The 144,179-nt window shown below is 43.1% G+C and overlaps 4 protein-coding genes and 1 long non-coding RNA gene across 5 annotated transcripts in view; all 5 read right to left on the bottom strand.

Moving 5' to 3' along the window:
* The window catches only part of LOC144272810 (ferritin heavy chain A-like), a 17,878-nt gene extending 1,914 nt beyond the window's left edge, over positions 1 to 15,964 (bottom strand). The window contains exons 1-3 of the mRNA XM_077831129.1: positions 15,863 to 15,964; positions 11,552 to 11,698; positions 10,781 to 10,906 (exon numbers count right to left, since the gene is read on the bottom strand). Of these exons, the coding sequence (XP_077687255.1) occupies positions 10,781 to 10,906; positions 11,552 to 11,698; positions 15,863 to 15,964 (375 nt within the window). The remainder of the gene's footprint in view (positions 1 to 10,780; positions 10,907 to 11,551; positions 11,699 to 15,862) is intronic.
* A 4,604-nt stretch (positions 15,965 to 20,568) lies between these two features.
* Positions 20,569 to 23,691, bottom strand: LOC144272827 (ferritin heavy chain A-like). Its single transcript, XM_077831157.1, has 4 exons — positions 23,590 to 23,691; positions 22,706 to 22,852; positions 22,059 to 22,184; positions 20,569 to 20,724 (listed from the first exon to the last, which is right to left on the bottom strand). Exons 1-4 carry the CDS (start codon positions 23,689 to 23,691, stop codon positions 20,569 to 20,571), a joined length of 531 nt encoding a protein of 176 aa, XP_077687283.1.
* A 4,890-nt stretch (positions 23,692 to 28,581) lies between these two features.
* On the bottom strand, positions 28,582 to 30,876 carry LOC144272820 (ferritin heavy chain A). Its single transcript, XM_077831149.1, has 4 exons — positions 30,775 to 30,876; positions 30,260 to 30,406; positions 29,665 to 29,790; positions 28,582 to 28,737 (listed from the first exon to the last, which is right to left on the bottom strand). Exons 1-4 carry the CDS (start codon positions 30,874 to 30,876, stop codon positions 28,582 to 28,584), a joined length of 531 nt encoding a protein of 176 aa, XP_077687275.1.
* Positions 30,877 to 42,313: 11,437 nt separating this feature from the next.
* On the bottom strand, positions 42,314 to 119,811 carry SLC12A4 (solute carrier family 12 member 4). The gene is made up of 24 exons (XM_077831069.1): positions 119,609 to 119,811; positions 90,872 to 90,966; positions 88,118 to 88,249; positions 79,711 to 79,857; positions 76,269 to 76,323; positions 73,454 to 73,584; positions 72,644 to 72,885; positions 69,825 to 70,039; positions 68,512 to 68,676; positions 68,313 to 68,411; positions 66,756 to 66,813; positions 61,293 to 61,467; positions 60,266 to 60,384; positions 59,682 to 59,780; positions 58,951 to 59,070; positions 57,306 to 57,410; positions 55,632 to 55,800; positions 54,643 to 54,838; positions 54,065 to 54,234; positions 50,855 to 50,986; positions 50,660 to 50,767; positions 49,662 to 49,846; positions 45,774 to 45,907; positions 42,314 to 43,936 (listed from the first exon to the last, which is right to left on the bottom strand). The coding sequence occupies exons 1-24, from the start codon at positions 119,748 to 119,750 to the stop codon at positions 43,845 to 43,847; spliced, it is 3,285 nt and encodes a 1,094-aa protein (XP_077687195.1). The 5' UTR covers positions 119,751 to 119,811; the 3' UTR covers positions 42,314 to 43,844.
* A 7,546-nt stretch (positions 119,812 to 127,357) lies between these two features.
* Positions 127,358 to 138,313, bottom strand: LOC144272702 (uncharacterized). The gene is made up of 2 exons (XR_013347638.1): positions 130,273 to 138,313; positions 127,358 to 130,067 (listed from the first exon to the last, which is right to left on the bottom strand). It is a non-coding gene; the product is annotated as an uncharacterized LOC144272702 (long non-coding RNA).
* Between the last annotated feature and the right edge of the window lie 5,866 nt (positions 138,314 to 144,179).

The following is a 144,179-nucleotide window of genomic DNA, read 5'->3' as shown; positions in this document are numbered from 1 at the left end:
AAGGTCCCAAGGGAATAAAATATATGAAGGGGGGAGGGGGAAAGAAGGAATTCAGGAGAGCTGCAAGTTTCTGAAAGAAACAATATTAATGGCATAACAGTAAACTATCCCAATGTGGAGAAAAGATAGGAAGAGGCCAGTATGGCTCCATCAGCAGCTCTTTAATGACCTTTAAAAAAAAATGGAACCATGGACAAATAACTAAGGAGGAGTATATAAAAGAATATTGTACATGGATGAACAAAAATCAAAAAAGCTAAGGCAGAAAATGAATTACACCTAACAAGGGAATATAGAGACAATAAGAAGAGGTTTTAAAACGCATGGGCAGCAAGAGAAAGAAAGGAAGGTATAGGTCCTCTGCTTAGCAGGGAAGGAGAGATAACGATGACGACCGCTAGAAAGTTGAGGTGTTTAATGCCTATTTTGCTTCAGTCTTCATTGAACAGGTTAGTTGTTTTAAGCATCTGGTCACAATAGGAAAAGAACATTTTAAAGAATATTTAGATAAGTTAGATATATTCAAGTCAGCAGGGCCTAATGAAATTCATCTAGGGTACTTAAGGAACTAGCTGAATCAATCCAAACAGGTAAAGGACTTGGGGAACTGTAGATCAGTCAGCCTAACTTAGATACCTGGAAAGATATTGGAACAAGTTATTAATGAGTTTGTAAACACAGAAGATAATAGGGTAATAAGTAATAACCAACATGGATTTGTCAAGAACAAGCCATGCCAAACCAATTTAATTTCCCCTCTGACAAGGTTACTGGACATGTTATTCCTTGACTTTAGCAAAGCTTTTGATACAGTCTCCCACAGTATTCTTGCCAGCAAGTTAAAGAAGTATGGGCTGGATGAATGGACTATAAGGCAGATAGAAAGCTGGCTAGATCGTCGGGCTCAACAGATAGTGATCAATGTCTCCATGTCTTGTTGGCAGCTGGTATCAATCGGAGTGCCCCAAGGGTCAGTCTTAGGGCCGGTTTTGTTCAATATCTTCATTAATGATCTGGAGGATGACATGGATTGCATCCTCAGCAAGTTTGCAGATGACACTAAACTGGAAGGAGTGGTATATACGCGGGAGGGTAGGGATAGGATACAGAGGGACCTCCAATTTATCTAGGATTGGGCCAAAAAGAAATCTGATGAGGTTCAACAAGGACAAGAGCAGAGTCCTGCACTTAGGACGGAAGGATCCCATGCACCGCTACAGACTAGGGACCAAGTGGCTAGGCAGCAGTTCTGCAGAAGAGGACCTAGGGGTTATAGTGGACGAGAAGCTGGATATAAGTCAACAGTGTGCCATTGTCGCCAAGAAGGCTAACAGCATTTTGGGCTGTATAAGTAGGAGCATTGCCAGCAGATCGAGGGACGTGATCATTCCCCACTATTTGGCATTGGTGAGGCCCCATCTGGAGTAGTGTGTCCAGTTTTGGGCCCCACACTACAAGAAGGATGTGGAAAAAATGGGAAAGAGTCTAGCAAAGGGCAACAAAAATGAGGAGGGGCTGAGGGAACTGGGATTATTTAGTTTGCAGAAGAGAAGAATGAGAGGGGATTTGATAACAGCCTTCAACTACCTGAAAGGGGGTTCCAAAGAGGATGGATCTAGACTGTTCAATGGTAGCAGATGACAGAAAGAGGAGTAATGGTCTCAAGTTGCAGTGAGAGAGATTTAGGTTGAATATTAGGAAAAACTTTTTCACTAGGAGGGTGGTGAAGCACTGCAATGTGTTACCTACGGAGGTGGTGGAATCTCCTTCCTTTGAGGTTTTCAAGGTCAGGCTTGACAAAACCCTGGCTGGGATGATTTAGTTGGGGGATTGGTCCTGCTTTGAGCAGGGGGTTGGACTAGATGACCTCCTGAGGTCCCTTCCAACCCTGATATTCTATGATTCTACTGACCCAGAGGATGGGGGAAACAGTGTAAAATTTTAGTAAGGCTTTTGACAGTCCCACATGACATTCTCAGAAGCAAGGAAAATGTGGTCTAGATTAAAATTACTATAATATGGGTACAAAATTAGTCGAAAGAACATACTCAAGGGGTACATTTCAAAGGTTAGCCCTCAAACTGGAAAAGTTTATCTGATAGGATACCACAGGGGTCTGTCCTGATCAGGTACTAGTCAGAATTTTCATCAATGACTTGGATCATGGAATAGAGAATATCCATTTACAAATCTGTAGAGGACACCAAGCTGAGAGGGGTTTCTAACTCCTTGAAGGACAATTTTAGAATGTAAAACAACCTTGCCAAATTGGAGAATTGGTCTGAAATCAAAAAGATGAAATTCAATAGAAACCAATGAAGTACTTTGGACTTAGGAAGGGGGGAAAAATATGGCTACATTGGAGAGAGTCCAGGGGAGAGCAACAAATATGATAAGAGGTTTAGAATACCTGACCTCTGAAGCATGGTTAAAAACTGAGCATGTGTAATCTTTAGAAAAAGAGCACAAGCAAGTATCCATAACAGTCTTCAAATAGGTTAAGGGCAGTTATAAAGAGGATGGAGATCAACTGGCATTTGTGTCTACTGAAGGTAGGACAAGTAGAAACAGGCTTAATCTGCAGCAAAGGAGATTTAGGTTAGGTATTTGGAAGAGCTTTCCAAGTGTAAAGATAGTTAAGCCTGGGAAAAGGTTTCCAACGAGGCTGTGGAATCCCCACCATTAGAGGTTTTAAGAACAAAGTTGCACAAACATTTGTCAGGGATGATCTAGGTTTACTTGGTCCTGTCTCTGCAGAGAGAATTGAACTAAAGGACCTCTTGAGGTCCCTTCCAGCCCTACATTTCCATGATTCTAGCTCTGGATGGAAACCTCAAAAAATTGGAGTTTCCTAATCAGGACAAGATTCCACACCCACACCCCCAATTCAGAAACATTCAACATCACATTTTGGCTAAGTTTGACATGGAACTTTGTAGGATTCATACAAGGTTCAGGCACTCGGCAACATTCAGAGCACACCTGGAGTGTTGTGTAGGAGCTGTGCACACACAGCTCCTCTCAAGGACATGAACCTTGGAATCTTGCCCAGATGACATGAACCGTGGGAAGCCTCCCAGGACTGGGCTCAAGGCCCGAGAGCAAGGAATGCGGTAGATAGAAATTGGTAAATAAGAATGTTTAACAAAGCCACTGTATTCCTTTTATCTGTTGGAGAATGTAATGCGCGGGGGGAGAGAAAGAATAAAGGAGAGGGTGGAAAGCTGACAGGACCAGTCCATTGGCAGACCAGCCTGTTTGCTTGCTTAAAGCTCTGTGCTATCTTGTATTTGAACCGCAACAACTGGCGCCCAAACGTGGGGCCCTCAGCACTCACCTCGCCCGGCAAGGGTTTCAGACTCATCACTCATCCGCTTCGCGGATCCCGGTGAGTATTTTTCATTGTGGTAAGTATGGGAAGCTCCCTCTCTGCTTTGCAAGTGCAACACCGCAGTGAGCTACAGTATTTGCTGCGTAAGGCTCAGCATGACTGCCCCACTCGAGAACTCACTCTCCTGCTACAGGAGGTGAGTGCCCAATGCCCGTGGTACCCTGAAGCCGGAAGCCTTAAGCTAGCAGACTGGGAGCGGTTGGGCCAGACATTGCACAAAGAGCCTCGAGCGCCCGTGCAGGCTTTACACGCCTGGCACCTCTGCCGCGACGCGATACAGCGTGTCGCCTCGGACAGGCCCTCCCTCGCGGGGCCAGTGCTCTCGCCACTCCCGTCCGCTCCTGCAGTCATCCCCCCTCCTGGTGATGCGACACAGCGTGTCGCCTCGGAAAGGCCCTCTCCCGCGCCAACAGAGGGGCTGCCGATCCCGCCACCCCCGTCCGCTCCTGCAGCCATCCCTCCCCCTGCTTCGCCCCCAGTGCCTCTATTACCACCGCCTCCCTTGCCTTCCCCACCGGAGCTGGTGTGTGATTACCATCTCCCCGTGGGGCCCCATGCTCCGGGGCCCTCCGGGGGGTCATCCATGTCTGCTCAGGGGCTTTCGCTGGTGCAACAAATGGTTCACGCAGCGAAGACTCGCTCAGATATTACAGCAGAGGAGCTGGCTGATCTGGTCTCAGTCTGTCCGGTGACCTGGCAGGATGATGGCCAGGGCAACCAGGTTGCAAACTGGGTCATTTTGCCTTACTCGGTGATCAGAGAGGTAAAGAAAGCGATTTGCGAGTTCGGCCTGACTAGCACGTATGTACGTGGTCTCATTGAAGGGCTAGGTACTGGGTACACCCTGATCCCTGAAGATTAGAAGGCGCTGTTGCGCATGATGCTGACGCCCAGTCAGTATGTTATTTGGCTTAGTGAGTATCGGCAGATGACGGAACGCCAAGCCCAGGTATATAGAGAGCAAGGTATCATTTATGAGCACTTGGCAGGGGAGGGCCAGTTTGCTACCATTCAGATGCAGTCTCAACTCCCTCAGGCCGTCTTCCCCATTATTTCCACCTGCGCCCAGCACGCTTTCTGGAAGGTCCCAGATTCAGGCAAGCCTACCAAAAGCTTTGCCAGTATCTGTCAGGGTGCATCAGAGTCCTTTATGGATTTTACCAACAGATTGCAGGAGGCTATCCTCCGACAGGTGGATAACCCTGCGGCAGCTCAGGAGATCCTGTTAAAAATGACGGTTGAAAATGCGAACGAGGATTGCCGCCGTGCTCTCCAGGCGGCACAAGCCGCTGGTATTCTAGAGCTGTCAGACATGCTGCGGGCGTGCCAAAACATCGGCACACAAACACATAAAGCTGGGGTTCTGGCCACCACCCTGCGGAAAAGTGGGAAAGAGGGGAAGTGTTGTTATCGCTGTGGTAAGGAGGGTCACTTTCAGCGGGAGTGCCGCTCATCGACGGCGCCCGCCCGCCCCTCAAAGAAGTGCCCCAAGTGTCGGAAGGGCTATCACTGGGCTAATCAGTGTCGTAGCGGGTCGGGAAACCGCATGACGGGTCTCCCCGAACCCAGGGCCAAATGGGGGTGTTTCCCATTCAGACAACTGTTCCTCTGCCTTAAAATCCATAGATTCCATGAGGGCAGCGACTGCCGGAAGTGCAGGGCTTGATTTGATTATGCAGGAGGACGCTGATTTTCAGTTGCCGGGGGAGGTTTGCGCCATACCTACACAGGTGAAGGGACCTCTCCCTGCCGGATTTGTGGGTCTGGTTCTCCCTCGCTCACACGCTGGGAAACAGGGTTTTTTTGTCATCCCAGGGGTGATTGACGCCGATTACACCTGAACCTTAATAACACCGATGTGGACCCATCTTCCGCAGTCGCTCCCGCGTGGATGGTCAATTGCACAATTGATTTTAGTCCCCTATCAGGTGCCAGCCGCAGAGGATCAAGCCTGGGGCGGGAACGGCTTTGGATCAACGCTGTCTCAGTTGCCGTCTCACAACACGTCCTCTCCACTTGTTGCTCTAACAATGTCGGTCCGCCCCTCGAAACCTCAGTTAACACTTCTCTTAAATAATGTTCCTTTTACAGGGCTGGTGGACACTGGAGCTGACGTTACGGTGATTCGTGATCCGGAGTGGCCGGTCGGTTGGCCACTTCTAAAGAGTTGTGGGGGATCGGGGGTAGCAAACCCGGGCGCCAAAGTTTGTCTTGGGTCACGGTCTCTAAACCAGGAGGCCGTGCCCTTGCTACAATCCGCCCTTTTGTACTCCCTGTCCACCTCAATATTTGGGGCCGTGACTTACTTGTAAAGCTGGACACCACCCCCGATATTAATATATAATGGCCCAAAATCCTCTCTCATCCACCTTGCCATCCGCATTACCATTGGTATGGCAATCCTTAGAGCCCGTATGGATTGACCAGTGGCCCCTTCCCCTAGAAAAGCTGAAAGCGCTTCATTCACTTGTACAACAACATTTGCATGCACAGTGCTTGGAGAGCTTCACTAGTCCTTGGAACTAGCTGCTGTTATTTTGGCCTTTCAACTTTTTGCTGATTGTCTCTTTAATTTGATCGTGGACACCCATTATGTTTATCAGGTAATTGATCATTTACCCCTTGCCCTCATCACCCCTCAGGTCGATGCGGACCTTCTTCGCCTGTTTTTGTCCTTACAGTATCTCCTTACCACTCGTAATTTACCTTATTTTGTTGCTCATATTCGCAGTCATACCCCTCTGCCTGGGCTACTCACTGAAGGCAATGCGCACGCTGATCGCACGTTACGTGGTCAGGTAAATTCCCTTTTTTCTGACCCCATTGAAAGCCATTCCTTTTTTCATCAGTCTGCCTCTGTTTTGGCCCGACAGTTTTACATTCCTGCTGATCATGCATGTTCTATTGTTCGTTCCTGCCCCCACTGTGCCGCTGCTGCCCCTACCTTTTCTTATGCCGTTAACCCCAGAGATACCGCAGCGAATCAGCTGTGGCAAAGGGATGTCACTCACGTGCCACAATTCAGCCCCTATTCGTTTTTACATGTTTCCATTGATACCTATTCGGGATTCCTCTGGGCAACCCCACAGCGTGGGAAAGCCACTCCCAAAGTTATTCACCATTTGCTAGCCTGTTTTGCTGTTATGGGTCGCCTGAGCCAGATAAAAATGGATAATGCCCCAGCCTATTGCTCCACAGCCCTCTCCACCTTTTGTGCCCAATGGGACGTCCGTCTCAAACACGGGATCCCTTATAATTCCACAGGCCAAGCTATTGTTGAACGTGCAAATCGCACGCTAAAAACCTTGCTCGACAAACAATTAAAACAAGGGAAGCTGCGTCTCTGAACCTTAGGAGACATTCAGCAACAAATGCATATCCTTTTGTTTACTTTAAATAATTTAACGCTGAATGTAGATCAGCAGACCCCCACAGATTGGCATTTTCATAAGTCCGAGGTACTGGAAAGACCGCGTGTCTATTACCGTCAGCTGCCCGATCCGCAATGGCTGGGCCCAGTGCCTTTAATCACTTGGGGTCGGGGATATGCTGCTGTGTTTCTCCCTGCAGGAGCGTTGTGGGTTCCGGCCCGGTGTGTGCGACCAGCACTGAAACAGCATGGCGTGGCACCAGGGGCTATTGAACCCCATACCGGAGTTTCAGCTGACCTTGGAGGAGAACGCGGTGCCTCCCGGGTTGACAACGGCGGGACGGAAACGGAGGAGGCGTAGCGTCCCAAGCCAGCCCGTGACATGGGGAGCAGTAAAAGCATTGGTCGCCGCGGCTCAACGAAGACTGGCAGCAAACCAACAGCCAGAGACTCCTGAGACTTTGTTTGTGGCAATTCTCGCCCAAATTACTGCTAATTCTGTATTGATTGTATGCCTTTTGTGCCTGCTATTTCCTGTAGGGGTTGGCTCGGGAGCGCCAAATGACATATAACCTATGGGAAAGATTGGCTTCAATAACAAATGTTACCCACTTTTATTTATCTGATTTTGTAGCAGCTGAAGAATTGTTAGGTACGTGCCTTATTCCAGAATGTCATCACCTTGAGGAAATTGGGAATGAGATGATGCTCGCTGCTTACGCGAACCTCTCTTCCCAGTACTCTAGCATGGCTAATTGGGGCCCAGCCAATTACACTTTACCTTCTTAAGCTTATTTTTTGCTGTTGCTGTGTGCAATGTATTTCCTTTTTGTTAAGGCTTTGTCGAGACCCGCCCTGGCAGGCTCCACGATTTATGACCTTGTCTGTCTGGGAGTTAATTGGCTTGCAAAAGCAAATTGATGGCTACCATGAGATGGCCGAGTACAAATAAAAAAGAGGGGATGTAGGATTCATACAAGGTTCAGGCACTCGGCAACATTCAGGCACACCCGGAGTGTTGTGTAGGAGCTGTGCACACACAGCTCCTCTCAAGGGCATGAACCCAGATGACATGAACCGTGGGAAGCCTCCCAGGACTGGGCTCAAGGCCCGAGAGCAAGGAATGCGGTAGATAGAAATTGGTAAATAAGAATGTTAAACAAAGCCGCTGTATTCCTTTTATCTGTTGGAGAATGTAATGTGCGGGGGGAGAGAAAGAATAAAGGAGAGGGTGGAAAGCTGACAGGACCAGTCCGTTGGCAGACCAGCCTGTTTGCTTACTTAAAGCTCTGTGCTGTCTTGTATTTGAACCGCAACAGAACCTGTCTGCCTGAGCTGCTGTGGTGTCTCCCAGGAGTTGGAATTTGGGTGCCACATGCCCCCATTCTCCTCCATAAGCCTGACAACCCAACCAGACAACATTCCATGAATGATCCACCACTGTGATTCAGCCAGAGAGGAAATTGGTGTACCATGTGAGTTGTAGCATGGACAGTGCACCCAGCCAACAGAAGAGAAGGGGGACATAAGTCACCTGAAACCCCATGAAGCACCCTGGCATCTCAGGAAGATGAGAGATGGTGTTAAAATGACCCAAAAGTTAAATGGTTCAGATTTTCTCCAACAGAAATCTGAAAGGTATTGGCAGAAAGAGGTTTCTCCAATGGAAACTTTTCAGTTTTGTAGATGTAACCCTTCTCCTGTCAGAGTTGGCAGCAACAAGGGCCGAGTTCAATATCTAGGGGATCCATTCCAATAACACAATGCAAACCGGCTCGAGCCCCCACCCAGTGACCTGGGACAAATATATACCACCCGCGCTGGACGCCTCCAAGAGGCAATACTTCCCCTCTCACAAGCACATAGTCCCACAGTATTCTTGTCAGCAAGTTAAGGAAGTATGGGCTGGATGAATGCACTATAAGCTGGGTAGAAAGCTGGCTAGATTGTCAGGCTCAACAGGTAGTGATCAATGGCTCCATGTCTAGTTGGCAGCCAGTATCAAGTGGAGTGCCCCAAGGGTTGGTCCTGGGGCCGGTTTTGTTCAATATCTTCATAAATGATCTGGAGGATGGTGTGGATTGCACTCTCAGCAAATTTGCGGATGATACTAAACTGGGAGGAGTGGTAGATACGCTGGAGGGGAGGGATAGGATACAGAAGGACCTAGACAAATTGGAGGATTTGGCCAAAAGAAATCTGATGAGGTTCAATAAGGATAAGTGCAGGGTCCTGCACTTAGGATGGAAGAATCCAATGCACCGCTACAGACTAGGGACCAAATGGCTAGGCAGCAGTTCTGCGGAAAAGGACCTAGGGGTGACAGTGGACGAGAAGCTGGATATGAGTCAGCAGTGTGCCCTTGTTGCCAAGAAGGCCAATGGCATTTTGGGTTGTATAAGTAGGGGCATAGCAAGCAGATCGAGGGACGTGATCGTTCCCCTCTATTCGACATTGGTGAGGCCTCATCTGGAGTACTGTGTCCAGTTTTGGGCCCCACACTACAAGAAGGATGTGGATAAATTGGAGAGAGTCCAGCGAAGGGCAACAAAAATGATTAGGGGTCTAGAACACATGACTTATGAGGAGAGGCTGAGGGAGCTGGGATTGTTTAGCCTGCAGAAGAGAAGAATGAGGGGGGATTTGATAGCTGCTTTCAACTACCTGAAAGGGGGTTCCAAAGAGGAAGGCTCTAGACTGTTCTCAATGGTAGCAGATGACAGAACGAGGAGTAATGGTCTCAAGTTGCAGTGGGGGAGGTTTAGATTGGATATTAGGAAAAACTTTTTCACTAAGAGGGTGGTGAAACACTGGAATGCGTTACCTAGGGAGGTGGTAGAATCTCCTTCCTTAGAGGTTTTTAAGGTCAGGCTTGACAAAGCCCTGGCTGGGATGATTTAACTGGGAATTGGTCCTGCTTCGAGCAGGGGGTTGGACTAGATGACCTTCAGGGGTCCCTTCCAACCCTGATATTCTATGATTCTATGAGTATAGCAAAAAGCCTTTTAATAACAGAGAGAAACAATGTGGCATTATGTTGGGGAAACAGCACCAACAGGATTCATAACACAACCCATGAGCAAAAAACCCACCCCAAGCAAATTGGGGCATGCCCTTTCCCTTTGGTTCTTGAGTCCAGCAACCCCAAATCACCCAAAGTCCCTTAAAGTCCAATGACCCAAAAGTCTCTGTCCCTGGTCAGGGCAGCCCCAGAGTTCGAAATTTTATCTGCAGAGCTTTACCTCCCAACCTGGGTGGAGATGGCGGGGGGGGGGGGGGGGGGGGTAAGAGGCACCTTACAGGATCTGAAGCTGACTGCCCCACAGCTCCATAGGCCTTCACTCCGCTCCGCTCCACCAGCCGCCCCACGAACTGCTTCGCTCTGTCCGCTCTGCGGCCTACAAGCCCCAATAACAGAGACACTGGGGATCCCACAGCAGCCAAAGTGACTATTTGGGCAGCTATGGCCTCATTCTAGGTGGGGTGGGTGTGCCTATGCAAATGAGATCGGCCCCTGAAGTTCTTTTCCACAATTTGCCACCACCAGATGTCAGGGTGGAGCTCATCCTGACACTGCTTACATAGAAACCACATTTTCCATCAAAAATCATTGACAGAAGATTCCATTGTGGACCAGATCCTCATTTAGTAGAGGTCACTTTTGACGCCACTAGTCAAACCAGCATAGCTCCATTGAGGACTTGGGCCTGCTTCTCAGTGCAAGGTTGAGTGCCAAGCAGCATGTTCATGGCCAACTACATAGGGAGAGACATTGTGTCAATAGTATGTCACTGAGCGCTTGCAGTTAAAACTCCCTCCATTTTGTGAGATTACCATTACATGGTGAAACTGGTAAGTTAGGGAATCTCAAAAAGATAAATGTCTTCTAGTTTGAAAGACTCTAAACAGGCCAACAGCTACTGTGATCATATTAGAAATCTCCCACTCCCCACCCAGAAAAGGTATATGGGAACATACGCTACATCTCTGCTTCAGTCTCAACTCGCATACATACTCACATGAGGGTCATTCTGCTCTGTAGCCAGCTTATGCAAGTCCAGCAGGGCCTGGTTCAGAGTCTTCTCCAGCTGGAGGGCACATTGCAGAGCCTCCAGGCTGTTCCCCCACTCATCCCACTCTGGCTTCTGCACAAGCCCAAACAGAAAATTATGTGCCCTTTCACAAATGGCCTTCTAGCTTCACTTACTGAAGTCTGTGCCTTCTGTAGTATGCAATACCTCTGTTTGGCCAAGCCCCACGGCTTCACTTTCTATCACCCATGTGCTTCACTGGCACAGGGAGTTCACTCCCCTCACTGGGCTTTTGTTTAACTTGTTTTCTTAGTTATTCCTACTTAAAGATATATCCTCAATGCTGTATCAGACTGTGGTAACACCAGTTAGAGCTAAAATTTACTCAGGCTGGTGTGCTGCAAGCGTCTTGCACTGGTAGACCTGTATGACTATCAACTTGGCAGGACATTTATCTTGGTTTTCTCGTCCAAACACTTTCCTCAAAACACCGCCTCTTTACCACAAAGATTAGCGGATGCCAGCCACCCCTCTCCTCCAAGAAGAGACACGAATACATCTATTTCTGAAGCCCATACCTCTTGTCAGAAAGCTAGGCAAATGGGTCAGACAGCTCTCTAAATATTTGGCTGTTACTTTAGCTCATCAGTCACATTCAGGTAGGAGTCCATCAATTACAGCCAAAAAGTATACCTAAAACAAATATTTAGACTCCTTAGTTCCAGAGATCCTTCTCTTACATCCTGATTTGTTTCTCACCTTTATGTCCTGCAGAATAATACGTCCTCCTCGTCTGTTCTGGTATTTCAGGAACTTCTCTGCATGTTCCCTTTCCTTCTGGGACTGCTTCCTCTGGAACTGGGCCATGTGCCTCAAGGCCACGTCATCACGGTCAAAGTAACAGGACTGGGAGAGGGACAGGAAATCAGTGGAGGAAATTAGACCTAAAGGGAGAGACTATATATTCAGATCTGTCAATAGACATGGATCCAGGTGAGGCACGAGTTGTCAGTTAAATGTTCAGCTACCTATTGAACGCCATGTGTAATAAGGTGTGTACGCAATGGACATTGTCTGAACACTAGTGTAGGAACTGCCTGACTCTATAGCCCATCTAATCCAGTATCTCGTCTCTGACAGTAGCTAGCATCAGTTATTACAAAGAAAGGTCCAGGGACCCCACATTAGGCACAGGTGATGCAATCTGCCTCCCCATGGATGTCTCATCCTAAAACTAATAAGAAGAGATTTGTTTAAATGCTGAAGTATGAGGTTTTTATCCATTCCAAAACTTCTGTATTAACTGTTTCAAACTCTAGGTATTCTTGTTATCCATATAACCATCCAATCCCTCTATGAATAATAATAAATTCTTGGCCTTGACAACATCTGTGGTAATGCATCCCACAGTCTAATTACACATTCAGTGAACAAATACAGCCTTTTAAATCAGTTCTGAATTTGCTACCATTTGCTTTTGTTGAATTATGTCCCCCATCTCCATATAAGAACACTCTGAGCTGCTCATTGAGCAGATAGCTTCATCGAGTTATCCACAATGCACGCAGCCACACCATTTTAAAAGCAATTGAAACATTAAAGTGCAATAGGCACATATATTCTTAAGTGATTATACAACGGGAATTACAGTGACAGCCCCTTCCCTGCTACTGCCTCAGCCACCTCAGATTTAGAGCTCTCTTTTCCCTACTTCCTCCTTCACACTCTGGCCAACTACTTGCTTGGAAGTGCTGAATGGCCACAGTGTAACATGGGAGATGTAGTTCTCTATTTCAGACTCCCAGGGTGGACTACAACTCCCATGATGCAGATGCAGGTCATTGTCAAACCAACCTGAAACAAAACATTTTGAGTGTCCAAGCAAAATGTTACAGTGTTTCCTAATTGAGGCTTTTTGTTCTACAAAAATCTCACAGTTTCATCCTAATTCAAGACAAAAAACAAATGTTGAAATATCAGTTTCTCCTCAGAAGAATAAAATTCTCATTTTCAAAAAGGCTTGCTACCTGGTAACTGCATACTGCTACATAGTAACAATATACAGTTCAAATCTAAACTACACTTGTAACTGGATAGTATTTCCCCTCTATATATGTGTGAGCACCCCATGCCAGAAAGGGGTGCTCAGTTTTGAGCTGCATATTTTTCAGAAGTTGTAGGAAAACTAGCCTGAGTGGAGTGTAAAGCAATAAGTATATTGGGAGGACTAGATTAATTAAATTAGAAATATTAGAAGGGCTGAATATCTACAGTTTGCTTTAGAGAGGACCAAGCTAGGGCAGACAGACATAGCAAGTCTATAGATATTTGACAAGTATAGACATCAAGTACGACAAGACATTTAGGCTGGTGCCTTGGAGGATAGCTAGGAATTATGTACAGACATAGACTGAATATCACAAAAGACTTTTGATAAGATTTATTAGCCTGTGGAAACTATGATTTAGGGCTTTGAAAGCTGTACAAACTATCCACCAAATTTAGAAAGATAGAAGTATGATGAGAAACCATCCTGATTTAGCAGAGAGATCTAACAGGTCTCTCCCCCGCAGTACTTTTTAAAAATTAAAAAAAATGTAAAACAAAAAAACAGCTTCTAAATTTTGCCCCAGACAGCTGCAGTTCAGAGCATTGCTCAGGAAAAGAACTTTTAGAAGTGCTTCTGTTTTAAACCATTAAGCATACAGCCAGCACTCACCATAGAGAGAGAGATATAGCTAGCATACAGTTCCAAGTTCACATCTGACTGATGGCAGCCATGCATTCACGATGAAAGTTTTGACGCAACTGGGACTCCATTACACTACTACTCATAGCTAGATATAAATTTCCATATAAACTAACAATTTAAACACCACTGAACCCAGAGTTTGGGTTACATTCCACATCTGGCATTAATACTCTTCAGAGTAGGATGGGTGTGCTTGTCATGGGCTCTCCAACCAATTGAAATTTCACCCCTCAGCCAAAAACCAGTCAGCGTTCTGGGGATGGTTTGTAACAGCATTGCCCCAGCTGAGCGGATGATTCAGAAATACAGAGCACCTGTTGTCCTGTAACTTTAGGGGTTTACTGATACTTTCTTAGAACAGCAAAGTCACTAAAGGAAAATCTCTGGTTTTCTTGCACTGAGTCCAAAGAAAGGGAGTTAGTAATTACACCCAATTTCCCAAGGAAGAAGTGCTAGCATGGGAAGTTTGAAGAAATTATGCCTGTAATGAAATGTCTTATTGTTTCCAATACTATATTTTGAATGGTGTCAAGGTTACTTACCTACCAGAAAAGCTGTTTGATAATCTGTCTATTATATAGAAAGCTCTGAAGTCCTACTTCCCCTGAACCACTTAGTTCAGGGGTCTAGATCTGGAATTTTGGATTGACCCATTCTAGAGTAGAGCCAGCTGCAACATCCAGACCCAGATCTGAACATCCTCAGAGTTCAGGTATTTTTGGATGTGGGGTTTTGGTTCAGACCCACCTCTAGTTTCTGTAGGTTCAGATCAGCTGATGTCTGTCACAGAACACAGAGCAGTGATAGCGGGGATATCAGAGAGTAGTGATGTGAAATCTGTGATAGGGACAAAGGAAAGCAGCAAAAACAAGAGGAAGTGGCAGAAACAATCAGGAACTGTTGAAACACTAGTAAGAATCTGATGTAGCTGACAGGAGCATCTTCAGAACACAGAGGAGTAAGAACAGTCAAGACATAGAAGGACAAAGAAAAAAATCAAACTGAAGTGGGAATAAGAAGAATGTGCCATGATGTGACATGTGCTAATGCATTTGTAAATATCAGTAGTTTAAGTAAGTAGAAGTGTAGTGGCCACAATGGTTCACACACTGGGGATTGAACTGGAGAACCTCCAGAACTTAAAAATTGAGCGACTACAGTTTGAGTTTAAAAGCTAAAGCTTTCTCAGTGCGGCTGTAACAGACTTGTATCCTCTATGAAAGGGACACTGTGCAGACCTATAACACACGCTCACCTGGGGGTTACATGGCTGTGTTTGTAGTTCTTGATATTACAGATGAGTTCTTCAGAGGGTACGCTCTCTTTTTGGATTTTCTGATGGTCGCTGCAGAAACAGAAACATCCATGGCCAATTTTCTAAGAACACCAGAAAATGGAGCTAATGGATCTATTGGAGAAAACACACTCCAATATATTTTTGCAAAAAAGGCACCAACTCAAGGAACCCTCATTTCATTTATAAAAACATTTTTATTTATGTGTATTATGCATATGCTAGAGAAATTGTTCACTGGGCACATGGTACCATTGGATTCATTCTGCACTGTAATTTCCTCAGCTCCCCACTATTTGATTTCCTTTCTCAGGAAACATCCGTTCACCCAATAAGTTCAGGCCTAGTTTTCAGGAACAAACTCTACAGAACTCACTTAAACAATACAATTCAGACTTCTATTTAAATAGGTTATAGACCGTGTGAAGTAAACAGCTGGGTGGAAAAACTCAGCTGCCTACACAACCCTCATTTCTCCCCCAACTCTTACATATGCTTTGGGGTTGTATGATTACATAAACCTTGAGTATATGCCATCAGAGCCTCAGAACTTCCACATCCCTGGAGTTAATCATGGATTTCCCAGAATTCCATCATGTAAGGAATTCTCCCATATGGAGTTAATAGTACTTGTCTTTCTATTAAGAGACCTGGATGTACAAGTTACTGTAATTCTGTGTTTGTTGATGTATGACTTTGATACAAGCCATTAGCAGAGGAGTTCTTTAGTCAGTGTAGTTCTCCTCAACAGCCTAAAAGTGTCCTTAAATAGCGATTGAAAATGAGCTGAGTTTGTTTTGTATCCTGAAAGATCTAACCCAACAACCTCAATGTCCTTACTAAAGAGAGCACACCTGTATTCACTTACATGCTTACACCATTAAGAGCTACTAATCAAAGAGTACTAGCCCTCACAAAACTTGTTATCCTCAACCAAACATCTTTACAAGAATTTTCTTTTTGTCACATGCCTACAATGCATTGTACTCTCTATTTTAGAATACTAGAAGAAATAAGGCCTTACCACTGACAAGTAGATATAGCTAGCATATAGCTCTAGGTTCACTATGTGATTAACAACAGCCTCACACTCAGAGTGAAAGTTCTGACACACCTGGGAGTCCATATCTCTGTCTAAAAAAAATATAGGTATAAAATACAAACTTAGAACCTGTTCTAACACTACTGAATGAAGAACACATCCCCAGAACAAATGTAGATACCTCTACCCTAGCACAGCTGGTACTAATACCATCCCCAACAAGGTGGGAGTGTGACTGGCAGCTACTGCCACCCAATGGAAATATCCTTCTTCATCAATGCCACTCAGCATTGTGGGTGGGGCTATGACAGGATTTCCATTGAGAAAAAAGGACTCCGCTGTATATTTAGCTTGTTACAATGACACGGTTGAGGAGAGAAGGACCATATCAAACAGAATGTTCTCTGGTTTCTTGGTTCTTTTTTAATGCATTATGCAGGTAATGATTACAAGTCGCCTAATAAATGTATCTGCCCACAGTGGTCTGCAATGAGATAACTAAAATGTAGAGCATGGGAGTGTGCATGGCGTTTTTTGTGATATTTCCTAGGCATCCATACAGTTCCTCTATATGGTTGTTAGTTCTCTGAAACTTTGCTTCCCTGTTGCAGTGGAAGCTCTGGAGGGTCTTCACTGTTAATTTAGCTCTCCCTACAGTAAGGCCCCTTACACACTCATGCCCTGGGGTCATGGACGGTCCACAACCTGATGACAAAAGGGACAGTTGGCAGCTAGCATGCCAGAAAACTAGAGAAGAGATAAGTACTGGCAAGACTCCTTAAATTCTCTAGTAACTAGGATGATGGGGGAGGAGACAGTTAGCAAGTGGGTTTAATCTTACCCTACTACTTGCAGGAGAGGGACATCTGATATGGCTGTGATGTTAGATGTGACATTGGGGATGGACCATATGAGTATTTAAGGTAAGTAGGAGATGAGAGAAAGGTGTCATATTAATAGCCACAACAGAAACATTTATATATAGTTTTAATAGATACCACCCATCTGGGATAGCAGGGTTTTGCTGGTACTAGCGCCCAAAGACAGTGTGGGAGGAACGGGCCTGGTATTTCCAAATCTGAAAGTTCAGATCCCCCTAACGGAGCACAAGCAACAAGATGCATTTACTCCAGTCTGTGTCAATCACTTGAGCAAAAACCTTTTGAGAATGTTTTCCTGGTTCCATCCATTTGTCATGTGTCTTGGTTTCTGTTGGTTTACTGATTCTGTAGAGTATGAGGTTAGGCAGGCACAGGATAGTAGACTAGCCAGGAGCTAGTGGGAATTATTTACATATATTGGCTGTATTTTTTTAACCATTTCTGAAATAAGTATCTGCTTTCATGAAGCGAGTAACCTGAAGAACTAAAAAGACAGAAAGCTACAATATATAGAATTTAGCATAGCAGAGAACAGTACAGTTTGATATTAGCATATACACTAGGCAAGCTTTGGCACTCTAGCACCTTGTTCTCTGTAAGGTCCCAGAGCAGCAAACACATTGAACTTTACTAAGTGACAGTGAAAGCAATAGAAGTACTCCTGGTAGTAAAGTTAAGCACGTATGTACGTGTTTGCAGATTGGGGCCTTCATCATAACTCACTGGGGGGGAAAAAAAAATCTGTGCTTTGGAACTGAAAGTCTCCATCTTTAGTCTTAGCCCAAAAAGTGGATTTCCATTTTCATGGAGGGAAGAAGAGTGGGGAGTTCAAGGAAAATGCCCATTTCCTTTGTATTATGGGACATGGAATAAAAATTTAAAATTATACACAAAATGTTAAAAGAGACCCAACTTTCAGACTTGGGTGCCTAAATCTGTACTTTGGCCTCAATCTTGCAACAAGCTCCCCTATCTCCACACACAACCTCATGGACCTCCATGGTGTTCTACATGGGTAAAAGGATTCACCAATGCAGGAGTGGGAACTTAAATACATAAATTGCCTGATATTCCGGAGTACTGGCCATCTACAACTCTCTTTGGCATCAAGACATGAGCCATGTACAATTGAAAGTTACACCCCCATGTTTTATAGATACTCATGAACCCAAGAAGAATTTTTCACTGTGCACACACATCCTCTTGAAACAGTTTAAACAACCTTCTATCACCATAGCCAGCATTGTGCTGGCTATGGGTATACATTTGACCCAGGAAGACAACACACGCAAGTGGGATTTGATTGAAGTTCTACTTTGAAGATTTCTTTTGAAGAGACAGAATATTAACTGAACAAAGTAAATGAAACCAGAACAGCCACAAAGTGTGATCTAAAGGTTAATAGCAATAAATCATATTATCAAGAGATCAAACACTTTAAGAAATAGAAGACAGCATTCTATAAAAGTCCACAAGGGATAGGATAGAAATTCTATATATAAGTGAAGGGAGTATGAACAGCTAGTATAGTTTTACAGCCCAGTTAAGTTTATTCGTTAAATTAACCCAATCGTGATTTTAAGTGGAATGGGGACTTATGGATTAGCTTCTTCAATCCATGTCCCTTCTTCACTCCACCCTATTCGCCTTGTAAAAGGGAACTACAAAAAATGGATTCACTTCTACCACTAAGAAGTCTATTTCCACTTATTGCAATAATTGCACTACAGCACACTGAGTGGGGAAACAAAAAAGTAGTAACAATGAACCAGGTTTGAGAGAATGAAACTACAGTAGGGATACTACATGCCCACCAAAAGCACGGTCCCAAGGACAATCCATGCAGCTATTGACTTCCCCAGGGTTATACTGAGCAAGAAGGCCCTTCCTGTAGCTATACCCTGTAGAACATTCTCACTGCAAAAAAAAAAACAAAACAAAAAAAAAAAAAACCACACACACCACACTTGCTTTATTTCATGAAAGCAAATGACCCCACCCCTTAACCTACAGAAACCAGAGGAAGTTGTTCTTTCAGAAAGGCTCCTGATCTGATCCTCAGTGCACAGCAGAAGATAGGCCTCACGTGTGTTACTGTTAATTAACAAACTTATTAAAAAAAGAAAGTATGGTTCATTTAGATGAGTGGAAATAGGTCTCATCCAACCCAGGAGTGCATTTAAGGATGATGGCTTAGTGTGGAAGGAAAGTGAGGGGGTAGAGCCCAGGAGCAGGAGAGAGACAGACTGCCCCAGAGCAAGAATTGTAGTTCCTACTACCACAAGTCTATGCTGCAGTTAGATGAGAGTCTCTCCCATCTCTTGGGGAGACAGTCTCTCAGTGAAGATGAGCTCCAGCCAGTGCTGGACTTCAACAAGATAAGGCCCCATCCTGCTGTGGGTTCCAGAACAAATATCTGATGAGGCTCAGCACCTCCCTTTGCTGCTATCCCTGTCAGGTTTCCTTCTGAGGAGGTGGGGGGGGGGGTTAGAACTCCTTTGGAGGCAATGAGTCTCAGCCCACCCCTTCACTGAGTCAGATTCCAAGACTATAAAGGAACCATTGTGATCATCTACTGTGGTCTTCTGTAGAAGACAAGCCCAAGAACTTCCCCAAATTCCTGGTGCATCTCTCTTTTTCAAATCAAGACCCAATATCTTCTAGAAGTTGTCAGTGATGGAGAACCTACCACAACCCTTAAGCTGTTCAAGGATTAATTATGGTCACCATTAAAAGTGTACACCTTGTTTCCTGTTTGAATTTGTCTAGCTTCAACTTTCAGCCATTGCTGTGCCTTCTAGAGGTATTGTGCCAGCACCCACCCCTTCCTGCATTTGTCTTTTAGGGTAGGAGTGGACCTGAGTAACAGCCACAAGTGGCTTCACTCTGCAACAGGTGCCCAGGAGGTGAGGTGGTCCTACACCAGAATACACCCTTTTAATGCATAGTTAGGGCAGGGAACATAGGTTTCCACCAGCCTACCCTGGTCAGAAAACTGGAAGCTGTTGATTTGTTCCATTTAAAAATCAGAAGGGGCAGGTGTCCCTTCTTGGTATATAACCAGCTGTGCTATTCCAATGCAGCCCTGATACAAGGCCTCTCAAACACTGAGTGACCTGCCAAATTCTGGTTTTATATGGAGGACACTAGCTAAAGTGCTACAAGACTCTTCAAGGAATGTGGAATCTTCCCTCCATCATCCCCCATTTAGGTTGGGTTTTTTCCTGGTACCTTAAAGAATGTATCATAAGGGACAAACCCTGTATTTTAGGTCATTTCCTGGAATTAGTTTGCTTTGTACTAGTTCCTAGGGAAACTCTTCCTCTTCAACACTGCTCTCCCAAATGAACGTTGCCATTTGTAATCTGAGCACCATCATCCAAACCCACTTAGGAGCACTAAGTCTCCACTCCATTTTCTGCTGCCACCACTACCCATAGCCAGTCCCACTCCTGGGATTTACATTTCTATTGCTGGCTGATCCAATTAATACTACATTCACAGGGATTCCTCCTGATCTTCTGAAAGAGGAGGTACACACACTCTTGCTAAAAAGTTATCTGTGGAGGTAGACTGCATGAATAAATGCCTCACAGGGTCACGTCTGTTGCTGTATAGAATGTTAGTTGAATTTCTTGGTCCCTCATTGTTGTCACCTTATGCCCTCCCTTGCTTTGTTCCAATACAATTTAGAGCATCCTATATATGCCAGTGAATGCCATGTTACAGCCAAAACAGCTTGTATTCCTCTTTATTTTGAGCTCAGGTAATACATATTCCTTCTAAACATAAGAACCTGCACTGCATTCAGCTGCTCTCCCCCAGGGTGAGCTTGTCAAACAGGTACTCTCCCATGCCATTCTGGGGCACTCCCAGGTGCTTCAGGTTGGTGACATGGTCTCCCAGCTGCTTGATGGCCTTCACCTGCTCCTCCAGGTACTCAGACTCCAGGAAGTCACAGAGCTAGGGGAAAAAGACAAAAGTGGAGGTGGATTGTTCCAACCCTATAAAAATGGAGATAACACATTCATCTCAACAAGTCAATATTGAGACTCCATAGTCCAATGGGGCCTGGAAAGGAAGACAGCATGGAGCCCCCATTGCCAACTTCAGCTTTGAGGAAGTCACTAAAGTATGGGCAAAAGAAATCCATTCCCACCATAGTGGAGAGTGTAGAAGAATGTGAAATTAGCTTACTCAGCTGCACCTGATCTGCAATGGTCAAGCACCAAAAATGAGGGAGCCACACCAGAGTTTTAACAAGCTTTATGCTACTAAAAGTTAGCATGGAAGAGTATTGTAAGCAAGACAAGGAATAATTCCTCTGCTCTATTCTGCGCTTATTAGGCCTCAACTGGTGTATTGTGTCCAGTTCTGGCCACCACATTTCCAGAAATGTGGACAAGTTGGAGAAAGTCCAGAAGAGAGCAACAAAAATGATTAAAGGTCTAGAAAATGTGACCTCTGAGGGAAAATTAAACAAACCCAGTTTTTTCAGTCTGGAGAAGAGACCACCAAGAGGGGACAACAGCTTTATGTACTTGAAAACTGCTGTTACAAGGAGGAGGGAGAAGAATTGTTCTTCTTAACCTCTGAAGATAGGACAAGAAGCAATGGGCTTAAATTGCAGTAAAGGAGGTTTAGGATGAACATTAGGAAAAACTTCCTAATGGTCAGGGTGGTTAAGCACTGGAATAAATGGCCCTAGGGAGGTTGTGGAATCTCCATCATTGGAAATTAAGATCAGGTTGGACAAACCTGTCAAGGATGGTCTAGATACTTAGTCCTGCCTTGAGTGCATGGGACTGGACGAGATGACCTCTCAAGGTACCTTCCAGTTCTATGATTAGTAAAGAAATTCCTATCAGTACTGCAAAGTAGGAAAAATACTGTAAAGTTGTCTCATGCACATGGCATGAGACTGCACAAGCCTTTCCCACCCAAACATCAAGGTAAGAGGGAGAGAGAAGAGCTGGTAGTTCAAATCTGTCTCCTCTGAGTCATACACCTGCATTTCCTTGTGCTTTATTTCTATTGTGGCAACACTGAAGGACACCAACCAGGGAGCAGATGCCCACTGTACAAAGAGTCTGCTCTCATAGAATATCAGGGTTGGAAGGGACCTCAGGAGGTCATCTAGTCCAACCCCCTGCTCAAAAGCAGGACCCATCCCCAATTAAATCATCCCAGCCAGGGCTTTGTCAAGCCTGACCTTAAAAAACTTCTAAGGAAGGAGATTCCACCACCTCCCTAGATGCTCTGATGGTCTCTTCATTTACAGTTAACCTAGTACTCACATGGGGGTCACTCTTCTCAGTAGCCAGCTTGTGCAGGTCCAGTAGCGCCTGGTTCACAGTCTTCTCCAGCTGCAGGGCACATTGCAGGGCCTCCAGGCTGTTTCCCCACTCATCCCGCTCTGGTTTCTGTCAAAGCAACCAGCCATAGAAGACAAGACATCCCACTGGTCTCATTTCTGACTCACAGATAGCAGGCTCCTTTTACAATACACTGCACCATTTCTGAAGAAGAAACTCAAGCTATGTTGAGCTTTTTATTTCTATGAGTTACTCCATTACTTAGCAGGTCATGTAGGGGGAAGGTAAGCCAAACTCAGGGCCAGTTAAGCCTACTGTAGGATGCTCTGCCAGAGCTGCTTACTCCTGATCCACCACCTCCCCAACTGTACTACTTACGACATTCCCTACCTCTACCTTCATCACCAGAGTGTGCACTGCAGGAGAGTGGGAGCCTCAAGAGGCCTTAGAATGCAGCTCCACTCAGATGTTTTTAAAGAAACATGATTGCACAAATAAAGGTTAGTCATCTTGTAGAGGAGCAAATAGACTACAAATGCATTTGCCACTAGTAACATGCAGAATAACCCCCACCTCTAGAGTTTATGTCATCAGCTGCTTTCTGGGTACTCACTGAAATATTTATTCACCTTGATATCCTGAAAGATAACTTGTCCCCCTCGCTTGTTCTGGTAGGTCAGGAACTTCTCTGCATGCTCCCTCTCCTCATAGGACTGCTCCTTCAGGAACTTTGCTATGTGCCTAAGGGCTACATCATCACGGTCAAAGTAGTAGGACTAGGGAGAAAATAATGCAGAGGATATTTTCCTTGCAGTATCTCAACTCCTTGTGAGTAGTTATAAAGGGGAGGAATCTTGTGTGCATCCCATATCACCACCTTCTGCCCCAGAAAGAGTTACAGGATTCCAAATCAGTCTGTAATAGCAATCAATCACCCCCACAACCTATAGAAAGAGGTTAGGCCTTTGAATTTTAACAGTTATGCTACATGAAAGATGGTGTAACACCTGCATATGATACACTTCTCATACAGCACTTCACTCTGAGTGAAAAATTCTGCAACATGCTCAGGTGACAACAAAAATGTCTGTTTGTTATTGAGATGGTTTACAGCATCAATGGAGTTGTCCCATTCCCACCTCCTCTTTCATTTTGCCACTACTTCCACCAAGGTGTCTTTACTGTTGATTTCAGCATTCTAGAGTTATCCAAAAAGGAAGTAGCTGCCCAGAATTCTAGAAGAGGGACAATTAGAGCCCTCACCACTCATGAAAGAGTAAGGTTGCTTGCAATAAGATAAATACCTTGCTATTTTTTGCTCCCTTCAGCAATCAGAAGTTAGTAACCTTAACATTTCAATTGCTATTAAGTTTGAAGGAATCACATGGGGAAATATACCCTCTTTTGAAACCACCAGCACATTAGAAACACACTTCTCCAATAAATTACAGCTACAAGATTAGAGCCCTATTCAAGACAAAATTTTATATGATTTTAAGACAAAGCTACTCACCATAGACAGGTAGACATAGCTGGCATACAGCTCCATATTCACCATGCGGTTCACAGCAGCCTCACAGTCAGCATGGAAGTTCTGACACACCTGGGACTCCATTTCCCTACCTCTAAGGTGTAAAATACCAACAGAAAGATACTCTACACAACTACTATTGAAGCAAGAGCTCAACCACACAAGGATATAAAAGTCTGTCTCAGAGCACCTGGTATTAATACTGTTCTGAGAAAGACAAAAGTATGACTGACAAGCTGCTGCCATCCAATGGGAATTTCCTTTCTCACCAAGGACCCAATCAGCATTGTGGGTGGGACTATTGCTGAATTTCTACAGGTGAAAGAGGTTATTAGCCATAAGACACACCTCAACAGTTGTTATGAAACCCTTGAAAAGCAGGGAGCAATGGATACACTCTGAGAACAGCCCAATTGACCCGTTTCTTTATTGAGAAAAATGTGGCTCACTATCACTTTTATAGGACTCAACAATGCCCATTTTGCCCTAAATGGGAAGATGGTACAGAATGGAGAATTTGAGAGACTAATACCTCCGATCCACCTAGCTTAACGTTGCGTGCAATATTTTCTTAGGTATATCAGGGCCTATACAGAAGCTCCTTGAGCTCAGGAAGTACGGGTTGCTATGGCTTGTTATATCAAGAGCTCTGGAATTCCTGCCGTGGCATCATGATCTGTCCCCATATCCCAAAGTCGTGGCATAGTAAATACTGCTGCAAGGACAGAAAAGGGGCATCTGAGCGAAAGAAAAAAAGATTTGCAGAGACCAGGGGAATACAAAAGGGAATCACAAGATACAGACACAAGAAGCATGTCCTGGAAAATGATAACATCATGAAGGCAGGATGGGACCAATATGTAGAGAGGGATGTGGTTTGGGGCATTTGGCTCATGTCAGCACATCCTGCAGGGTTCCTTACAGGTCCATGTTGGCACTAACAGTCCAAGAGCAGGACCCACTGCCCAGATGTACATCTTGAGGTTGGACTGACCTCGCTTCAAGCAATCTCATCTCCTTTTGAGTGATGTATGCATGAATGTTTTGGAAACACTCAAATGGCACAACAGAACTGGCCCTCTATTTGCTTTACAATACGGAGTTTCAAATTTCTTTACCATAACTACAGTAAAGCAACATTATAGTTAACATCCTGCAGTCCACAGTCAGCATAGTTATGTGTTTTTCTGCATAGCAACAAGGCAACTTTTTGTCCATTTATCACAAAGGCAGCACTAGGATGGCTTTACATCCTACTGCATTTGGCCTTCATGTGAAAGGCAGCACACACAGACCAACTGCTTGGAGAAAATAAGTTTATATTGTGACAAGCAGATTTAAATCTTTACCATTGTTTGGTCTGGGTTTTTTTTTATATCTATACACACACACACACACATCAATTAAGAAAACAGAGAACAAACACTTTGTATTAACCACCTGGGTTGAGGTTTTCAGTGCAGTACTGCTTACGGGGCAGCAGGCTGCATGCATATCACTATATCCGGTTTCACCATGAGGCATTTTTGAGTCTCAGCATGGTGGAAACTCTGCTTGGCTGGAAGGCAGTTCTACAGTTTGCCCAAGCTGTACAGTATTGTTAGCATCTTTTAATGGGTTGGTAATAAGGAAGTCCTCTTTTCCTGAGGGTGGATTAAACCCTCCCAGAAGTGGATAGAAATGAAAAGCTAGAAGATGTGTCTTGTCTTTAATCTGGCTTGAGAAGAAGTCTGGAACACAAGGATGGATCCCTTGTCAGATATGGGCAAGTGGACCCTAGCATGGGTGCTAAGCAGAGGGCTGTTGTCTAGCCAGCCAAGGAACAATGAGAGAAGCCTGTGTACGGCAGAGCCTGCTCACATGATATTTACACTAAAGCTTCTAATTCATGTTTTGGCCACCACCTAGAGTGAGTGCCACAAAAATGAGACAGGTTCGTGAAGCAGCGACAGCGAGATGTTGTACATTTTAAAAAGCAAGCGTTGTGTTGCGTTGCAAGAGGTAAGGAAAGATAGCTCAAAAATAGGTTTCACTCACCAATTCTAAATGTGGGCTTTTGTCATTCCCACAGCAGATGCAATTATTGTTACAGGTGAGTTGGGAGTTCCTCTAACAGCCCATGAAGGGATCTTTTTTAACAGTGATGGTAAGCAGCTCAGTGTTTCCGCTATCCAACATACTTTGATCGCTGCAAAGAAGTCTGATTTTGAGAAAGCGTGAGCACCTACCTTTTGAAAGTCAGGCCTTTTTAAGGTCTCATACTTAGCAGAAAACAGACAAATTACTCTGCCAATGTTTAGCCCTATAATCTGAGGAAATGGACATCAGTAATGTAGTGTGCTTTATTCAGCTCAATTTCACATTCATTGTCTGATTAAGCAGCTATTAGACTACTGAGAGGACCAAGTGATGAGTAAGGTTAACTGATTAAGGGCAGAGTAGAGCCTTATAATTATGTAGTCCAACATCCTGTCTGCCACTGATGAGTACTGTTTCCCAAATGCAGCCACCAGGGAATTTTTCTGCAGCCACAACAGCCCCCAGGTGGAGATGAGCATGGGCAAAGCAGCAGCCCCTCCCTGCAGCACCCAGCTGTTGCTCCTGACTGCCTTGCTGTTTGTTGGCACCTCCAGCAGGGGCCCAGCAGCCTGCATCACATTGCCTCTGGGGGGACTCGAGGCAGCACCTCTCCAGACACACAGGGCCAGCATGTGTGCTTAGTGGTTTCAGGCCATGACAGCAGGGGGTCAGGTTTAGAAAAATATTCAGAGCAGCCCCTAGTGAGGGTTATTAGCCACACTGAGGCCACCAAAAAAATAGTTCCAAGAATCCCTGCACTAGAGAACCTCACTTCATAAGGTTAACCAGAGACAGATAAATTTACTACCATCGGGTTAGTGAGAGTTTTGCATTAAGTTTGACAGATATTTCTGTGCTGTAGAAACTACTGCAGCGTATTTACCTGCTAGTTTAAAGCAGCTTTGTGGTCCTTACCCAGGGGTCTGGTTTTAGAGATTACCCATATGTCCTAAAAATAGGAAGGGCCTCATAGCTTCCCTCTCACTCTAGTACAAGATCACACACAGAGAGAAGATTTTGCAGACAAATTGCAGCAGTTGTGCCAGTGAAACTTCTTCCCCCAGCTGATTTTTTGAACCTATTTCTTCCCTTCAGCTACTCAGCTTGAGCCCCAGACAGAAGACAGCATAGCTACAGTAGAGCGAGAAAAAAAAAATACCCACACCCCCCCAGGTTTTATTCTCAGACAAAAAAAGTCAAGCAACAGATTTCAGCTCCACTATGGGTGCTAGTCTTCAGGACCAGCATGCAGCTGCTCCCGTCCAGGCTGTACTTGTCAAACCGGGACTCTCCCGTACCATTCTGGGGCACTCCCAGGTTGGTGAGGTTGTCTCCCAGCTGCTTGGTAGCCTTTACTTGCTCCTCCATTAGTGGGACTCCTAGAGTCACAGCTGCAGTAAAAGGAGAAACCCAGTCCAGCCCTTTTGCACTTCACAGTCATGATTAGACCAGGTCAATATTTTGCCACCTCGTTACTACAGAAGATAAAATGCCAAGGTTGGTTCTGCCTCAAGGTCTGGCTGCAGTAGCTAGTTTGAGGACTAATGAAAAAAGCCACTGGAAGTGATGAACAGCTGACAGCCTACTGCTCAGGCACCCTTGACCCAAGTCATGCAAAAAATGGAGACAACTGGTACAGGAGTTGCTTCGTAAGTAGGTTGCTACATCTCGAAGGGACCTGGGCTCCTAGATGGAGAGCAGAACCTGGGCCACTGCAGTGAGAGTTTTGAGAGAGAGAGAGAACAAACCACATAACAGGTGAAAACTGCAGCCCATGTATAACTGGGGCCAGAAAAAACACTGGAACTTCAGCTCTAGAAATAGAACTGTGTGGGGTGGGAGGGAAGATCAGATCCTCCACACTGCAAACCTCTATGTTAGTAGCACATTGAGAATGGACCCAGTCTCCCCAGAAACCAACATGTGTCTTCCTTTTGTTTCCCCCTCCCTTCCCAATATCAGGGTCTCTCTCACACACCCACACCCCTGCTGGGAAGTCAGAGGTTTCATCACACAACGCTAGAGGCTCACAAGACTCCCCCCTCTTTGATCCATCCCAGTGGAACTAGGAGTTCCCTTACACAGCACAGATAACAGTAGGGAACTTTAACTGCATAACCTTGCTTCTAGCTGCAAACACATCCAAGGCAGTGGTTCTCAAACTTACATTCTCCCCCCCCCCACCAGAAACCATACCTTATGGCCACCCAGCTCTGAAGGCAGTGCTGAGCCAGCCCAGGAGTAAGGGAGGCACTCTTTCACAGCAGGCTTAGCACCCTATTGCCACCCTTACTTCTGCACTGGTTCTGCCACCCCAAGTCTTGCCACCTACTGGTAAGTGATTGGGGTGGAAGAGCCATAGCCCAGGTGGCAGGGCTCTGGCTGTCCCCCTTATCCCTACTTCCCAGGCGTGTGCAGCCCCTCTGCATGAGCCCCAGCCACCCAGAGCTCTTAGAATCATTGAGCTAAGGGGAACTCATGCTGTGATTTCACACCACCATCCCAAAGTCATTTCCTGGCAGACAGTTCCCTGCACCATTGCCCCATGGAGACACTGACCCATCATAGCTCTTCTACCACCAGTTCTTTAGTCTCAAAACACAAGACACCACTACTCAGGAACATGCCTCAGTCATTTCCCCCCCCCTCACCTCACAAGAGGCCTGCTCTTCTTAGAGTCACTACACATTAGCATTCATCCACTACAGCGTGTGTGGAGAAACCAGCCTGCATCCCCACTTTGAGTAATATCACATGAGCCAGGTTACACCAGAAAGCAGAGATTTTATTCTTGGTATTTAGGTAAGACAAGGCATCTATTTTCTGATCTATATCCAGAGTAATGCAGCTATGACATCATGATCTACACTATGGGTCAGGTCCATAGTAGGGAGCTCAGCTGCTCTCCCCCAGGGTGTGCTTGTCAAACAGGTACTCTCCCATGCCATTCTGGGGTGCTCCCAGGCGCTTCAGGTTGGTGACATGGTCTCCCAGCTGCTTGATGGCCTTCACCTGCTCCTCCAGGTACTCAGACTCCAGGAAGTCACATAACTGCAAAAGGAAAGGGACTCACTCATGCTCCTATAGGCACAGCTACTTAGAAGCTACAACAGTCTTGTAGTGGTTCTCAGGCCTGCCTATACTAGTCATGTGTTTAACTCAAGACTTCACCCATTGGTTAACTGGCCCTCATTTCATAAGTTTCTATTTCACCGATTTGACTTTTGAGGATGCTCAGTGGCTCAGTCACTGAGCAAGCAGACTTCTACATCAGAAGAAAGTATTAGGGCCAGCTCTTGTAGCAGCTCCATCTCTATAAGACTCAAAAGGTGCACGCCGAGTCCAGCAGAAGGGTAAAAATATTCCCTGTGTCAGGGATGTATACCTGAAGGGTCAGAATGAGCATTTGTGCAAGTTCCTTCTTACCCACCCCTGCACACTCATCCATGGCCAGGTCTGAAGCCTCAGGGTAGGTCTCTTCCCCTCCCCGACAGCAATCTAACTAAAAGCAAAACTTTTGCAGGGGCAACTTAGCCTACTGATACACCCTGGTCAGTGGGCACACACCACATAGTTCACATGTGGGAGCAGCCTGTTCTGGTGCCAACACAGCAAGCAACACAGGGATTGCTCCCAGGGAAGAGGCAGCTAACCAGACAGCTGTAGAAGAGTTAGCTGCAAAATATTCTCATCTTTACCCTCTCCTGCCCTCCCAGGTTAGGATTTTTCAGTCTGCAATTATGGGGGAGGGATAGTTCAGTGGTTTGAGCAGAGGCCTGTGAGTTCAATCCTTGAGGGGGTTATTTAGGAATCTGGGGCAAAAATTGGGGACAGGTCCTGCTTTGAGCAGGGGGTTAGACTAGATGACCTCCTGAGACCCCTTCCAACCCTGATATTCTATGATCTATCTTCTAAAGTGCTGGTCCAGACAAACCTACTCTTCTGACACCATCAACCCACATAAAACAATTAACTCACATGGGGGTCATTCCTCTCCATAGCCAGCTTGTGCAGATCCAGTAGTGCCTGGTTCAGAGTCTTCTCCAGCTGCAGGGCGCACTGCAAGGCCTCCAGGCTGTTCCCCCACTCATCCCGCTCTGGCTTCTGTAAAGAAGGTGGCCACGGAAGAGAACCAGACATCACTCCCCTGGTTACCAAATTGTAATTTTGCATCCAAAATAGCTTTCCACCCCCACCAAAAACAGCACTATTCATCCTTGTATTTAAGGTTCTATAATTATGAACTAAAGCCATTGCTTATGAAGTGATGGAGCAGATGGCCTGGTCACAGCTAAGCAAACTTAGTCTGTGCTTTTAGCATTATCAGAGGCCCACCCATGCCTTCAGATACCCTTTACTAGAGGGTCAAAGGCTGATGTTTTTTTGAGACATGCAGCTCTAATTTACCACAGGAATAACTCCATTTGGGATAATCAGAGGTCTCCCAAGGAAGGCCCATTGCTTTCCCCTTAGAAAAAGCAAGTTCTACCTCTACCCCCACACATGGTGATTAACCTCAGTCTAGAGTCCACTCCCCCACCCTCCCAGGGAGGCACATTGATTTGTTACATACCTTGATGTCCTGTAGGACAATGCAGCCCCCTCGCTTGTTCTGGTATTTCAGGAACTTCTCTGCATGCTCCCGCTCCTCATGGGACTGCTCCTTCAGGAACTGGGCCACATGCTTCAGGGCCACATCATCACGGTCAAAGTAGTAGGACTGAGGAAGAGTCCAGGAGATCAGTGAAGGTACTACAGCCTCAAGCTGACAAAAGCATATAATCAATCCTTAAACTTAACAAGGAATGTGTCTACTCATAGGAACAAGTTTTCCCACAAAGAAGCCTCAGAAATGGCTTGTAAGAGTCAGACTCAGAGGCTTCTCCACTAACAAGTCACAAAACCACAAGTGTCAGAAATAGTCTTATCCCCTCACTGCTCTCCTGTATTGTCCACTTGTACAGGATAAGAGATACAGCTAGAGTACTTTAAAAAAAACCATATAGTAGCAGACAAGCTAGCTCTCATATGAGAGTAAACAAATGGATTTGAAAAAGCCTAACAGCACAGCTCTTGTACTACACTCACCATGGACAAGTAAACGTAGCCAGAATACAGCTCCAGGTTTACCATGCGGTTGACAGCAGCCTCACATTCAGGATGGAAGTTCTGGCGTACCTGGGACTCCATTCTTCTATCTGGAAGATTTAGCTGGAAAGGATCTCAAGAAATTTCTAGGGATACTAAACACTACCAAGAACAGAGCCCAGTAAAATACCAGAAATGTTCTTCTTCACAGATGGTATTAATGCTGTCCAGAGCAGAGAGTGGGTGTGATTAACAGCTGCTGCTGTCCAATAGAAATGTCCTTCTTCCCTACAGCACCAGTCACCTTTGAGGGCTGGATCCTAACACAGTATCCACAGGTGAGGGCATGACTCAGCAGTAGGACCACCCTTGTTGCCACATTACCCCTGGAGCAATGGGGGAGATTGACAGTTTGTTATTAGATGAAAATTAGGAGTATTCACCAAATTAATCCAGTTTCCTACAAACCCTTTGGATACAGAGAAGGTGGCAAATGGAAGGCTTTATTTCTTACCCCTTCCCAAAGTGTCCCTAGGTCAGTGTTTCTCTAACGTATTACACCTGGGGAACACTGGTCATTTTCTTCCAGTATTCAGAAGGCTCTCAGACAACCGATGAAAATGTTATTAAAGACACGGAGGCCCTGTCATCTGAAGACATATTGAAACTATTTAGTCTGGAGAAGAGATGAAAAAAAGAGGGGACCTGAGTGAGACATAAAATAAAGAAGGTATGGAGACTTTAAATTGGGTGCTCTTTCATCATTAGAAGAGAAGAATGAGATATCCAATAAAATGAAAGAGATTTAGAATGGATGAAAGGAAATGCTTCTAGGCACAGTACATATATATCCTGCGGATCTCACTGCCAGAAGATACAGGATTGAGGGCAAAAGCTTAAAAGGATTTTTATAAGATATTAAATATGTATATGACTGAGAACGTGCAGTTTCTTTAGATCAGATAAAACATGGTTAAATGGGGGAGATGGCCCTTCATGCTTTAGGGCATGTACCAGCTGCCAGCGTCAAAAGTTATAGAGTTGATTGGCTCATGCCTTTTTCTTTAAAGAAACAGAAAACTGCAGAGTTAACCCCCTTGTTCCACCCAGAACTCTGAGTAGAACCTATTTTTGGTCCAATAAAAGGCAGCAGCTTATTTCCCCCTGTTAAGTGTAATCTAAGCATTTTGTATTGCTGTACACTTCTCTCATGCTGGAAGAGAGATTGTTGGGGGTCAAATTTTACAGGCACCCATGCAACCTAACGCAGAACAGGTTTTAATTCCTGTTAGCTATGCAGTAGACCTTGGCCCTTTCAGAAGCTGTTTAGCAAATAAGGAAGAATCACCCCCTGGGTAGGGTATTAACTTGGGACCTCAAAGACCTGGGTTCAATTCCCTGCTCTCCTATAAGCATCCATAGGTAAGTCATTTAGTCTTCCTGTGCCTTCTGTAAAATGGGGATAATGTATTTTCTTGCCAGGGTAGGTGTGGGGTGTTCTGAGGATTAAAACATTGTGAAGTGCTCAGATACGACAGTAATAGAAGCCAGATGAGTGTCTTAGATGGGGGGCTGGATTATATGACTTTGGTTATTTCAGCAGTGTTCTATGGCTTCCTTTCTGTTTTCCTCACCTTGGTAACCTTGAAATATTGCAAGAGTTAGGGCAGAATGCATAGTCCATGGGAGAAGTTGAAGGCAAAGTTGAAGCTCACTTTATTTGACCTACTGGTTACAAATATATAATCTCAACTATATGGTGTCCATCATTGCATGGTTTGAAAAATCTAATACTGACGTTTCAGTGCTCATTGGACACATCACTTCATCTCTTTCTGCCTCCGCTAACACTCAGTACAATTTCTATCTTATCTCCTGGAGAGTGGAGGTTAGAGAAATAATTATTGTTTGTAAAGCACTTTGGGAGCTATAGCGAATATATGCTAGAGAAGAGCAAAGCGCTAGCTATTAATCTGTGATCATGTTTACACAGCAGTACTCAGCTTTTCTATATTCTGCTTGTGACTGAGATGTCTCAGCCATTTTGTTTCTGGATTCTTTTATCTCCGCTCCATTGTCTAGAATATAAGCAATGAACACAAAGATTAGTCAATTATTAGCTGCTGCATCACCTAAAATATGGGCTGCAAGATCCTTTGGTCTTTTTATTGCTGAAGCAGTTTTTTCCAGAGAGAAGCATTAAGGGACAGCACCTCAGATGGTGCTCAACTGAATATCACTGGCTCCTGTCTTAGATCTCTCACAGGGGCACACCATTCCTGTATCCGGAGCTGCTTCTTGTGCGACAATTTGAAGACCCATTTTTCAGAACCCTTTACTACGCTGCTTTCAGATGTAGTCTTTTCGGGACCTATTCAACGCTCCTTACTCACGTAACAGTCCCACTAAAGGCTACAGGGGCAAAACGCAGCACTGGCCTACAAGCAGGCACAATTCCCAGTGCCGTTAATGGACGTTGTGCCCATTCATACCCATGCTGAATTTGGTCCTGCAAAGTTTATCTTTATAGAGTGCTGGATGAGGCTTGTGTCTGGTTCTTCTCATTGCTGAACTCTGCCATAGAAAAGGGTTTTCTCCTTTTATTACAATGTGGTTGTGCTTTTCCCCCACCATTTTATTCATGCACTGGGGGTGACGATTGCAGCATTTATGCTGGGTTGTAAGGGAGTTGCCTTTTTTTAAGTGCCACTGATAGGAATACCAGCTTTTTACTAGGGTAGACCATGTCTATGGGGCAGAACTGGAGATGTTTTCTATCCTGTGTTTCTGCTAAAGCAGCAATAACTCAATTAAACCTGGCAGGGTCCCTCTGTCCTTTGGAGCATAATGACTATGGGAACATTAGCACAACCATGTCTGACACATTGCTACTAACTGAAACAGGAGCTGGACATTTCTATTGTCATCATGTGTTTGCTTCTCTACAGTAAACCAGGAAAATGAAGAACCAGGAATTTGTACCACTGCACTGAGGATTCAAATGTCCATGTGTAATTCTGGGAGCGGGGGGCGGGGGGTTGGACACAGCAGCTTCTTTAGCAGTAATGATGCAGGAAAGCTGCTCAAATGGATTTGTACTCCCCTTTTTTCTGGTTTCATGTCATCTCTATTTGTACTCCCTGAGTTACCTGTAGAGCTGGTCTTACACACTATAACGTGCATCCAGGTCCACATTTCAGCCATTGGGACTCCCCTCCTGCCTGTTTCCCCCCCCCCCCCAATTTGCTTAACACACAGCTCAGGTTTGCTGAAAGTGCCACCAGTCTGCAAGATCCTCGCTAAATCTCAAGGCTGTAAAGAAACTTGAAGCCATAAGCACTGCTTGAGCGGGTTTGGAATCTTATTAAAACTATTTTATTCAGGTCTCTTTGGTGGTGCCAATAAATCAGTCAACTGAATAGGCTTGTACCAGGGACTAAAGAAAGCCCAAAGGATCAGTTACAAAGTTCAAAAAACACATTTCCTTTGCCAGTTTCATCACCCTGATACTGTGACAATCTCTTTATCTTAACACATAAGGGGATTTCAAACTTATAAAAGAATATTTTAGAGGCTTCAATCTGTAAAGTGTGCAAATTTCTTGTTTTTCCTTTCCCCTCCATCTATCCATTATGTTGGCAGGACTGTCATTGCCACATGTCTTTTGTTTAGAAAACTTCCACAGGTCCCCCAGTTTGGAGACACTATTGAATTTCCCTCAAATATGAGGTCAAGCAAGATGTATTAGGCAGGATTCCATTGTGGAAACACAGTTAGTAATGAGACTAATTAGATTTTGATACTTCAGACTGGTATGGGCAGGGTCAGTCCTCTGATCTTGTTAGGTTTTAAAGGGATTATGGGAATGACACTTCACCACCACCCCTGCAGTATTTCTGCACTATAGGCCACCTCAAGCTCCTCTTTAAATACAGTGTAACTACAAACAGATGTAGCTAAAGTTTGGGTACATTATGCTGTTTTCTAAAGTACAGAATCACCAATCATTTTTAATTTTAGGGAAGTAACTGTACTGACTTGCAATATCAAAAGAGCAGCTGAGGCTGCTGGATTGTGTCTCCTCCTCCCAATACAATTAGAATAAACTCATAATTGCCCAATTCTTGGTGTTCTCAGAATTGTCCAATTAAACAAGCACTCTCAAGTCCAACTGGATTGTGTTCTCTGGCTTTAGACCTCCGCTGTAGCGGTGAGTGGGTAAAGAAATAATGAGTATTTTCAGCATAAGCTTATTTCTGAGATTTCTATGACTTTCTGCTCTTGTTTAGCCCAGAGGTAACAGGTAAAGAGCCTCTCTCTCACTATGGCAGCACTTTTGCTTCCAGCCCCATGCAAAAGCAGAGTGGTCGGGAAACAAACAAGAACGGTGCTCTGAACACGTTGTACCATGGCTCTGAGGACGTGTCATCTTTTCTGACCACATGGCACTGCCCCTCGGCCCCTTCCCAGAGCAGAGGCACTAACTCTGACTGTCCTGGCCAGATTTTGGTAGTAACGTTATCTGTCCTCTGCAGTTTGAGCAGCATAAATTGTTATGACTGCTCCTAACCCTTAAACAATTGTCCTGTGTCACCCAAGCAGATGCAGATGGATGAAGTATTCTGTGGCTATAGCTGAATCTCTGTCGTGTTACTGTTAGGGACCCTTGCAGATGAAAGATACTATGTAGAACTAAGATATTAGAAAGAGGATAAACCCACTGCCCCACAATTAACTCCCTGCAAGGCCTTCATTCCATACAATCATTGTGCCAAACCTTACAGTCTTTTTGTGATGACCCAACAACTAATGTGTGTTACATAGCAGAAGATACAGACACTGTAAATGGAGTATTCATACAGCCCCAAGGCAGTTTTCACATTTCTATTATGCCTCCTAAAGATCTATGGCCTGAGTTTCAGAGATGCTGAGCACATGTAGCTCCTATTGCCGGCAAAGGCAGCTGGAGTTTCTCAGCACGGTCTGAAAGTCAGACTTATGGTTTTACCCAGTTATGGCTGTTTTAGACCTACTTCCTTCCATGCAAATACTGACTATAGGCCTGCAGGAAGAAAACCTGGGTAAAGGGAATACTAGGCACAAGGAGAAACACACAGCCTTTAAAATCTAATATTGCATTTTAGATGGACAAAACCAGAATGGATAAGTGGCCATGTGCAACTGAGAACTCTTGAGCTGTAGCCACAGCAGTGTCCTTACAGATTGAAAGACTCGGGCCCAGGGGGAATTTAGGTTCCTAACTTCAATTAAAATCCTGTATTAATGGAAGTTAGGAGCCTGAATACCTTTGAGGACCTCAGCATAGAGAAGAACAAATGCATGGGAGTTACACAGCTAAATCTGCCTATTGTATTAATTTAGGTGGAATATATGGGCTCAGAGAGTCAAAGGTGTTAACATAAGCCAGTCACTGTCCAACATTAAATAGTTTTCAACCAGGTTCGGGTTTGGTATACAGAGACTTCAGCCTGCTTAGTACCATGGCAAATGTCTGCAAAACCTTTTACTAAAGATGCAGAAAAGAAGGAAAAACGGTTCAAGCATTTGAAATGTGAAGTATTAAATAAGTCTTTTATTTTATCAACACCCTTTATTCCCTTTCTCTCCAGCTAGTGGGTGAGGGAGTTTATAAGGCAAAATCCCTTGTTTGACAGTCTTTTAGATGGTATTTTACAACAGTTTTACAGCAATGTTGTAAAAATATACAGTTTTGGTCAGCTAAGCCAGACACAGAAGGAAAAAAAGAGAGAGATGGGAAAGAGGAGAAATAAGGGGGGAGTAGGTCTCACGTCCCAGGTGGTCCCACGAGTCAGCCAGAGCCAGTGGAGGTGGCAATATCATCTGGGTCCCTCTTTCTGGCCCAGCTAGAACAGCTCTCAGGATCCGATGACAAAGATCCAGCAGTGTTACAATGGATCCCAGCTTCTTTCACTCAGTAATTGTTGCACTCATGCTTCTCCCCCTGATTTTCAAGTACTTTGAGGACCCCCAAAGGAAGAGATGGGCAGAACAGTCCATCCTCTCATTATTTTATCCACCAATTAAGCCTAATTTCTGATACATCGATTTTGATGCATTGATTTCCAGTCCCACACTCCCTCTTGTTTACCAGGCATGACACATTCCTTGAATTACATCAGTAGGCTTTTCTATTTAGACTAATTCAGTCAGTCTCTCCTTTGCACCTTTTCCCATCAACATTTACTGTTACAGGTTATTGTGACACTTCATAAACTTTCTGAAAGTTGAGCTAACAATTAAGGTAAATATGAAGATCGAATTGCAGCAACATACCATAGGGACAAAGGAAGGGTAGAAGAAAGTGCTCATTTGATTTGTATTTTAAATATTCATTTTGGTTTGCTAGCTCAGCTGTCCACTCCTTTACGTTGGGAAATGACCTACATTAATGCAGACAAGTTGTCAAGAATGGTAATGAATGGAACAGCACCTAACACACCTTTTATGAAAGGTAGTGGTTAAGCCATTCTGGCAAGACAAGAGTTGTGCTGGTTTAAAGTCTCCAGACAATAAACAGGGCCATGCTTTACCCCTGGTACAGCTGGCCTCTGAGGAAGTACATTGTGCTTGTCCTTGAAAGAGAAAAGCAGCCTGGCCCACAAAGCATTTTATTATGGGAAATGCTTATGTGGATTCTCAGGTGAAAGCAGATGAAAGGGACCCATGGATAAATACATTCAGCCTTGAATATTGCCAGCTTATTATGAGGCAGTGTAGTTACATATTTTATTTAGCTCTTTAATGTTTCTCTGCCCTCTCCTTCCCCCCCCCTTTTTTTTTTTTTTGAGCTCTGGTAACTGCTGTTTTCCATCTGAGAACCAAATTGAGGGTTTAACTAGTAAAATATGAAACTGAAAGCAGAGCATGCATTTGTTATAAATTCAGAAAATTGTTTCAAATAAGGAGACATTTGACAGATACCCTGCGTATTCAGTTACATAAAGAGGGCTGTGTCATTTTTGCAAAGTGCTACATTTAAGTCACTTATTATTCTCATTAAGTCTTTAAATTAACATTTGTATAACTGTTTCCAGGCCCAATAGTTCTTGCGACCTAGCAGTATATTCTGATGCTGACTGTCAAACCTTCAGGGAAAAGTTGATCTGTAGCCTGCCTTAAGGCAGTCATCCAACAGCATTTTGAAGTCCTGCCAGATGATGGCCCATTTCTGTTCTAAGTCATACAAAAATAACTTATAAGTAGGCAAACCAGCTGAGAATATACACATCAAGACATCCTCACGCAAAGCTACTTTTGGGTGTTCAAACCTTTATTTATTTAAAGTTTTTCATTTCCACACTCCTGGGTGTAGTGTCTGCTGGTGGCTGACACTGAAAAGAAATACCTAAAGGTGGATACTGAGAGAGCCCATTCCTGAAGCCCAGTTGGCCCAGCTGAAAAGCAAGAAATGTTATGAGGGGGCATGGTTTTGTGAGATTTCCTGCATGAAGTCTGGATTTTTATCTAAGCCTCTAGACTCTGCAACATGAAGAAATTGATCTAAGCTCCCAGAGCATCAGTTTGCCCATCCTATTCCAATTAATCGAATCTCTACCATATAAAATGTCAGGGGCTCCCTAGCGTACTTGCTCAACATGCCCTCCTAACTATATTTAAGCCACATACTTGACCAAGTCGTTAACATGCCATCATTCCACCGGCAATGGGATGGACAGCTTGCAGCACTAATACGACTATGCAATACCATTTGTTGCAATACCGCCAGATTAATAATAACAGTGGGACCCACCCTTGGCTGCTACCCTCTGACCCATTGCTTCCAGGGTGTGCCAGACTTTGACTTCCATCTGTCCTACAAAAAAAGGGAGGCACGAAATGGATGATGTCAGAGAACAGCCTAACCCCAAAAGTAAATGGGCCAGCTCTCTTTGCACTTTGTGTTGAGCAAATGGAACACAACACCCCAGTTGTTAGAGCAGAGGTGGGCAAACTACGGCCCATGGGCCACATCCGGCCCGTGGGACTGTCCTGCCCGGCCCTTGAGCTCCTGGCCAGGAGGCTAGTCCCCGTCCCGCCCCCTCTGTCCACCCTTCCCCGCAGCCTCAGCTTGCCGCGCCGCCAGCGAGGGAGGGGGCTGCATGGTGGGGGCAGGGGAGAGCAGGGAGGGAGGCTTGCCTGCAGCCCCAGGGGAGCAGATGGGCGGTGCCGGTGGTGGGAGCACGGCAAACGCGGGCAGAGGGCTCAGGAGGAGCACTGGGCGGCCACACAACCGGCCGGAGAGAAGCGGCACTTTGAAGGGGAAACCGTCGTTTCTCTCCGGCTGCCCCTGCTCCTCCTGCGTCCTCTGCCCATGTTGCAGGGCCGCATTCCAAAAGGGGCTGGGGGGGGTGGGGGGGAATGGATAGGGGTTGGGGGCCCAGGGGGCCTGTCAGGGGGCGGGGGTGTGGATGGGGTCCGGGCAGTCAGGGAGCTGGGGTCCCAGGAGGGGGCGGTCAGGGGACAAGGAGTGGGGGGTCGGGAGTTCTGAGGGGGGGCAATCAAGGGGCAGGAAGTGTGACAGGGTGGATAGGGTTAGGGTTTGGAGCGGCACAGCCTTCCCTACCCGGCCCTCCATACAGTTTTGGAACCCTGATGTGGCCCTCAGGCCGAGAAGTTTGCCCACCCCTGTGTTAGAGGCTGGAGCCTGCGATGTGAGAGGCTATAGGGAGAGATTGTCTTCAGGCCTGTCACCTGCCATGTTGTGTTGTAACAACTGCTGTGGCCTGCCATGACCAAAACTCACTGTAGGGGGGCACCTGGTATTTGGAGTAAGGCAGCCGGCATTGTTTCCTCTAAAATTACTGAGCTTTGAATGACATCTTCTTAGCTACTTCCTAGGCCTGCTGTAAGTTTGTGCCCAGTTTTTACAAGAGGATTGTCTTGGAGATTGTTATGCCTTCAGCAAGAGCTGTGCTTGTTGAATACAGAAAACCAACCACTCCCCTGGTTTGAAAGTACAGCTCTGAATTTAACCAAGCATCTAGCTTTGGCAGTATCTTCCGATAAAACAGTGGCTAAATGATGAGGGTATAATTGCTCCAGAGTAATTTTAATCTGTCGACCTTCAGAGCACACCACAAGGCACTCCTAAACAAACAAATATTGTTAGGATGATGCATGGGGAAATGGGGAACTTGATTTATTTTTGTCTGAATGAGTGGGAGTTTTGTTTCTTTATCTAATTAATTACATGCCAGGTACGTACAGTAAATAACATGAAAAATTCAATAAGAATGGAGCCTCAGCAGTGGTTTATAAACAATCTGAAAAACTGCCTGTTTCTTCAAGTGAACAAAACTCCCAAATGACTGGCACTCTAGTTCCCTCTTGTGGATTTGAGTGTCTAAACTTCAACATGTTTTGCAGCATCTCTCCCACTATAAAAGCTAAGTTTCAATAGCAGAGTCCCACAGTGGTCTTCAAGGAAAATACTGCTCCATTGTGAGTTTCGTAAAAAATGGTGTCTACGAGTGACAGCAGAGATTCTGATGCTTGTAGTGCATTAACATCTCTGTTGTCCCAGGCAGGGGGAGGACGTGCAAATATTGGTATCTTTTCTTTCAAGTGACAGTAAAGATTGCCATTTGCAATTTAAAATGCCATCTCAGCCTATAATATTTACATTTTTGATAAACAATAGTTTGCCCAAAGAAGAAATTTCACCTGTGAACTTAGTCTTAGCCCCAGACTTATGCTAAATGTTTGTCAGCTTGTTATAAACTGGATCATTGCCAGTGTGAACAAGTTTTGTGCATCTCCCCCATTACTGATGGGCTTGTAAACATGATCTGATGTGAACCCATTACATTAAAGTTAAAACACAACACAGGGGAAACATGAATAAGTGCAAGCTTTCTGCTTGAAAGAGAAATCTGGGTAGCTTAGGAAGGGAATGGAAATACCCATTCAGTTCCTCAACAAGCAGCAGCTAAGATGATTCAACTAGATTATACCTTTTTGCTTTGAATGTTTTCCTGTTCTGCCTGTTCCACTCCATCTCTCCCACGAGTTTGCACTGGACTTCTGCCCCCCCCCCCCCTTACATCCAATAGGAGAGGCTGAGAGATTTGGGGAGGCGGGACTAAAAAAAATTAGAGTAAACACTTTGGAACCCCCTATAGTAATGGTTCTCAATTATCCATAACATTTACTAAATAGTAATGACCAGACCCAATTTTGTGTTTGCTGTCTGTATATTCCTTAGAAGTCTTTTTTTTTTCTTTTTTTTGGGGGCGGGGAGGGGAGGAACAACTCACATTGCACGCTTCCTTCATACATTCTAACTCGGCTAGCACGAGCTGTTCGAGAGCACAAGCAACAGACTTTAGCAGTTAAGGATAAAGTCCCACAGTTCACTTGAACATGCAGTAGATGGCACTAAAACCCTTTAATAAAGTGGAGGCCAAATGCCACAGGACCACGATTTTCCCTGCTGAACAAACATGGTTATCTGATTCTTCAGTGTGGTGTAGCTGGGAAAAGTTTAAATATGGTGTGCTGAGATGGGGACAAAAAAATGGTAATTCCTCAGAGCTGTTCCAATAAATTCTAAGGAATAAACCAACAAAAATAATACTCTTCTATTACAGTGCATGCAAATGAGTGATTGTGATCAGCTTAAATTTATAGAATGCTTTGCTCTTCCACAACCTCATTCATGGGAGGATTGCTTTACAAACGTTACTGTGCACTTCACATGCTCTACCTTTTCAACTTGTTCTAAAACAAAGAGTAAAAATGATTCATGCTGCCAGAGCCTGGGCTCCAGTAGAGTTAGCCGTTTAAGCAAAAAATCAGTTCTCCAGTACAGAGCAAGCCCCAGCGTCCTTAATTGTGCCAGTACTCTTCAAAACTCCATCCCACCCCAGACATATTTCACTGGGAGGGACCCGTGTCCTTTTCCTGAAAGGGAGCACTTCCTTAGACCAGGGTGTGAATTGTCTTAGTGGACATTGCTCCTTGGAGGGTTGAGAAGGGGGAGAGAACAAACATGGAAATGTGAAGAGCGGTTCAATGTAGTACCCACCCGTCAGTGACTTGACATGCTGGATTGTTTTGCCAGAGTTCTGGCATACACACACCGATTACATCCGGGATACACTGATAGAAGTGGAAAGAGCAGGAGTGCTTGCAACAGGAAGAGGAGATCAGACAACCAGAATATTTGATATAATTCCATAAGGATACCTCTGTGCCCACACTGGGTAAGACATCTCTATCCACCCCAGGTTACACAATTCTCACTGTGCTCCACACCATGGCAACCCCAATATACACAGGGATAGAGATCAGCATCTCCTAATAAAAAAAAAAAAAAATCACAGCCCCTGCCATTTCACTAAAGGATACTTTTGTACAGCATTAATTGTAACCATCCAGTAAAAACACCTTGGTGTCATTATGACCAAGTCAAAGAAATATCTGCATAATGTGAAGTGGCACATTATCTTTCTACAATAGAAGAAGAGGGGAAGGAAAGAAGTTAGAGGGTCACACATTTGGAAACTAGTAAGTGTTTAATACAATGTATCATCAGTCTGTGGAACTCACTGCTACTAGAAATCAAAACATTTATATGATTATATCAACTGCTATCCTAGACAGAATTAAAAAATGTATCAAGTGTATCAACCTTAATGCTTCAGTATATGCCAACCACTAACAGTTAAGGTGAAGAGAAAGTCCCTCCTGTTCCTCCCATAAATATGTTAGCGCACAGTTATCTATTATGGGGTATTATATACCAGGCAATGTCAGACAAGACTTTGGCTGGGGTGTCAGTTCTTATGTTCCTTTAACAGTTAGCAGTCTATACAGCTGTAGTTGAACAATCCCAATTCCATACAATACAGAGAGTGGGGTGTGCATACAGCATATAGAACTATTGCATTACAGCATATAGAACTCCACATTGTTTAATAATTAAGTGTATGCAACATTTTATTGAAAAAATATGATCCTTCTGTACAGTAAGTATAATTTAATGGGCTTGGTAAAAGACAAGCCTACAAAAAAGCAGCTCCTGCCCTTGTGCAGGTGCAATCCATCGCTGTGTGCAATGCAGCACCTCTATTTCCATGTACTGGATTCTCAGTATACTCAGAATCATACAATGATGGGCCGGAGGAATTTAAAATGGAGAAGAACTGCACAGGACTTCTCTTCAATCCGCTGATGGTTTGAAATTGATTTAAGAAACCTCTCTGTGAAACTCCTAGACTATTTGCATCTGTGTTTCCAATGTTTCTAACAAATAAATATAAAAATAAATAGGGACCTGCCTCCTCCACAGAACCATAAGTCTCAGAAGCTACACACTGTTTGTAGCAATCTACATACATAATCAACTATATCAACATAATTTATTTAAATCTATAAATGTATTAAAGTATAAATTCTTATCCAATACTCGAACTGTAGTTCTGGAAACGAACCCACAAAACTGTAGCTTTGTCAGTCAGTTCTTACAACTTCGTGTTTTGTTTAGAAAATGCATTATAGCTGAACTTCAAAAGAAACTAGCTGCTATATAATGTAGTCCTATCCCCATAAACAAATATAAAAGCTTTTAAAATCTTGTTACAGTAACTGACTTTCGAGTCCTAACTTTATACACAGTTTCTAAAAACACTGCATGTTAGCACTGTTTTCTAAAAATAGGTTTAGTGTTAAAACTACATTCACAAATGCCAGAGTATCAAAGCAGAAGCCGAATAATATTGTAGATTCATGATTCACTTGTGTTGCCAGTTGGATGGTGTAGTACTGCAATACAAAAGATATGTATGTAGCAACTGGAGTGTCACTTGACAGAAAACCAATGGAATCAGTACTAAGATCTACGGCATAGTGTAAAGGTTGGTGAGAAAAGTCTAGTAGTCATTCAGGAGACTGGCTGGATGATGGAAAGTCTGTGTTTGTTTGAGGGAAGGAGGAGAGAGAGAACCTATTTTCTTCTCCATTTACAACTGGAATGTCCTTTGTCATCAAGAAGGTAAATGTGTGATGGGGCAGAAAGCCATATTAAATCAAGAGTAAATGGTGATGACTTCACGACCACCTCCTCTAACAAGTAATACTCTCTCCAAGCCCTCTGTCAAAACTTCCAGGAATTCCATATCTGTATCAGTGAAGTCAAGGACAAAAGATATTTTATAACTTAAATGCAGACACTGAGTCACTAGTGTCCTTTTTACTGAACAGTAATACAATAGCAATAAGCCTAATATATTGAGTGCAACTAAAAATTTTGAGCAATTTCTTCAAACAATCCTCCTAGATTTCTTAAAAATAAATTTATTTGTATGTCAGCTGCAACCTTGGGAGATTGAGTTCTTCTCAATAGTATGGGCAAACTTTTTAAAGAACTAGTAGAGTTGTAGAGTTTAAGTTTCTTATATTGATATAAACCTTCCATATTCATGGCTCAATATACTTTGTAAATGTTTATGCTTTGAAACCAAATGAAAGGCCAAATTACATTTTAGCAGTAAATTAATTTATTGCAATTTGACTGAATCTGACAGATCTGCGTTGTCTTTGTGGACCAATATAGCATCAAGCACAAGATGTATGGGATGCCTCAGCCATATTTTGAGTCATGTTTCATCCACATCCTAAATGTTTTTCAAACACTGTTCCCTTCAGAGTGCAAACTGGGTCTATAACAGGGCAGGAGTGGACAGTTGTCCACCATGAGATTTTAATCTAAGCCAAACTGTAGGGGGAGCTAGGGAAAGCAGAGGGACAGCTGATTCATGGACAGTATACTACCGAGAAATTTCTACCAAGCTGCATCTATTCCTTAAGCTGTGAGCAATAGGAAGCTATTTTAGTGTCTCACAAAAACTCAACATTTCCCCTGCTTTAGCAACATACCTGAAGCCACAAAATGTCATATATTACCCAAGCCACTTCCTGGGGAGGATGTCCATACTGGCTCCTAGGAACACGCTCTCAACCTCTCTGAAAATGTGAACCTCCCTGGAAGTGCATCTTACGCCTTGAATTCACTGCCACTTTACAGCACTGCAACTTTCTCACTCAGGGTTGTGAAAAAACACCCCCTGAGCACTGCAAGTTTCAGCACTGTAAAGTGGTAGTGTAGACAGTGCACCAGTGCTGGGAGCTGCGCTCCTACGGCCGGTAGCTACTCCCCTGGTGGGGGTGGGGTTTTTATAAAGCTCTCTCCCAATGCTGGTGCCTCAACTACACAGACACGTTAAAGCAACGCTTTAACGTTGCTAGTGAAGACATATTTTTACTCACCCCTACAGATTCACAGTTGTAAATGTTAGACTGGCTAGATTTCAGTTGTTATGAAATTACAAACCTAGGGCCAAACAGATGATAGATTTGAAGTTACCATGTCAGAAGTAGATCATTTGTTAGTTTAATTATACTAAATGCCTCTTTAGAATCCATTCAGGAAGCGTTAACCCTTTTCCCCCACTCTCCTTCTTGATTTTTGTGTAAAGGAATTCATTCTTAGTAACTGTTTCAGCGTACAATAAGAAAAAGGTAGCTACTGTTCCTTGAAAGAGCAAAACATCATTTCCATGTGAAGTAATGTCAGATTGTTTAGCCTTATTCTGCAGGAGGCAAAACTCCTGCTACTGAATTTCCTTACCGTTGACAAAGCTTATGAAGGCAAGCCCATCAGAGAAAATGAAACTAATAAAGGAGTGTAGACAAGACAGGTCAGGCCCTATGACAGGTGACGTTAGCAAAGCATCCTGGGTACAAAACAGGAGAGTGGCAAGAGCAGACATGACTTTCCCTTAAAAGTATTTACTGTATCTCAACAACCATGATTTACTACTTTCATACACAAATAGAACACTAAGTTACACTTATTTCGGTTTAAATAAATATCTTTGATAGGCAAAGTATAAGAACCTGGTTAGATAGAGAGATGCATATTTTGAGTATCGCCTTGGCTTTCCTTCAAAGGATACAGTTTTCATCACCATCTACGTTCTTTGGAGGGCCAGGCATGTTGAGAAGAACAAGTCTGGCATCATGAGATCTATTTACAATTACTTCATTTAACTTCACTGCTGTGTGCATTCTTCTGACATTTGACTGGTTCCTGTTGAAGAATCACATGTTTACTATTAGAAAAAAACTGTAAAACTGAACTGGAAAAAAAATCACTAGAAAAATACCTTATAATGATCATATCTACGAAATGCTATTTAAAATGTCACTTAATCAAACATGCACATTTTTTCCAGATTTTATTTTAAAGGTACAGAGTTATTTGTACCTCTACATGTTTAGAGTTAATACTATTCCACTAGTTTTTGTGATCTGTGTTCTGAAGGCATCATTTAACTTATTTCCCATTCCACTGCTGTCCTGGGTCTCTCCTAAGCAGCTATTGCCAGATTGCATGAGATAAGAAATTCACCTTAAGATCACCAATACAAATATAAACTCTATTGCACTGAGGGCCTCATCTACTTACTCATTGATGGCAATGGTAGGAGTCTCATTGACTTCAAGGGGCTTGGGATCAGGCCCAAACTGAGTAAGACATGGGCTGGAGTGGATGGTTATTGACTATTAAAAGTGGAAAATACCACGGTCATCCACTGTGACCTCAGATTAGAGTTGAGCTGGAATTCTTGAAGTGAGTGTCACAGTCAACGACTTGTAACAACCTAAGGAGCATTCCACCAAACCAGCAGGGCTTTCAAGCAGGGCCTTATGCTCCTACAGCAAGGGATAAATCACTAGCCCTATGCATCCGCCCAAGGGGAATAAGGCACCGCCCCCTTCCTCACTTGCATGGGCCACCCATGACTTGAGTTTCAGTGCAGAAAGGAAAGCAGGCTCTACAGAGCCATTACTGCTCCCTTGCACAGATGTCTCTGCTCCTGCCAATGGGCCAATCAGCAAAGCCAGCAGCGCAGGTGTGGTACATTGTGCTGAGTGTAAGCCTGGCAGAGTTTACTTCTGGTCCTTGGGTAGCATAACTACATGCGGCCTCTTTCTCAGGGCACATTGCAAAACAATAGCCCAGGTCACGCTGACCAAAAATCCCCCACTCAACACACTAAAGTACAGAAAAAATCCTCAACTCTGAGAATTCCATGTCTCACAGATAACTCCAGAATAGGGTGACAGCAACACTAGCCCACATTTCTAAGAAGTGCACCTGTGTTTTTTGAGCTGCAAAACACTCATATCCTCACAAAAAGCGTCCAGGCTTTATTACACTGAAAATATGATCACATCAGACCAATCCATGCTGAATAAGAACTGGAGAGTCAGGGAGTCATTTTTAGGCAGAAGATGTCTCCTTCCAATACGAAATTAACTACTACTGTGGTTAATAAGGGCTAAAAAGGGAGAACAAAACAAAAGACAGACAGACAGATGCAGACCTAAAGGAAAAATCAATTATCCTGTGCAACTTGGATAATGATTTCTTTATTACTATTGATGCTTTTCAGTCAAAACCAGATATTTTAGGGAAAGGGGTTAGATAAGAACCCATTTTACATGCTACAAATTATGGTAACAGGCCTTACTGAACTCATTTCTTTTCTGGAGGCTTTTTTGTTTTTGAAGTCAGTTTAATTTTAGCTTTTGTCTTGTGATGATTGATGGGGCTGCATGTTCATTGACATTTCGTAAAGGAATAAACTTCCCAAAACATTCAGGAAGTGGCAGATACACTGAGATGACTCATTTACACCACCTTACCAAGAGACAGTGCTGCTGCACAGAACTATTTAGGGGCAAGATTTACAACAGGGTTCAACTTGCCCCGTTTGGAATACTTTCCTTGTGATGTCATGCTATGGGTGCAGGTTTTATTGAAAAAGTGAGCACAGCCTCTGCCTCTTCCATGTCAGAAACAGAAAGGTCACCGACAAGGGAGGTAGGACATCATTGTACTACAACAATGGGAGATGACGAAGGAATTGTTATTTTTGTAATCAACTTTTGGAAGAGATCCAAAGAGACAAAAATAAATTTCAAGGTTAAATTTCAACCCTTAAAACTGGCATCTATCCAGAGAGCTGAGAAAATGCCATTAATTGTGGTGTAGGCATATAAGGAATGGTTCACCCAGCCTCCAGGAGAGACGATGAACAGTGTGATTCCTCTGTTATATGAGCAGCCAATGAGAGTTTGGTCTGAGGATGTACAGCTTCTGATTGTGTTGACACCCTTCCCTCTAATTGATGTGTAGACATTTGGGCTTGGGTTGGAGCCCTAGTTCTGGGACCCTGCAAGGGTGGAGGGACCCAGAGCTTGGGCTCCAGCCCAAGCCCGAACACCTATAGAGCAATTTTTAGCCCCGCAGCCCAACCCCTGCAAGCCCAAGTCAGCTGACCCAGTCCAGTCGCAGCCATGCCGCAGGGCTTTTACTCCTGTGTTGATGTACCCTTAGGGACAACTACTCTCCCCAGCTGGGCACTAACAATCTGTGAGAGGTTGGGAGGGGAAAGGCAAGAAAGAGGAATCGCACCACTCCCACAAGTTACTGAGCCAGCCCAGAGCCTGCTGCTGCAGCCTATGACCTTCGTGTCCTCTCAGCAGTTGGGGTATAAAGGACTGGAGGATCCAATGAGCTGCAGTTCTTCCAGACCAGCACAGCCTGCTACAATCTCCATTTGTGCCCCGTTGTGCAGGAAGCCCTGGTGGACCTGATGTTCCTTTGGGGACAGGATTGGGGGCACGTGTAGACAGAACTGGACTTGAAAAGAATCTCATTTCAAGCTGCTATGCAAGCTATTGCAAACAATGGAGAGTAAAAACATTCAAACGATGGTAAAAGCACTTTGACCGTGTCTTTTGCATATCATATTTAAGCTTGTGAGAAAACTACAAAGAGCTAGAGAAGTTCAAGTCAGCACTGTCCTGAATTTCTGTCCTGTACGACAGGCTGAACTTTGGATTTCCCACCATCTGATATTGTGTCCCAACAATAACACACACCCTTTGATCACCCACACGGCAGTATGCCATTCTTGAAAACACAATTAAATGCTCAAATCTGAAGTTGTTTTTCCCTGAGTCAGTCCTGGTTAGACAGAGTAACTCTTGCAGACTTTGCTTTATGCTATTTCTAAGATACCTATCGCCTTAAGAATTAAGGACCCAATCTTGCACCCTTTAAAGACAATGGCAAGTTTCCCCTCAACTTCAAGCATGCGGGATCAGGCCCATTGTACAGCATCACATGTAGGCTAATAATGTCATTCCTTTTCATCTAGGGAGAATTCTTGATCTTCTCATTCCCATCCACAGAAAAGCATTTTTAAACAATTAGCAAAAAAACTTACAGGTTTTCCCACTCTCTGAAAGCATGAAAGGGAGGTAAGAGTACATCAGTTTAAATTTAAACACAAACACAGAATTTCTATGGCTTTTTAACAGTAAAATATACTAGAATTACCTATACCAATGAATAGGAATTTCAAACACTCAGGAATTCTCACTGAGTTACTTAGCAGTAAGTGATATGATCATCTGCCAATAAACTAGTTCTGGATGGTTCAGATACACACATATTACAGAAGGGATTACAGACAATTCTTCCGTCTTATATGAAGCCACAACTTAAGGGCCAATTCTAAAACTTTGGGGATACTTTTTAGTATTCATAGCCACATCCCACCTTTAATCTTAGGGTGACTAACTCTGCTGACTTTCCACTATTAAAGCCTCTAATGTTTAAATGCAAGAGAGACCTGAGCAGTACTAAATCATTTTTGTTTTAAAAGGAAGTCAAGTTGTTTTGTCATTAGGGATGGCATACAGTGGACAGCAGCACAACCGGACTTTAACCCAAAGTGGTCTGAGATATCGGCCCCAATGAGACTCACGGTTTAATACTGATCAGTTCTCTGAAGTTTTCCACTGCAGTGTTCCGGTTCCGTTTTTCAGAGTCACATTTCTCTTTTGTCCATGTCATCTGAATTTTATCAGGTACTGTCTCCCCCTCATCTTCTTCATCCGAGTACAGGCTTTCCAGCCGTATTATAGAGTGTCTGTCCTTTACCAGCTGGGCCTGAGAAGTGTTTAAATGGCAAGCTGAGTTCTACTTTCACAGGTTAATTTTATCTTTTCTGGATCCCTTTCACCAATTAAATAGCTCTCATTTCATTGTACTCTTCACCTGTGTTCAGGAGAGGAGCCAGAGCAGTTCACTAACACAAAGAGCAAAGAGGGTTATGGTGAATAAGAGTCAACCAAAATTTGGACCAGTTGGGGTGTCTCTATACAGAGAAAGAGAGAACTTGACATCGTAAGGTAATATGGAACCTGGCAGCCCAGACTGACCCCAAGCTGATGAAAACTGTTCTGCTCAGATGGAACAGGATGATACAAATTGAACAGCTTTGGTGGCCAAGCGAACTAGTTGCCTAGTTCTACCAGAATCCAAGACACGACATAAACCCACACTAGCAAAACAGGACGTGTCATGAAATGGGACAAACCCAGGATATCGCATGTACCGGAAACTCTTGAGACTTTCAAGAAACCTCCTGAGACTTACATTCTGAACTAACTGGACACCACATAATCATACAGGGAAATGCACAAAAGGCTTTTTACAGCTTACGTGACCGCCATGCATTCTTTCCTAGGACAAAGCATTTCTAGCATGGCTCCATGGCAAGATGTTAACCAATAGGAATAAACCTAGTTTTCAGACATAGCAACTGAAAAGGCTACACTGAATGTTCGTTTTCTTCAAGATGTGGGAGATGTCTGTATTAATTCATGGAAGTTTTACTATGCTATATGAAGGATATGAAATGGTGCTAGGAACAGCGCTTGGATTCATCCACCTTAGCTTTTTCTATAGTGAATGACATACCTCCCTTTCCCTTTCTGTTTTGGTCAGTCTCATTTGCCTCAGCATCTGAGATCTCTGCTCCATCATTAGGGTCCGCTCATAGGTATAAGCTGAAATATCACTGTTTTGCTGCAGAAATAAGAAAAATATTCTTCTTTGTAATCAAATAATTTACTAGCATTCAAACCTTAAGGAGAAATAGGATCAATCCCTTACCATTTCTACAACTTCCACCTCTGCCTCTATTCGTAGGTGATAAAGGAAAGTAGCCAGGTCCTTCTTCATCTGAATGCTGTTGTCATCCATCTGAGCTACTGTGAAAATTCTCATTTTACACTTTCTCCAGACCTATGGGGGAAAATACAAGTTCTCAAAACATGTGAACCAGCAACTTCTTTTCTACACAAAACAGAACTGTAATAAATATAGCATCCTTGTTTTTCAGCAGAGTTACTGTACTGGGCTCTGTGGATTTTTTTTTTAAACACATCCATACTATTGACTTTCCCATCAGAGCAATCAAGCATAGTTTAGGAGCACTGCTGATGCATTGTGTTGACAAACTGAGATGATTATCAAGCATGACTTTAACAAACAGGGTTAATGAGCCATTAATGCAAGGCAGGCCCTAAATTTGTATCCAGCCTCTCTTTTGGCTTAAAGATAACAAATAAAAGCCATATGAGGCCAGCCCAATGGTCCTATGAACTACAACATAAGAAAAATCCCAGTTAGGTTTCTCACTAGTGAGTCTTGACGTTTTTCACTGCTATGTTTCCCCTGACAAAACCCATGACCTGTTTTTTTGTTTGTTTTTTTGAGGGGGGAGGGGCTACCTCAATAAAACATTATTCATTCACTCTGGTCTGCTGCTGGTGAGACTGCCACAAAATCTTGAAATATTTCATTCTTCCGGGGTGTTTTATGATCTTTATATTCTTTTAAACTTTAAAAGAAACTAAACTTAACACTGATATATTATATGCCAAGGGTTGTGAGATTAATTTTTTTCTTGTATTCTTGTCACGACAAAACCAATCATAGCCATTACATTGGCTGATAAGTGTCCTGGCCACATCAAGTGACCCCACTGGCCAAAGCTGAAGTGGCTCCAGCAGGCCTAATATCTTCCCATCCAGCCTAAAGCCATAATGTAGGGGCCAGCAAGTTACCTGCAGAGGACAAACTGGGAAAAAGTCACCAATAAACCCAAGGTCAGTGTATTTTAAAATCACAACATTTTGGACACAATGCGCATAAATACTGTCTTATTTTTAAAAGATACTGTACTATTTAAAGACCTTTTCAATCTCCTTATTTTAACCGTCTCTCCTCATGACAGAGAGGTTAGTGGACTCCTTTCACTTAAGGAGACCTAGGTTCCTCCTCTTTGTCTTTAATAACCACCACACTCTGAGTGCTCAAAATTTCTCAAAATAATCAAATTTGATGAAGAAGACTATAGTTTTCATAATTTGGGGTCATTTCTCAACCAGCTGTACTACCAACACTATTGTGGTCCCTCATCTTCATGATCATATTGACTTTGTTAAATTCAGTTTAATTTCTGGTACTACACCCACTTAATACAAATGAATTCTTTCTTTGCTTAAATAAAGGAGTACTTGTGGCACCTTAGAGACTAACGAATTTATTTGAGCATGAGCTTTCGTGAGCTACAGCTCACTTCATCAGATGCATACCGTGGAAACTGCAGCAGACTCTATATATACACAGAGAATATGAAACAATACCTCCTCCCACCCCACTGTCCTGCTGGTAATAGCTTATCTAAAAGCCATTTCCAGCACAAATCCAGGTTTTCTCACCCTCCACCCCCCCACACAAATTCACTCTCCTGCTGGTGATAGCCCATCCAAAGTGACAACTCTTTACACAATGTGCATGATAATGAAGTTAGGCCATTTCCTGCACAAATCCAGGTTCTCTCACTCCCTCACCCCCCTCCAAAAACCCACCCCCATACACACACAAACTCACTCTCCTGCTGGTAATAGCTCATCCAAACTGGCCACTCTCCAAGTTTAAATCCAAGTTAAACCAGAACATCGGGGGGGGGGGGTAGGAAAAAACAAGAGGAAATAGGCTACCTTGCATAATTTGCATAATGACAGGTTTCAGAGTAACAGCCGTGTTAGTCTGTATTCGCAGAAAGAAAAGGAGTACTTGTGGCACCTTAGAGACTAACGAATTTATTTGAGCATGAGCTTTCGTGAGCTACAGCTCACTTCATCAGATGCATACCGTGGAAACTGCAGCAGACTCTATATATACACAGAGAATATGAAACAATACCTCCTCCCACCCCTGCATAATGACAGGTTTCAGAGTAACAGCCGTGTTAGTCTGTATTCGCAGAAAGAAAAGGAGTACTTGTGGCACCTTAGAGACTAACGAATTTATTTGAGCATGAGCTTTCGTGAGCTACAGCTCACTTCATCAGATGCATACCGTGGAAACTGCAGCAGACTCTATATATACACAGAGAATATGAAACAATACCTCCTCCCACCCCTGGCACCTTAGAGACTAACGAATTTATTTGAGCATGAGCTTTCGTGAGCTACAGCTCACTTCATCAGATGCATACCGTGGAAACTGCAGCAGACTCTATATATACACAGAGAATATGAAACAATACCTCCTCCCACCGGTATTGTTTCATATTCTCTGTGTATATATAGAGTCTGCTGCAGTTTCCACGGTATGCATCTGATGAAGTGAGCTGTAGCTCACGAAAGCTCATGCTCAAATAAATTCGTTAGTCTCTAAGGTGCCACAAGTACTCCTTTTCTTTCTGCGAATACAGACTAACACGGCTGTTACTCTGAAACCTGTCATTTGCTTAAATAGTACACCATCTTCCAAATTAACACTTGCTTCATAACTTGACAGTGTTCCTCTTTTGCATGCATATAATCCAATTATATTGCAATGAAATACATCTAGTGTCTAAAATTAAGACACTCGTTAGGTCCTATAGCCCTTGTGAACATGGTATCCATAAGCAGTCTGCTGAGTCCTTTATGATACACATCTTATTAAATTTACATAGCTATCAACAGAAGACTGAGCAAGTCTCAAACACAGCTCCAGGAACTCTGCCTTTTCAATGTAGTACCTTTCATTTTTTTTAAAGGTAAAGATTTGTGTGTTTGTATGACCATTCCTGCTATGATCACGTAGGAAATATACATTCTGCTAATACAAGAATGCATTGTACATGAGCAGAATGTACATGTGAGTCAAAAACCATTTTTTATAAATATATAATACAAGAAAAAACTTATTGGGAGAACAGTATGAGGATCTTCACTTATTCTTGGCTCACTGTTCCACACCATACACTGATGCATACAAAGCAGTTGGCAGACAAATTTGTTCTCTAGCTCTTTTCATCCTTACTTTATGCTGTTTCAGTAGAAAAGGAAGCAACATCAACATGCCTCCATCATGCACAATCCACCACACATCAATGTTGCCTTCGTTGTAACGCTCATGGTTGCTGGGATAGAAAGACACGTTTTTGGGCACCAACAGAGCCAGATGGGCAGCAGTTGTACAACGCACAGTGTCTGCGGGGAAGGGGAAGAAAGCAAAGAGTCACTTTTCTATGGTACTGTAAGAGAAAATGATAGTGGAAAAGGCTATTCAGTGAGCAAGTGCCACTTACCTATAAAATCGCCGCTCACATTAAATATATGTATTTACTCCTTTTGTGTAACTGTGCAACTGTAAAGGCTTTTTAATTGAAAAAATTATAGTGTTTATTAAAAACCATTTGAAATGGCCTATAGACACATATACCTGTCAATGAGTGCCATTATTTTACATTTTACTTTTTTTGTTAATATTCATGCAAATAGTGGGAAAGTGATGCTGAACTTGCAGAATAAATCTGTTCAATCAAAAGTATAGTGTGTGTAGAGTAGTACACAGAACTTGGTTCTGTGTGTCTAACCACATGACATATCACAACTAACCTATAAATGTTTTCCAGGCTCTTGCATCTTCACTTTGTCTCCAGCCATACGGCCATCCCAAAACCACAGTGTTGTGTTTCATGCCACCTAGTCCACAGGACTGTATCAAGTGGGCAATTCCTTCTCGAACCTTGGTGGCTACAACTACTTGACAAAATCCTTTCACTTTCTCAATTTCAATCATGTTCTTAATAGTCTGGAAGATAGGCAAGGGAAAAAAGTTCTCCATTAAAATGAACTCAGGTCCTCTATATCAACTGATTATACTTCTTATGCATGTTCATACTGTAATCTACATATACTCATCAGGGGCAAAAGTTTACTGCCCTATTTTGAGTAATGAAGGACAGGAGAATCATATGTAGTATAAGGCTTCATATGCTATAAGCCATTATAACAAGGCTGCAAGATATAAAGAGAACAATAATTTCATCCTTAGCAAAGATGTTATCCCAGAGATATATGAATTAGCTTTCCATTTTTAAAGTACTGTCTCCCACCTCTTCAAGAGCTGCTGGGGAGGCAGGGGTGCTGGGAATGTCACGGTATGCTGTGACTACGCAGATGTAAATGATTAAGCATTAGGAAGGGTGAAAAGGACTTTATAAGTCTTCTACCACTACATCGAATAAGCAAAATACAGCAAATGTGATGGGTTCAGAATAGCTACTGTGATGTTCAGAAAATTACAGAACACATCATCCTTTACGTGAATCAGTCAACATCATGAAACATTAGTTCTCTCAGTTTGGTGACAATGTGTCCTGTTAAATGAGTTAGAGATGTATACACATAAGATCTAGAACATAATGCAGCAGCCATGACTGCACTTAGGCATGTCTTTAAGCACTTTGGGCAACAGGCATACAGTACGCTTGTGTTTAAGAGCTTTGTTTTACTGGGGCCTGCTTTAGTTTCCACAAAATTTAATAAAAATTCACTACAATTGTGTAAAATCATTATTATATGTCAATATTTAAAGCACGCACCTGTTCAGCAGCTTGGGCCTCTCCATAACTCTCCAGGAAATTCCCTTGGATCACTGTCCCTATGATAGTCAAACCTTTGCCAGCTTTCAGCTGAGAAGCAAATGTTAACAGCCTCGGATACTTCACATGCAAATCTTCATCTAATTTCAGAAGCACCAGCAATTGAGGCCTAGAGGAAAAGAAAAAGCAGTCTGGGTTATTCTTATAAAACTTTTTAAAAAATGTTTGCCTCACTAATTATCTTAATTATGCTTTATCATTAACACTGATACCCACAACAGTGAAGTACTGTCTCTGTACCATATGCCCAGAAGTGCACTACTTGATATTTTATTTCTTTAGACAAAGCAAATTTGGAATACTGTCTGGAGAATCTTCTTCCATGTGGTTTTGAAGAAAGGATTTTACTAGTCTGAGTGGTCTGCATTAGCATTTTACTTACAGAAACTGATTTTCAAGAATCTGCCCAACACAAAATATATTGCATACTCCATTTATGCAATAACGCTACCTTCTAGGTCTATATGGATATTATGTACCAAACACGTGGGATTAAGATTACATTCCAAATAGACAAATGAATTTTACTTTCTTCTGACATGTGAGATACATGCAACTTCAGTCTGACATCATCAACATTTGCAAAAAGAAAAGGAGTACTTGTGGCACCTTAGAGACTAACCAATTTATTTGAGCATAAGCTTTCGTGAGCTACAGCTCGCTTCATCTGATGCATAAAGAAAGCTTATGCTCAAATAAATTGGTTAGTCTCTAAGGTGCTACAAGTACTCCTTTTCTTTTTGCGAATACAGACTAACACGGCTGCTACTCTGAAACCCATCAACATTTGGATTTTCTTTCCCAACATTCAGCTATGAGTAACGGAATATCATGATGTATAGGATTTTGTTTGTATTATTTAAGGTAGACTTCTACTCCTCTCAATAGCTGGAGGAGTGCTCAATATCCCTATACAGCAGTGCTAGTTAGCAACATAACAGAAGCTAGATTGAGCTATGCACTTCAGAGGTGAAAGTCATGGAACAGTACAAGCTTACCTTTCAGTTAATGAGGATTTCTCAGCCCCCTAAGCCTTACTATTTTCCAGCAGCTGCACGTAGAACTCAGCTCTCTCAGAGCAAAATGCATGTTGCCCATGTAATCTGGCTTCATGCAGCAGAAGTGCAGAGGCTAGAGGGAGAAATCCTTGGCCACTATTCCAGTTTTAAAGATGGAGCCACATCAGCAACCTCTGTGCCACTACTGCAGGATATTAGGCCACTGCATCCCTGGAATCGCACATCTTGTGTGTCATTCCCCAACTCCACTTTCTGAACTAGCTTACACTGGGCCTGAATCGAGACACCATCCACATCCCAGACAAGACAGGCTGCTGCTCTGTCTCTGCCGGGCACCCCCAGTGTAGTTAATGTAGCATGGAATATCTTACATGGGCTGCATGCATTTCACACTAAGTGTGCGGGACTTACTCACGTGCTTTGATTCCCATTAAAAGACTGAGTTCTTAAACTTCTTTTGTATTTTAAGATAGCAAAGCTCCTGTCCAGTGTCAAGCTAGATTACTTACATGTAAATTGTGGGCATTGTTTTGAACCCTGCACATGCAACCTGAAGCTCAGCAAAATCTGCATTTTGCACATCCAAAATGCCTACCTCCAGTTCTTGGTGTGGGGAGGACCTTCTTCCAGTCTTAGCAAGGCATATCTGGCAGCACTGAGTGACAGACCCCGAATACCATCGCCCCATTCCTTCTCTGCACTGCAAAGAAATCACATATTTTAGTGAATACATGATTTGAGATCTGCTGATGAAAAGCGGTATATATGAGCTAGGTAGTATTATTTCAGCAGTGTTTATCTTCCTTGCTCTTGCATGGAAGTCATAATTACTTTACAACAAATTTACGGATGTGCTTCACAACCTAATGTACTCACAGGGATGAACTGCAAGATGTATTTCAAGCAAACACATCAGGTAGAGAATCATAGAACTGGAAGGGACTTCAAGAGGTCATCTAGTCCAGTCCCCTGCACTTAAGGCAGGACTAAGTATTATCTAGACCATCCCTGATAGGTGTTTGTCCAACCTGCTCTTAAAAATCCTCAATGATGGAGATTCATTCCACAACCTCCCTAGGCAATTTATTCCAGTGGTTAACCACTCTGACAGGAAGTTTTTCCTAATGTCCAACCTAAACCGCCCTTTCTGCAATTTAAGCCTATTGCTTCTTGTCCTATCCTCAAAGGTTAAGAAGAACAATTTTTCTCCCTCCTCCTTGTAACAACTTTTTATGTACTTGAAAACTGTTATCATGTCCCCTCTCAGTCTTCTCTTCTTCAGACTAAACAAAAGCAATTTTTTCAATCTTCCCTCATAGGTCATGTTTTCTAGACCTTTAATCATTTTTGTTGCTCTTCTCTGGACTTTCTCCAATTTGTCCACATCTTTCCTGTAATGTGGCGCCCAGAACTGGACACAATACTCCAGTTGAGGCCTAATCAGCACGGAGTAGAGCGGAAGAATTACTTCTCGTGTCTTGCTTACAATACTGCTAATACATCCCAGAATGATGTTTGCTTTTTTTGCAACAGCGTTACCCTGTTGACTCATATTTAGCTTGTGATCCATTATGTCCCCCAGATCCCTTTCCACAGTACTCCTTCCTAGGCAGTCGTTTCCCATTTTGTATGTGTGAAACTGATTGCTCCTTCCTAAGTGGAGTACTTTGCAAATTATAAATCACTCCTGTCTGTGGTTGAGATTTCCTTGGAACATCATCATGCATGAACCACACCATGTGCTTCACCATCTGATTTGTGAAGATGAAGTTATGCGGCCAAACTACCAGTCTAAGAGACTGAGAATAGTAATCTAATGCATCCCAAGCAAGGCTGAGTTTGGGTGCTGGTTATCTCCCCAAGACTCTCTAAAAACCTTTACCACGTGACCAATTTATGAGCCACGTGGAATGGCTCTAGAGAGGGCTGCATTCAGGTCTCCTTGGCTAGAAGTGGTCAAAGAGGGTAAAGTGGAGCAGGGAACTAGATGCCCAAAATAGACCTCCAGTTCCCGCTATCACACAGATTTCAAGAAACATCTTGCAGATGCTTACCCAAGATGCTTACATCCTGATCTAATGAATTCTTTTTGGAATCATCACCGCAAAGCAGTTGCAAAAATACTCCCATGTAGAAAATGAATACCATAGACACAAGGCAATACCCATTCATGTGCCGAACCAACAAAGGGTAAGTAAGTCCAAGTCTCCTCTTACCCTGCTTCTTCTGAAAATACTTACCCTTGATATTCAATGTACTTGTAAATCATGCCTGCAATGAGCATAGCCACCAGAGCATAATACCAGGATGAAATGAACATCAACGCAAGACAAATACTCATGCCTAAAAATGATAAAGCCCTGGGAGGGGAAAAAATAGGTATTAGCAAGTACCTGGGGAAAAAAGAGCTAAAATCTTGAAGTATCTGCTACAAACCCACTGGTTATTTTAATTGCTTTCCCCCTTAAAGTTTTTCACCTTCTGTATCCTCTCTCCTGAAGAGATGGCAATAAAAAGCAACCAATAACTCCCATCACCACTGTTGTAATATACTGTATTGTGGGGATGATGCTATTACTACATTAATCACCACAATTCTGGTCCACACTAAACAGAGGAGTTTCTTCCTGCATCCCTGACTACTACCAGATGGATAGAAGAAATCCAGCAGCCTTAACCAAGTCCCTCCTGATAGCCCCAGGGCACTGCAGAATCTTTCCATCTTCTCAGCCACCCAAAGGTGGCCCAAGACACAATTTCAGTAACGAGGTGCCTTCAAGACTAGCTGCAAAAGCCACCTACAGAAACACTCCATGCCCGTGATCAGCAGCAGAAACACATACTAACATCCCCTCTATTAGGAAGCTCTTCACCTCATATGAAGGGTTAACAACAGTCTTCCAAATCCCTTCAGTAGACCACAGAATATGAACTAGAGTAGACCAAAGTCTACACTGAGTCATTTGCTTACCAATGATAGTATTTAAATCGGGGCCGCCAATTTGGAGTTCTTAAAAGTGTTTGTACTGCACATGCCAGATTGACAAAGAGGTAACACATCAAGAAAAACCTGTAGAGAAGGAACAATTTAGCACACGTTAGTTTTTGACACAGACTGTAAAAATGGAAAGGTCTGAATGTCACTCACATAACACCAAAACCAATATCTGTTTTGCCACAAGAGGCTATACCTCCAATTTGTTACTAAAGACAGGCCTAAACTGTTAATACAAATTAGGTGTAAAGGTTAGAGACTCTTTACGAATGAATCTAATCACATTCCTTCTGTCCAGTTGCTGAGCACCAAACATGATACGGTTTTCTAAAGGGAGGCCCAATCCAGCTTTGTCAGAAAAAATGTTCACTTATGATATATTTCAGAGGCATGACAATTGACATGTTAATTAAGATGGATGTCAGGTCATTTGTAGTCCTTAAATAAATGGAACTTCTGTTCCAGTACCTATTGTATTTATCTAAAATTGAGGTTCTAAAAGGTAATCACATTAACACAGTGACTTCTGTTAATCTTGTAACAGTGACTCTGTTCCTTACATAGAGAGAATTGGAGCCACCATGTCAAGGGAAGCTATAAGAATTCCGAGTTCAGCAATTAATGCTGTTAGCAGAAGCGCCCATGTTGGTTCACCATTTGCTTTCCCATGACCGAAAACCTAAACAAAAAAAAGAAAAGGAACATTATTTATTTGTACTATCACACTTGACTCATAGGTTAACTTGACACTGCTTACAAATATGTTCAGTAACATTCTAAAACAGAATCTATTTCCCACTTCAAAGATAGCATGCAGCGGGGGATTTTCATATCTTTCACTGAAGGACAAGGACAGGAGTCCAGCTAGCCGCTAAACCCAATCCCTACTCCATTAAGTTTGATGTCAGACTCCTTAATGATACAAAAAATACTCATCTAAATCCTCCCTTCAACGCACACCTGCCTTTTTTTTATTTTAAGCACAGACCCTCACTTTGAAAAGGGGCAGTGTGCGAAAAATCTAGTTTTAGAGTGGGGAATCCTTGTCCGATCTCCCTTTCTTCCCCTTTCTAGGAAGAACCTTCCCCTGCTTTTAACAAGATTAAGCAAGAAGCTAGTCAGAGAAGAGGCAATAGTGGTCTGCAACCAGTAGACAGCAACTAAGAAGTGAAGATATGGCTCCTGCTCCAATGCATGAAACCTGACTGAGGCCCTACTCTAGGAGCAACACTGAAGAAGGGTGAGAGATGACCACTGACTCTCAAGGTCCAAATATCTCATAGCGAGAGGGGCTAGAGGATTCTCAGCAGTCCCACTCCTCCTAGCACTAGATCAAAATGTAGGCAGGGTTAGTAGTGGGGCTGGTAGGCTTGAGAACAGGGACTGGGAACTTGAAGCTTAGTGGCCTGATTTCTGTATAACCATCCTGCAACTTGGCAATCAGGTTTCTGATATCTGCCAAATACATCTACATATTCCAATTTCCTTCTGCCAGTCTCAAGGAAAATAACCTTACCCCACTGGCTAGGTCATGGGGTTCGTGTATGCTGCATACAGCACAATGAATGTTCTTCAATATTTACAAACCCATAGGAAAGGAATAATGTTGTCCTTGGCTATAGCTTGCAGTAGCCGTGGGGCTCCAGTGAGGCTCTGTAAGCCTGCTCCGCAGGTAGAGAAGAATGAGCCTATCACAATGACCCATGGTGAGGGCCAAGAAAGTGTGCCCACCACTAAGTTCTTGTTCACCGCATCACCATACCTGTAGGATAAAGAAAGGTTAGCCAGTCCTATATTTCACTTGGACAGAGTCTGTCTTATCCAAATGTAAGCCAACAAGAAGTAGGTTAGATTTTATTTAACAAAAATTTCCAGCAACTTCTTGAACAGAAAACTGCAATATAGGAAAAAATCTGAATCAGTAGCCCAAGCGATCCCCTACAAGATAACCACTACTGGAAAGAAGTTTGCACCCATTTTCCAAGGACAACCATCTGAAAAGTCGCTTCTGTCTTTAAGTTATTGATAACACTTCTACTGCCTTGTTAACCAAGCACTCGTTTCTGTTCATCTGCTGAGAAGCCATCCTTATTACATTGAAACCGAGCTCTCCTGTTTATTTAAACAACCAGTGACACCTACGTTTTTCTGCCCTAAGTCTTTTAGCATGCAATAACCACCATTAAGTACGGACACTGGTTGTACAATCCCCAATATCAGACTCATACAAAAAGCTTCAGTGACGTTAGACCTTTCCAACCAGATCATAGCCTCATGCCAAACTTTATGAACAAGCAGTTCCCTGCTTGTCCCCTGACAGATGATCCTCGTGGGAGCTTTCAGAAATGCTGTGTGCAGATTCCAGCATTAGGATAACTATCATTACTCGATTTACAGGGTTAAGAACCTAAGGGTAAGAAACATGATCATCAAACATGGCAACATTTTCCTAATTATAAATGGCTGCTTGGATTTGACCATGTTCATGTCCCCTTTTTATTCTTAATTCACAAGCAGAATTTTGGTCACAAGCATTTAAGAGAAACAGCCGTATAAATACCCGTATGTGAGCAAGACCACATATGAGCAGACATGATCATGCACTATCTTAATGAGCAGTCATTCTGGATTAAAAAGTTTCAGCCATTCAATCAAAGCATAAAAAACATTATCCTCCAACTTGTGCCCACACTCCCCACGAGTAACAGAGAGCAAACTATTAATTTTAACAACTATCTGCTAAGATCACATTGGCCCAAGATTGTCTATACTATTAGAAAGAACAGGAGTACTTGTGGCCCCTTAGAGACTTACAAATTTATTTGAGCATAAGCTTTCGTGGGCTACAGCCCACTTCATCGGATGCATAGAATGGAACATATAATAAGTATACACATCTATATATACAGAGAACATGAAAAAGTGGAGTAAGAGGCTAATTAATTAAGATGAGCTATTATCAGCAGGAGAAAAACACTTTTGTAGTGATAATCAAGATGGCCCATTTGGACAGTTGGCAAGAAGGTGTGAGGATACTTAACGTGGGGAAATAGATTCAATATGTGTAATGACCCAGCCTCCCAACCTCTATTCAAATCCACGTTATGGATCCACGTAATGGTATCTAGTTTGTATATTAATTCAAGCTCAGCGGTTTCTCGTTGGAGTCTGTTTTTGACGCTTTTCTGTTGCAAAACTGCCACCTTTAAATCTGTTACTGAGTGGCCAGAGAGGTTGAAGTTTTCTCCTACTGGTTTTTGAATGTTATGATTCCTGATGTCAGATTTGTGTCCATTTATTCTTTTGCATAGAGACTGTCCAGTTTGGCCAATGTACATGGCAGAGGGGTATTGCTGGCACATGATGGCATATATCACATTGGTAGATGTGCAGGTGAACGAGCCCCTGATGGCGTGGCTAATGTGATTAGGTCCTATGATGGTGTCCCCTGAATAGATATGTGGACACAGTTGACAACGGGCTTTGTTGCAAGGATAGGTTCCTGGGTTAGTGTTTTTGTTGTGTGGTGTGTGGTTGCTGGAGAGTATTTGCTTCAGGTTGGGGGTCTGTCTGTAAGCAAGGACTGGTCTGTCTCCTAACATCTGTGAGAGTGAGGGATCATTTTTCAAGATAGGTTGTAGATCTTTGATGATGCGCTGGAGAGGTTTTAGTTCGGGGCTGAAGGTGACGGCTAGTGATGTTCTGTTATTTTCTTTGTTGGGCCTATCCTGTAGTAGGTGACTTCTGGGTACTCTTCTGGCTCTGTCAATCTGTTTCTTCACTTCAGCAGGTGGGTATTGTAGTTGTAAGAACGCTTGATAGAGATCTTATAGGTGTTTGTCTCTGTCTGAGGGGTTGAAGCAAATGCAGTTGTATCTTAGAGCTTGGCTGTAGACAACGAATCGTGTGGTGTGTCCTGGATGGAAGCTGGAGGCATGTAAGTAGGTATAGCGGTCAGTAGGTTTCCGGTAGAGGGTGGTGTTTATGTGACCGTTGCTTATTAGCACAGTAGTTTCCAGGAAATGGACTGCTTGTGTGGATTGGTCTAGGCTGAGGTTGATGGTGGGATGGAAATTGTTGAAATCATGGTGGAATTCTTCAAGGGCTTCTTTTCCATGGGTCCAGATGATGAAGATGTCATCAATGTAGCGCAACTAGAGTAGGGGCATTAGAGGATGAGAACTAAGGAACCGTTGTTCTAAGTCAACTATAAAAATGTTGGCATACTGTGGGGCCATGCGGGTACCCATAGCAGTGCCGCTGACTTGAAGGTATATATTGTCCCCAAATGTGAAATTGTTGTGGGTGAAGACAAAGTCACAAAGGTCAGCCACCATGTTCTCTGTATGTGTGTGTATATATATTGTCTTACTATATGTTCCATTCTATGCATCTGATGAAGTGGGCTGTAGCCCACGAAAGCTTATGCTCAAATAAATTTGTTAGTCTCTAAGGTGCCACAAGTACTCCTTTCAGAGTAACAGCCGTGTTAGTCTGTATTCGCAGAAAGAAAAGGAGTACTTGTGGCACCTTAGAGACTAACGAATTTATTTGAGCATGAGCTTTCGTGAGCTACAGCTCACTTCATCAGATGCATACCGTGGAAACTGCAGCAGACTCTATATATACACAGAGAATATGAAACAATACCTCCTCCCACCCCACTGTCCTGCTGGTAATAGCTTATCTAAAAGCCATTTCCAGCACAAATCCAGGTTTTCTCACCCTCCACCCCCCCACACAAATTCACTCTCCTGCTGGTGATAGCCCATCCAAAGTGACAACTCTTTACACAATGTGCATGATAATGAAGTTAGGCCATTTCCTGCACAAATCCAGGTTCTCTCACTCCCTCACCCCCCTCCAAAAACCCACCCCCATACACACACAAACTCACTCTCCTGCTGGTAATAGCTCATCCAAACTGGCCACTCTCCAAGTTTAAATCCAAGTTAAACCAGAACATCGGGGGGGGGGTAGGAAAAAACAAGAGGAAATAGGCTACCTTGCATAATGACTTAGCCACTCCCAGTCTCTATTTAAGCCTAAATTAATAGTATCCAATTTGCAAATGAATTCCAATTCAGCAGTTTCTCGCTGGAGTCTGGATTTGAAGTTTTTTTGTTTTAAGATAGCGACCTTCATGTCTGTGATTGCGTGACCAGAGAGATTGAAGTGTTCTCCGACTGGTTTATGAATGTTATAATTCTTGACATCTGATTTGTGTCCATTTATTCTTTTACGTAGAGACTGTCCAGTTTGACCAATGTACATGGCAGAGGGGCATTGCTGGCACATGATGGCATAAATCAAATTGGTGGATGTGCAGGTGAACGAGCCTCTGATAGTGTGGCTGATGTTATTAGGCCCTGTGATGGTGTCCCCTGAATAGATATGTGGGCACAATTGGCAACGGGCTTTGTTGCAAGGATAAGTTCCTGGGTTAGTGGTTCTGTTGTGTGGTATGTGGTTGTTGGTGAGTATTTGCTTCAGGTTGCGGGGCTGTCTGTAGGCAAGGACTGGCCTGTCTCCCAAGATTTGTGAGAGTGTTGGGTCATCCTTTAGGATAGGTTGTAGATCCTTAATAATGCGTTGGAGGGGTTTTAGTTGGGGGCTGAAGGTGACGGCTAGTGGCGTTCTGTTATTTTCTTTGTTAGGCCTGTCCTGTAGTAGGTAACTTCTGGGAACTCTTCTGGCTCTATCAATCTGTTTCTTTACTTCCGCAGGTGGGTATTGTAGTTGTAAGAAAGCTTGACAGAGATCTTGTAGGTGTTTGTCTCTGTCTGAGGGGTTGGAGCAAATGCGGTTGTATCGCAGAGCTTGGCTGCTATCTTAAAACAAAAAAACTTCAAATCCAGACTCCAGCGAGAAACTGCTGAATTGGAATTCATTTGCAAATTGGATACTATTAATTTAGGCTTAAATAGAGACTGGGAGTGGCTAAGTCATTATGCAAGGTAGCCTATTTCCTCTTGTTTTTTCCTACCCCCCCCCCGATGTTCTGGTTTAACTTGGATTTAAACTTGGAGAGTGGCCAGTTTGGATGAGCTATTACCAGCAGGAGAGTGAGTTTGTGTGTGTATGGGGGTGGGTTTTTGGAGGGGGGTGAGGGAGTGAGAGAACCTGGATTTGTGCAGGAAATGGCCTAACTTCATTATCATGCACATTGTGTAAAGAGTTGTCACTTTGGATGGGCTATCACCAGCAGGAGAGTGAATTTGTGTGGGGGGGTGGAGGGTGAGAAAACCTGGATTTGTGCTGGAAATGGCTTTTAGATAAGCTATTACCAGCAGGACAGTGGGGTGGGAGGAGGTATTGTTTCATATTCTCTGTGTATATATAGAGTCTGCTGCAGTTTCCACGGTATGCATCTGATGAAGTGAGCTGTAGCTCACGAAAGCTCATGCTCAAATAAATTCGTTAGTCTCTAAGGTGCCACAAGTACTCCTTTTCTTTCTACAAGTACTCCTGTTCTTTTCGCAGATACAGACTAACATGGCTGCTACTCTGAAACCTAACTATTAGACAAATTCTCACAAATAGTCAATACATTTGGAGGAATCAAAAATTAGTTTCTCAGGAGGAAAAAGGGCTGAATTCATCAGATAATTTATTTGCAAGGAAAAATTTCACCAGGTCTAGTAAGGAGGCAGAGAGGGAGAACAAGGGAGCAAAGATGAAGTTCAGTGTTCAGATAACATCAGTGGGTTTTTGATTTTCTAGGAAGTCAACTGTAATGGCAAGAAATTGATCTTTGAACCTAGTACCTCTTGGAACTCAAAAGGCAACACGTGATGCAAGGCAAAATGGGTAAAATGTTCTTCTGAAGACCCTACAGTGCTAGAGATTGGAGGGAGCAGTCACACAAAGCAGAGGGAAGTGCAGAACCCATTCGTCCAAAGTATTCTTTACATTTTGAATGCAGATATGCCTAAGAGGCAGCTCTAGTCAGGTGTGAAGATGAAGGCAAAGACTAAAAGATTCATTGGCCAAAGCCAGGGTACAACCTCCCCTACCATGTGATAGGTAAAATATTTTCATCTTACTTACTTATCTCTAAGAACAACACCCTCTATGCAGGCTCCAAATAGTAATACACTGCTGAAATCTTGAGTACAGAGTACATTAAGGAAGGTAATTTTATTTAGACATGATAAATCAATGCAATTATATTGAACATCCTTAAAGCTCTATGTTTGCCGCTGTGCAAATGATTATGATACAGTGGTATCCTCTATATAGTTAGATATCATGATCACTTGAGGTATGCGGGGCAGTGAGTTGTTAATATCACCCAACGTACATATGTATCTTTAATAGTTAAGAGACAAATATGATTAAATTGTTGTTCCAAAATTCAAATTTAAGAAAGACTGGATTAAAGAGACATGGTTAATGTTTTTAATAAAATTAGTTTTCCACTTCAAAACTCCCCAGTGGGAGCTGAAAGCCCTAAAGGAGACTGCTTTGAACAGGACATTAACAGACCAAGGGAAGCGTAAGCCAGCAACCATGCCCCAAACAGAAGAGCTCCAGTCTGGTAGGATGTGACCCAGCGAAAGTGTAACTTGGAGTAGATCAATTACTGATCTAGACACTTTGACAAACCCCAAGGGTCCTGGATGGGGACCAGGTGGAGTGGGCCTGGGTCTCCCTACCGTGCCTGCATGCTCCCTTGTAAAAACAGAACTAAGGAGGGATTGAGGCCTGCTGCATACAATTTGGCCGGGACGCCCTCTGAATGACTACGCCGTCAGAAACTGTAAGGCCACTGCCTGACCACTAAGCCAGCCGGTCACCAGACTGTCCCGTTACATCAACATACAAACAACAACTTCTGGAACAAAAAGGTCCACTCCGGAAGTGCCATATGGGAGCTCTCTGGAAGACAGCAGGAGTATGACATGGAGTACATTGTCCCTTTGACAATCCCCTGATCTGCAGCTTGGCAGATGTGCCAGAAGACACTTGCAAGCTACAGTTCATGTGCCATCCTGGTTCACATTTAGTTTTCAGAAGAGCTTATTAGCAGAATATCAGCAGCTAATTTTAGAGTTGTCTGGTCTACACTGATTCCTTTTATTCCAACTTTCCGTCCCCACCCCAATTCCATTTCTTATTCAACAACCTTGCTACTATATCTTGCCATCTCTGGCTACTTTGATGATCCTTATGTGCCCTTTTACACAGACATTCGCTTACAAATTATTAGACAGCACACATTGCCCTCCCTTTACTCAAAATTAAAAACCTATTTGTTTAAAAAGGTACTGTGATCTAGAATTTCCTGCATTTAAGGTTCTTCCCCATCTTACCAGCTGGCAATGGTAACGGATCTCTGCATTCTGCCAGCCCAAGATACCACTGACTGCTAGTCAGCTTTATTAAAGGAGCAAATAACAGCAGCTAGAAAGCAAAGAGATAGAAAGGGGAGGAAGTTACATGCTCTCAATTGAACCAGTGTTTATGTTCTTTCACTGACATATGACAATCATAGGAGTATTTATAATAAACTGAAAACAGTGCAATGAACCAGGAACACAAATAATAATAAAAGTTCAATTGAGTCACAATGTGCTAGAATTCCATTCTACTTTTAAAGGATACAGACGAGTGACGTGGTGACAATCGCCAGAATTGTTCCAACAGGAATAGATTTTTGTGCATCTTTGAGGTCTCCTGATCTGTTTGAACCAGCCATGATACCTAAACATAGATTTCAGTTTAAGAAAATGTTTCTGGAAACACCACAAGAGATCAAAGAAAGTTAATTAAAAATCGCACAAAACCCTTTCCCAGTATTCACCAGTCACTGAAGGGAAGAAGATGCCAACTAGTACTGTGAAGGAAGTGGCTATATCCGCAAACACATAAAGGTGAAGGTTGCTTTTCAGCCCTGGTACATCAACTGATGGATGATCAGCTTTTTCCAGTATCTCTCCCTTCTCCATATAATTGCTCCACAGATTATCTGGGGGGGCGGGAGGAGGGCAGGAAAGGGGAGTTACCACCACAAAAAGAGAGCAGTAAATACAGGTTAACCCAAACCTAACTTACTGAACTCTTAATTATCTACTCAAAGCAATAACAGGCTGGAGTGAAACATAGTGGGTTACTACAGTTACAAATCTAGACACACAAAACGTCCAAAACAGAAAACGTTTCCATCGAATTTTCATGCAAACTTTTTACAAGAGCAATGAACATGTCTGGATTATCACCACACAAACCAACTGCCTAGAAAGGTTTATGCAACATTTATTTTTTGATTCTATAAAGTTAACAAACTGATGTTATATCATTCTAACATACCACTTAAATAGACTTGCTCTAACCAAAGCAACATAAGTTTAGCATTGTCACATAAATTAGGCATATTAAATGAAAGAGTGCACATAACTGAAGAAACCTAGGTAACCCGGACGAGATATCTGGATGGAAGTTATTTTATTTTTTAGGAAGTGGAAGTATTATGACACTGCATGGATTTGCATTTAACTAATGCTTCGACAATGCATGGAATAAGCAGTGAGTATGTCTGCTAATTTTCCTTGTTAAATAGGAACTTTATGAACATATAGACATCACCTGCACACAGCAAACTTTCCCTTTAATTCTTGTTTAGAGTGAGCATTTTGTAGTATTATATACTGTAACTTTGCAGTAGGTTTGTAGAGAGCAAGGACACATAAATCACGCTCATGCACACACTTCTATGCTTCTTCCAGCTAGAATCTACTATGTTATAAATCTGAATACGTAATATCTTACCACTACTCTCCAACCCAGACATTTTAGCTTGGTTTTGAAGAGTTATATAGTATGCCCAGGTTAATTCGCCCTACAATATTACTATTGTTGAGTTTCTATTGCAAATATCAGTCTCAGTCAGTCAATTTAGTAGAACTGAAAGTAAGCCTCTTATCTAGAAAAGTGATTAAACACCATCTACTCTTTACAGTATTCTAACAGTTTTCTTCAAAAGGGTTTTCTTAACTGTAATTACATTTCTTTGGTGCTTTTTCTCTACAAGCATAGAACAGCTCAATCCACCTCAACGGCTATACATGCCTCTTAACAAGAGGATATCCTTTGATCCAACAGTGTTTTGTATCATACCTTTTAAAATGCCACTTGCAGCTCCAGGAATACCTGCTATCTCCGTAACGTTGTTGAGCAGAAAATATTCATCACAATTACCAGTTGTTAAGTTAGAACTATGGCAGAAGAGTTCCCAGAGCTTGGTGGCCACAGTCATATTGCCCACAATTGTTGTTTTGGCACAAACATCAAAATGATCTCTCGTCAGGGTCCTGTTGCCGAGCATGCAAATCCTGGAAGGGGAATGAGAGAGTCATTTAGAACCACATACTAAGCAAAGATGGTTACTCACATCAGATGTTACTTGGAAAGTGTAGCTTTTTCCTTTCCATACACTGCGATTTTAAAGTGGTTCTCCTCCCCAACAACATGTTCCAGATTTGAGACTCTCCTGGGCAGCAGAACCAGGAGTGTATATGTTGATGTTGTTTTGTTTTAATATTCAAAATGAAAATATATTTATTTCTCTCTCCATTGCCCCTCAGTGTCCCACTTCCAGGCTGCAGCTCGGGATATTTGCCTACAAGTAGGGCTGGCAGTTCTGAAGATCAGCAGCATCTGAAAGGTATGTGCCACCTACTGCCCCTTCCCCCATGAGGGGGATGCAGAACAGATGGAGGGAAAGGATTATAAGGCACAAGCCTTGGATTTGTGAGACCAGGGGGTCAATTTCCTCCTCTGCCACAGACTTCCTTTGTGCCCTTGGGCAAGTCTCTTAGTCTCTCTCTCTCTCCCCCTCAGTTCTCTATAAAATGGGGACAATAGCACTTCCCTATGTCACTGGGGTGCTCAAAGGATAAATACATGAAAGACTGTGAAGTGCTCAGATACTAAACTAATGGGGCCATATGAGGTACAGTCTGACCAAGCCTAGATCACCAGTGTGAATATCAGGTCACTGCTACGTTTCTCCAGCTGGTTTGTTGGGAGTGGAGAGAAGAGAAATTCAGGAAGTTTCATTGTGGCTGTAATCCATGATAAAAAAGATATTAGCCAACATTTTTGCTCTACTTTTATGCATGAGTGACTGAAAGACCGTACTTAGAGTAGTTACCAATGGTTCACTGTCAAACTGGCAGGGGGGAAAAATGGGGAGTGTGTATACAATAGGGTCCCACAGGGGTTCGTCCTGGATCAAGTACTATTCAATATATTCATTAATTACTAGAACAACAGAGTGGAAAGTATGCTTATAAAATTTGCAGATGACACCAAGCTAGAAAGGGTTGCAAGCACTTTGGAGGACAGGACTAGAATTCAGAATGACCTTAACAAATTGGAGAATTGGTCTGAAATCAACAAGTTGAAATTCAATAAAGAGAAGTGTGAAGTACTATACCTAGCAAAGAAAAATCAAATACACGAGTACAAAAGGGGGAATAACTGGCTAGGCAATAGTACTGCTGAAAAGGACTGGTGGATCACAAATTTAATATGACCAACAATCCAATACAGTTTCTAAAAAGGCTAATATAATTCTGGGGCATATTAACAGGAGTGTCATATGTAAGACGCGAAGGTAACTGTCCCACTCTACTTGGCACCGGTGAAATTTCAGCTGAGGTACCGTGTCCAGTTTTGGGTGCCATACTTTAGGAAAGATGTGAACAAATTGGAGAGAGTCCAGAGAAGAGCAACAAAAATGATAAAAGGTTTAGAAAGCATGATCTATTAGACAAGGATTTTTAAAATGGCCATGTTTAATCTCGGGAAAAGAAGGCTTGGGGGGATACCTGATAACAGTCTTCAAATATGATATGGGCTGTTATAAAGAGGACTTTCATTAATTATTCTCCATGTCCATTGACAGTAGGACAAAAAGTAATAGTTTCCAACAAGGAAGATTTAGGTAAATGTCAGGAGAAATTTTCTAACTATAAAGATAGTTTAGTTCTGGAAGAGGCTTCTAAAGAAGATTGTGGTATCCCCTAACTGAAGGTATTTAATAATAGATTGGAAAAAATCTGTCAGGGGATGGTCCTGCCTCTTGACTCAAGATCCTTTCCAGCCCCACATAAGTGCCAGCATGAGTAGACAAGCAGAGGGAAGCATTCGCTAAATAAGAGAAAGCCGCAGGGAGAGAGAAACACTGTATTTTTAATTTATTCCTGATCATTTGTATGTGAGTTTGTTTTTTGTTTTTTATCCACTTCCTTTGAAGTCAATGGTAAAACTCCCACTCTTCACTGCAATGGTGCAGACTGGGCTCTACATGCAAAGTGGGGGCCAATAGAAGGTTGTGGCTACTCATTTAGCATGACACTACTTTTGTCAAGTGAAAAATTTGTCTGATTAAGCTACCCTAACTGCACGGCATAATCCCCTGCTACCATTGCCGGTGCTGTGCATTCCCTGGTACAGTGTAAGCCTGCATTGAACTTACAACAAAAAAGACTAAGTCAACTGTACTCTGGCTCAGAACTAAAGCAACTTTGCAACATAAAATGAACTGATGCCATGTGAGGAAAGTTTATGTTGTATCTTGAGTATCTGCTTCTCTGTTTCTGTATGTGGGGGAACAGGTTAAAAAGTGTCAACATCCATCCATCTTCCTCTACCTGTGCAGAAGACACTATCCTAGTGGAACTGGCTGAAGATGGTAGGTTAACGGTGTGTTTATTTTAGGCTAAGGAGCTTTGTTTCATGGGTTTATCGAACTATGCTCACTGCAACATAAAATTTATCATTCCTAAAGTAAATAATTTTTATAGCACATAAGTGCTGCCATATTTGCTGGGTAACTTTAGTATAACTTCCATTGAATCAGGGCTTCCAAATGACAACCAAAGATATTTCTGACTTGCAGGTTGACATACCCAGCCAGCAAGATTACTTACGGAAATGCAGGGGGATCGAAGATGGACTTGATAGCTCCAGCATAAATGGACAATATGGATATTATTACACAGGCCAAGAAGAGAGAAGCAAATTTGTTAACATATTTCACTCCTACAAAAACTACCACAGCCATAAAGGTGAGGAATATGGTTCCATAAACTCTCATGTTGTTCAGCGTAGCACTTGATGTATCATGGGCACCAGTGGAATGAAAAATTGCTGCTTGCGGTGCAATGTATGTCTGAAATAGAAAACAAAAAGTTAACTAAAGGCTGCAGTAAGACAACAAGAGTTTCAAATATACTTCCACTTATTGCATGTTTCAATTTTAAATAAGCATTACATACCCCGAAAATTTATTTCCATGTAAATCAATTCTCTATTTGCAAAATACATTGAGCTAGGATTCTTCACTTTGTAGAATAGTCAATCGATATGGGCAGTTTTGTAGTTTTACTTCCATAATACAATTAACTAACCTTAGCTATGTCACTGACTCACTGGGTGGCTTGGAATGAGTCACACTTCAACCTACATTTTCAAAAGTGAATAGTGATTTTGGGGAGTCTCTGTTTTTTGATACCCAAAATGAGACACCTTCAAGGGCCCTGGCTTCCAGAGGATGGACACTGCACTTTCTGAAAGTCAGGTCCCTAGAAAAGAATAAAAGTGGCACCCAATAATCACTTTTGAAAATGTAAGCCATCGTCCTCTATGCCCCTTCAAAATGAGAATAACTCTATCCCTATGAGGCAGGAATTCTGCAGTAGTATCTACATGTGAATTGCCACGTAAGCATTACTACTCACCAATAAAATCTCAATGGCACCAAGTATGTACATAGCTCCTGCAAACGTTGTTCCCAAGTAAAAGCACAGTCCCACAGCTCCACCAAACTCTGGACCTAAGGACCTTGAGATCATGAAATAGGAGCCACCAGCTACAAGACAGGAAAGGGAGGTGGTATTTTCCAGAATATTTTTATATCACAAACTTCACATTTTAAAAAATCCAGAACACTCATACAAAGTAATAAATTGCATATCTAGCTTTTTTCAGATCTTTACCAGAAATAACTTTGTTTACACAATAGCAAACTACACAAAGATAGCTCTCATTTGCCTAGGCAGCATTCAGCAGAAATACAGGATATTAAATCAAGTCTTGTATCTTGGCTCAGTCCAGGTTTCCTCCTCAGAAATGTATTTAATAGTTTCTGTCAACTAACGCTTCAAGAGATTAAAGTTTTAAATCTTTTACAGTTGGGGACAACTGCACAGGTGGGTGCGAGTAATTTGCAGTGACCGAAATCCTGAGCGTACTTATGGTATTTAATCTTATTCTATTTTGCAATTTCCCATTCTTTTCAAATTTGTTAGACTCAAAAACAAATAATATTTTCACCCTCTTCAGATAAGAGAAACAGTCATATGGACAGACAAACTGGGTAAATGAAGGGTATCATAAATATAAAGGGAAGGGTAAACCCCTTCAAAATCCCTCCTGGCCAGTGGAAAAATCCTCTCACCTGTAAAGGGTTAAGAAGCTAAAGGTAACCTCGCTGGCACCTGACCAAAATGACCAATGAGGAGACAAGATACTTTCAAAAGCTGGGAGGAGGGAGAAAAACAAAGGGTCTGTGTCTGTCTGTCTGATGCTTTTGCCAGAGACAGAACAGGAATGGAGTCTTAGAATTTAGTAAGTAATCTAGCTAGGTATGTGTTAGATTATGATTTCTTTAAATGGCTGAGAAAATAGCTGTGCTGAATAGAATGAATATTCCTGTCTGTGTGTCTTTTTTTGTAACTTAAGGTTTTGCCTAGAGGGATTCTCTATGTTTTGAATCTAATTACCCTGTAAGGTATTCACCATCCTGATTTTACAGAGGTGATTCTTTTCTTTTTACTTCTATTAAAAGTCTTCTTGTAAGGAAACTGAATGCTTTTTCATTGTTCTAAGATCCAAGGGTTTGGGTCTGTGGTCACCTATGCAAATTGGTGAGGATTTTTACCAAACCTTCCCCAGGAAGTGGGGTGCAAGGGTTGGGAGGATTTTGGGGGGAAAGACGTGTCCAAACTCCGTTTTTTCAGGAACCCAGATAAAGTTTGGTGGTGGCAGTGGAAATCCAAGGGCAAAGGGTAAAATTAATCTGTACCTTGGGGAAGTTTTAACCTAAGCTGGTAAAAGTAAGCTTAGGAGGTTTTCATGCAGGTCCCCACATCTGTACCCTAGAGTTCAGAGTGAGGAAGGAACCCTAACAAAGGGCTACAACACAGATGAGCTAAGTTACACGTAGTGCAAATCTTGTTTAGTGTCCAATGAAAGGTTAGCTAGTATCACCATTCTGAAGAGTGAGCTACATTTTAAATTCCTGGATTTCACCTTTTGTATACACTAAACTACTTTTCTTCCTCATTAAATAATAATCGTCCCTCAATCTGCTGTGAAGTTCAACTTGATGGGATCTGAAGCAAAAAAACCTTAGAAAAATAGCAGTGAGACCATAGCAATGATGGATATGTCAGTACAGAACATGTTTCAGAGTTGTAGCCATGTTAGTCTGTATCAGCTAAAACAACGAGGAGCACTTGTGGCACCTAAGAGACTAACAAATTTATTTGGGCATAAATTTTCGTGGGCCAAGACCAACTTCATCAGATGCATGGAGTGGAAAATATAGTAGGAAGATATATATACGTAGTACATGAAAAGATGGGAGTTGTTCTACCAGTTCTAACAAGACAATTCAATTAAAGTGGGCTATTATCAGCAAGAGGAAAAATCACTTTTGTTTTGGTAATCAGGCCCATTTCAAACAGTTAACAAGAAGGTGTGAGTAACAGTAGGGGGAAAATTAGCATGGGGAAATCAGTTTTTAGTTCTTGTAGTGACCCATCCACTCCCAGTCTTTATTCAGGCCTAATTTGATGGTGTCCAGTTTGCAAATTAATTCCATTTCTGCAGTTTCTTGTTGTTTTTGAAGTTTTTTCGTTGAAGAATTGCCACTTTTAGGTCTGTTATTGTGTGTCCAGGGAGGTTGAAGTGCTCTGGAGTACACAAGTACTCCTCGTGGTTAGTACAGGACATGTTTCTCAAATAGGTGAGAAGCTGTGTTGCCAACTCATGATTTTAGCAAGTCACTGTGTTACTCAAAAACCTGAATCTGGGAGACATGTGATATGGGGAGAATCTCAGCTTTTGTTTAAAATAGTTATTAGCCCTTATGGTAGCAGATCAAAGTTTGAAAATGTGACCCACCCATACCTTTTCGGTAAGAAAGAAAAAAAACAGGTACTTTTAAAAAAAAAAAAATCTCATGATTTTTAAGCCAATCTGATGGGTTCGGGGAGGCACCTGGCTCATGATATTTTAACACTTGGGGTTGGCAATTCTGGAGAAGGTACCATACAGTTCTTCACTTGACATGTCAGGATATTAGTCTGCCTTCTCATCTAATTTCAACGGAAAGCAACAAAAAATCTACATTTATTAAACCACAATCTTCTAGTTAGCATACAGATTTGCACATGTTTACAGTTGTACTTACAGAGAGGAAATGTGAGTCAAAATGGATTACAGATACGCTATTCTGACTGAAGTGAGGAATTTGCTAATTACAATTACCTGGAACAACACCATTTGTTGCTATTGCACTCATTGATATGGCTGTCAGCATAGTCTGTGGAGAACAAGACAATGGATATATTTACATAAGTAACAGTCTCAAAAATACAATTCTTTCCCTGTACAGTAAAATAAGCAAAACAGAAAAAGTTGTCATGCTTAAGTATGAATTTACAGCATTCTGTTCTACCCCACAGAGACAGAACGTACCCCTGTATTCACACCATTTACACTACTTACTCCTGAGGGCATTCTGCACCAAAAAATTAAATATTCTGCGTGCATTTTAAAATTCTGCAAGTTTTATTTCTTAATTAATAAATTCAGAGACTCCAGCATGGCATGGGCGGCACAGGCCACTGGTTCTATGAAGGTGGGAGATCATCTGGCACACGGGCTCTGTGTGGAGGGATCCAGGTGTGGGGTGAGAGGATTCTGTATGGGACAATCTGGGTGCAGGCAGCTCAGTAGGGGGTCTATGTGGGGGGGATCTAGATGCACAGAGGTTTGTTGCAGGAAGATTCCAGGTGCAAGGGCAATGGGACTCTGCAGGGGCTTCCAGGTGAAGGATGTTGGGGCTCAGGGGAGGGGTCTGGGTGTGGGGGTCTCAGCAGGGAGGTCTGGGTGCTGGGAGAATGGGACTTGGTGAGGTGGGGATCTGGGTGCAGCTATTTGGGGATCAGTGGCATGGGGGTCTTGATATGGGGGCTCAGGGTGGTACAGTGGGATGAGGCTCGTCAGGGTGGAGGTTTGAGTGCAGGGAGGTCAGTGGGGGGTGGTCTGGGTGCAGTGGTGTGGGTCCGGAGGCAGGGGGGCTCCAGATGCAGGGGTTGAGGTTCAGTGGGGTGGGGTTTGGTATGGAGGGCTGGGGGGTTCCGGGTATATGGGGTGAGGCTTCGTGGGGGTGTCTGGGTATGGGAGGTCCAGATGCACGGGGGTTGGACGGATGGGGGAGCAGCTCCCCGTACAGTGACCCCTCCCCCCACAGCTAAGGAGTGATGGGGGCTGGAAGCAGGGGAGGATGCTGAGCTTCCTGGAGCTGGGGGAGGTTTCTGGGGCCACTCTTTGCAGAGGAAGAGGAAATCTCATCCTCCCCTTCCTCCAGCCCAGCCAGGACTAGCAGCTGATCCCGGCGCAGAGTAGGAGCCACTGGCTGGGGTGTCCCCAGCCCTGCAGTGATTTACCTCTCCGCTGGCTGCTCTGGGTGCCTGAAATGATGTACCTGTGCAGCTAGGGAGTGGTGTGCAACTGCTTTTGCAGCTTCCCTTTGCATCCCTGTCAAAAAGTCATTTTTCTGCAGGGAAGCAAACAAATCTGCGGGCGACATGAATTCTGCGCATGCACAGTGGCGCAGAATTCCCCCAGGAGTATCTACTGTAATAATCTTTGTACAAAGTATGCCTTGTAAGTTATCATTTGAAAACTCAATGTGTTGATCAGTATTGTTCTGATAAAATATGTGTGGCAACACTGAAGTTATAAGATTCTATTGTATGGTGTTATTACCAGATGGACCAAACTGAGGTTGGCAAACAGGTGTATCTTAAACAAACGAATGTATGCTCTGATTAATTTGCATTTAAGCAGTAAATAGAGTCATCAAGCAGGAAGGGAAACAAAGGAAGCTCAAATAAGTGAGGGAAAAGCAGCAGGGAACTCCTTTCCTACAGACTTTTTGTCTCCTAGTACACAGCTGGAAATGTTTTTCAAGAGGGGGACTGAAACTATAAAAAGGAGGGACAAACACCCCAAAGTACAAGCGTGCGCGTGCATGTGCGTGCACACACACATACACCCTGAAGCAACAAAGAAAGCATTCACTGGATTCTGGGAGAAGCGGTCCTGGCCTAGGGGATTTGGTCAATAAGAGAGCTGAAAGCATATGGTGAGAAACTTTGCTTGACTCTAATATAATTTGTCAAGTTAGGCACTAGTAGCATTTTAACTTTATTTTCTTATAACCATTTCTGACTTTTATGCCCCATTACTTGTTCTTTAAATCTCTCTCTTTGTGGCTCTTTTGTTGTTTTACCTAATCCGGTGTGTTTAAATTTAAGTGTCTGGGAAACTCCATTTGGGGTGGCAAGTTGTGTGCATATTATTTCTATTAAAGAAATAGCACACACTATATAATTTGTACTGTCCAGAACAGGGCTGGGAAGTACAGGACATACAATTCTGGGGGGGAAAAATCTAAGACTGGGGGTGTGTTGGGGTCACCCTGAAGTATAACCCAGGCTGGTGAGAGCTGGCGTGTAACCCAAATGTAGCTGTCCAGCTGCAGTTACACACAGACACACAGGGTGTGGCTTGCATGCTGAACGGCTGTTTGTGAGTAGCCCAGGTGGGAACTGTTTCAACCAAAGCATTGTAAGGCACCGAAGTTTGCAGGCTAGGGTTGCAGAACACAGCTGCTCATTAGTGTGTATTGTACCCTGGTATGTCACACCCTCCAAAGGTCATTTTCTCAATGCAGAAAACTCAATGATTTCACAACTCTTCAGCCTTTCATGTGGGAGATGAGCGTGGCTTGCACGTACAGCGTAACAGATGTGCCAAAGAGCTGAACAACAGCCAAGGAGAAGAGCTCTGTAAGACTTCACACATTTACTGTCACATTTACTTGGACAGTATTGCGGGATCTGAATTTCCAAACCCCTCCTGCAAGAGCATGGCTGCGTAACTGCTTAGACTGCACATGCAATCTGAACAATTTATATTAGCACTGCAGGGTAGATTCTCCCATAGATCATGGCAGGGCTTCCTTCACCACTCTTCACTACCCAACGAACTTAGGCCTGGCCTACACAAGAACAGGTTTGCTGGCATAGCTATCCCAGCAAACCTCCTAGTTTAGTCGCAGCTTATACCAGCAAAAAAGTACTTTTGCTGATTGAGGCTACACCATTTCCCTGAGTGAAATAAGGCTGCATCTGAAGTGCTTTACCATCATAGGAGTGCCAATATGCTATACTGGCAAAGAGTTCCTACTGTGGACACAGGTATACCAGCAAAGCTGCACTTTGTAAGTCCCCCACCCCCACAAGCAAAATAAACATATCTGTAAAGCACCGACTCACTGATACAGCTGGAGATTCTGCCAGCCACAGACCTCTTCGCATCCTGACCAACAGAGCTATACCAGCAGAAGTCTAGTGTAGACATAGCCTAAGCTACACTGGCAAAAACACTTGTTCACCATTAAAACTGCATCTACATTAGGACTTTTACCATTATAGTAATGTTTACCATCCCCTCCCACACCCACCCAAAAAAAATCACACTCCTAATTGACATTGCTTTGCTGAAAAATGTTTCTGGTGTAGTCCTGGTCTTAATCCTACACACATGTATAGTAAACCCCCTTAGATGGGCATAGTAAAAGCTTTGCAGGAGGTGCACACGTGGTATGAGAAGTGTCTTAATTTGATCATGTACTCACACAACAGCAGCAGATTAAGACTATCAGGAAGGACTGTAGAACTCCTGCTGTTCCTACCATCCATGTCAAGCGAAGGAAGAGAATAACCCCAAAGATATTCTGCATACATGGAAGGTACACTCCCATCAGGGTGCCCATGCTGGGTGACTGAAAATAAACACATACATCAACTTTTATTCGCTGAGTAACTCAAAATAAGGGTTTAGAACACAGAGGAGGAAAATAGATTTCAGCTATTTAAATGACATCATGTTGTGGCAGATTATAATAAAAAGATACACAAATGTTACAGTGCTGTGCTTCCAAAAAACCTCAAGAAAATGGTTTAAACCAAAACCATTGGTTGACTGGCAAAAAAATTTGGACCAGAATGCTAACTCTTCATTTCAGCCCCGCCTCTCCAGCAGTTACCAACTGAACATATTTATATTATTTATTATTAGTACTGAGGTAGTACCTACGAGCAAGGTGCTGGAGTCTGTTGCGTTAGATGCTGTCCACAACACAGAACAAGAACCCAGCCCCTGTCCAAGAAACTTACAATCTAAGTAAAGAACAGGTTTATCCCAACAAGTTCAGTGTGTTTCCAGTTACAACTACCAAAAGATTTGGAAACAGCTTTGAGAAATGTGCCATACATTTTCCATATCTTTAAATTTCTCTTTGTACAGTAAAAGCTGTTATCCAGCACTTTACCAACCGGAAAGCTCTATAAACCGCCATTTCTGATCTTCATTGAAAGTCCAGTTTATAGTCCGGTTGGCTCGGGGCCGGTAGGCTCCCTACCTGGCTCCGCGTGACTCCCCAAAAATGGTGACATGTCCCTACTGCTCCTAGGCGGAGGAATGGCCATGAGGGATTCAGAGTGCAGGAACGAGTGCGGGGCGTGGGCTCTGGGAGGGAGTTTGGCTGTAGGAGAGGGCTTGGGGCAGGGAACTGGGGCACAGGGGGGGTTTCAAGGTGCCGGATCCGGGCGCTGCTCACCTCAGGCAGCTCCCTGCAAGCGGCAACATGTCTCTGCTGCTCCTAGGCAGAGGTGCGGCTAGGCAGCTCTGCACGCTGCCCGCACCCCTCCCCAAACACTGAAACTACCAACTGCCTTGTTTTCAATAGGATTTTGCATCACGTTGCTAATGTGAGGTAGCTCCACTCTTCTAGCGAAGACCAGGCCTTAGAGCGTGGGCTGAGCAATTCTCAAGGAGACATTTGGGAGGCAGGACGGGGAGAGACCAAGTCTAAAGAGTCTTAGACTGGATTTTGTGATATTTATTTTGAGCTCCTTCTGTAACTCAAGCCAACCCAAGTAATTTTTTAGCCATTGCAATTTGTGTGGACTGTTTGGAGCAGGGGGTGGGAGGGAGTGGGAAGGGGTAGCTACTTGTTCTGTTCTATTAGGCTGCCAGAATGTGGCTGATTAATGATGCAGTCAATAACTGTTACTTTGCTGCACCCAGGTCCATCAGACAAAAAAGCTATCATTTGTGTAGCAAATAGTTATTGTACTACAACACTAACGGAATCAATGTGGCCCACTATGAAAATATGTTTTGGCTTTTTCTTAGTGTGTATGAAGAAGCAAGAGATCATTGTTCCATGATGCTAATGGAAGCTGTGCTTGTGCACAGACATCCTAATTAGAAGTGCCCTAATTCAAATTTCAAAAAAGCTGAACACTCATTGGAAGAGCTGTTCAAATTATTTGTTACAAGGCTCTCGGAAAAAAAATTATGAGAATATTCTTAGATGCTTCCTTCCTTTACTGTTTTATCTTAAATTGTGTAGATATTAAATCTAGGAGGGTGCTATGTAAGGTGGTCTCTATTCATTGGACTGAATGTGCAAAGATCCAAAGACTTCCAGATATCATACTAATGTCTCTGATTTGAAATTAACTGCCCTTGTATGCTCTGAAGCACAATCTGGTACATTACACTCACATTTTAGTATCCCCACTCAGTCTGACAATCTGGATAAAAAAATGTATGTCTATTCAGATACTTTATTTTAAAGGTCTTACGCTCACTAACAAGAGAAATGTCTTAGAAAGCATCTAATTAGAATGTCCAGAAAGGTTGTCATGCTGTATGTAAATTACACAAAACATTTAGTCTTTGACATGAAACCAAGAGATCTAACTTTCCGTGAATTTTCACTGTACTAATTCCCTAGCATACTACTTTTGTTTACTTGCCCCAAGGCCTGCATCATTTCCGCTGCTAATTCTGGCTTTTGTTTTAAATACTCACTCCTTTTTCCCCTCCAGAAAACAGGATGGTATGAGGTGCTTGATATTGTTCAAGGTTTTTAAAACTTCAACCAAATCTGTGTGCATATAATTTGCATTTGAACATGTTTGAAATGTAGTGTATAACTCAAGGATTGATTTGCAAACTAGACTGCCTGGCTGTGGCAGCAGGAGCTAAGTTTACAACTGCAAGGTTTTAACAGAGCATATTGAAGCTTTCAGTCCATATTGAAGCTTTCAGTCCAAATCACCCCTAACAGCGTTGTCAACTCCCAGCCTTTGAGGTGTTTTTCTTGTAGCCCAGCAAATAACGACCGAAAAATTATCATTTTAGAAAATCTCATGTTCTGGAGTGCCTGGGTCACAATTTTTCAACGCTTGGGGTTGCAATACTATAAAAAAAGATAACTTGTAGCAGCTGCCATTAAATTTGCAGAGCTCAAAGCTGCAACACAGTCTACTCTCCTTTGGCTAGAAAATTAAACTTCACAATGACAGAACAGTGAGTAAAATTGCCTTTGGTTTACTTGACTATCTCCCCCTCCCCATTCATTCAGAGCACTAACACAATCAAATTGAGGCTCAGTACTGCACTTCTCCCTGGTCCCAACACCTTCACCCCGCATTGTTTGTGTGCTTTACAGTAGCTTGGGCCACCCCTTTCCCCCTGACTGGCAATTTCCTGCTTCCACCTCCTCTTCTCTGATTGGCATCTCAACTCTCTTGCTCTGGTTCCTCTTCCCCCTCCCTCTGCAGCCTCTGCTACGCCAAGTTACAATCTCAGTCGTAAAGGGAAAACATTGTGCATTTATTGTATACTTTGAAAATGGCAAAGCAGTACAGCTTAAGAGATGACCAAATCACAGCATTACTAAGTGCACCTCAGACATAAGTCGTCACTGGGTTGTTGGTTTCTGTACCCAAATAAAAATGCCGCAAACAAAGATATGAAGCAGGAGAACAGCTTGTACCAGCAAAACATTTCTATCAGTGATTTGCAGTGACTGAGCCCTTTTCTACATCCTCTTATATCAGCAGATGCCACTATTGTAAACGGTTATATGAAACTAGTCAATAGAAGGCAATCAGAAATAGCAAGGGCAATATTATACCAAAAACAGACTTGTCAGTACCAAAAGGGAAAATTGAAATACTACTCTAAAGATTGCACGGAGCTAATAAGATATTTCAAGCAGATATACTGACAATCGGCAAATGGTAAAAAAACCCCTCATATCTTCTATGAAAATTATCTGTTTTCAGCCAAGCAGCCCATGCTTCCACATGTGTGGTATCCACTTTAATCAGCTTCAAACACGTAACTGACGCAAGTTATTGATTTTAGTTAAAGGACACCACTCCCCTTGTGCTAGCCTGATTGGTTTTCCAAACAACTGGCTGCAGGGCCCAAAGAAATTGACAACTGCCATTACCAGCCACGCAATGTAAGTAACTGATGATGCCACAGAGCAGCCCCAAAAGCCATAACAGACATTTGCATAAAGCTGAACTGCCCAGTTACAATGTAGAAGCTGAAGTAGTTCATTTGATCTCCAATATGGGAAGTAGGAGTTTTATTATTCATGAATCATCGGTCTGGAAGGGATCTCGAGGGGTCTTCTAATCCAGTCCCCTGCACTCACGGCAGGACTAAGTATTATCCAGACCATCCCTGACAGATGTTTGTCTAACCTGGTGTTTGAAGCACCATAACTGTGTCATAACTGTGTCAGTACTTTACTACAGACAGTATTCATACTAACCTAAAAAGCAAAACAAAACCCCTGCTGCCCTCTTAAACAGAGAGAGGGTAATTGATAATGTATCTTAACACAGGGTATGTCTACACTGGAAACTTCAAAGCACTGCCATGAGGGGATTAGCTCCGAGCGCTGGGAGGCCAGCTCCCAGAGCTCGGAGCCTGTCTACACTAGCGCTTTAAAGCGCTCAGACTTGCTGTGCTCAGGAGGGTGATTTTTTCACACCCCCGAGCCAGCAAGTTAGAGCGCGACAAAATGTAAGTGTAGACAAGCCCACAAAGCGAGGAGATACAAAACAACGTAACACTGAATACTAAAAACTTATGGCAATACTGAAGCAAGGTGAAATAGTTACAGTGAGCCATACTCCATTTAAGTTTGTCTGTTCTTGACACTTTCACAACTGAGCAGGTTTTCTATAGGGGATTTTCTTTTCTTTTTTCTGGACAGAAATTCCATATAATGTATTTTCCACACTGCAAGTGTTTGTGAAAAATTTTCAGGTCTCCTTCAATCTTGTAATTTCAGTAAGACCAGCAGGACGCAAAATTGTCTTCAAAGCCAAAAGCACCACATGATCTAGCAGCTTAAGCATACGATTATCTTTCCATGTCTGCCATTCACGGGTCTTTAATACTTTGCATTTGCATACAAGTGGGTTTTTTGATTTTACATCTTTTGATTTCACATCTGATGAAGTGAGCTGTAGCTTACGAAAGCTCATGCTCAAATAAATTGCTTAGTCTCTAAGGTGCCACAAGGACTCCTTTTCTTTTTGCGAATACAGACTAACACGGCTGTTACTCTGAAACCTTGATTTTAAGTGGCAGTGATTTTGGAAGGGAGAGTCTGCCTGTGCTAATATGGCTCTGGTTAAACCGGTTGATACCGACAAGCATAGCAGGAAGCAGAATTCACTGAGAGATTTGTCCTCTGTTGGCAGTTTGTGGAGATATAATTTTTATTTATAGAAAAGACTACATTATTCATGCAGCTTGGCATGGCACATCCAATGATCAATTTAGGCATATTAGATGAGGAGGTGGAAAAGCCAGACCATTAAAAATTCACACCTGCAACATGCATCTAACAACACATATTGAGATTTTAAGGAGCTGGGCAACAGAGATTCACAAAGTCCAAACCAAAAGAAAACTCATATTCCTGTTCCAGCATTTCCCTATGGAATGTCAATTCAAATGACTGAAGAGACAGGGTGGGTGAGATAATATCTTTTATTGGACAAATAAGTTCTCTCTCTAATATCCTGGGACTAACATAGCTGCAACAACATTGCATAATTCAAATGACTGACATGTCAGCACATGCAACTTACTTTCAGCCGTACTAGGTAAGTACATTTGCTGGATGTATCTGGTGTATCATCCAGCAACAAATCAGTTAACAATGCTAATATTTAATAGCAGAGTGTCAAAGTTTAACTCCCAATCAAGATAAGTGGGGATTTCATGCCTCGGTGCTACTGTTTCCTTGTGTCAGTATTTACACTTCAAAAGGAGAACTAGAAACTTTTTAAAATAAAAACCGGAAGCCTGTAGGAAAATCCCATTTCCACAGTTTCTGGAGGCTCCCTCAATGCAGGGGACCTCCATTGTCTCTGCCCATGATTTTACATTCCTTTTTGGTGACTTGAATTAGAATTTCATGTCTGTATTCAACTCCCTAGTTTTAAATTCCAAATGACATCTGACATCCTCACAGCTTTAATGTTATTTGAATTCCTCCCCCCATGCCAACTACAATTAATTTAGATTACACACAGTGGGACCTTTACTGTAGTGTCCTTCACAAAAGACAGACACTCTAGGCAGAAATTCACTAACTGCATACACAGTGTACTGAAACACTAGTTCAGGGTAATGTTTTCAAAAGATTTGAGTTACCCAGAGACTACAATACAAAAATTTAACACTGTGAAAACAGATGCGCCAGAGGCTAATGCAGGAACAGTGGTTTTTTTCGTTTGTTTGTTTTCAAAAAGTTCACTCCTACCCATACAATGAGAACAAAATGTGCTTTAACCATGTCAAATTCTACCATGGCAGAACCACAAACCACAACAGTATAGCTTAAAATGGGACAACTGAGACTTAGGGCTTGGCTACACTTACGAAAAATCACCCCGAGCTCAGCAAGTCAGAGCACTTTAAAGCGCTAGTGTAGACAGGCTCCGAGCGCTGGGAGCTAATCCCCTCGTGGAGGTGGATTACCAGGAGCACTAGGAGAGTTTCCCTCCCGGCGCTCGCACACTCGCACTTTGAAGCGCTGCCGCGGGAGCGCTTTGAAGTTTCCAGTGTAGCCATACCCTTATTGTTATCGCCCAGATGGAGTTTCACTATACACAAGTTCACTTTAAGGGCTTGTCTACACTTACTGCACTGCAACTGCGCCACTGGAGCACTTAGCAAAGTCACTACCTGTGTGGACAGGAGACCTTCTCCCATCAGCATAGGTACTACACCTCACTAAGAGGCGGTAGCTACATCAACGGGAGAAGCCCTCCCGTCACATAGCGCTGTCTACACCAGCGGTTAGGTCAGTATAACTACATCCTTCAGGGGATTTTCCACACCCCAAGTGACGTAGTTATACTGACATAAAGTGGTAGTGTAGACCAAGCCTAAGTGGGTTACACTATATATGCAGTATCTAAATACAGAATATTTGACACCACCATGAATTACTCTGCTAGGGACTAATAATACGGCTTCTCGGCTTCCTATCATTGCCTAATCTCTTCCCCATTGAGGCTGGAACCAGCTACCAAATTCTCTGAAGTCTTTTCCAAAGGGAAAAGAAATGGCTGGCTTCCAGATGGCCAGTGTAGAATACCAGTGTGAGGTGTCATTTAATCATAAACCATCTTTAAATAACACTAACAATGGCCAAAAAAGGTGTCATTACAAAAAGTTAAGGATTTACCCTACCCTATTTCCCTACATTCTTTATTAGAGTAATTTCTCCCAATTTTTTAGGAAGAACAGACTGAATAATCAGTTGAAATTAGGCAATCCCATAAATTCACAGGAAAAGACAACAGCTCATGCTTGATTTTAGTATTATGCCCAGACAAACAAACTGATATATATTCCCTTTTAGGCATAACCTTAACTTATATATATATTAGTTAAGGTTATGCCTAAAAGGGAATCCATATATGTTAAGGTATTAAAATGCACAGACACCGAAATAACCTAACTCTGTCCTTTAGCGATACCATAATAACAACAACATTGAGACATTTTAATACTTGTGGTCCCAGGTTAGAGTAAACTAATGTTTTTAACACCTGTTGGGTTTGGTGACTCTGTTGAAATCAGAAGGGACTACATATGGAGTGAGGGTGCTGGAATCAGACTTTTGGCATGGATTAATGTGCATTCCCTTTGAAAATGAATTGGCAATCTTCAGTGTTACTGCCTCTGTCTTTCAGAGTAACAGCCGTGTTAGTCTGTATTCGCAAAAAGAAAAGGAGTACTTGTGGCACCTTAGAGACTAACCAATTTATTTGAGCATAAGCTTAGTCTCTAAGGTGCCACAAGTACTCCTTTTCTTTTTGCCTCTGTCTTGTTTCAGTGGGTCAAGACTTCTGTATATATGGCAACACAGGATGACAATAAATCTGCACTGTTCAAGTTTCACAGCAGTTTACTTGAAAACCTTTTGCTGAACCTTTGCTTGAAAACCAGCAAGCAAAGCAGCAAGACCTTTAAATAGGAAGTTTAGCCTTAATGTGTTGATTTTTAGTACCCTGTTGAGGCATATGGCTTCATTTTCAGAGACACTGGACAACTGCAGCCCCTACAAAAAATAAAGGGAGCTGCTGGTGCACAGCACCCTCAGAACAGGCCACTAAATCTCACCTGCTAGAGTGTTATTAGAAATGGGGCTCAAACAGGAAGCCTAAACACACACACTTCTGCCTCTAAAAATGGTTTTGAAATCAGTGTGACAACTCACAGACTATGTTTCTATTTAAGGTGAATAAGGGTGGCAGAAACAAGTTGTAAGACTTAAATGCATGATTTTTGTGACATTGTGACCTACTTAATCAAACTTCCTGAGAATAATACATACTAAGACTATCCAAGTGCACTGGAGTGGCTAGATTGCTTAAGCATTACTTCACCTCTGATTTTCTGAGGAAAACAGCTTCAGTCTAGAAACAAGAAATTACAAGCAACTCACTGTGTTCATTTGGGGCCCAGTCCTGCTGCCAATGAAGCAATGTCATGTCATGGCTTCCATGGCAGGGGTGGGGGGAAGAGGATTAGATCCGTATTCAGAAATGGTGACGAAGCACAAGGAATTTCAGAACTCTCCAACTGCACACACAAGCAATCTCAGTTACAAGCTGGCCATTGAGAGAAGTTCTACTTACTTTTGATACTTTCCTCTTTGAACCTTCAGCACTTTCTGCCTCCTCATGTTCTTTGGCTCCCTGAGTGAGATTTGTGTAGTTGACCAACTTACCAAGTAGAGAAGATACCTTTGGTCGTATATCCAGTTCCTCCTGTGGAGGAAAACAACTTATGTAAGCCAAAGCAGTCAGAAAGAAGGGGTGGATCATATACCTTCTTGGCAGGGCTGGAGCTGGTGATAAACTCACTGAAAGAGGCTGCAGTAGAATAAATGAAATATTAATTTTGTCTGATCTGGCTAGAGGACGTTTGGGTTTTGAAAGCTGTCTTAGAAAAAAAGAGCTCTGAACTCCATGATTGCAGGAAAGTGAATGATTTACAGTTGGCTAATATGCATATCTTGGGTTAACATTAAAAAAACATTTTCAGGGACAATTCTTCAAATAAACCAGAGATCTGGTACCCAGAGTCCCAGCTATTGCAGTGTTATGGGCACATTCTGGTAGATTTAATATCAATATCCTAATCCAGGGCCTCCGAGAGGTTTGAGGTTAGATAAGCCTCCCAAAATCTGTATGTTTTGTTTGACTGTATGAAGGTCTCGCGATCCCCTCTCCCTAAATTCCCCACATCCAGCAGGATCCCTCTTACCCTGTGCTTGTCTTTGAGGGTGGGGAAAGCCCGTGTGTTGGTACTTTGCACCAATGCGCTCGAGGAGCGGCAAGCAGGCACATTCCCGTATTGCAGCTTCATCCTGTCTTCTGGGGCAGTATGGCAGGAGTGAGTCATTTTTATACCAGCTGGGATCTTTTGCAAAGTGTTTAGAGAGTGCTCTGATTACTCTTACAGCTTCTCTTCTCTGCCTTCGCTCTGTATTCTTTCCTGCATTATCTCCTAAAGATCCTTAAAATAGTTCTGTTGTTCTGAACTTTCTGTTCTGCGCCTCCCCTTGTGCCTGCCCCACACGCAGAGCATGCCTGTCAGGTTTAAATTTTCTCAAGCGCCTACCCTACTACTGCAATAACTAAAAATTAGGGAAGTCACCAGGGAAGCCAACATTCTCACCAACACCAATCTCAGCAATCATAATTTACCAGCCACATAGACCCACAGGCCCTGCAAATATACAAAGTCCCTTCGTTCTAACACAGCCATCCACAACACACCTGATTCTGCTCAAAAGCAAAACTCCAGCCTCAGACAGATTATGATATCTTTCCTGGAAGACATGCCTTTGAGAGAAGCAAACATCTGTTATCTGTCCATGAACTAGCATGAAGTCTCAGTGAAGGTTCTGCTCAGAGCGAGAGTGGCAGGAATTGGAGGCGGGCATTGTGACTGGTTCTATCTTACTGGCACTAGACTTCCTTAGCACAAGCCTCTACATGATGGGTTGTCACTGTGGAAACAGGGTGTGCTAAAATGGAGCTTTTGTGACCTGATGGAGCAGCTGCTCAGCAGCAGCTAATCTAAATGGCCTGTTGGGAAAGCGAGTGCTTAAGAAAGCTTGGAACATGCTTTCTCATGAACTGAAGCATCTGGATGGAGGGCTGAGAATTCTCCCTTCAAGAAAAAGTCGAGGGTTCTTACTTCTTTGGATTCTATGGGAGTGGCACAAACAACATGCAGTGACAGGAGAAAACTGGAAGTAAATGGGAAGATTAATGGGTTCTTACAATTATATTAGGGCCCTGGAATTATTTCTTTAAACAAAATACACACACACACACTCAAAGATGACTACCTAAAGTTAGCCACCTGTGTAGCCTGATTCAGAGGCACTGAACAGCCACACTTATAATTGGAGTTGATAGGAACTGGAGGTGCTCAGGACCACTGAAAATTAGGACTCCTAAATAACCAACTTTTGGCACTTAATTTTGGCCTTCATTTATAGAGCTTTCCATTACAAAAATATGGCTTTCCCCATGTAAATCAATGCCCTGCTAACCCAGCCATGCAAAACAAAAACAAAAACAAAAAAAAACCAAGCCAGAGCAACTAATCTGCAGACAAAAAAGTGGTACTGGTATGAAGTTACTCCTCCTCCATTCTGCGTGAACCTCAGAACATACTCTCAGCATGTCAAACTTGCTAAAGGGTGAAGAGGCACACTATCATACACTGCCAAGAAAAGGAGTTGGGCATCGGAGAAGCCAGCATCCAGCTAGCTGGCAAAAGCGAATAATGGCAGATGCTGGTAGACTGGGTCAGTGTGGTGCTGCTGTATTGAACCTGATCTTCTGGGCTCTTTAGAGCCTCCTGGGCATCAGAGCCCAAACATGCTATTTTTTCCCACCCTTCCCTAATCAGTAGCTCCTGTCATTCCTTGTTCCCAATCTCTGGAACCCATGTTCCCAATCTTCAGCCTTCTGGCACTAGATCCTGACAGCTGAGAGGCTGAGATAGAGACAGTTACACGTGAGTGCATGGTACCTGGGATGCCAGCTGCTCTCTACTCCACACATCACCGGCCGAACAACCGCCCACAGACACTGCCTGGGACAGTGGCATTATAAGTGTATGTTAATGGGCCTGACCTACCAAAGGCCACTCAACACTTTAAAAAGATTTTTAAAAGGTACGAATGGCATGTAGGTGTCTGACTGCTTGACTTTAGATGGGAATTAGGCATCTACCTGCCAGTTGTAGCTTTGGAAGTCTCCATCCCCTCCCTCCACAGAAGAGAGAGAAAGACCTCATCTCCTATTCTCCATAACTCAAGGTCAAGGATGCTCATGCCCAGTGGTCTGGAAAGCAAAATTAAAGTTTACCTCAAACAAGGCCAAGTTTCGATCATAATAATCGCTTCCCTTGCCAGCTTCAGAACTGTTGAGAAAAGGACTGTTTTCTTTATGGTTGCCATGACCTGCAGAGAGAATAAAGAAGTAGTTTTTGGTAAGTTTGGAATGGAGGTAAAATCTGAGGAGCATCTCAACTCCCCAAGGAAGATTGCTCTATACAACAGCTGTTCTATTCAATTTTTAAAATCCCAGTTTTTGTTCAGCATATAATTTTAAAATGGCATAACTGTGTTAGTTGTTTGATTTACTATGACACAGAGAAACTGAAACCATCATTGATATTGCTTTCAGAGCTGAAAGTAATCTTTTTTTTAAAAGACAAGGAGTAACACAAAACTGCCTCAAGGGGAAGTTTACAGGTAGGACTACTGCCAAGATGATGTCTTGGGCCTAATAACCTTGACAGTTTCCTTTTTACGTTTTTTAGTAGAGTATTATGATTAATCAGAAAAGACAGTTCCTGAGATCACTCACAGTTAGAGATTATTGCTGATTTGTAACACAATTTTCTGTTTAAGCAATAAGTAAACAAAATCAGATAGATCTAATCGGCCTGATTCAAAAAATATTTAGTAAGAATTGTTGCAGGCTAGTTAAGATAATACCACGTCAACTAAAGAGTATTTTCCTTCTATTTTATTGCAAACTCTAAATTCTGTAAGTAAATATGCACTTTCTCAGTTGCACTAAACCAGTGGTGAGCAACCTGTGGCCCATCAGGGTAATCCACTAGCAGGCCGTGGGACAGTTTGTTTACATTGACTGTCCACAGGCACGGCCACCTGCAGCTCCCAGTGGCCGCAGTTCGCTGTTCCTGGCCAATGGGAGCTGCGGGAAGTGGCTCAGGCCGCAGGAACATGCTGGCCGCCACTTCCCACAGCTCTCATTGGCTGGGAACAGCGAACCGCGACCACTAGGAGCTGCGGGCAGCCATGCCTGCAGACGGTCAAGGTAAACAAATTGTCTCGCGGCCCGCTAGTGGATTACCCTGATGGGCCACAGGTTGCCCATCACTGCACTAAACCCTTCCCCATCATGTTGTTTTTGTTCATATAAAATTACAAGCTTTGGGGGATAAAGACTCTTCTTAAGAGTCTAAACTAGCATCTAGCACATTTGGATAATGTACAAACAAATAATTCATAGATTTTATATACAGTACAATGTGAAAGAAAATTTAGCATAGCACAGAGGACCTAAAGAAAGTTTTAAAATAGTTTCAGTATTAAAACTTCTTAAGTGCAGTGCAGCATAAAATGATGTGATATTCTGCACAACTGAGCAATGGTTCAGGTTTTCAGAAATTCTCAGCATCTGCAACTACCATTGGAGCTGTAGATGACCAGCATTTCTTAAATTCACATCTTTTCTTTAGCACTCTGAATTGCATTCCCTGCGTTTCCCAGGTCCAATACACAAGGCACAGGTGTTTACAGGTTCATGTCCCAAAAAGAAAACAAATATAACCTAAAAGATATTGTAGTCACTAATTTCAAAAAACTAAATTACCAAAGAAAGTGAAAGAATATCAAAGACCATCTTAACAGGAACATATCCCTACAAGTTAAAAGACGGAATTGTATGTTGAATTTGTAAGAAAAAGCAGAAGATTGAGAAGTTGAAAACATTTCTTCAAAATTAGATCTTACAACTAATTCAACTATAGTTAAACCAATTTAAATCAACTGGGTTAGCCTCTGTTGAATTAGCACTACATAAGTGAAGGTATCTGTTTTGATATTATGAAACCTGGACGTGTCTCACAAAATTACACCCAATTGGATAAGTAGTTGGCAAGCTAAATAGAAGGCTCCTATCTGTGTGCAGCATCACATGCTTTCAAGTGTATTTGAACATTCAACATGTTTAGTTGGATAATTGTTATAGTGAAAAGAATCTGTTCATATCTTGTTATTTCAGCACCATTCTCATCAGGGGAAGAGTTTGGAAAAAAGCACAGCTGGTTTGCTGGAAAGTAGAGACACATTGTGTGTCCACTTGTTTTGGTTAGTAAAAGCTAAACAACTAGCAAAAAGATATTCAGATATAGGCAAAGCAGTTTGTTTTATCCACCAAAAACAACGGATTGGGTGGCCCTTTTCTGCTGGAATTAAGTTTAGACTTCAACAGGTGCCATCACATCAACAGACACATATCATCAGGAAGACTTGAACCTTCAGATCCAGCACACAGACCTCTGCCACTTGAACTAATGGAGTTACTGGTAGCAGTAGTATGTTGCCATTCTCTATGTGGACCAGCACTAAAAGTTGATAAACTTTGCCAGCTGGTTTCACAGATTTGCTCGCAGGAATCTTGAGTTCCATTCCAGGATCTGGAGGGGAGTGTTGCTCTAGTAGACACAAATTCTTCTGCCCATTCCACACCTCCATGACCACCTTCTGCCTTGAGCCCTCCAACCTGTGCCTGTCCCAGTCCCATCTCTTCCGTACTGTGGCTTCTTATCACAGTCCCCTTGCCCAGCTATTTCTAATTTCACCACCATCACTCCCAACTCCTCATACTATCCATCTCTCCCCACAACTCTGGCCTTCAGTTGAAACATAAACATGTCCACACTGGCTCCCAGTCCTAATCTCCCGTCATCCTCAGCTCCTTAACCCACTCTTTACCCAGCTAGTCCCAGTTCTCCCTTTCTACCCCAACTTCTAGTCAGAGCTGTCTTCCCTCCCACCTCACTGGTTCTCAGTCAGTCTCCCCGCATCTCCACTCCCCATCCAATATTCCCTCTCCTAACCTACCATCCTCCAGCCACAGTTTCCATTCCAATCTACTCCCACCCACCTTCGATCTAACTTGTCTCCTTTACATTCAGGTTGAGAACACAGGAGAAAGCCTCTCTGCTGTCAGTTCAGGTTCCCAGATCCAGCAGAGCCTGCAACAGCTCAATTGCAGGGAACGTCCTGTTTAGCTCAAGGTATGCCCAATGCAGACGGAATCTTCAGGGAATGCGGCTGCTAAAAATCTAAGAAGTGCAGGTGTAAAATCTGAGCATGTGTAAAAAAAAAAAAAAGATTTTCTAAAGGTTTAAAAAAAAATTGGGCAGATTTTCAAGGAGCTAGCACAAGACACATTCATGGCACAAAAGTCACACACACACACACACCCAACAAGTTCAAATCCCTGCTCTAAAGCTTTGGGGGCACTAGAGGCTTTTCAAAGAAAATGTCATCTGAACTTTTTAATGTGGGCACAACATTTTGTCACTAGCCTCATTCTCACAAACAGCTCAACTGTTTTGTCTGAAACTTTCAGAAAAATCCCAACTGAGGCAGTCACTCAGCCTGGAAAATTTCAGCCCAAATTGTTGAAATTTGGCAGAGATATAAACAACTGAACACAGGGATTTATGAGAAGTGTTGAGCAACTTTAAGACGCAGTACTACCAGAGCTGTCTACAATCCACACATAGTACATAAGACTTTTTGGAACTCTTCAAGTAAAGAGACCCTACATTAACAACACATCTATTACCATTATATCCCAAGTCCTGCAGAGATCATTAACTAGCATTTCTGAAAAGGTGGGTTCCAGAGGAGCAGCCGTGTTAGTCTGTATCCGCAAAAAGAACAGGAGGACTTGTGGCACCTTAGAGACTAACCATAAGCTTTCCTGAGCTACAGCTCACTTCATCGGATGCATGCAGTGGAAAATACAGTGGGGAGATTTATACGCACAGAGAGCATGAAACAATGGGTGTTACCGTACAGACTGTCACCAGGGTGTGAGGTGTAAGGTGAGTTTCTCCTGCTGGTAGTAACTTTTCTTTTTTCATTGAAAGGTTGCAGTTCATTCTGGGGTGGAGAATGCAGGCTACAAAACTAGATTCCCATCCCTCTATATTGAACTATTTACTTAGGGCCCCACACCACAGTGGTTTTACATGGTTACTTGGCTACAGGGCTCGATCATTTGAAGTGTTTTAAAAACAAAGCAAGTATTCTCTGTTTAGAATGGTTTGAATGGCAACATTTTAACTGGTAGGTATCCATGAAGGAGCAGCACCCTGCTTGCTGCCACCCAAAGTGCAAAAGATTCAGACTGTGATGACTATGGAGCCTGCATGAGTTTAAACAGGCTTTGGATAAAAACGGTAAAGGGCTAGGGTCTCTGAAGCCCCCAGATTTCTGGAGGTAAAATAATTTAGTTCTGACGTAACTGAAGTATAGCCTGTTCTCCAGAGGCGTAAATTCAAAGCTGTACTTTAACTATTAGTTGTCAGAAGTTCATTAAATTGGAACTTGTGTTTCGAGACCTCAGGGTTCTCAGAACCCGAGAACTTGGCATAGTCAATGGAGCTAGCCCATTTAACAGGGCCTCCTAATTTCTAAGATGTACATAATCAAAACCACAAGTAAATCACCACCTGAAGGGAGCAGGGAGAATGTAATAATTTAAGTCAGAATGGCTGAATAAGTCATCTTAGAGTTCTCCTAAATGGAGATGGTAATGCCAGGTAGGTTTTCTGTAATTTGTTAGCATTACAAGTTCCCCAAATCATCTTTTAAATGGGCTAGTTTAATTATAGTGATTTTGAAGCAAGCCCAGGAGCTGTGCATGTTCCTTTTTATGGTTCTGCCAATGTACTGAAATCTTAATCAGTAACAGCTTCTGGACTCCTTTCACTAGGCTCTCCTGAGCGGACTACATTATTGCAAACCCCAACCATTCAAAACTTATGGATCATGCCTGTAAAAATGGTATGAGATTGTTTAAAATCTCTGGCTTCAAAATCAGTTTTATTTGCCTCTGGGTTTTGAGCTTCCAAGGATCTACATTTACAAGATTTCTACCACCACCTAGAGGACTAGAAATGTTCATTTTTTAAAAATGTGAAAGATTCTCACATAATCACACCTCTCCAGGAGCTTAGCTTTATGAGAAGACAAAATATCCCAAGATTCCATAAGAACACTCGGTTTGGCAACAGAGTGTCAAGCTGACATGAGATGTTTCTTGACTTTTTAAACAGAGGAAAGTGTCTACTGGAGACTAAACTCAAAGAACCACCCACTCACTGCACTTGTTATTTAAGCCAGTTTTCAGACAGTCTGCAGTGGTGAATGATAATTGTAATAAAAATACTGCCCCACCTAGTTCCTCAAAATTTTGGACCACGCTGTAAGAGGCTATTTTTCTCTCAGACAGTTATTATAGCTTTGTCTCATGCAGTACTTAAATTGTCTTGATTATTTATCTTCTAGGGTTGCTCTGGTAGATTGGAAGTTTTAAAAATGAGCTAGTAGGTCATTTCTTAAACTGTACCTTTGCTGCTTGAAGCCTCAGGAAACCCTCTTCTGCAACAAACAGTTAGATTTTGTGTTTCTCTTGTAGCTGCAACATGCTACTGTCAGAAATATCTGCTGAATGGGATATGGGTTCATTTTTAATATCTCTGGGAATATTTCTAATGCTTTCTGTAGAAATGCCTGTGCACTTTTTCTCTATAAAAGTCATGTGATTGATCCTTTTGCTTTTATGTAAATTAGATTAAGTATGAACCCAACAAGTGACAAACTCTTTTGCCCTCTTCAGGCCTTCGGGCCTCTCATCACTTTTCCAACACTCTTACCCCAACCAGGGTTTCTCCAAACAAAAGTGGAAAAACCATTCCCCCACTTCTCCCTGGACCTCGCTCACATGATTAGTGTATCATCAATGGGCTGAAAATTTATGTTTCATTGCAGTATTAGCATTTAGGGGTGGCTACACTTCCGACATCTTCAGAAATAACTAGTACAATCAGCCAGAAATAGCACGTGATGCCCGCCTTCCGCAAAATTATAAGGGTAAAGCAAAACCACATCTGGATCACTTTCTTCTTCTTGTATACAGCATTTGCTCCATCCGCTTGAAAGAGCATGCAGAAGTCATGAATTACTGATCGTGTAAATTATAAATGGGCCTCTGAACTGTATTCTTCCACTCGTCCAATGGTTAGCCACACTTTTGGTCCCACTTCTGTCCCTTCTCAAATACTGCAGACTTCCCCAATAGTAACCAAAAGCTTAGAGGTTTACAGTCAAGATCATTGCAAGGACATCCTATTTTAACCTCCATCAATAGTTAGATTTGGCTGCTGCAGAGAGGCAGTTTGATGTATTTGTTATACTCTCACTGGGAGTACTGAATTGCTCTATTAGATACATCAGTGGACCAAAATCACTTTCAGCATAACAACTCTTCCTGAGCAATCTGCACATTTTAGATGTGTTCTAAACCACAACACCAAAATGATCTCATTTTATCTGGTTTTTGCTTGCTTCCAATGCCCTGAGTAAGACCATGTAAACTGACCCCATTTCCTTTATGAAACAAGAATCAAACACATTTGTAGCGTAATTTTCTAATGTACAATGCAAAGTAATTTTCACAGTATTTGCCATACCGGAATAGAGCATTAGTCCACTACCTTGCCTCTGTTAATGGGAAATACCTAATACATTAAACAAAAAAACAAAAAAAGTCCTCTGTACATGTGGGATAGGAAAGGAGTTAGGAGAAATTCCTTTCTCAGCCCCACATGTGATCAGCTGACATTCTGAAGCATGAAATATATCTTAGCATTAGGACAGGCATCACCACATGGTACTTTTTTTTTTTTTTTTTTGCTAAGGGTATGAGCAAGTGTTCAGTCTTAGGTAGATTTATTAGGTGATAACAGTTTGTTATGGAAGGCTCTGTGCAGAGGTTTGCCAATTTCGGCCTGTGTAAGTCCCTAAAAAGTCCTATGATTTGGACATGACCAGCTGACCCAGGCACTCACCCAATTCCCATCAAAAGGAACCGACATTGTCAGGCTCTCTCCAAACTACAAAGTTTTGCGAGCATAGCTATGTCAGTTAGAAGGGGGAGGGGGAAATCACTCTATCACGCTTCCCAGGGTACCCATGACTGAGAGGCACCTCAGTGCCACCTGTCCTTAGCATGAGGAAGCCTCGCTGTGCCTGCCAGGGGATCAGCTCCCCAACTCCACTGTCCACAGACAACACAAATACTCCCCTCTAGGCCTGAGCAGGCCCACTCTCTTTCTACAGGTTAGCGATAAGCACACTCCTACCCACGAGCATCTCCCTGGAGTGTCCAGCTCCTGGTCCACTGAACACTCACAGTTATTCACAGATCCGCTGATCCCAAAGGAGCAGTATGTGCCAGCTTACCAGTTACACCTCGGATCACCATTTCATTTAACACACAGTGCTTAGAGATGTTCATAGTGAAGATGAGTAAAAAATTATTTAACAAAGTATAGGGATGCAAGTAAAAATACTGGAAATAAATGGTTACATATAAAATAAAATCATAACACGCATTCTAGAACCTAGACTTACTTAACTAGATGCTTCCCCATCTTACAGAATAATGTTCACCGAAAGTCCTTTCAGCATTTTACAGCCAGGCTTGTCTGTGATCTTCTGTTCATGAGACAAGTCGCCCTGTCAGTGGAAGATGCAGGATGTCTGTTGGTACCCTCAGATATATCAGCACAGTCCTTTGTCCAACTGGACACCTGTTGCTGATTGTTTTTGTTTTGTTTTTTTCCCCCCTCCGGCCTCCCTCTTTTGTCAGTTTCACAACCTTTTGATAAGCATCAGGCTCAATATGCAAATAAGACCACCACTGTGAAGTTGACAATACACAATGACTAGACAGGGAAATAAGCATCTGTTACCCCCTGCCTGAAAGGAATCAGTCCAAGGCACCGGTGATCTGCCCTACTTAAGAACAGAGTTTGCAGTATATATACATAGCTTCTTAAATATTAGCCTTACATACACAACACAATTATGACAACCAGTGGGCTACTGGCTCTCAGTACAGACCTTTGGTGAATTACTATGCAAATATGTGAGCCAGGGGATCCCTGTAAAACTCTATACACTCCCTGTGCTCTCTGCCAATTGGCATCAAGGGGTCCCTTGGGTGTCACAAACTCCTATACGAGAGTATCCTATCTGACACAGCCATACCCCCGGTGCAGACACAGCTGTGCTCACAACAGAGTACTTCTGTCATCTTAGCTAATGTCATTTGTGGAGGTTGAGTAGCTATGCTGGCAGAACTACTCCTGTCAGCTTCTGCAGCATCTTCATTCAGGGCCTCTGCTGGCACAGACATACCAGCAAAGGCTCTGTAGTGTAGACATGTCCAGACACATGCTTCTCAGGCTAAGACAAGCTCAGCAAAGCTTCTAATGTCATAATTACAGGGAGTCCCTTCCAGACTCACCTGATAAGGCAACTTCCTACAGTCTACAATGTGAGATGACTGCATATGTAGATTCCAGGCACAAGACAGGGAACTCATGTCTGCACTAGTGACTGACAGCTGTCAGCTAGGAGCATGTGGCACACTGGTCCTAGCCAGCAGCAATAGCTACCTCTAGTTTCAGTAAGAAGGGACAATTTAGAAGCTAACTTCCACCAATTTTAGTCCTTGTTTTAACCTTCTCCTGCCCAACAATTCTACCTCAAATTTCACATACCCTGTCTTAGTCCAGAGTAGAATTAATTTTAAAAGTTTGGAGTAAACTGAAGAGTTTTGGAGATAATGACATTTTTGCAACACAAGAGGCTCTCTTGTATAAAGTTTTAACAATCTTTGTATTTAGGTCTTGCTGATTGTCAAGGAGACAACTTACTAGACCGTCAGAAATTCAGTGGTAGTCTATCCATCCATCAAATACAAATTTATCTCTCCAGAAACACAAAACCAAATGCCTTATTTGTGATCATGCTTTGCTTGTGAGTACCCCATTACAAACATGCACTGTCTGCTGAAAGACACCTTCATAAGACAGACTGCACACCAGGGACCAGCATGCTCTACTGTTCAGAATTATACTAGTTATACTAGTCCAGAGGCTCTCAAACTGTGGGTCAGGACCCCAAAGTGGGTCGCCACCCCATTTTAATGGGGTCGCCAGGGCTGGCGTTAGACTTGCCGGGGTCTGAGGCCAAAGCTTGAGCCCCATCGCCCAGGGCCAAAGCCCAAGCCCAATGGCTCCAGCCCTGGGTGGAGGGCTCAGGTTACAGGCCCCCTGCCTGGGGCTGAAGCCCTTGGGCTTTGGCCTTGGCGTCCTTGCCTGGGGCAGCAGGGCTCAGGCTTTGGTTTGGCCCCCCCACCCAGGGTGCCTGGGCTTGGGCGGGCCCAGGCTTCGGTCTCCCCTTGTGTAGTCCTGTAGTAATTTTTGTTGTCAGAGGGGAGTCACAGTGCAATGAAGTTTGAGATCCCTTGTACTAGTCATTAGACACAGAGCTGGAGTGTCTACATATACAAACCTAGACAGGAGTATCACTTAGACTCAAACATATACATGTGTGAAAGCAATTATAAAACCAAATCTTTGTGGTTTCAATATTCTGCCTACAGAGGTACAAGTACATTGCCTGCAAATTTAAGATTGGAATAGCAAACCCTTGGCAAAAGAGTTAATTTTGGTTGGGTGATCTAATCTCCAGAATTCTGTATTTTCTGATACGAAGTGGAAACTTAGTAGCAAACTCCCAAGTTGCTATTTGTTTTTGAGAAAACTACAAAACTCTCCAAAAACTTTGTTTGAAGTGATAGTGTGTAAATGAATTTTTAAAAATCGATTTTGTCTGGGAAATACAGAAAAAGATACTGGACTCCACCTTATACCCTCCTATACACATTTATAAAAGAGATAGGGATCAAACAAATGCAATCCAGTTAGATATTGTTCAGATGCAAAAATTAAAGCAGTGTTCAGAGTCACAAACAGAGTTCAGCAAGTTAGCTTTAACAGACAGTTATGGTTTCCTCCTACCCATCTCAAAAAAATATTGCTGATCTTTACTTGGTTTTTTTCCAAGTTCGGTTTAAAAGTAAAAGGATAAAGGCATAGAACTTATTATCTCCATCTTCTCTGTCCCCCTCCAGTTACCAGAGGATCTTGGTATTTATGATTATTTTAGCCTCAGTCCTGTATCAGGCACTTTGCAGACATGAAGGAAGATACAGACACTCTCCCAAAAATCTTTATCCGCAGACCAGATTCTGCTCCCATACTCACAGGAAGTAGTATGTGCTCAACAAACAGCTTCACTGATTTCAGAGGAGCTACTTGATGAGTACAGTACTGCTTAATACTATTAAGATAGCAGAATCTGACCCTGAATCTTTGTCAGTATGTATGCCAAAAGTCTTGGTCTTCATACTGTGGAATATTTTGACACTACAAAACTATTCAAGCCTATTGTTTAAAAATACCAGTGCACCTCAATGTTATGCTAACCTCATGCCTACGTAAAGAGACACAGTAATTCACAGATTCAAAGTGTGATGACCTACTCTATTTGAAGAATATACTTACAATAGTCACACATCGTGGTACTGTAAGGTATAACTGGAATTGGAACTGTCCTTTAACTGTTTGCTCTTGTTTACCAAACTTCTTCTGGTTCCATTACTACAGAGAATAGCATGAGGACTTCTACTGAATAAAGATATTTCCCAAAGCCTTGGTAAAATTCCATGGCAAACTATTCAACTAGCAATTGTTCTATTTTCTTCAGAGATTTCCAAATGTAAACTGCACAACTGAAAATCACATTATATTTATTTTTGAAGTTATTGGCTTTAAACTGCTTTAAAAAGGCAAAAGAAATCATAATCCAATTATTTAAATAAGATTCCAAGGTGACTAAACTATAAGAGAATAGAATTTAGAATCTATTAGAAAAACACGGTTGGTTCTCTCTAGACAACAGTGAATAGTGTTTGCATTAAAATGTTTTACATAATGCAAGTTTCTGTCTATAACACATTTACACTATCTCTATAAACAGCTTACATCACAAATCTGATGAGGAATATTGATTTATTTTTGCTTCAACTGTATTTTGATCAATAATTAAATTGTCAGAGGCATTTTTCTTTAAATATGTAAAAACAGTTACCATGGCTGTACGATTAGATTTTTAACCTGTTTATATTTTTTCAGAATTGAAAAATATAAATTGTTACATCTTAAAGCAATCAACCTTTTGGTGATTCATCTCTGTAGGCTCCACAGATCAAAGACTCCTGTTGAAGTCTAGCATACTAAAGGGAATAAAGGGTTTAATGCTTTATTTTTTAAAATCATTACGTTAAACACATCTCAAATTGTGAACAGCAGGAAATAAAAATGGGACTTTATTTTATAGAATACAACTTTATTTGATATACATACTGAGATAAGTACTGACAGTGAAGTGACTGCAGGGGGGAAAAGAAGCCATTCTGAGTTCAGCAACAGCTCACCATCCTGGACTTCAGAACCCATTTCACTGAAGGAGAAGGTTGAGGGAGGAGCGGTTGTGGAATTGTTGACTGCTACTCCAGGTTTATCCTCTATTTTAAGACATGGTCACTGGGAAAAGCCAAATCTGTCCTGGATTATACCCCATGCACCAAGGGCAGCTGTATAGGGTATAGGATAGGGTAGACTTCGGCCTGGGATCTCTGATCTCTACCTGGGCTGCTTTTAAGCATGCAAAAGGAATCACATTGTACTTCAAACACAGAATTGAATTCCAGAGGTTACAGATACATTTACTCTTGTACATCATTATCACAGATGTGTCTCCATGAACCACAACAGCTTGAAGCCCAGTAGGAAAAACAAGCTATTAACATTTATAGATATTTTAAACAGACAAAATTGTTCACCACATCTTTTAGCCTACAATATAACGTTATCCATCTCAATGCTGGGTTACCACTACAACCAAGACTTTGTACTTAATGGATGTTACCTGGCAAAAGAAAGGTTGATTAAGAACAGCTCAATTGCACATGACACTGCATATAAAACATGTAAGAATAATTTATGGCCAATAACACAGCTTTTGCATCTGAAAAGGATTTAGTACAAGCAAACCAGAAATTTACAAATGAAATACTGTTTAAAAATGAGCCACTAATATCTTCTGAAATATATAAACTGCAATTTCCAGTTCAATATTCCTTAAGATTTTTTTTTTATGGTTTGTTTAGCATGCAGGTATAACACCAGCCCTATGAAATCACAGAATCCACCTTTCCCAGTATTTTGAAAGACTGTGATAATACCTTCACAGCCATAGCAACAACGAGAACTGCACAACTCAAGTGATTTAGCCATTGAAATGTTTGCGATTAGTGATTCAACAAGTCTCTCTATTTTACTCCTCATAAATAAGCCACACCGATGCCTTCAGAGCACTGCACCCCTTCATCGTATTAATATCACATGCTATACTTACCCCTTAGCAGTAATTCTTTGCCATTTTCTGTAATTTGGTTGATCATTCTTCTCTATTCTTCAGATGACATTTAGTCAGCACATGCTTTTTTAGGCAGCCCTGAAGGACCAGAACAACTAAAACAAGTAATACTGTACTTCCAAAGGAACTGTTCACTATTTCCAGGGACACACTGACTGCTGGCTGCTGCACTGCACAGAATTGATTTGGTTCATAAAGCAATATGCTTTCTCACAGGAAGACTAAGCAGACATTGATATATTTCTGAAACTATAATCCTTTCAACAGAGACAAACTATATAAATGTCACTAACATACTGAAAATGCTGTTGCTAAAATTCCAAGCTACTTATAGTCAGAAGACACATTGCCTACCATCTTCCTGTGGCAAAAATGAACTCTGGAGTTCATCGTGACCTTACAAATATTGGAGAAGTCTCTTTTCCTGGGAAATCCTAGTGGAGAACCATTAAAGACAAGACAAAATTCAAGCCTTAAGTGAGAGAAACAGTGCCTATGCATAATTCAAGCTTTAGTCAGTATGCATAAGGAAGAGGTAAGTTTTAAGTACCAGCTCTGTTTCATCACATAAATCCCTCCCCACACTTGAGTCAAAGGTTTTCCTCTCCAGCCTTGCACCTTGTAATATGGATGGCCCTGAAGTCATTAGCACTATCAGTTATGCCCCAATGTATTATATTCCCCTATTTTTCGGGGATGGTTCAGCAGAGTAGTTTATAACATCCAGTGCCTAGAAGCTGAAGTTATAAATATTTAACAGATAGGGAATGAAGGAAACAAAAATGATTAAAGGTCCAGAAAACATGACCTCTGAGGGAAGATTGAAAAAAATTGGGTTTGTTTAGTCTGGAAAAGAGAAGACTGAGAGGGGACATGATAACAGTTTTCAAGTATGTAAAAGGTTGTTACAAGGAGGAGGAAGAAAAATTGTTTTTTTTTAAACCTCTGAGGATAGGACAAGAAGCAATGGGCTTAAATTGCAGCAAAGGAGGTTTAGGTTGGATATTAGGAAAAATTTCCTGTCAGGGTGATTAAGCACTGGAATAAATTGCCTACTGGGGTTGTGGAATCTCCATCACTGGAGATTTTTAAGAGCAGGTTACACAAACATCTATCAGAAGTGGTCTAAATCAAGGGAGGGCAAACTATGGCCCACGGGCCAGATCCGGCCCACCAGGGCTTTCAACCCGGCCCACGGGATTGCCAGCCCCATGGCATAGTGGGGCTAAGGCAGACTCCCTGCCTGCCCTGGCCCCGCGCCATTCCCAGAAGCGGTCAGCACCACATCGCTGCAGCCCCTGAGGGAGGGGGAGGCAGAGAGCTCCATGCGCTGCCCTCATGTGCAGGCACCGTCCCCCGCAGCTCCCAGTTGTCGCGAACGGGGAACCGCGGCCAATGGGAGCTTTGGGGGTGGTACCCACAGGCAAGGGCAGTGCGCAGCAAAGCCGCCTCCCCCACCCCACCCCACCCCACCCCCAGGAGCCACTTCCAGACATGCTGGCCACTTCCGGGAGCGGCGCGGGGCCACGGCAGACAGGGAACCTGCCTTAGCTCCGCTGTGCGCCACTGCCACCCTGGAGCCGCTCGAGGTAAGCAGTGCCAGGCTGAAGCCCAGATGCAGAACCCCTCCGGCACCCTGCACTCCAATCCCCTGCCCTGAGCCCTTACCCCCCTGCCTTGAGCTCCCTGCCACACCCCTTCTGCACCCCAATCCCCTGCCCTGAGCCCCCTGCCGCACCCTGCACCCTCTCCTGCACCTGAGCCCCCTCCTGCACCCTAACCCCTTGCCCTGAGCCCTTCCTGCATACCATACCCCCTCCCACACCCCACACTTCCTCCTGCACCCCAACCCGCTGCCCAGCCCTACATTCAGGGCCCTGCATACAATTTCTCCACCCATATGTGGCCCTCGGGCCAAAAAAGTCTGTCCACCCTGGTCTACATAATTAGTCCTGCCATGAGTGCAGGGGCCTGGACTAGGTGACCTCTTGAGGTCCCTTCCAGTCCTATGATTTCCAATCAGAAAAATGTATTTTCCATCATAGTAGACTCAGATATTGGAATTTTTTTAATAAAATTGTTTCAGTCTTTCCCCAAGCTGTCTGTATTTTCCCTTTTATATGACCAAAAGAAAAAAAAAAACCATCAGTAACCTCAGATTCGCAATCCAGTTATATAAATTGGACAATGGAGTAGCTGCTCACTACTATTCCTCCAAAGGGGAAAACATTGTTTTAGCTAATCCTTGTTACATTTTGTGCCAATTAACATCTAGAAGAGATTGTTCACTGTAGCCAGCCAAGCTAACGGGAAACTGCAGGGAGCACTCCATAATTAGCAAAGATGTTCTGAGGGAAGAACACCATATTTCATATGCACTACAGGAAGCAGGTCCAGCTCACCAAGTTCAGATTATAAATTCTTTGGGGCAGGGATCATGTCTTCCTCTGTGTTCTGTGCAGTCTTAAGCACTCAAATAACAGTTCACATTTACATAGTGGCTCTAATCCTAAACCATTCCACATAAACCACCAGGGAAGCATCCCCACCACAGGATAAATTAATAATAATTTGTTTTGAATAAGATTCATCCAGCCAGGACCATCAAGGGAAGTTTTTTTTTTTTTTTAATTAAGCTACCAGACTGACTGCTAAATATATGAGCCTTACAGAAGACAAGTGGAATGGATACTGCTCCAACTGATGCTCACCCATGATTTATTACTATTAGCTTTCTCTCTCTGCATAAAGTATCCGTTTAAATGCTGAGGTTTCTACCACCAGGCTGGTCATTTTAGGTCCTTGCCAGCTCTTCCATCTTCAGAGGAGTGCCTGGTTCTCAACAAAAAGCTGCAGCCCTTTGGCAATGGATGCTTGTGGCTCAGGTAGCATAACTTTATAATTGGGCTTTTTGTCACGGGAGCAGTATTCATCCCGAAGTTCTTTTCAAATTTAAACTTATATACAAGCTATACAGAGATGATTTCACACACCATTTTAAATGAAGGCCACAGCTGGAGTTAAACAGCAGCTATTTAGCACACAGCAATACTAAGTGACGATCTAGGCCAAAAAGTTAATAGACTAGAAGCCGAAGAAGGCATTTGAAAGACAGAATTACCAGACTGGAATTTGACAGGGCTTGTGGAGTGCCTTATGAAAGACAAAAGGTAGACTGCATATCTTGAGGTCTGGTTTAATAATGATCCACTGATTACCTGGGCAACACCCTGAGTTTCCGTGGAGATGGTCTTTGCATACACTGCCCAAGTTCAAGGCTGTTTAGCTTGGAAGCACAGACAGGCTCTCAGCACAAGGTGGGGCTGTTATAAAAGTGTGTGGCTCCTAGGTATAAAATTTGTTTCTTACTGCAATCAGCAATTTAAAGTATGCAATAGCAAGCCTCAACAAGTCTGCCTTCTCGGAAAGTTACCGTAGCTCAGCAAAATAAACTACTTCAAATGGCATGTAATAATGGCATTTTGTCTTTGAAATGGAGATGAAAGGCAAAATTACAATGGTCTGACTCCCCTAAAGATATATTTTTTCGGACAACATCTGATGCCCTAAGTAACTTCTCATACACAGGAGTAACTTCTCATACACTGCTTAATAAAAAATGAATAAGAAAAAGCACTGGGCTGTAAGTAGGGATCTCAAAAAGATGGAGAGTGGCAGCTGGTTTGTAGGGGAAAGTGTGACCTCTTTCATCTGTGATAAAAGAGAAGCTAAAGTCATCAGTAGAACGAATATACTGTATTATTTAAACACATATCTGCTTCATCTATTTATCAGAGGTATTTACATGGCCCCCACTGCTATTGAATGTCTCCCAGTCAACTTCAGTCCTAGTTTTCAAAGCAATTAATGGATCGAGCCCCAGTTATACTGAAGACCAAATTTTGATCTGTGAACCAACACAACAGCTGCACTCCTCTGGGACAATGCACATCACCAGGACAAAGTATGTGAGATCTGGGAACAAAGCATTCTCGATGGAGGGGACCCAACTATAGAACAAATTTCTAGAGGAGATCAGGCAAATCCAGAGTGTTTAGGAAACACTGCAAAACTAACATCTTCAAAAAATCCTTTCCGCCATAAGAATGGGCACTCAGCACTGACACCCCCTTTTACCCAATAAACCCACACCAAAAGAAAAAAAGGAATAAGACCCAAAATACAAACTCTAAGCCTGCCCCCACCCCCAGCCAAGATTTCTTCCCCCCCTTAAAATAACAGAAGTGATGGAGACGCCGTAAAATCCACTTCACTATGACTACTGAATTTACATTGAAGCTGCTCTGATACTATGGTGATGGGCAGCAGTATGAAACCATAAGACTGAGACATCTGGATTCTATCTTTTTCTAACGGATTTATCTTCAATACCTCTTAAGTGTTAGAAAAGCTCTATTATCCCCATTTCAGAGATGAGGCACTGAAATCCAAGGGCCCTGTCTTCACTGGGAAAAAAGTTATATTTTAAACACATGTTGATAAGCTGTGTTAACATCTGAGGCCACGTCAACAACACAAAGTTCTGTCAATGCGAGTTACGTCTGTGTTCAGCTGCTGACCTTTGTATATCACTTCGGCATGTGCATACTTGGGTGCTTGCACCGACACTGCACTTACTCACCATGAGTGCTTGCATCGAGGTAAAATGCAATGCATCAGGGGAAGGTATCCCTGTGTGAACCACACTGCCATCTGGCTCAATGCCTTGTGGGACATTTTTGCAGTGCTTTGTGAGATACCAGTGGTTCGCCCAGGGATTTCTGAGAGCTATGATCAAGTTCCCACCACTCCACTTTCTCCATCCCATAATGCTTTCCACATCCCATAATTTCCGCACCTTTTTAAAATTCCACACACTGCTTTTTGGTCTCCACCATCTCTTTTGGTGGTAGCACGGACCTTGCATAGCGCAGCACAACTGTGGTAGAGCAAGGACTCTGGAGTCTGAAATTAGTGCCCTAATCACCAGACCATCCTTCTTGTCATGTCCATCTTAGTACAGCGATCACTGGTAAAAATTCAGCATTTGTCAAATACCTACAACACTATTTCTCCTCATTCCTATAATAGTACATAATAGTATATTAGTGTGACAATGGTGACAAATGCTCAGCACTGGTTTAGACATCATGCAGTAATGAGCCTTGAGGTACGTGTACAACTTAGCATGGTTATCAATCAAAGCAACTTTGGAACAAGCTGGAGACAAATGCAACTGTAGCAATAGCTTTTAAGTCAAGCAAAGACCTCAGAATCCTGCAAGTGGTATCAAAAAGAAAATCCTTTCCCATACATCCATGCAAAAACTAATAATTTAGCCTTTCGCTCTTAAGGCTGCTACCACTTCATTTTCCACTCTGCCGGCCAAGCAAATATATGCCTGTGGGCATACAGAGCGGAACAATGATTAAAAGATCATCTGAAACTCATCATGACATTTTGTAGTGCCATATATTTCCATGGAAATGGATTCCTCACACTGTTCTAGGCAGCTGTCCTTCAAGGAAAGCATATACTGACAAACAGGGGTGCAGGGAAAAGGTTGGTTGGTACTTCCAAGCCCCACACTGGTCATGATTACAAAAGTTAAACCACTACCACACAGCAGGGGCCAGAATCCACTGAATTAGGTGGCAGTTACTAAAAAAAAACCCTACAAATATAGATCAGTATACAAAAAATATAAAGACAAACTTCCAGTAAGGAGATCAAGGTAGATAACTTGAAGTCCACAAGAGAACAGATTATCATTCTGCCGCTTACAGAATTATATTGATAAGCAGTAGGTGTAACAGTCTCCTGCAACATCCTGAATGAACTTAATTCAATAAAGTTAAGCCTTATTGAATCAGGGGGTCCGTTGTATTAAAACTGTACGTGTTATTGTGGAATTATAAGTCCCTTCTCTAGGAGGAGGGGGATGCTAATATAGTTCCTCTGTTATCAGTGTGCGCGCACGAACACACACACACACCCCCCCTCCAGAGAGCAAGACAGTTCAAACTGGATTCTCCAGCGACCAAGAGCCTAAAAGGATTTTTGGATAAATAGCCTGGTTTTAAATTGGCTCAGTTCCTTCTTCCTGACCTAGCAATGGACATTATCCCTGGTCCACGGAGCGCCCCAATCCTTAGAGTAGGGTTGGAAAGCCTGGGTCTACTGAGGCCCCATAGACTGGGTGCTAGTTCTGAGCTGAAGCTGTGATGAACTTTTGACTACAAAGGAAACCCTGTAGCTAGGGTGCTGAAGGATTGCTCCTTCCAGAGCCTATGCTGAGATGGTGTCTAGTAAGCTGATTAACATGCATGTAGCTTTGTAGTGCTTTTATCTTAAGAATAAAAGAGGTTTGCACAGAAAGAACTGTGTGCTAACTTATAACTGGAGCACTTACACCTGTTAACCATCTCTGAAAAGAAAGTAAGCAGCCTGCCTCTGCAGGGAATAACACAGTAAAGGCAGGGAACTGTGCAGCCAGGAAGTAGCTCAGTCAGAAGGGAGTAAGACGAGGTCTCCACCCAAGAAAGCCAACAGCTGGGGAGCTGAAATCGAGTGGCCTTGCTGAACCAACGAGGGGAAATACAGGTGCAGTTGCCCTGAACTGTGACAGTAGTATCCACAAACTCCACTAACATGTACCAAACCTGCTAAAGAACAAAGTCTGTGAACAGACTGGGAGCAGAAATACTTAAAGTAATACATATTCACTCTGTAGGATCTACAGAATCATCGTTTCATGCATGGAGGAGGAGAAATGCATTATATAACAACATTTTTTCCCCAAGGTACACCTACCATTAGCAACAACATTGCAGCAAAGAGCTAGGGCTATGTCTACACTACAGCTTTTATCGGCATAAATTATGTTGCTCAGGGGGGTGAATGACATCATCAGTCCAGTTTAGACAGTGCTATGTGGATTGGAGAGCTTCTCCCACCAACATAGCTTCTGCCGCTCACGGGGGCTGGAGTGGAGAGAGCTCTCTTAGAACGGCTATATCAGACAGTTTACAGCAGTGCAGCTGCGCCGCTGTAAACTCTCTAGTGTATCCGTGCTCTAGATGCTGTAGACTTCTCTTTTGGTAATTGGCTTGAAAGGAGCTAAAACCACAGTCCATCTGAGCGACTACCGCAAAGTGCAAAGTTTGGTACGTGGATGTTAAAGAGCAGCCCATCTCTAAGAAACTGAAGCTTTTGTTGTTCCTGCTGTTGGTCTTTTGTGATTTTGTTCCATAACAACTGGGATTAATTGTGAGGCAGAAAGATTAGCACACGTATAAAAGATTCTGAAGTATGCAAGATAAAAACTATACCAAAAAAAAATCTTATGCCCAATTTAACATATTTTACATACATTTATAAAGTGTAGTCTGATAGATTCATGTAAATGGGCTAGTGACTGGAAGCAGTTTCACACACCTGGCAAGAGATTCCCTTACTTATGATATTCTGTAGAACAAACCCCTCCCCATAGCATGATGCCTTTGTAGTGTTGCTGCTATTTTGCATACAAAAATCACTTGAGGACTCCTCTATACAGCCAATAAAGCATTTGTAGAATAAGCAAATATGGCTGTTTGGACTACTATGAAGATTCCTTATTCTCTTCAACAGGGTCGTTGAATCTAGTCCTCAACAGTTACCAGTAGTGCTTAAATTATAATGAAAAAATTTATTAACCAGAAAACATACAGAAATAAGATTATGATAGGCAATTTACAGGTGATGTTGTAACAGTCATGGGAATATCTTTAAAAAGTTTCCCCAATTTTTTTTTATACTGAGGACAAGTCCATACTCTTAAGGAGTTAGGGATGTAGAATTTAGAAATTATAAATTAAGACATCAATTGAGAGGATTTTTTTTTGCTTCCTACAGTTAATCTGATAGCTAAAGAAAAGCCTCATACACCAAGACCTCTACACTGTAAATATTTGCAAAGGCAAGTTATTTCATAGAGAAAACTTGACACTGCAATCTAGAAGGTTAAAATACATTCTTGTCTGAAACTGAGCCATAGTGTTTTAATTGAATATTAGAAAACTACTACACATTAAAAAGAGGACGGAGAAAAGACATTCACAAATTAATTAAGTTACAAGACTTAGAATACTCACATACAGCATTCTGTCTTGCTACCTGCTTCAGAAGCATTAGTTCTGGAAGAATTTACTTGACTGCATATACCATAAGCAGACCTAAAGAAGAGCTCTGTATAGCTCAAAAGCTTGTCACTGTCACCCTCAGAAGTTGGTCCAATAAAGGATATTACCTCACCCATCCTGTCTCTCTTAATATGCCATAAACACTCAAATAATGTCTACCACAGCTAGCAGAACTAATTGTACACAGTTCTCTACATACATGGCAAAATACATGTTTCCTGAGGAATAACAAGAGGGGAAAACTATAACACAACAATAGCATTGATACCTTTCACTAGTCTGTCATAAGGAAGACAGAGAACAAACAAATTGTATCCATCACTATTCATGTTCAGCTCACTATTAAAGAGGAACAATTAAGAAATAAAGATGTTGCCAGCCAAATCAAACAGAAATACAAAAAAAAACAAACCCCATTGATCAAATAAGTCTGTTGCACTAACAGAAACAGTGGTATTTGCTTTACTGCATTACAAAAAAAAATCTGCTTATTAAATTTGGGAAAGCTATCTTGAATGACTTTGTCAAGATAAATTTAAGTTTTTAGCTTGTTCCTGGAGTTTTATATTTAAAAAGAACTTACCACAAAGTGTCTTTATCTCTCTGTGACACTGAGTGTCCCCCATTCCGTTACACACACTAAAAAAGAAAATAATGAGCAGTAGGGTTTTTTTTTAAACTTGAGTGAATGGTGTTTATGCCTGGCTGCATTTGCTGGCCAATAGGGCTGCAAAGTGTCTTAATCTCCACTTAGCATGGGGCTTCATGTGAAAGCCAAGTTTTAAAAGATCAATAAAACCATAATCATGAAACGTAGTTGTTGGAGTGGGGAAAAGGAGAAAGGATGCTACTGTTTACTTTTAATGAAGCCAAACACTGGTAAGCAAGCTGGGGGAGAGAGGGAAGACAGAATAAACTTTTATATGAAGCAGAGATTAAGTGGGAAAAGACAAGTTGGGGATACCAGTAGCTGAGTTAGGATCCCTGAACAAGTATTCTGTTCGATGTAAATTTCCCACTGCTTCAGCATTTAAAGAACCTCTCTGAGTCTGACCACTCTTGTTTGAAACATTCATTAGTCAGCAAATCACTGACAGTCGTCATTTGTGGATAAAAATCAACTAGAAAATCCATTTCTCTACATATCCTTGCTAAGCTTTCTAATCACAATTATAAACATTGAGCAGTGAAGTTTTTGTTTTACACTGCACACACCCCGACAGACATATGAGAGGGTTGTTTTTAACTAATGTTGACACATCAGAACAATCTTTCCTAGATACTTCCAAATTACTTAAATTCCAGAGAATCCAGAAAAAGGCACAGGTTCTTCTAAATTTAGCTAAGGATTCTGCTGGCAGCCGGCAAAGGGAGTCCTTCAGTGTACCACAGCTGCAGCTGCCTCAGCTTCTGCGCCACAGAATCAGAAGCCATATGTGAGAGGCGTATAAAACAGGCTAAACAGGGCATGGTTTTTTAAAGTAAGCAGCTATATAGAGAGAGTAAGCATGACAAAGTGCAAACTACTGAAAAGCTTCAGAAACCTGACAAGTCTTCTGGGGCAACCCTACATGGGGTTCCCATGAGAATCTCAGGGCAGTATCTTTGCGTTCAGAAAAAAGAAAAGGAGTACTTGTGGCACCTTAGAGACTAACCAATTTATTTGAGATTGTCTGAACCAGAAGAAGAATGAATACGCCTTCTCCTCCACTATATTCAGTTGTGTTCAATTTTTGGGTAAGTCCTGAAGCCCTTCTCCAGTCTTTCCATTTTCCACATATCACAATCCTATCTTTATCAGCATAAGTCTGCAGACCTATGCACCTGAATGTTGCATCCTGAGTTTGGTACCATTGCTATAGTAACTGCCATCTGCCCATAAGCCGGACCATACACTTGACTTCATAAAGAGCAGAGAGATTTTTAGTTCAACTGCATACAATCTAGTCTCAGACTCTCAGTTTCCATTACAAGTTATTTTATATCCTGGATGGATGTTCACAAGGTGGTTCTACAGTATTTATCACTCTGGCACCTAAACACAGCGTGGCTCTGCATCACATTCATATTGTATTTGTAGCTGGAGGAGGTGAGCCAGATCAAAGCATCAAGTTGGAAATATCTCAACTTCCTTGATCCAAGGGTTTACATAATAAACATTTCGTAGAACTCACATTATATTTGTCATCTGAGACTTTTAAAGCACCTTACATGGCATCATTATCCCCACTTAACAAATGGAGACACCAAGAAAGTGAGTTGAAGTGATTTCCTTAGCAGAGTTATTCAGCCCTTTATCTCTGAAAAGTAGGTAAATTTAGACAAAGGCCCAGTAGCATTTATCACTGGACAGTGGTAAAGAAATCACACAGGAGTCAGCTCCACCATTACTAGAAGTAACACTGTGCTCCACATTCCAAAGTTATTTCACTCTGCTTCCCTGTAGAGCTGCTTCCTAGAATCTTCCCCAACGCCCTCCTGTTTGGCTTCATTCTATATTTTTCGAGTAACATGAACAATGACAAGAGTAAGTGTGTAAAAATAGGGTTGCCTCTTCATTTAGCCAAAAACCACATTTGTGTGGGGACTGGACTCTGTTTATTCATATGGCTGCTACTCTCAGCCCCTAAAATACCTGAATTTCAGTCATGCTCTTTTATGTATGTATATAAGAAAGACTCTGGGTACACACTAGTTAAGATGTCTAATTTCATTACAAAGGCCAATTTTTCCCCTGTCTCCAGACTTTGCCAAAGGGTCAAGTCTTTGGAATCTTCTGGAATGAAAAAAATGCTACATACACTATAAGAATTTCATACACATTTTACATGAGCTGCGTTCCAAGTTTTAAGAGCTGTTACTTCAATAATTTAACCTATATTTAAAAGCAAATATTGTCATCAGATATTTAAAAAATACCTGTTTGGGGGAAAGATAAAAGTGAAAATATATGGTCTTGGTATCATCATTTCACCCTCCCGTTCCCCCAACCATTAAAAAAAAAACCAGCTTGCAACAAAGTTCTTTGTATTGTATCAGGCCACCATAACCTATTACTACAAAAAAACCAACCAGCCCACACATCAATACAACATGTAAGATTACTACTAGCCTGCCATCTCTGGAGGAGAGGGCTCCAGGCTGGTTACAGGACTGTTTCATTGAGTTCCATGGATTCAACAAAAGCTGTAATACAACTGGCAAATAAGCATGAAAGTGCATTGGCAAAACCAGAGTTGGTCACTGCCCAAACTAGGTCAGCGACACAAAGCTTATTAGTCTTGATTCCACACACATCACTGAAAGATAAACAGCTTCCTACAGAGCACATATCTGAAGTTGTCAGACTTGTGTTGGCAGAAGTCAAGCACGTCACAGAGGTGAACAGCTCAGCCTTCTGAGGACTGGGAAGAGTAATAATCTTTATGAAAGATCAGCTTTAAAATAGAAGTTTTATCATCTTTCAAACCATTTCTTTGCCCCTTTTTAAATGAGCCCCCTACCAAGCCACCAGCTTTATCTCAAATGTTGAAAGGATACCAAGTGTGCATTCTTACTCTTGCTGACACACAAAGCAGGGCTCACACATTTACATCCCTCCTCCAAATGAAGGAAGGTGTCATGGTTAGTCACAAACAGTGAGAGGGATTTATTTTATTTACAAGTGAGCATTTAACCAATTGTTAGGATTAAATAATCACATGTTAAATATTTTTGTTAAAATGCATTACTTGTGTTGCACTTTGTTTATTTGCTTATAACTAGTGTTGCCAAGAAATTGTAATGTTGAAATGCTATACCACCATAAGATGGCAACACATCCCATAAAAAACAAAATAAAACATTCAAAAGCAAAAAAACCCCATGAAGCAAACAGACAGGGACTGAGGGAGGGAAGGTATCAAATTAAGTTCTCCCAGACTCACAAAGTCTCACAGCTGTATTATAGCATGAGACAGGTGTTCAAGGAATATTCTGAAAGCCAAAGCCAGTGTTTTTTCTCCGTTATTTCAATATTACTATAGTTGAGAGTCAGCATTACCCTGATAACGTCATACCATAACTTGCATTTTAGGCCATCCACGTGATCAGTCAAACTGAGCTACCTGGAGCAGCATTTGAATATGGCTCTTACAAGCAAGCTGCCAAAGCAAGAGGTTCACAAAAATAACTGTACTTAGTTTTCACCACTCTAGCCCTGGTGGCAGGGATCATTCCACTGGGCCACACGGAGGAAATGGACAACGTGCCAGCACACTTATTGCCAGACAACCCCTCCACATATTCATGGATTGCCCATATAACAACACACACACTTTGGGGACAATCACCAACTAAAATTGTAAAGTGACGCATTCCAGTTACACAAAAGTATAACATCCTATCTGGCGTCATGGCTCCCACCAACTGTTAGCATCCTACTCACAATCCATACTCACAACTGCCACGGAACACCCTGGAACATTCCTTGCGGGCCCAATTCTCCCCTCAGTTCCAATCAGCTCCCTTTCACAGGTTTCCTGCTGGAACTGCCAGCCTTTCACGGGAGCTTCCCTCACTCAGCACGTGCCTTGTTACTTGGCACTCCCCATCCACTGGATGCTCCCCTACACCTCTACATTAAGCTGGAGGGAGGCACTTGGAAGCAGAGAAGAGACAAAGGGAGTTGTTGTCTCTTCTGCGCAACCACAAAAGGATGGAACCCAGCAGGAGCAAAAAGGGCTAGGTGACTTCTCCCCAGACCTGGAGTTTCCCTTTGCTGGGCCCAGAAAACAGTAGTAGTAAGTGGGTCTTTACTTCCCAGGCCCTAACTACAAGGTTGGAGATCACTGGGAGATGGGAAGTGAAGCCTTTCCCCCTTCCTCAAGCCTCCAAGCTGTGGGTCCGGAGGAAAGGCGCTAGCATGTCAGTAGAGGTAGCAAGGCCATTCATCATCTTTATGCCCTGCTGATGTGACCCAGCCCATATAAATACTATAAGGGGGATACAGAAATGGAAAACGTTACAGCTAAAAACAAAACAAAAAAATATTGCTGAAGCACAACACATATTAACACAGAACCTTCGCCAGACATTTGTCAGCTTCAGAGTATATGTAAGTCAGCTGTAGCCCTTTTGGCACATTTTTGTGTAACAGTCTAAAAAGCAACACACCCAGGGCCACAATGCATCAGCCTGCCAGTATGCAGGACAGACAGCTGGGTTTTTTTTCAAATGGGAAATGAAGTTGCCTTCAGGACGTCAGCAGTGGCTAAGTGCAGCAAGATGGACACAGCCAAAAGCCTGGGCTCTCTTCCCTTCACTACCCAAATGGAGCAGTAACTCCTAGTAGTCCTAGAGGTTATTCCTACTCAGCCCCAACATGGGGGCAGGAAGTGATCAATTGCTCCATCCTGTGGAGAAGGTACAAGCAAGGCTCCACTACCCCATAGACTAACTCATGCTAAAACTACAAACTGCCTGGTCTTCACTTGGATTTTACCTCATGTTAGTTACCACACATTCATTAATATGAGGTAAGAACACACTTTTTTGCCCAGTGAAGACAAGGCCTAAAGGACTAATACATTTTATGGGTTAATTCCTTAAATATATTTTTGCGGGAGAAGGATAATCCCTAAAAAGCACATAGGGCCTTTAGGAGTGAAGGTTTTCAGGATTAAGAACTAGTCCAGCAGACACCAACCCACCTGTCTAGCAAGCTGTTCAACAAGAGAAACAAGTTTTTGAATGGAGATCCCCCATCCTCCCCTGCTATACTTGTGAAAGAATTTTTACTTCTGAAGGCATTTTACAATGGCACACTAATTAAGCATCTCAGAAGTGTGCACAGATATTACAACACACCCTGGTCTGGCACACTGGAATGCAAAGGTCACTTGCATCTGGAGCCTCACTGTTTTGATCACTTATAGAGCTAGATTATTATTTGTTTTGCCTGTCTAAAATTCCACTGTTGCTTGCAGGGTTGTTGTAGCCACTTTGGTCATGCACCTTGGATCTTTTAAATTCCATTTCCTTTTAAAAGTCACAGTGAAACATCCACAAAGGCTAAACAGTGACATCAGCAACCAGTTAACAGTAGCCTAATTAAAATTCTATTTCCCCACCATCAGCCCCCAGGGTAGGCCCCTCCTCCTTAAGAGATCGCCTTCTTTAACTAAATTAACTGTTAATGAGATGCAGTTATGCCTAACAGAAGCATGCCTAACAGAAGCAGCTGTAAAAGTAGCCCAGAGACAATGCACAGAGTATTTGCTACATTATTTAAGCACTGATTTTACATTAAAAAATAGCTGTCAGACCAAAGGAATGAGAGTACATAACCACAATAGGAAAAGCTAACAGTAACATGAGATTAGATTATTTAGCTATAGTTTCTATCGTGAGTTTATTTAGTTGAGAGCACTTAAATAGTTACTCATGTCAGCTTTTAATACTCCCATCACAAATCATGAAAAATCCTTCCATGTGCAGGATTAGGCCATAAAATAAACTCTACAATCTCCCTCATTAAGAAACTTAATTTTCAAAACAAAAAGTAACAACAAGTGACTGAGAGCAAAAGTTGTTTTGAGGGGGAAGGAATGGGGCCAGGAGCAGAAGGACGGGTTAGCTTTTTAATTGCAAGGCCATACAGTCTTTTTGCGTCAGAGAAAAACCACTGTAACTAAAATTATTTCTTCTCTCTCGCTGAATGTCAGTGCAACACAGACAGGCTAGCCATAACTACTATTTCATGGTAAGCCACAGCATATTATTTAATTTTAAAAACCACTTCTAGATAATAGCCCATTACACAATTACATCAGGTCATGTCTAAGAAAACAGAACAAAAATAACTTTCATCACCAGTCATTTTAAAAACAAAAATGTGACATCTGAATTGATCTTCACATTCTGTACTAACATTGCATTGACTCCATGCATCTGAAGAAGTGAGGTTTTTACCCACGAAAGCTTATGTCCAAATAAATCTGCTAGTCTTTAAGGTGCCACCAGACTCCTCCTAGTTTTTTTTATTGCATCCTTAGGCTACATACAAAAGGCTAGAATGTTTAGTCACTGTTCCTAGGCAAGATTTTTCACCCAGTAAATCTTTACAATGTCGTATAACATCACAAGCCTCACTATTACAGACAGATTTGCCAACAGTGGTAAGGAAAGATTTGAAAATCCAGATTCAAATATTCCATCCATGTAGCTTTTTAGTTAGCAACAAGAAATAAGCATGTACAAGTCTGTGAACCATTTCCATTACTGTATGACTCTTTTACTGTTGTCTTAGCTTCCTTAAAACATTTTGCTTTACTATAGTGGCCAAAAGGCCCAATGCCTAATCAGGGTCCTATTATACTAGGCACAGCAGGAAGACTGAAAGAGAGCAGACAATGATCCTGCCCACACTCAAGCAATGAGTAACTTTACTCACAGGAAGAAAAGGAGGACTTGTGGCACCTTAGAGACTAACAAATTTATTTGAGCATAAGCTTTCGTGAGCTACAGCTCACTTCATCGGATGCATGTAGTGGAAAATACAGTGGGGAGTTTTTATATATGCAGAGAACATGAAACAATGGGTGTTACCATACAGACTGTAACAGGAGCAGTCCCATTCACTTTTCTTTTAAAGTAAGGAAACGAGATTTTAAAGAGCTGCTAACAGGCCACCCGCTGGCTAGTGGAGGTGAGTCCTGAGGAATTGGGGTTTTTAACTGTTTCACTCTCTCAATACCAGGACAGGAGAATTGGAGCGTCCAGCGTCAGCTGATGTAACCAGACATGGTCCCAGGCGAGCAGCTAGGCTTTGCAGGCGCACAGCCTCTCCTCTAAGGCGACACCACCCTCTGTCTGCCGGGGACAGGAATCGCCTGTCCCCGGGACACGGTGCTCATCCTGACAACAGTCCCCTCCATTCATAGCAGCACTGGCAGGGGGGGAGCTCTGGACCTCTATCCAGATACAGCGCAGGGGAGTGGGATAGCTCAGTGGTTTGAGCAGTGGCCTGCTAAACCCAGGCTTGTGAGTTCAATCCTGGAGGGGGCCATTTAGGGGTCTGGGGCAAAAACTGGGGATTGGCCCTGCTTTGAGCAGGGGGTGGGACTAGATGACCTCCTGAGGTCCCTTCCAACCCGATAGTCTATGAGACGCCCCAGCCCGCGCCCCGTCCCTTGCTGCACCGGGAGGAGCGAGGCCGGCCGGGGAAGTTGGGGGAACTTCGCCCCACTCACCCTCGGAGCTGGCGGTGTCGTAGGGGTCGGCGGGGCCCCGCGCCCCGCCCGGCTCGCTGTAGTCCACCCAGCTCAGCCCTTCCAGGCTGTCGTAGTCCCCGCGCGCCTGGTCCGCCACCGGCACCACGGTGAAGTGCGGCATCTCGCCGGGGCCCCGCTCGCAGCTCCGGCGCCGCGGGTCGCTGCCAGCCGGGCGGGACGCGCTCCCCAGCCAGCGGCGCATTCCAGCCCCGTGCGGTCACTTCCTCTCGGCAGCCCGAGCCCGCCACCCCACCCAGCCCCGCCGGCCGCTGCTTGAGGGGTCGCCAATCTGCATTGGGGAGCTCCACTCTGCGACTGCGAGGGGGCGGGGATTGGGGGGGCTCCACTGTGTGAGGGGGAGGAGGGGATTTGGGGGGGGCTCCTTGCTGTGAGGGGGGACTCCACTGTGTGAGGGGGATGGGGGGGCTCCTTGCTGTGAGGGGGGACTCCACTGTGTGAAGGGGAGGAGGGGATTTGGGGGGGGCTCCTTGCTGTGAGGGGGGACTCCACTGTGTGAGGGGGAGGAGGGGATTTGGGGGGCTCCACGCTGTGACTGGGAGGGGGAGGGGATTTGGGGGCTCCATACTTGGAGGGGGAGCAGGGATTTGGGGGGATTCCACTCTGCGAGGTGGGTGGAAGAGGAGGAGGAGTGAACTTTAGGACAGGACTCAATCCAGTAATAGAGGGAAGCGAAAGGGGAATTTGGAGGGGGGCCCTCCACTCAGTAATAGGGGTGGAGGATTTGGGCGGGGACTCCATTCTGGAAGAGGGCTGTGGGAGGAATTGCACTAAGCAGAGAGAGATTGAGAGCAATAGGGAGAGGGGAAGGGACTTGAGGGACCCCACTCAGCCATGCCAGGTTGGGAGTGGGGACGCCATTCAGCAATGCTAAAGTGGGAGGAGAGTGGAAAGAAAAGGGTCTGAAGGGAGACAAGCAGGGTTTGGCAGGAGAAGGGAAGGGGCTGTAAAAGGGGTCAGGGCAGAGGTGGGGAGACAAGGAGAAGTCAAAGCCATAGGGCAGCAAGTGAAGTGACTCAACTATGGCAGGACTGATGAAGATGGGCCTTTTCCCTTCTCCATCCCCTTTTCAGGAGAGAGGCAAAGGGGCCCATTACCCCAGCAAAGCACAACAAAGCCAGATAAACCACTTAAAGCAGGGGAACACTTAGAAGCAATGTCTTCCCCTCTGCTCTGCCAGAGCACCCCATTCACCCCAATGCCCACTGACAGGGTCAAAGAGCACCTGTTCACCGCCTTGCTATATTGCATTACAGACTCTCTGTTTCCTGCAGGAAAGACATCCAGGGGTATGGTTATAGCCAGGGGAAGCCTCGGCCTGGCAGTCCAATGGGGAGAAGGGGCACCCCTACAGCAGGCCCAGGCACCTCAGAATCTTAACATTTTTCCTTTTCCTGCAGCTAGACCTGAGACAGTCAAAGAGAGGGAAAGGAATTAGTCTTCTCTGCTAAATAGAGGCTCCTGGGACAGACAGGACAAGAATAACCCTTCTATTGGGCTGATTTTTCAGATCAGTAGAGTAGTTGCCCTAGAACCTAAGGGGGGTGGTTTGGGGAAAGCAGGAGACAAGCAAGCTAAGCCGGTTTGCTTGCAAGTCTCACAGCTTCCCTGTCTAAATAGGGAACAGAACTCCTCTTGCTGTGGAGAACAGACTCTACTACTGTTGTGTCCCCCTGGAGCTCTGCTATAGGGCCAAACCAGTGATAAAACCATGCCTGCGGCCCAACCCTCCCCAAATGGAACCTATCAGCAGGAGGCAAAAGCTAAACAGACCCAGCTGAGCTCCAGGGAGGCAGAGAGTGCTACAGCCAGTGGGAGTATCATTGGTCCTACTCCCCAGGACTTTAACTGAGGGGAGAAAGGGGGTCCTTAATTTGCGAGGGTTATTGGCAATAGCTGGGGAGGATGTTGCTGGACAGCCATGGAGCTGCTCAGTATTCTTTCCTCCAAATTCTGTATCAGGAACACTTTTAGTGCTGAACTGGTAAATATGGCTGAATCTGAACAGTGCAGCAGTATTGCCTACATTCAAATGTTCAAAAATTATGAGTCAGGCCACAAACAGAGATGATTATCTTACAAATAATGAGTTGGGTTTTTTTTAAAATTGTGGATTCTTTGTATTTGCCTTCTGGGCTTGAGTCTTTCAAAGTTTTGCAGCTGGGGATAAAAACTTCTTTTAAAAGGAAAGCTGAGATTCTCACGTAATCGCATGACTCATGGCTTTAGAAAATACCAAATATTGCAAGACTGGTGATAAAATTGCAAGAGTTTGCAATCCTAAAATTGTGTCTGATAGGAAAACAGTGGTGGTTCTGTACCCAAACTCTGCTTCTAATCCCGAATTTCAATCAGATTATCAGCAGTGAGCTAATTAAAGGAACACTGTTGATTTAAAATCTGGTGTATTTTAAATTTTAAAAAGTTTTTTTTGTACTAGACCTGTCCCCATATTTTTCTGTCATTTCTGGTGGTTTCACATTCATGTTTTTATATTTCCTCTCCCATTTTGCAGTCTGAAAGACCCACACAAAGCAAATAGAGAATTGAGAAACTCACTATATGGGGGAAACAGGGAAACTGACTGCCAGAAGTGCTGTCAGCAAACAAACAAACCAGAGAAAACTTTTTTTTTTCCTAATCTTTCACTTAAGTATTAGAGAACTTTTATTTTTAAGTGATAGTGTCCCTCTAATGGCTTCGAGATTGAAAATTCTACGATAAGGCCTCTCTATTAACACCCTACTTAAGCATTCACACTTCTTTTGGGAAATTATCTTTGACGTTATAAGGGTTTGATCTTCTCTTATTGTTGTTAAATTAATGGTTAAAATTCTTTAAAATTCATAAAGTCACCAGAAAAGAATGGGGAAGAGATTATATGGTTGACTTTTCTCTATTGGCTCAATCCAACCTGATTTTAGATTTAGGGCTAAAAAGACTTCCTCAGTCAGGAATCTGACTCTGTAAACTTATCGCCCATTTAAGTTTTCTGTAATAATGCACTTTTTAGTTCCTGCCATTAGACAGCAAAAGAGTTCTCAGGCTACACAGGAGCCCATGGGAAACACTAGTCTTAGGGCAGGAAGAGCGGAAGAAGGTCTATTTTAGAGATTTCCTGATCTTAGATCAGAGAGGTAGCCATGTTAGTCTGGATCTGTAAAAGCGTTGCTGCCTTGATCTTAGAGGAACCCAACCTTTTGGTGTTTTTTTTTACCTCATCCTGCCTTCTGGAACAGGATTTTACATTATTAACAGAGCAATGTCCAGCTTGTCAAAAGATACTGGTAGTGAGCAGAAATGGGAGACAAACAAGAGGGAGAACTCTTTGTTCACAAGAGCTGAATAACTATTCTACTTTTAATTAGCTGGGTTTAAGGATCCATGGCGACTGCTGCCAGGAGGGATGAAGGTTTCTCAGTTCACTTAATAAATGTATTGATGGGCCACCTCTGGGGAAAGCCAGAACAATTGCACCCCCTAGCAGTGATCAGACAGGCTTCTGAGAAAGGAAACAGTTTTCTATCATCTAAATTTTATTTATATCTTTTCACAGTGTTAACAAACAACAGAAGTGTATCTGTGTTTGGTTTGGGGCATTTCATTTGTTTTGCTGTGAAGCATCTTCTCACTTCCCTAGTTCTGGCCAGATAAATGTATTTTCTCAATAATTTTAAAATATCTAGAATATTTAGAGTGGGATTTTCATTGACCCTGTTGAAGTCAATGGGAGTTTTACCAGCAACTTCATTGGGAGCAGTTAGTCTGAGCACTTCTGAAAATCCACTCCTACTGTAGATTTTAGAAACTCAGGTATTACCACCTCAGATCAGGCCAGTGACAGTGTTCCATATAGCCAGTATCCTGTGTATGACAGTGGCAGGTATCAACTGCTCCACACGAAAGTGCAAGCATCCCAAAGTTGTCAATTATGGGATACCTGGCCTAAAGGAGAATTTTCTTCCCTAGCCCTTCAATTTGAGGTTGAATCATGTCTCACACAAAATTAAAGTAGTTATTAGAACTATAATCATATTTCATTGGATGCTGGATTAGCCCCAGAAGTTTGAAAGGAGGAAGAAAGGGTAATCTCTAGGGCACAAAAGCAGAATATTACAGAAAAGTAGGAAGATGATCAGAAGTGACTTTTCTATTCAAGTTCACATTTTTCTATTGTGTGGCTTCCATTTAATATCATTAGGCTTGAGGTGTTCCACACAACTGTGCTGTCCTAGAAAAAACAACAGGGATTGTAGCGACTCAACTCCTGGTGACAAAGTGAGGGGTACTGCAGGACAAGCTTTAATATCTGTGGCATCCCATGTAGCCAGAAGGGAGAGTCAGACAAGGAGCTTCCTTCTCCTCTCCCCTTTCTTCTGCAGAGGAATTGGGTCTGTGTAATGCTCCCCAGGAGTACCCCACCCCCTGCCATTAATGTGATGTAGTTCTGGCTGTGCCTGCTGTGGTCTCTGCAACTAACAGCCTCTCCTCTGGCAGCAGAAGCACTGCCTTCCAGGCCTCTGCAACCCTCACTCTCTGTACAGGTAGCAATAGGCACACCCCACCACCCAGCCCTCAGAGCATTCCCTGAATCGTACAGCCCCCTTATCCACAGAACACTCACAATATTACCAGGCCTGCTGTTCCCAAAGGAACAGTACACACACCACCTTGTACGCTTCAGCTCAAGAGCACCACTTTGCTTGACACACAACATTTACATATAGGTTTCAGAGTAACAGCCGTGTTAGTCTGTATTTGCCAAAAGAAAATGGCCCACCTTGAGTATCATGCACATTGTAGGGAGAGTGGTCACTTTGGATGAGCTATTACCAGCAGGAGAGTGAGTTTGTGTGTGTATGGGGGTGGGGGGATGAGAAAACCTGGATTTGTGCTGGAAATGGCCCACCTTGATTTTCATACACATTGTAAGGAGAGTGGTCACTTTGGATAAGCTATTACCAGCAGGAGAGTGAGTTTGTGTGTGTGGTTTTTGGAAGGAGGGGTGAGGGGTGAGAAAACCTGGATTTGTGCTGGAAATGGCCCACCTTGATTATCATACACATTGTAAGGAGAGTGGTCACTTTGGATGGGCTATTACTAGCAGGAGAGTGAGTTTGTGTGGGGGGGGTGGGGGGGTGAGAAAACCTGGATTTGTGCTGGAAATGGCCCAACTTGATTATCATACACATTGTAAGTGAGCTGTAGCTCACGAAAGCTCATGCTCAAATAAATTGGTTAGTCTCTAAGGTGCCACAAGTACTCCTTTTCTTTTTGCGAATACAGACTAACACGGCTGTTACTCTGAAAATTGTAAGGAGAGTGATCACTTTAGATAAGCTATTACCAGCAGGAGAGTGGGATGGGAGGAGGTATTGTTTCATGGTCTCTGTGTATATAATGTCTTCTGCAGTTTCCACAGTATGCATCCGATGAAGTGAGCTGTAGCTCACGAAAGCTTATGCTCAAATAAATTGGTTAGTCTTTAAGGTGGCATTTACATATATTTACAGCAAACAGAAGAATATGTTTATTATCAAAGATGAGAGATTCAAGTGGTAAGGGGTCAGAATATTGGAAATTATATGTAACAACAAAATCATAAAATGCTTTCCCAGGTTAACCTCTTATCTAAAGTTTATCTTGCCCAAAAGTTCCCTCCCATGTTTTCAACCACACCTGGTTAAGACTCCTTTTTCATGAAGCCAAGTTGCTGTCTGTTTACTTCCTCAGTGAAGGGGACCTGAGTATCTTCTCTGCCCTCCAAATATAGTCAAGCATATCTTTGATATGGGCCTCAAGATAAGGTTCTTTTCCCTGCTTTATTTCTCCTGTTAGTACCTTTCTAAAGTTCTTGCAATCTTTTGCATTCAGTTCAAACTGCTGATAAAAAGCCCATTGTGCATGAGGCAATAGTCAATTTACATGTAAACAGATGCAAGGATAAACATCTTGTTTGACTGAAAAACTGTTTTTCACCTTTGCTGGTGACCAAGCCCTGCCCTGCCCTGCCCCACCCCCCACCTGCACACTTTTAAGAACATATTTTATAAGTAACTTGTCACATAGTATCTGTACATTAATTTCATAATGATATTGATGATCAGTGTGACACCAGCTTTCATGTAAGATCTCACATGGCATTCTTTGGTAAATGAAAATATGAGACCCAAAGGATCCCTGTAACCTCTCTGCACTCTCTTGCCAGTTGCCATTAAGAGGTTCTTGGGTCATAACCTGGCTGGGAATTATTTCCCTTCTTCAGATACCAACCAGAGGCATCTGGGCTGCCTTAGAAAATGCAGGGCTTTGAAGAACCAGACTGCATGGTTTCCATTCATAGAATTTCAGTGCAACTGTTTCATTCAGGTAGGGAAAACTTCTGCTTTCACACTTATGCCCACAACTCCCATTTTCTTGTTGAAGGGCAATTACACATGCATCTCTGAAGAGAGAATTTGCCTCTAGGAAACTGCAAATTTGAGAGTGAGATATTACTTTTGTCTAAAGTCAATGGCTTTGTTTACTGGTCAGAGGCTGATCCATAAGTAAAGATAAGAGCTTACTTGTCCATAACAACTTTGTTTTGCAGTATCTAGATTGAAAGGGAACTGGAATTTCAAACCAGGCTATTAGGGATCTAATAACAGACTGAGCGTAGAGGAAAGGAACTGGACTTACTGTTATACTGGCTAATGCAGTTTATTGTTCATCTTAATTTCTTTTCTTCACTGAAAATACTAATCCTTACTTATGAATGATACAAGTGGAAATTACATAGCTAGTTAAAAGGTTGTCAGAGATGGGCAGGATCCATCTGTGGGACCAGATGCTCAGTTTGTCTACAGTGGTGTCATTCCATTTACCTGAGAGAACATCACCCATTGTCTCTCATCACACCAAAGGGGTGAACAAGAAAATTGTAGGTTACCTGCCCGCTCATCTTAGGACCCATTACCAGCAGCGAGAAGCAGCCTTGATGTTATTTTAATCTATATGGGTCTGAGAACTGATGGGACAGAGAAAGCAGGAATGATAACAAAGGAAAGGACCTGCAGACACCTTTGTTTTCCTGTTTTTTCAAAGGAGGAGAAAAAGTCTGCAGTTCTCAAACACACAATACCCATTGATTACAGCAGGAGTCACATGCAGGTCAGATTAGCAGAAGCAGATCTTAAACGACCTGATCTTGCAGATTTTACATGTTAGAAAACTCCAATGAAGTCAGTGAGTAGCACACATCTCTGCAGGAAAATTGATTGGGACAAATAATTTGCCTGAAATTTTGCTCATTCCCCTTATCCAAACTGAAATTTAAAGCACAAACATGGTCAGAAGAGTGACTGTAAAGGTACACACTTCCTCCTTCACAGATCTGCTTCTTCTGTGAAGTCATGATCTGAAGGAGCAGGATTCTACATTGGCTCCTGCATCATCTACAAACTGAATAAGTAAGGGCATGGATCCAACTCTCATTTTACATCACCGGGTGTCTCATTAGGTTCGATGAGCAGTAGTTTGGGCCTGAACTTCCTATTGCAGGGCCAATATTTTCCCTCAATTTCACCCATGCAAGGGGGATTCAATTCAAAACAATGGGTTACACAAACACCACAGAGCCTCTTGGAAAGTTCAGTAAATTAATGTTGTAAGATGTTCTGATGAGCCCTGTCTAAATGCTTAGACAAAGAGGTATAATCAAAGGCAAAGTTTATCCTGCACAATCTTTATTACGGGTAATAACATGCAAACAAAAAAAGCTAGCATGACATTCAGAGCCCACCATGAGAGGGTGGCACAGAGCCTGCTGGCAGTTATAAAACACGTTTTTACTTACAAACTGATGGAATTGTATACAGTCATTGAAAGACAATCATTAATTTATAGATTTTCCACTGAATGCATCCGATGAAGTGAGCTGTAGCTCACGAAAGCTTATGCTCAAATAAATTGGTTAGTCTCTAAGGTGCCCCAAGTCCTCCTTTTCTTTTTATTAATATATAGGCATTTCTAAGGTGTTAATATCAGCATCCTTGCCAAGCCCCTGAGACAAACCAGATTTCAAGGGAATCTGTGTAGTTATCTGGGGCTATTTTACTTGTTTAAACGCGTTGCAATGAACACACAACTAAGCTTCTGACGTTAATCTCAGTTGAACAACAGCCAGCACCTCAGGTCCTATTTTCCTTTCAATAAAAAATTATTACTGTAGGTTTGGGCTTATGCATGCCCAGTATCTGAGATTAGATTTGGCCATAGCTTTTTACTTTTACATCCCCACAGAATTTAATGGGGAAAATCACAGCTGTAGATACATGTTTCAGTTTTTATAGAAGGGACAATTAAATGATGGTGTGTCAAAGATTATCATTAGAAGCAGGAAGTCGAGACATTTTACTGAGAGCTCATATTATGAGGAATGAATTTTAAGATTCACAGAGTGCACATTTGTCAAACTGAGCTAGCTCTGACATTCTGTTTGGGCTGCTTTTTGATGAGAACAATGAGATGTTGATTAATACAGAAAACTTTGTACATGATTCAAATGAGATTTGCATTGACTGATTTGAAATATACAAGGATACAACTATACAGAACTGCAGCACCTACACAGCCTACAGCCACTGACAGTCAGCAGTACTGTATATATCCCAAGGGATCTGGTTAAAGCAAAATATATTTAGCGTGGTTGAAGTCATGTCTGTTGGAAATATTGGCCCAGGATAATGAAACATGCTACATTTATGCCAAGTACAAAGCTCTAAATTGCATAGGATACATATATTTCAAATGCCTTAGATGCACATATTGGGATTGTTATCCATTAAAATAAGCTGTAGATTTAAGACTTCCCTCTAATCTCTTTGCCTTATGCCAAGGCACCTCCTTCGCCTCACTGGCCCCAGTGTTTCTCCCTCTCCTACTCCAGAGGTTTTTTAATGCTTCACTCTGGTTTATTTTTCAATATTTACAAGGTAGGCCCAAGTAGTGCTCTTAAGTAAAAAAAAATAAATAAAAAAAATAAAAACCTTCACACTCTTGAGAAGGCATGCCTGGAACCCGCTGAGATGCCATCGCTGCTAAACTTTTACAGACATCAAAACAGCAAATGGACAAACAATATCACAGACAAATCCAGCAGCAGATCCCTCCAACAGATGATATCCACATGCGCTTCATTGTCCCAGTGGTGTGGGCCATTCACCGCTAATGAGATCACTGCAGCCATGAAAATGGGAAAAGCAGCAGGAAGAGATAGTATCTATCCTGACAGGTTTCAGAGTAGCAGCCATGTTAGTCTGTATTCGCCTATCCTGAGTTCCTATATAAACTTGGTCCACTGGCATGGAAATGGATGATGTAGCTTTTCACCAACATGCTGGAGATTGGAGCAATCCCCGTGTGTGGAGAGAAGCCAAGGTCATTGCACTTCTAAAGCCTGGAAAACCTGCAGATCACCATTCCAGTTATAGGCCAGTCTCCCTCTTGAGCACCACCAACATGATGATGGAACATATGATTCTGAACCAAATCAGGCCTACTGGGGATGCCAGTATACCCAAGGAGCAAGGTGGTTTTTGCCTCCACAGAAGTTGCAGTGACCAGGTCCTGGCCCTCACTACAGACACTGAGGCTGGATTCCAATGAAAACTCAAGATCAGAATTGCTTTCGTCGATCTGTCAGCAGCATATGACACAGTCTGGAAGGATGATGTGGTACTGAAACTGGCCAGTCTGGAGTATATATCCCCCGTGTTCAGATTCTCAGGTTGCTGAACACCATGGTTAGCAGCCAAAGGATGTGCATATACCTCAGAGGTCAAACCATCAACCCACACCCTTTGAATAAGTGGGCTACCAACTTCTTCTGTACTTGCTCCGACACTCTTCAGTGTCTACACTAGTGATATGCCCGAAACAATGGCACAGAAGTTTGCATATGCTGATGATCTGATGATGATCTCAGGCCTGTAGCTTTAAAGAACTTGAAGTGTCCCTTACATCTGACCTTAAGATCATGGAGGTGTACTTCCAAAAGTAGCAACTAAGATTAAATTTGGGCAAAATTGGTAGTCTCTACTTTCCACCTTGACAACAGAATCACAGAAAACACTCTAACTGTACAGTTTTCTGGTGTAATTGCACATTATGACCCAAAGCCAACATATCCTGGTATCATTCTTGACCACATACTGACTTTCATGACTCAAAAAGAAGCCTCTAAATCAGAGACTCATACCAACATTCTTCAAGTTCGTCAGAACAAGCTGGGGGATCAACTTCCTTGGTGCTGCAAACACCATGGCATTAGCCCTGGTGTACTCAGTTGCAAAGCACTGTGCATCTGTGTGGACAAGAAGCTGCCATGACCATCTTGTGGATAGGTAGCTGAATCAGACCATGCAAATCACCACAGGAACTTTAAAATTAACAAAAAGAAAAGGAGTACTTGTGGCACCTTAGAGACTAACCAATTTATTTGAGCATGAGCTTTCGTGAGCTCGGATGAAGTGAGCTGTAGCTCACGAAAGCTCATGCTCAAATAAATTGGTTAGTCTCTAAGGTGCCACAAGTACTCCTTTTCTTTTTGCGAATACAGACTAACACAGCTGTTACTCTGAAACCTTTAAAATTAACGCCTCTGCTGTAGCATTCTGTATTAGCAAACATCAAACCTCCAGCTAGCCCTCAAGATCTAGCCAAAGCACGAGAACTTAAATGCTGCATAGACTTCCCATCTAGGAGGTTATGGATAATAAACCCCAACACCACCTAAAATTGTGAAAACCGCTATGGATCACACGTGACCATCTTGTGTCTCTGGATCCAGCCAGTGAATAGCAGAGTGTCTGGACCTCATCTACCATTCCAAACAAGCACATTATTACTGACGCAATAAGCCGCCTTCCCAGTTTTAACCTGCCACACAGACTTTGAACCACAATGAACTGTATCCAAACAAACCATGGAAGACGCAGCTCTTTGATGCAGAAATGGAAAAATCACAGACCACCACCCCCATTTGACTGCAGTGAGAACATCCAGACCAAACACATCATGGTGCAGTGCCCCAAATATGGATTCAAAAGTGAATTGGATGATAGCCACAATGTCACAGAGGAGGCCTTAAAATAGCTTGTGGACAGATGCCATATGCAAGAGAGAGAGTGCAAAACAAAGAAACAAAATCATAGCACAAAAAGAAATACCTTTCCCTTCCCCCTTTCCAGAGTGTTGCCATATTACGCTAACTTCTAGTTACCAGTCCTTTCCCAAACAGCAGTTAACTGGGTTGTTTCCCTTATAGGGAGGACAGCAGCCTTCCAACCAGGAGAAGCCTTTTCTCCCTGCTGCCACTAGCTCTGCTACAGCTTGTTTCTCATCCCTCCTCCCTCTCTTACCAGAAGAGGGATTTTTAAAGGTCACAGGCAGCCCTTAATTGGACTCATATGTCCCTAGTTGATCTGAAGTAACCTCTTTTCAACTCCGGGGGGGAAAGTGCCTTCAACATTCGAGGGCTGATAGACCTGCCTTCCACCACTCCATTCTACTCCCTTGGCACATTTGAGGAGCAGTGGGCGCTGTCCAGGGTTCTCTGCTCAGTGTCCCCTTCAGGTTCCCTTTGTTTGACCCTTTGACCTTCACACCTGCCCCTGTTATGTTTTTGGTTGTCCCCTGTAATTATTTGAGTTCCTGGACCTTGTGGATCCTCCCTTAAGGCTGGGGGTGGGTCCTTTAGCAATGGGTGGGCTTGCGCCCGTTCCCTTCCCAGAACCCAATAGGACCACTCCGTTCTACTCCCTTGGCACATTTGAGGAGCAGTGGGCACTGTCCAGGGTTCTCTGCTTGGTGTCCCCTTCCAATTCCCTATTTTGGACCCTCGCACCTGTCCTTGTTATTTTTTCTGTTGTCCCCCATGCTTAGTTACATCCCTGTTGTCCCGTAGCTCAATGGATCCTCCCCATGGGTTGGAGGGAGAGTTCTTTAGCCATGCACGGGCTTGTGTTCACACACTTCCTGGAACCCCATAAGCCAACTCTGTTCTAGCTGTCAGACTCAGGCCTGACTTTGTCACAGTCTGTAAAATGCAATATCAAACCAATCCTGAACTTACAGTTATGGGAACTCTGACAGATATGATACTGTAGCAATTTCAGTGATGTCCTGTGTCATCAACTTATATCCAAGGGCATCAGAATAGAAATACAGTTAGATGAGAAATTTGGAGGGTTTTTCACAAATGTATGATCTGTATAAATCAGCCCAAATGGCAAATGTTTTTAAAATAACCAAGTGACTTAGGTGCATAAGTCTCATTTTCAAAAGCAACTTAGGATTTTAGGAAACAAAGTCACTTTTGAAAATGGGACTTAGGCATTTTTGAAAATTGCACCATTAGCCTTTTAAGGCCATGGCACTATATACTTCATTTCCATGGCTATGCCAAATACAGTATTCCAAATAGCATTGTACTGTGTGTAATATATTTTTCCTGCCACTTTTTGCAACAATAATCTCCATATAGTGTATTATGGACAATATTAGGACAAATTTAAAAGTGCTAAACATGCATGTGTTTTCAGCTACTAGTAGCTTTGTCATTCATTTGATATGATACCAACTTCTCTTCCAGGTAGGTGTGCAGACACCTGTACACTGCTGCAGAAAAAGTAATTGCTTATTTTTTTTAAGTACCATATGAGGCTGTGTTTCATTACAGAGGCCTAAAACCATGGCAGCATTAGCCAGAGCCCTGTTACCCATTTCTCACATAGATGCTCTTTGTTTCTGGGCTGAGGCTGGCAATCTGCAACTTGCAAAGCTACATGAGGCTTTTAAGAAACACCAGTGAATTCCCACTTCTGTAGCAGCATTAAACCTTATCCTTTGAAGATGCATGTGTAGCTTTCACAAAGTAAATCAAATTGCTCTTCACTTGCTTGGGAATTTTCCACAGTATATTTAAGTAACTGATTTGGCTTTCTCTTGAAAGGCTAGGGAGCAGGTCATAGATAGAGCAGCTGGAGTCTTAACTTTTGTTTATTTTTCCCTATTAACTGAGATGGCTTTCGGCTTTCTTCTTTCTCTTCCCATCTCCTACTGTCCCAAATCCCTTTCATTTGGGATTTTAATGAGCGGTTTCCATTCTATAGTTCTGAGACACTCATGACAGTCCATAGCTTGCAGCACAGACCAATCTAAAATCAGATGGAAACAATTCACAGTCCTCTGCTCTGAATTAATAGTTGTGGTAGAGTAAGTACCACTTTTAAACTAGAAGATATGTAAACAAAATTCACCACTTCCTACATCATTTGCTGTCCCCAAAGCTGGGAGAACCTGGGAAAAGGATACTAAAAAAAGTGAGGGGCGGGGGGACACCTCCTGCTCACTTCCCTCCAACCATGAGCCGTCAACAGTAGACACATCTGCAGGAAATTCACATTACAATTCTGCAAAAGTTTGCATGTCAACTACAACTGTGGAAATTCTGCTTTTCTTTTGTGAGATGCACTGCGAAGCATGTGAAGGCTTAGATGCTATCAACCACAAGAGGGCATTATAGTAGCATCATGTAGGAGGGAGATTTTTCAAGAAACAGTTTTATCCCAAATTAACTTTTAAAAAAATATTTTTCTTTGAGTGATGGTCCCTATTGTATTCCACTGAGGGTTACGCATGCACATCACGTGCCCAGAGTAGGAGCATTTGAAAGAAGTATCCATTGGTCCATGCATGCCTCCTGATTCATCTTTTGCTTCTGTCCAAGGTGACAAAAGGCAGGGTAGACTGAGTGCATCTCCAGTTCCTTTTCACTGCCGCATGATCCAGATCGAAACTCCCAAGTGTCCTCATCTCCGACACACATCTTAAAAATGTACATAGTTTAGAAGTATTATTTTTCTCTTAGTTCTAATAGTTAATAGTTTTAACATTTTGTTTTAGAGAGACTTTGGGGTTTTCACACATACCGCCGTACAGGTACCGGACTACATGCAGGACTCCAGGCTGCAAACTCTGCATCTTCTGCCCATGATCCTTCTCGGTCAGCGACAACCACCAACACTGCCTCCACTGCCTGCAGGAAGCTCACATCATGGCTAGATGCAGTATTTGCCAGTCCTTCCTCCGCTGCACCCAAGAAAGCCGGGCTCTTCGCCTCTGAGCTCACCATGAGACCACACTCGGACCCAGGCCAGAGAACACTGCTTGTATATTGGCCTGATTCAGCAAGGAGCGCGTCTCCCACTACTATATCCGACTCCAGTGCTGGTGGACCCACCACCATGGCAGGGTCTACTCGGGAGGTAAGGAAACTCTCTGGGATCACACATCTTGAAGAATCTCCAGTTACAGGTAAATAACATCCTCTTAAAGCAACTTGTCACATTCCACAGTTGTTTCTGAAGTTCAGATCCTGGACTCCTCCAGGAAGAAGCATTGGTGTGAAGTTTTGTTGGTTTTGAACTGAGTATCCATGGCACATGCCATTGTCTTATTTATTTTTACAGAGGACACAGACCCTGAACTGAGGACATACCTAGACAAGGACCTTCAGACACCCAGGGCCAGATTTATCATTCCACTTACACCTGTCCTATGTTGGTATATGTACACTGACCTCAGTGGAATTCCTCCTGATTTTCCACAGGCATGAGAGGAGTTTCAAGCCCTTAAGGTGAAATTCACTTCATCCCCAAGTCTGGGGAACCAGGGTCTAGGAGATTAAAGTCCAGGCAGGTTGGGAAGGTGAAACACAGCGCCCACAACCCAGGGCCTGGACACAGAGGTGCCCCCATAGGGCTGCTACTCCAGCCTATGGACTGGAGTAGTGAGTGCAGCCCTTCCACTTGGCTAAGGAAGTGCTGGAACCATTGGAGCTGTGTCTATGTTCACCTCTTGCAGAAGTCAGAGTCATACCCGGGTTCAGGGTCAGCCTTGGAAACTGCAACTGAGCTCATATACAGCTTTCCTTTTTGCACATCACTGTATGCAACTCTCAGATCCCGCATTCACCTCCCCTGGAGGCCCTACAGGCAGTCTCAGGAATTCAGATATACGCTTGTGAGTTTGTAGACCATAAACAGACACGGACCATGCAGAGGACCACATACTTCTTATCAGGAAGGCTGGATGTGATACCCCCAAGAATTAGCCTGGATCAGGGGACTCATTTGGTAAGAATTTCTTTAAAGAAATTCACGTGGTGCCTTAACAGAAGCCCTGGTCCAATGCCCTCCAGTTTGAAATATCAGATTCTTACGTGGAACTACAGAACTATACTATCAAGCCAAGCACAAGTATTTTTATTATGGTCATTTGAAACTCAGATGGACAGATTCTCACAGAGAGCTCAGAGCCAGATTTTTCAAGTGCTCAGTACCCACAATTGGAGCCAGATTTGCAGAATTCTGAAAATCAGACTGAACACAGATGCTCCAAAGCCTGGGAAATATATTGTTATGGTTTCAGAGTTATTGTTATGGGTTGTGTTACACCCACCAATTTCAACTAGGTTTAACAGTTGCCCTTCATTATTGATAACACAATTAAGCTCCTTTATGGAATCAGATAGCTGAAACAATAGCAGCCTCCACCAAAACAAGGGCACACGGGGGCAGAGGGGTTTTGCTGGGTTTTGTTTGGTGGAGGTGTTTGTCTCTATGAAAGAAGCACAAGAAGCATCAGAGAAGCTGAGAGAACCTGCAGAAAGCCAAGGACACCACCAAACAAGCACTGGGAACATGGCCCTGAGAAAACCCTATAGAAAGCTTTTAGGCTAAGTGCTGGTCAGAGAGGGACTTGGAACTGTGAGCAAAAAAACTGTCTCCCACTATGTAAAAGGAAACAGGCTTTTGTAAATAAACAAGTTTTTATCATGAAGGAAATATCTGACTGTAAAATCAGATTTCTCCTAAACTTTAACCGCCCATAACACCCTAATTTTGGCAAACTATCCAAATTAAAAGCATTGTCTGTGGTCCAGTGTGAAGTGATATAAGTAAAGGATTACATGCCCAGTGTTGGACTTGCTGAGCCACTATTAATGTGTGAAAAATCACAATGGAGTCTAAAGAAACAACCTATCCTGAAAGATGATGCCTCACTCTCACAGACCTTGGGGGATAGGCCAGTCCTTGCTTGCAGACAGCCCCCCAGCCTGAAGCAAATACTCACCAGCAACTACACACTACAAAACAAAAACACCAACCCAGGAACCAAACCCTGCAACAAACCCCGGTGCCAACTCTGTCCACATATCTATTCAAGGGACACCATCATACGACCTAACCACATCAGCCACACCATCAGGGGCTTGTTCACCTGCACATCTACCAATGTGATATATGCCATCATGTGCCAGCAATGCGCCTCTACCATGTACATTGGCCAAATCGGACAGTCTCTACGCAAAAGAATAAAGGAACACAAATCTGCTATCAGGAATCATAACATTCAAAAACCAGTAGGAGAACACTTCAACCTCCCTGGTCACTCAATAACAGACCTAAAAGTGGCAATTCTTCAGAAAAACCTTCAAAAACAGACTCCAACGTGAAACTGCAGAACTGGAATTAATTTGCAAACTGGACACCACCAGATTAGGCCTGAATAAAGACTGGGAGTGGTTGGGTCATTATAAAACCTAAACCTAATTTCCCCAATACTAATTTCCCCCTACTGTTACTCACACCTTCCTGTCAACTATCTGAAATAGGCCACTCTCATTACCACTTCAAAAGTTATTTTTCCTCCCTTGGTATCCTGCTGTCAATTGGTATCCAATTGTCTTGTTAGACTAACCTCACACTTGGTAAGGCAATTCACATCTTTTCATGTATTTATACCTGCTGCTGTATTTTCCACTCCATGCATCTGATGAAGTGGGTTCTAGCCCATGAAAGCTTATGCCCAAATAAATTTGTTAGACTCTTAGGTGCCACAAGGATTCCTCGTTGTTTTTGCTGATACAGAGTAACACAGCTACCACTCTGAAACCTGTATTTTCTTAGGTTTTATTTTATTTTTATCCAGAATCAACATAAGTTTTGAACATAAAGCAGGCTCCATAGCTCAGGGGATTCATTGGTCTCTAGTTCAAATCCAACAAAACTCACTGGCAAATAAGTCACTACTGTCTGACAGATCTTCACTAATGGTTATATAGCTTTTCAAATTAGGGTAATAGGGGACTTGATCATTATAAATACACAGAAGGGAGAAGCAGAGGGCTGTACTGCAACAGACAAAGGAATAAAAAGATCCAGTGGTTCAAAGTGGAAGCTAGACAAAGTCGAACTGAAAATAAAGTGCAAATAAAGGGTTTTTCTTTGGTTATGAACAGAACAAGCCCACCCATGTATCTGAGAGTCACTCCTTTATACAGTTTGGGCCTCTGATCTTGTTCTTGACTAACAGGTGATCAGCAGACAAAGGTCCCCTGCTAAGGACAAAGCTTCAAAAGGCTGAGTTCTTGCATAACTGGAGGAGGCACATTAGCATACACCTTCCCCTAGAGATTTCCTGGGAAACCCACTTAACTTTAAATGGTTATTCTTGCCTGGCCCATTGTTTCAAATAGTTCTCTAAGCTCCTAACACTTCCCAAGATTTACATTGGTCACGTCTCCCCTCAGAGGCATTACACACAACCCCACAATAATACAAAAACGTTTGCATTTTTAATACAATGAATTCCTGAAATACTTAAATGTAATAAGGTTTAACTTAATTCAGTAAGGTTTGTCAAGGATATTGCAGGAATATCCTGTCCCATCCTGTACTCCCCCCACAATGAGTGGAAGGCACATACACTAGCTGAACCACAGTGACTTCATGTGACCAGTTCAGCTCTGTGTAGCTGTAGCTTTTAGGACTGGTCTTTAGCATCACCAGTTACTCAGATGAGGCAGCTGATCATGGCATTTGTTTCAGTGGGCCCTGCAGCCAGTTGCTTTGAAAACCAATAATACTTGCACAAAGGAAGTGGTGTCCTTCAGCGTCACATCAATATTTTGCTTGTAGCTTATCAGTGTGGCTATCACACACATGACATCCTGAGCTGGCTGGCTGAAACACATTTTTAAAAGGTTGGAGGCTCTCTTATTTGCAAAACTGAATTAAAGTACTTGACAGTTGATCAGTAAATCAGCTGGATCTTTACACACTAGTTTATGTAGCAGTCGGGATCAATATTCCCCCAGCATAGACGATCTGCAGCTCAGTCCTTGTCACCGAGTATTTACATATCTCCATAAGGCATATTACTAAGCTATTACCCTATTTGATGGCCTTCTACTGCCTGTCTAGCACCACTTCCCTCACCCCACTCACTGCAGTGGAATGAGCTAATTCGAGATGCTGTGAAGCAGAGTCCACCCACAGCCAAATTCCAAATGCACAGGTTTTTACCAATTGGTGCAGGCTATAGCCATCCATTGTCTGCATGCACTATTCTCCCATTTGGTAAAGAAGACTTAAAGAGCAATTATTTCCTGCTTCGGGTGCCTTAGGGTGTCTACACAGCCAGCTGACTTGGACTTAGGTTAATGTAGGGTTACCATACGTCTGGATTTTTCTGGACATGACCTCATTTTTGCTCCACCCATCTCTGTCCAGGAGGATTTTTAAAATATTAACAACGGTCCAGGATTTTTCTCCCGACGTTGGGGGTCCCAACAGCTGAAACTGCAGCCTCTCCATGCGGGTAGAGCCACAGCCTTTCCGCAAAATACCCCCTCCAGCTTGCCCCTTTCCCTCCAGCTCCCCTCCTGTTCCCCCCACCTCCAGCAGTGTCCTCTTTGGGGAACCTGAAATACGGTAACCTTAGACTAAGGGTCTGTTTAACTGAGGTGTCGATTTTTGGGCTCTGGCTCTGGGTCACTCCCACCTTGCAGGGTCCAAGAGCCCAGGCTCCAGCCCAAACGCAAATGTCTACATCTCAATTAAAAAGCCCCTTAGCCTGAGCCCTGAGAGCAGGAGTCAGGCAGCATGGGCCAGCTATTGGTGTCTAATTGCAATGTAGACATAGCCTCAGCCCTGGTCTACACTAGGAGTTGAGGTCGAATTTAGCAGCATTAAATTGATTTAACCCTGCACCCGTCCACACGACGAAGCCTTTTTTTTTCGACTTCAAGGGCTCTTAAAATCAATTTCCTTAGCCCTGCTCTACACTAGCAGTTTAGGTCGAATTTAGTGGTGTTAAATCGATGTAAACCTGCACCCGTCCACACAATGAAGCCCTTTTTTCGACTTAAAGGGCTCTTAAAATCAATTTCCTTACTCCACCCCTGACAAGTGGATTAGCGCTTAAATCGGCCTTGCCGGGTCGAATTTGGGGTACTGTGGACACAATTTGACGGTATTGGCCTCCGGGAGTTATCCCAGAGTGCTCCATTGTGACCGCTCTGGACAGCACTCTCAACTCAGATGCACTGGCCAGGTAGACAGGAAAAGGCCCGCAAACTTTTGAATTTCAATTTCCTGTTTGGTCAGCGTGGCAAGCTACAGGTGACCATGCAGAGCTCATCAGCACAGGTGACCATGATGGAGTCCCAGAATCGCAAAAGAGCTCCAGCATGGACCGAACGGGAGGTACGGGATCTGTATGGGGAGAGGAATCCGTGCTATCAGAACTACGTTCCAGTTTTCGGAATGCCAAAACATTTGTCAAAATCTCCCAGGGCAGAAGGAGAGAGGCCATAACAGGGACCTGAAGCAGTGCCGCGTGAAACTTAAGGAGCTGAGGCAAGCCTACCAGAAAACCAGAGAGGCGAACGGCTGCTCCGGGTCAGAGCCCAAAACATGCCGCTTCTATGATGAGCTGCATGCCATTTTAGGGGGTTCAGCCACCACTACCCCAGTCGTGTTGTTTGACTCCTTCAATGGAGATGGAGGAAACACGGAAGCAGGTTTTGGGGATGAGGAAGATGATGATGATGAGGTTGTAGACAGATCACAGCAAGCAAGCTGAGAAACCGTTTTTCCCAACAGCCAGGAACTGTTTCTCACCCTGGACCTGGAGCCAGTACCCCCCGAACCCACCCAAGGCTGCCTCCTGGACCCGCCAGGCAGAGAAGGGACCTCTGGTGAGTGTACCTTTTAAAATACTATACATGGTTTAAAAGCAAGCATGTTTAATGATTAATTTGCCCTGGCATTCGCGGCTCTCCTGGATGTGCTCCCAAAGCCTTTGCAAAAGGTTTCTGGGGAGGGCAGCCTTATTCCATTCACCATGGTAGGACACTTTACCACTCCAGGCCAGTAGCACGTACTCGGGAATCATTGTAGAACAAAGCATTGCAGTGTATGTTTGCTGGCGTTCAAACAACATCCGTTCTTTATCTCTCTGTGTTATCCTCAGGAGAGTGATATCATTCATGGTCATCTGGTTGAAATAGGGTGCTTTTCTTAAGGGGACATTCAGAGGTGCCAGTTCCTGCTGGGCTGTTTGCCTATAGCTGGACAGAAATGTTCCCCGCTGTTAGCCACGGGGAGGGGGGATGGGCTAGCCACGCGCTGGGGGAAGGCAAAATGCGACCTTGGAACGAAAGCACATGTGCTATGTATGTAATGTTAACAGCAAGGTTTACCGTGAAAGAGTGTACCCATTGTTATATAAAATGTGTCTTTTTAAATACCACTGTCCCTTTTTTTTTCTCCACCAGCTGTATGTGTTTCAAGGATCACAGGACCTTATCCTTCCCAGAGCCTAGCGAAGATTAGAAGGTGAAAAAAACAAACTCACGATGAAATGTTCTCTGAGCTCATGCTGTCCCCACACACTGACAGAGCACAGATGAATGCATGGAGGCAGACAATGTCAGAGTGCAGGAAAGCACAAAATGACCGGGAGGAGAGGTGGCAGGCTGAAGAGAGTAAGTGGCGGGCTGAAGAGAGGGCTGAAGCTGAAAGGTGGCGGCAGCGAGAGGAGGCAGGATTCAATGCTGAGGCTGCTAGAGGATCAAACTAATATGGTCCAGCGTATGGTTGAGCTGCAGGAAAGGCAACAGGAGCACAGACTGCTGCTACAGCCCCTGTGTAACCAACCGCCCTCCCCCCCAAGTTCCATAGCCTCCTCACCCAGACGCCCAAGAACGCGGTGGGGGGGCCTCCGGCCACCCAGCCATTCCACCCCCGAGGATTGCCCAAGCAACAGAAGGCTGGCATTCAATAAGTTTTAAAGTTTTAAACTTTTAAAGTGCTATGTGGCCTTGTCCTTCCCTCCTCCACCACCCCTCCTGGTGCTTCCCTCCTCCCTCACCCCTGGTGGGCTAACTTGGTAGTTATCCCTCTATTTATGTGATGAATTAATAAAGAATGCATGAATGTGAAGCAACAATGACTTTATTGCCTTTGCAAGCGGTGATCGAAGGGAGGAGAGGAGGGTGGTTAGCTTACAGGGAAGTAGAGTGAACCAAGGGGTGGGGGTTTTCATCAAGGAGAAACAAACAGAACTTTCACACCATAGCCTGGCCAGTCATGAAACTGGTTTTCAAAGCTTCTCTGATGCGCACCATGCCCTGCAGTGCTCTTCTAACTGCCCTGGTGTCTGGCTGTGCGTAACCAGCAGCCAGGCGATTTGCCTCAACCTCCCATCCCGCCATAAACGTCTCCCCCTTACTGTCACAGATATTGTGGAGCGCACAGCAAGCAGTAATAACAGTGGGAATATAGGTTTCACTGAGATCTAACCAAGTCAGTAAACTGCGCCAGCGCACTTTTAAACATCAAAATGCACATTCTACCACCATTCTGCACTTGCTCAGCCTGTAGTTGAACAGCTCCTGACTACTGTCCAGGCTGCCTGTGTATGGCTTCATGAGGCATTAAGGCATAGGCTGGGTCCCCAAGGATAACTATAGGCATTTCAACATCCCCAACGGTTATTTTCTGGTCTGGGAATAAAGTCCCTTCCTGCAGCTTTTGAAACAGACCAGAGTTCCTAAAGATGCGAGCGTCATGTATCTTTCCCGGCCATCCCACGTTGATGTTGGTGAAACGTCCCTTGTGATCCACCAGTGCTTGCAGCACTATTGAAAAGTACCCCTTGCGGTTTATGTACTCGCCAGCTTGGTGCTCAAGTGCAAAGACAGGGATATGGGTTCCGTCTATCTCCCCACCATAGTTAGGGAATCCCATTGCAGCAAAGCCATCCACCATGACCTGCACATTTCCCAGGGTCACTACCCTTGATATCAGCAGATCTTTGATTGTGTTGGCTACTTGCATCACAGCAGCCCCCACAGTAGATTTGCCCACTCCAAATTGATTCCCGACTGACCGGTAGCTGTCTGGCGTTGCAAGCTTCCTCAGGGCTATCGCCACTCGCTTCTCAACTGTGAGGGCTGCTCTCATCTTGGTATTCATGCGCTTCAGGGCAGGGGAAAGGAAGTCACAAAGTTCTATGAAAGTGCCCTTATGCATGCGAAAGTTTCGCAGCCACTGGGAATCGTCCCAGACCTGCAATGCTATGCGGTCCCACCAGTCTGTGCTTGTTTCCCAAGCCCAGAATCGGCGTTTCACTGCATGAACCTGCCCCATTAGCACCATGATGCCTGCATTGCCAGGGCCCATGCTTTGAGAGAAGTCTGTGTCCATGTCCTCATCACTCTCGTCACCGCGCTGACGTCGCCTACTCGCCCGGTTTCACTTTGCCAGGTTCTGGTGCTGCATATACTGCTGGATAATGCGTGTGGTGTTTAATGTACTCCTAATTGCCAAAGTGATCTGAGCGGGCTCCATGCTTGCCGTGGTATGGCGTCTGCACAGAGAAAAGGCGCGGAACGATTGTCTGCCATTGCCCTGACGGAGGGAGGGGCGACTGACGACATGGCTTAAAGGGTTGGCTTACAGGGAATTAAAATCAACAAAGGGAGTGGCTTTGCGAGAAACTGAATGGCCCCCTCAAGGATAGAACTCAAAATTGGGTTTAGCAGGCTGTTGATTTCACAAAGGGAGGAAGGGAGGAGAAAATGAATACAAAACAAATCTGGTCTATTTCTTGTTTTGAGCCACTTCATCTATCTTTATACATCTTGCTGGCAGCAGACTGTGCAGTACGACCGCTATCCATCGTCATCTCCTGGGTGCTGGCCAGAAGACGGTGCAGTATGACTACTGGCCATTGTCTTCTGCTAGCTGCAGATTAAAAGACAGTGCACTGCTGGTAGGACTCAATCACCATGAGACGAAACAAGGGAAATGACCTGGCTAAGTCACTCCCACGTTTGCCCAGGTGCCCCTGACCTCATCGAGGTCGGTTAAAAGAGCACCCAGGACTACGTCGACGATGGCTGTCGGTCATACTGCACTGTCTGCTGCCAAAAGGCAATAAACTGCTGCTGTGTAGCAATGCTGTACCACGTCTGCCAACACCCAGGAGACATACGGTGATGGTTAGCTGAGCGGGCTCCATGCTTGCCGTGGTATGGTGTCTGCACAGGTAACTCAAGAAAAAAGGCGCAAAATGATTGTCTGCCCTTGCTTTCACGGAAGGAGGGAGGGAAGGGGGGCCTGACGATATGTACCCAGAACCACCCGCGACAATGTTTTAGCCCCATCAGGCACTGGGATTTCTACCCAGAATTCAAATGGGCGGTGGAGACTGCGGGAACTGTAGAATAGCTACCCACAGTGCAACGCTCTGGACGTTGATGGTTGCCTCTGTACTGTGGACACACTCGGTCGACCACATGCACTTAGAGAATTTGTGTGGGGACATACACAATCGACTGTATAAAAACACTTTCTACAAAACCTACTTCTATAAATTCGACCTAATTTTGTAGTGTAGACATACCCTCAGAGAGCAGTACTGAGTTTCTTCCTCTGAGCTGCTCTGGGAAATGGGAGGAGAGGACTTTTGGACCTCATAGGATCAGGCAAACTGTGATTTTTCTGTCTGAGGTCATATCAGCATCTGATGTTGCTCTGCTTTTAAATTATACAACCTATGAGATTTTTTTTTCTACTGTGGTTAAAATTTGAATCTGTGCATGATTTGAGAGTATGCAGGGAAATGACCCAACTGCACTTTATCCAGAAGCTAGATACTATGGAGATAGGCAGCTACAAGGTACGCCAGTGTGACTTTCTTCCCCAATGATTTGAATTTTGTCCCTTAAGCATCATGACATTGTATTTTAGTCTCATGGAACTAGGTAACTTGATATCTTCCTAGCTGGCACTTGTTATTTTCACCAGTATTTTCTTACCAGGCCTTTGAGATAGAATTACCTTATTTCACTCATCTGTCTCTACTGCCTGGCTTGAGGTCTTGGTTTGAGCACTCCACATAAGAAAAAAAAAAAAAACATCCACAAGGGCAGTAGCATATGGGTCAATTCTCACAGGAAGTTTCAAGACAGTATGCATTTTTTAAAACACAAGCCCATTTATTATGAGCAAGTTTTCTAGGAAGTGTGAGGTTTGCTTTGGAAAAAATAACAATGTACAAACTCACCTTTTTACACATTGCTAATGTCAAGGCTACAAATAAATAAAAAATAGAGAGGATGCAAAAAGTAAAC

This window comes from Eretmochelys imbricata, chromosome 12, assembly GCF_965152235.1.
Source record: "Eretmochelys imbricata isolate rEreImb1 chromosome 12, rEreImb1.hap1, whole genome shotgun sequence".
Lineage (NCBI taxonomy): Eukaryota > Metazoa > Chordata > Testudines > Cheloniidae > Eretmochelys > Eretmochelys imbricata.
Note: the sequence above shows the minus strand (reverse complement) of the source record. Positions and strands in the feature narration are given on the sequence as shown.

What these genes read in the sequence shown, in the direction of transcription:
- SLC12A4 (XM_077831069.1), bottom strand. Translation starts at nt 119,750, where the DNA reads ATGCCGCACTTCACCGTGGTGCCGGTGGCGGACCAGGCGCGCGGGGAC. An exon ending in TGTCACCACGTCACTCGTCT is followed by an intron (nt 66,814 to 68,312) that starts GTATCCTTTAAA and finishes TCTGTACTCAAG; the next exon opens with ATTTCAGCAGTGTATTACTA. An exon ending in AGCCTGGAAAACATTTATAG is followed by an intron (nt 54,235 to 54,642) that starts GTTAGTTGTGAT and finishes CCTTCCCCGCAG; the next exon opens with ACACTGTGCGTTGTACAACT.
- LOC144272827 (XM_077831157.1), bottom strand. Translation starts at nt 23,691, where the DNA reads ATGGAGTCCCAGGTGTGTCAGAACTTCCATGCTGACTGTGAGGCTGCT. An exon ending in GCTATGTCTACCTGTCTATG is followed by an intron (nt 22,853 to 23,589) that starts GTGAGTAGCTTT and finishes TTTTCTCCCTAG; the next exon opens with TCCTACTACTTTGACCGTGA. An exon ending in CTGAGAAGAGTGACCCCCAT is followed by an intron (nt 20,725 to 22,058) that starts GTGAGTACTAGG and finishes TTTTTCCCCTAG; the next exon opens with CTCTGTGACTTCCTGGAGTC.
- LOC144272820 (XM_077831149.1), bottom strand. Translation starts at nt 30,876, where the DNA reads ATGGAGTCCCAGGTACGCCAGAACTTCCATCCTGAATGTGAGGCTGCT. An exon ending in GCTACGTTTACTTGTCCATG is followed by an intron (nt 30,407 to 30,774) that starts GTGAGTGTAGTA and finishes ACTCTTCCTCAG; the next exon opens with TCCTACTACTTTGACCGTGA. An exon ending in TGGAGAGGAATGACCCCCAT is followed by an intron (nt 28,738 to 29,664) that starts GTGAGTTAATTG and finishes TTCCTTTTGCAG; the next exon opens with TTATGTGACTTCCTGGAGTC.